Source organism: Scyliorhinus canicula, chromosome 8 (genome assembly GCF_902713615.1).
Source record: "Scyliorhinus canicula chromosome 8, sScyCan1.1, whole genome shotgun sequence".
NCBI classification, from domain to species: Eukaryota; Metazoa; Chordata; class Chondrichthyes; order Carcharhiniformes; family Scyliorhinidae; genus Scyliorhinus; species Scyliorhinus canicula.
In genome coordinates, this window is record NC_052153.1 from 48469283 (window position 1) to 48591178 (window position 121896).

The 121896-nt window shown below is 47.7% G+C and overlaps 2 protein-coding genes across 5 annotated transcripts; both read left to right on the plus strand.

Moving 5' to 3' along the window:
• Positions 1-58831: 58831 nt before the first annotated feature.
• ppp1r3b (protein phosphatase 1, regulatory subunit 3B) lies at positions 58832-73546 on the plus strand. 4 transcript variants are annotated; one of them, XM_038804501.1, is made up of 3 exons: positions 58839-58967; positions 61068-61313; positions 70037-73546. In XM_038804501.1, the coding sequence occupies exons 1-3, from the start codon at positions 58954-58956 to the stop codon at positions 70926-70928; spliced, it is 1152 nt and encodes a 383-aa protein (XP_038660429.1). In that variant the 5' UTR covers positions 58839-58953; the 3' UTR covers positions 70929-73546. The 4 variants fall into 4 exon arrangements, with proteins under 4 accessions (XP_038660430.1, XP_038660429.1, XP_038660432.1 ...); XM_038804502.1 differs by lacking the exon at positions 61068-61313 and having other exon boundaries at positions 58832-58967; XM_038804504.1 differs by lacking the exons at positions 58839-58967; positions 61068-61313 and adding an exon at positions 59014-59035.
• A 25257-nt stretch (positions 73547-98803) lies between these two features.
• Positions 98804-121558, plus strand: eri1 (exoribonuclease 1). Its single transcript, XM_038804505.1, has 7 exons — positions 98804-99004; positions 107271-107449; positions 108430-108649; positions 112180-112263; positions 113424-113533; positions 115738-115852; positions 119740-121558. The coding sequence occupies exons 1-7, from the start codon at positions 98936-98938 to the stop codon at positions 119980-119982; spliced, it is 1020 nt and encodes a 339-aa protein (XP_038660433.1). The 5' UTR covers positions 98804-98935; the 3' UTR covers positions 119983-121558.
• Positions 121559-121896: the final 338 nt, after the last annotated feature.

Below are 121896 nucleotides of genomic sequence, written 5' to 3' on the forward strand. Positions count from 1 at the left end.
TTGGGAAGAGGCCCAATCGATCCCCAGCAGGTGAGGGAGCCCGCCCCAAGGGGCATGGACCCCCTGGGACCTATAAAAGAAAGGTCCCACACATGGTTCAGTCTCCTGCCTCCGGCCTCCGGCTCCAGCCTCCAGACCCCTGTCTTCTACATCAGCCGTTGAGCAGCAGCCGCCAATAAGTAAGTGCCTAACGACGACCGCTACCTGAAACCGGCATTACTTACACCCTTGCCGACTGATAGCGATCCGAAGCCTGCAGACCAGACCAGAATTAAGGCCTTGTTCCCTGACCTTGCAGTTCCTCCTTAGCTAAGTATTAGTTGTTTAGTGGTAGAAGTAGGTTTAATCTTTAGCGTGTGCATGAGTGTTATTATAATTGTGTTATAATAAACTCTAATTGTTTTGGACTTACTAATTGGTGTACAGCTTTATTGCTTTGAACTTGACCTTGAAACTTGTGACAGTGTCTTTACGGCACCTGGCGACTCCAGAGTTTAGAACGAGAAACAGAGCCAAGTGAGTGTTAAGCACACTCACCCAAAACGAGCAACATTTAGTGGCAGACTCAGACGGGACTCGATTAGAAGTGGCCCCCCCACTCCGAGAGAACCCAGAAATTTGAATTGGAAATCCAATTGGGAAAAAGGAAAAACCACAAGTGTTCAAGGAGTTCAAATCAATAACGATAATTCGGAAGTGTGTTTTTGCATGCGTAACTAACAGGGTTGTAAGGTTAAACTGAGAGATTTTTGTTGCGACAAACTGTCGGGAGTTTTATAATCGGAACATAGCAAAAGCCTTACCCGTATTTAAAAGCATTACCTGATCATCCCCTGTTCCAAATTAAAGACAGAAAGAGGAAATGGCCATGCAGGCAATGGGATGCCTCATGAACCCAGAGCAGGTCGTGGTCGCAGCGACCAGCAGTAGCAGAGTAGGCCAGTGTCCCGTATGGGAGCTGGAACTCCGAAAATATCTCAAAGGGAAAGGATGGCCCCTTTGGAATGAGTTTTGTGTGAATGAGGAGACAGGTCCCGGGAGTATAGGACATACTTGGTGGGAAAACCTCTCTCAAATTCATAAAAAGAATCTAAGTAAAGCACGCAAGCCGATGGCAATTGTGTCCTGTTTGGCACAATTGCGAGGCACAGAGGAGGTCATTCGGATGCTCCGAGCAGAGTTAGAGGAGAGGAATAGAATGAGTAAAGTGGATGTCAGGGACATCGAAAGGGAAAACCTCGAGCTAAGAGGGAAGCTGGCAGAGAAGGGTAGAGAGGTGGATGATGCCAAGAGGGCACATCAGTCGTGTCTAGCCCATCTGAGCAGTTCCCAAACCCAATATGAAAAAGCCTATCAAGATGTGCAGCGTGCAGTCCTGATACGAGAAGAGTCAGAAAAGCAGGTAGAGGCATTGCAGAGGCAATGCTCTGACCTAAAGGCAGCTTTAAGAGCACTCCATGCTGCCACCACTGAGCAAAGACAGAGCACAGTGGACCACGCAAAGTGTAGGAAGCAGATTGCAGAGCTGCAATCGTTGCTTTCAGTACAGAATGGGTTCCAAAGCACCAGAGATCAGGCAGCGCTGTAAATGAGAAGCCGTTAGCATATTAATGAGGTGATACCGGGCCAGTCCCAGGTACAATGGACACAAATTAAGTATCAATCGATACATTCAATAGTAGACCAGACACGGTGGAGCCAGAGAAGCCCAGGACAATAAGTCCTAAGAACCGCCCCAGCAATCAAGGAACGGCCCTAGGATTGGGGGTTCAAACCATATCGATTGGGAAGAGGCCCAATCGATCCCCAGCAGGTGAGGGAGCCCGCCCAAAGGGGCGCGGACCCCCTGGGACCTATAAAAGAAGGTCCCACACATGGTTCAGTCTCCTATCTCCGGCCTCCGGCTCGAGCCTCCAGACCCCTGTCTTCTACATCAGCCGTTGAGCAGCAGCCGCCAATAAGTAAGTGCCTAACGACGACCGCTACCTGAAACCGGCATTACTTACACCCTTGCCGACTGATAGCGATTCGAAGCCTGCAGACCAGACCAGAACTAAGGCCTTGTTCCCTGACCTCGCAGTTCCTTCTTAGCTAAGTATTAGTTGTTTAGTGGTAGAAGTAGGTTTAATCTTTAGCGTGTGCATGAGTGTTATTATAATTGTGTTATAATAAACTCTAATTGTTTTGGACTTACTAATTGGTGTACAGCTTTATTGCTTTGAACTTGACCTTGAAACTTGTGACGGTGTCTTTACGGCACCTGGCGACTCCAGAGCTTATAACGAGAAACAGAGCCAAGTGAGTGTTAAGCACACTCACCCAAAACGAGCAACAACAACTAGAGACAATTCAATCATTTTAAAAGTGATTTAATCATTGAGACTACCAATGTTATTTGTGACACAATAATGGTGCAATTGCAGAGTAGAAGTATGATATAATGGCTGGTGGTCACATGCAGACAGTGTGAGTAACTGCCACTCCCCCATCGCTCTCAATACTCGCCTTCAGAAAATCTTTTCTGGACAAAGAACAGAATCTTGCCAGGCAGTTGCCAGCAAAGCCACTGATATTAGACTTTGACTGGACACTCCACTTGATTGGAGTATTTGCTCCTTCACACTGGACCTTTTCTGACTCGTTCTAGCCTGCACTGGCCTGTCCAGTGCTGCAGTTATATTATCAGCTGATTTCTCCAAACCATTGCACATCAGCCAGTTCCATGTCTGCTCACCTCAAGGCACACCCATCTCTACCGACATGCTAACACCAGGTAGGCTTGGATTTCAAATCATGAATAAGAGGCTTGTTCTCATAAGTTAGCAAGCACGAAAGCAGTTCAGCAGTAAGTTGTGTATTTTTCTGTATTTCGCTTCATCAATTACAAGCTGGTTTTCAGCAGTTAAAAAGCGCTAAAGCTATTAAGCAATGAAATGAAATGAAATGAAAATGGCTTACTGTCACAAGTGGGCTTCAAATGAACTTGCCCTGGATGTTTCTGTATTATTGTGGCTTGCATTGTGTGAACTGAGGGTGCTTGGGGTCAGGAGGGCATTGATGTCATTGGGGGCGGGGTTTGCTGTCACTTTGGGTGGGTTTTGATGTCATTTGGGGCCGGCGCCATGTCACATGAGGATGGGGTGCGATGTACGGGAGGGGGGGGGGGGGCGCAAAAAGGGAGAGCACAGGGCCCCCAAATGTGTAAGTCCACCTCTGGTAGACATTGAGAGGTTGATTCCCCTGTCTGAGAATTAGAACACGGGGACAGTCTCACAATAAGGAGTCAATCATTTCTGACTGAGATGAAGAGAAGTCTCTTGACTCAGAGGGTTGTGGATTCTTTATTTAAGACCGAGATAAACAGATTTCCAGCCTCTCAAGGAACCGAGAGACGTAAGTGTTATCTTCTTCAACGTAAATGGACCAATCATACAACGATCAAACATTAATGTGGGTACTTTATTTGAAGATAAGACGATATAGATAGTATTCACTGGAAAGCTAAGTGTAGGATATCTAATCTCTACCATGCTACTTCCTGACTGTCCACAAGGTATGGGACTAATACATTGCACCCCATTGAGCTATATAATGATTGACAGTAGTTTACACTACGCTACCGTAAAGGTGAGTGAACCTCATGTAACAGCACTGAGGAGCGAGCAGGAAGATGGAGTTGAGGCAGAAAATTAGCTGTGATTGTATTGACCGGCAGAGAAGAATCAAGGGGAATTATGGGTGCGATTCAGTGGCCTTGTTGCGGTCAAGTGAGAGCGCGACGAGGCCGGTGAATAATGGGAGAGGCCAAAATTGAAAACCGTACCGGGCGCTAAACTGTTTGCGATGCTACCGGCCTGCTCCCATAGGCGGAATCGGGATCCCACCGTAGCATAACGAGAAACCAATAATCACCACTTAAGCCTTATTTCCATACAATTAGCGGGAGCCACCCCATATCCAACAACCTCCCCAGCAAGTGGTCATGTTAGCACCAATCAGTACTCCTTTTGAAAAAATGTGAACCTGGCGGAGGGCTGCTGTGGGCAGCCGAGGAAGTGAGTAGCCATCTTCACTCACAGGCAAAGAGACCAGGGACACTGGGCTTGCTGCCCCCTCTGCTTGGAGGGGGTGGGAGGGTAACCAGGAGGGGGAGGGGTCCACCCTTGGCTGGGGTGGTCTACCATGGGGGGTGGTTGGTGCTGGGGTGGAGAGAGCGCGCTCCGCTGAGGGGGCAACTGCGCGCGGCTCCGTACTGTTAAGGAATGGGTTAAGAGTGATGCGCTAACAATTGAACACAAAGACTCGAATCGGTACAAGAGAGGCTTTATTACCGTGAGATGTTTATCCTCCGACTGCAGCTGGTAGAATGGCAGCTCAGGAGAACTCATGAATATTTCTACTGCTCCCTGTGGGCGAAGCTAGCCGGCAGGGGCTACCGGCCAACCTGTAATACAGGTACTGCTGTACATCCCCTAATACAGGACCCCACATATTTACACAGTGGTGGATCACCACAAAGAGTCATTCCAATTAGATGTCGCATTGATGTTAAGTATCCAATAATTGACACTGATATGTAAAGAGGCTGCAGGTGGTCTTTGGGAGCATGTGATGTGGTAATAGAGTTTGGTGCTGAGCGTGTTCAAGGAAAATAAAGGTGTTTGTGAAAAGGAGCAGAACTCTTGAATCTTTACTCAACAGTAGCCAGAAGCTACCATGCAATGCAAACCGTGGATCATGTGTACCCATTCCAGGGGCAACCCTTGTCCCCGCCTGTCTGTCCCACTGACCACCCATAACCCCCACTGACCATGGACGCCGCTGGCCGCATGGCTGAAGGCCATTGTAAATAGGGAATTGGCAATTGTTTTTTTAATTTAAAAAAAATTCATTTGTTTTTTTTCCGATTAAGAGGCCATTTCACCGACCCTGCACATCTTTGGGTTGTGGGGGCGAGACCCATGCAGACACACGGGGAGAATGCGCAAACGCCACACGGACCGTGACCTGGAGCCAGGATCGAACTCGGGTCCTCGGCGATGTGAGGCAGCAGTGCTAACTACTGACTAGTTCAGTGAGCACTTCACACATCCTGAGTGGATTCCCGAATACCATGGACACAGCAGCCAAGATCCAAACACCCAGGGGATGGGTCCCAGCACCGGGGACCTGTATCCGGCTGGAGGGTGGGTAAGTGCAACGGTGAGGGGACCAGCGTCCAGTCCAGGCAACGTTATGTGTGGGTGTCAGTGGCACAGAGTCTGGGGTCTGGTGAGCGGTGGCCCCGCTGTGGACGGGTGTGCGTGAACAGGGCATTTTGGATGTGGGGGAGATGGGGAAATGGACGAGTGGAGGGTCTCAGGGCGGAAGACAACGCTGTTTGTCAGTCTTACACCCTCTCCCAATTCCTTACAGATATTGAACAGTATGGACAGTATTGTGGACTTGCTGAATTTTCTCTTGTGATGCTGCTGGCAGGCCGGGCAACCAGGCGCTGGATACAGCGGCAGCAGAAGCATTGAGAGAGACCCAAGGCGGCGGCCCATGTGCAGGACCCCGCCCCACACCCTGAAGGCCTAGCTGCCCATCAGACAAGGGTGAGACCCAGAGGGTATGCCTCGCGATGGCCCAGGGTTTACAAGCATCGCTGATCTTGCAAGCACAGCGAGTACACAGGATGCTCCACCTCAACAAGGAGATGGTGCGACACCTGTGCCATGTCCTTACAGACTTGGTACCATGTGGAGGAGGAGGACACCCGCTCCCGGTGGCCATCAAGGTCACCGCAGCCCTGAACCATTATGTCTCGGGATCATTCCAGGGCTCGAGCAGGGACTTGTGTGGCATCTCGCGGGCTACAGCCCACAGCTGCATCCGAGAGGTCACGGATGCCCTGTTTGCCTGGGCAGCAAATTATATAAACTTTGACACGGACCACGCCCAAAAAGATGCCCAGGCAGCAGGATTCCCCTGGATGCCCCAGGTCCAGGGGCTGATAGACTGCACGCATGTTGCCTTGCACACACCAGGCCATCTGGGTGTGCCCTACATTAACAGCAAGGGGTTCCACTTGCTGAATATCCAGCTCGTGTGTGACCCAGACCTTAGGATCATGTATGTGTGTGCACCTGTGATTGGGGGGGTGGAGCTTGGAGTGGGGGGTGGGGGGGGGACGTTTCAGGGAGGGTTTTGGGGACTGGGTGCCATGGGCTGGCCAGGGCACGGCACAGTGCTGGGCAGGGGGGTGTCAGGTGCAGGCTCGTCGGAAGGAGGGGGGTGCCAACTCACTGGTGTGTGCCGGTGTAGGTTGTTGACCTTCTTACAGCAGTGGTTGCCAGGTCCTTCTGGTCAGACTCCCCGTGGTGACGGCCACTGCCACTTCATCCCAGGCACCACTGGCTGCCCTGTGGCTCACCCTCCGGGGCCCTCGGGGGGACAGGGCATCCTTCCTGGCCTAGACTGCCTCTCGGAGCCTCCCCGGGTCTGCATCGCCGAACCATGGGGCCGATTGTTTCAGAGCCATGGCTGTAAGCTGAGTGGAGTTGGCTGTGCAACAGCAGTAGAAGTGCTGCTTTACCTTGTTAGTGGGGGGCTGGGCAACGGGGTCCTGACGAATCGGCTGGCAAGCCTTCATTTGCGGCGTGGAGCCCGTGGGGCCTCCTGAAGTGGACAATTAATGTAGTATTGTGGTCACGGTCTTGCCGGGCTGACTGCTGGGAAATGCGCGCAATTCCCGTTTGCTACCACAGTTAGAAACATTTTTGAAGAATCGTGCCCATGGTCTACTCATGTTCCTATTTCTTATATTCTTTTGCTCTTCTGATCTGATTGAACAAAATGGGCTGGCTAGAGGAAGGGAGTGGGACTAATTTCAAACTCTTCCAAAGGCCCAGCACTGGTATGATGGGGCTGAATCGCTTCCTTCTATGTTGTAAGTTTCTAGGAGTTACCCAGAAACAAGAAGGCGTGGTTGTGACACATTGTGGAAGGAATGGATTTTTCTTCGGTCAACACCCACAACCTAATTTTTTTACCCCTACCCACACTCACACAAAAAAGGTTGTGCATCAATGTGAACTGTCAGGCTCTGAAGAAACTATTTGGGTGACTGATTATTGTTGACGGCAAATCCTTTCTCCTTCCCAAAAAGCAATATATTGTTTTCGATCCCACTCCGAAAGATGACTCAAGGATTTTTGTTCACATTCTCATCATCATGTGTTCTTTAAGGAAATAGTTCCGATCAGGTGTCTGGGGCGGGATTCTCCCACCCCGCGGCAGAGTGTCCATGCCGTCGTAAACGCCGTCGCGTTTTACAACAGCATGAATGGGTTGCTGCCAGGAGTAATTCTGGCCCCTACAGGGGGCCAGCACGGCACTGGAGCGGTTCGCACCACTCCAGCTGCCAATCCCGGCGAGAACTGGCCACCACGGGATCCGCGCATGCGCAGTAGCACCGGTACCAAAGCGCACATGCGCAGTGGCCTCCTTCAACGCGCCGGCCCCAACGCTACATGGTGCCAGAGTACAGGGGCCAACACGTAGGAAAGGAGGCCGGGGGACAGTGAGCCCGGTCCCCAGATCGCAGACCAGGCCGCATCGGAGGCCCACCCCCCCCGTGGTCGGAGCCCCCTCCCCCCCCCCCCCCCCCCCCACACAGGCCACCACCCGACCCTTGCACGCAGAGTTCCCACTGGCTGCGAACAGGTGTGGATGGTGCCGACGGGACTCAGTGTTTTAACTACTGCCGCTCGGCCCATCCCGGGCCGAGAATTGGCAGGCCGGTCGCATAGAGCGGCCCTCAACAGGCTCCGCGCCAACCACACAGGCGCCAATGATGCCAATTCTCCTCTCTGCATGCCGGCATTGGGGGCGGGGGGGGGGGGGGGGGGGGGGGGGTTGTGGCCCGGTCACGGGGATTCTCCGGCCTGGCCCCAGGCTACCCCTGATTTATACCCTGTTCAATGGTTGACTCCAACACTGAGGTGATTGCCATTAATGATGATGCAAAGGGTGGAGTAGAAGGAGGCAAAAGTCCAGAGGTTGAATAAAAAGATTGTTGAGAGGTGAGGGTACAAGTTGTATTGCGTTATGGGATTTGCATAATGAATGTTCGTGCTAAACTAATGGTTACAGGACAAATGTTGTTTTTATATTTTTCCTTGGAGGATAGGATGGTGCAATGGAAGTATTCACAGTTTGAAGGGACAATGACTGGAGAGTTCATTTCAAGGCTGTAACCATCTTGGTACAGCTAATTGGCTGGTTAGTCCCACGTGACAGGAGAGTGGAATGGGTTCTCATAACCCACATACTGAGAGGTGACATTTGTCATAATATACACCAGTATATCATGGTGCAGACACACACACTGATGGACACACATTAGGACCAATCAACATGCACAACACCGCAGCCAATCACCAGTTAGAGCACACTCACTATAAAGACAGAGGGCATCAGTTTTCCCGCTCATTCGGGATGCAGCCTCTCAGAAGGACAGAGCTTACAGCTTGCAGCACAGATCCTCACCATGTGCTGAGTGAATAGACTGGTTAGGATAGGCATAGGTCTTTAGTTTAATCTAACATTGTGTTAACCGACAGTGAAAGTATGTTCAACAGTTTATAGTTTAATAAAATAGTGTTGTACTATTTTAAGTGTTGGTAGCCTGTATGTGTTCCACAGATCCAGAGCACCCAACACATCAACATTAACACCCATTGAACACAGATATAATGATGGATGCTGCTATGTATCAGAGAATACATCCATGCTAAGCAGTTAAGCATCACCTGATGTGTAGCCACGTTTGTGCAGACTTTGCAGATCTCCATCTTCGATTGTGTGAACACTATCTCTTAATAAACCTTTCATTGCGTTTTGTGGACACCTCCATACCTTTTCTCTTTGCAGCGGGGGTCACCAAGCTAGCTGGGCGGGCTAGCTCACGGAAGCACAGTGGGGGGTGAGCAGATGTTATGCTTGTTGAAGGGCTTGTATTACATAGTGTTGCTACTGGGGGGGAAATATTCTGCTGACAGGGGAGGGACTTTTGCTGTGGGATAGAAAGGAGGTCGGGGCGGAGGCTGCCTGCGGATGCATGGGGCACGGGCTGGAGACTGGCCTAAGAAAGGTGATGGCTGATTGGCGAAGGGTGGGGGCAATGAGCCCCCCAACTAGGCTGATCACATGGAATGTGAGAGGGCTAAATGGGCCGGTTAAGAGGGCACGCATGTTCGTGCATTTGAGGGGACTGAAGGCGGACGTGGTAATGTTACAGGGACACACCTTAGAGTAATTGATCAGATTAGATTAAGGAAGGGATGGGTCGGACAGGTTTTTCACTCGGGGCTGGACTCTAAGACTAGAGGAGTTGTGATCTTGATTAATAAGCGAGTGTTATTTGAGGCGGGAAGAATAGTTGCGGATGTGGGAGGCCGGTACATTGTGGTCAGTGGGAAGCTGGAGGGGTTGCCGGTGGTACTAGTGAATGTGTACGCACCAAACTGGGATGATCTGGAGTTCATAAAGAGGATGTTGGGGTAGATCCCGGACCTGGATTTGCATAAGTTGGTCATGGGAGGGGACTTTAACACAGTTATCGACCCTGGGTTAGACCGGTCGAGCTCAAGAGTGGGCAGGGTGCCAGCAATGGCGAAGGAGCTAAAGGGGTTCATAGAGCAAATGGGGGTGTGGACCAATGGAGATTTGGGCAGCCGAAAGTGAAGGAATCCTCCTTCTACTCACACGTGCATAAAGTGTACTCCCAGATTGATTTTTAAATTTTGAATAGGGCTCTACTGACGGGGGTAGTGGACACGGGGTATTCAGCAATCACAATCTCAGATCATGCCCTGCACTGGGTTGACCTACAGGTTAGCAAGGAGAGTAGCCAGAGCCCGTACTGGAGGCTGGACGTGGGACTTTTAGCTGATGAAGAGGTGTGTGCGGGCTGAGGAAATGTATTCAGAACTACCTGGAAGTCAATGATACAGGGGAAGTTTCGGCGGCGGTGGTCTGGGAGGCATTGAAGGCGGTGGTTAGAGGGGAGCTGATCTCAATACGGGCCCACAGGGAGAAGGTAGACAGAGCAGAGATGGACCGACTGATAAAGGAAATATTGCAGATCGACAGGAGGTATGCAGAGACCCCAGAGTAGGACTCCTAACCGAGCGACGGAGACTACTGGCGGAGTTTGGCTTGTTAACTACAGGGAGGGTGGAGCAGTTGAGGAAGGCGAGGGGGGGGGATCTATGAACATGGGGATAAGGCCAGCAGAATGCTTGTGCAGCAGCTGAGAAAGAGGGAGGCAGCCAGAGAGATAGGGAAAGTAAAGGATGGGGACGGGAATCTGGTCGGAGATTCAGCAGGGGTTAATAAGGATTTGAAAGAGTTTTACAGTAGGTTGTATGAGTCGGAACCCCCAGCTGGGCCGGTGGGGATGGAGCACTTTTTAGGGGGGCTGAATTTCCAGAAGGCGGACGGGAGGTTGGTAGAAGGGCTGGGGACCCCCATCGGGTTGGGGGAAATAGCAGAGGGGCTGAAGGCCATGCAGTCGGGTAAAGCCCTGGGCCGGACAGGTACCCAGTGGAGTTCTATAACAAGTTCTCTGGGATATTGGGGCCGGTGTTGATGAGGATGTTCAATGAGACAAGGGAACGTGGGGTGCTTCCCCAGACGATGTCACGATCTCATTGATCGTGAAGCGGGACAAGGACCCGGAGCTATGCGGGTCCTACAGGCCGATATCCCTACTAAATGTGGACGCCAAACTGCTGGCCAAAATCTTGTCCTCTAGGATTGAAGACTGTGTTCCGGACATGATTGGGGAGGACCAGACATGATTTGTTAGGGGTAGGCAGTTGGCGACCAATGTAAGGAGGTTGTTAAATGTGATTATGATGCCCCCAGAAGGTAGGGATATGGAAGTAGTGGTCGCAGAGAAGGCTTTTGATCGGATGGAATGGGAATATCTGTGGGAGGTACTGGGGCGGTTTGGATTTGGGTGGGGCTTTATTGACTGGGTCAGACTGTTGTTCTAAGTGGGTTGAATGGAGTGTAATGTTATTTCGATGACATACTCATCACCAGTTCATGTGAGCAGGAACACTTGGAGAACTTGGAAGCTACGCTGAAGCAGTTACAGAGCCACAGTCTGAGAGTTATACAGGAAAAGCGTGACGTTTTTAAGTCATTGATAAAGTACCTCGGTCATATCATCAACAAAGATGGCTTCCACACGGAGCCAAATAAAATGTGAGCAAACTTAGAAGCACCACATTCCCAAAATGTTACATAATTAAGGTCATTTTTAGAACTGATCAATTATTATGGTAAATTTGTGCCAAATTTAGCAACATGATTGAAGCCTTTACATACCTTATTATGTGCCTAACAGGTATGGCACTGGTCAGAAGAATGTGAAAATGCACACAATGCGGTAAAAGAAGCTTTACAGAAGTCAGAGCTGTTGGTTCAATATAATCCTAAACTGAAGTTGCAACTTGTTTGTGATGCCTCACCCTATGGAGTTGGTGCAGCCGTCTCGCACATTACGCCTTTAGGAGATGAATGACCGGTAGATTTGCTCAACAAACTCTTACTAGCACTGAAACGAATTATGCGCAGCTAGAAAAAGAAGCTTTGAATATCTTTTTTGGGGTAAGAAGATTCCACCATTACCTTTTTGGGCATCATTTCACTCTTCTGACGGATTATTGACCCTTAACCACAATCTTTGGGCCGTACAAAGGTATTCCTTCTTTGGCATCTGGTAGATTACAAAGATGACCATTGATATTGTCGGCACATACTTATTGACATCTAAAACCACAAGTCAGTGCAGCATGCAAATGCTGATGCTTTGTCACAATTGCCGTTGCAAGTTAAGCATGAACCTGAACACTTGCTGACTCAGAATGGAAACATTGGCACCCAGCCTAAACCTCACTCCTTGTTACAGGACAGGAATAACTTGAAACGAAAGGTCACGTAGTTTGTTTCACAGTGTCAGTGAGAAACTTGAAAAGCATTTTTAAAAAAGTTTAGAGTATCCAATTCTTTTTTTCCAATTAAAAGGCAATTTAGCATGGCCAATCCACCTAACCAGCACATCTGTGGGTTTGTGGGTGTGAGACCCACGCAAACACAGGAAGAATGTGCAAACTCCACACTGACAGTGACACGGGACCAGGGTCGAAACCAGGTCCTCAGCGCCGTGAGGCTGCAGGGCTAACCACTGCATCACCGTGCTGCCTCTAACTTGAAACACATTTAATACTAACACTGATCTTTGTTGAATGACATTTAGAAAGTGTGAAAAATGGAAGATCAGAAGGTGACCATTTACTTTAATAAATATTCTCTCACTCCTTCATGTACCTTGTGCCAGTCAGGGTAAAGCTGCCTGGTTTAAATTTCAAACAATGCTTGGCAACTGACTGTCAGTGACCATCAACTGGTGCATTCTCCATGGCATCGCCCCCACTAATCAGAGCCCACTTGGCAACCAATTAGCACTCTTTTCTCATACAATATAAATTGTTCTTTTCCCCTTATACATATATTGTTGCAAAGCATCCTGATGAGTATAAGGTGAAAAGCTTTGATATGTCTCTTTTTTCAGCAATACTTAAGTTCTGTAATACAAAACGACTACGTGTGTATTTCATCACATTGTTGAGAGAGCCAGAGAAAGTTCAGCAACCAAATAGGAAGTTGTACTATTTACTGCTCAACTAGTTAGTGTTCTTTATATAGCTAGAGTATGTGACCAGGCAGAACATCTGTTGAGCACTAAGAAGCTTGCAGGATTGCTGTATTGTCATTTCTAGTGAATGAATGATATAATTTGGAAGTAGATTCAGGAAATCATGATGTCTCCATCAGTAACCTCATGGAACTGTATAAAATGACTCAGGCATTTGTGGTGTCTATTTTCACAACTTAATTACACTTAACAGTTCCTTTTGTGAATCCAGTTGAATTGATTTTCCATTACTGAGACTGCTATTTTGCCGTCATGGACAAAATTGGTTGGCAAGTGAACTGTAAGAAGAAAATCTGTGATCGAGCACATTCCAAAGGTGCATCTTTGTTTGGAATAGTTTGACATATTTCTCATTCTGAATACTTGTGCCTCTGTGTGTTCTTTGTTCTCAGTCTGGTCAGCTTAACAGAATGGAAACAATCTTCTTTTGTGTCTTTAAGGCAGTTCCGTACACGACCACTCAACAACACTTGGTGACAATGGAGCCTGATTTTATTGTCAATCTATTGGCAACATCAAAAAGGAGTTGTACTTGAGAATCATTTTTTTAAAAAAATTCTCACAGCTCGATGAAGCACCTTGGTGCGTTTTACTATCCAGAACATTCTTGGCGGCAAATTATTGACTCTGATAGAAAATTGGTTATCGTAGAATCATAGAATTTACATTGCAGAAGGAGGCCATTTGACCCATCGAGTCTGCACCGGCCCTTGGAAAGAGCACTCGACTTAAGCCCACACCTCCACCCCATCCCCCGTAACCCAGCAACCCTACCTATCCGTTTTGGACACTAAGGGTAATTTAGCATAGCCAATCCACAAAACCTGCACATCTTTGGAATGTGGGAGGAAACCGGAGCACCTGGAGGAAACCTACGCAGACACAGGGAGAACCTGCAGACTCTGCACAGACAGTGACCCTAGCTGGGACTCGAACCTGAGACCCTGGAGCTGTGCTACCACTGTGCTAACCACTGTGCTACAATGCCGCCCATAAATGGTTGAGCATATAGAGACAGAGAGTGGGAATATTGAACAGGGCAACACAATGGCACAATGGTTAGCATTGCTGTCTCACAGCACCAGGGACCCGGGTTCAATTCCGACCTTGAGTGACTGTCTTTGTGGAGATTGCATTTTTTCATCCTTTCTGCGTGAGTTTCCTCCGACTCCCTCCCACGGCCTAAAGATGTGCAAGTTCGGTGGATTGGCTGTGCTAAATTGCCCCTTAGTGTCCAAAAGGTGAGGTGGGCTTACGGGATAGTACGAGGCGGTGGACCTCCGTAAGGTGCTCTTTTGGAGGGTTAGTGCAGACACGATGGGTTGAATGGCCTTCTTCTGCACTATAGGAATTCTATTATCTATGATATTGCAAACATTGTAAACATTAGATACTCGAATGGGCAGGATGTGATTTTGAATGGAGCTTCGAGAACAGTTCTTCCACCTTCTGGCTCCAATCAGCTAAGTGCTTACTTCTTTGGTGATAGCCTCTCACTGTCCATTTAAGGACCATCAGTTGGGCCGTATTCTGACTTGGTTTTCATGAACACAGGCGATCCACACTGTTTTATGGCAACTGAACTGTGCGTTTGGGTCATCAAGCAAGCACTAGATCCCCTATTTCCAATTTCAAAGGACCCACTGGGCCCCATCCATTCAGGCTTCAGGAGCCCCATTAAGGTAGCGGAGCAGCTGCGAAGGAAGAAAGTCTAGGCCCCAGTGGAGGCGCATCAGCAACCTCAGGGATAACAAGAGGGCATGATTCAGATGGGCACACTGGAGAAGGACACAGAGGGGCATGCCAACAGACTCCTGCAAGCAGAAGAACTGATCCCCAGGTATGAGTCTGCTATCCCCACGCCTCACCCCCCTCCCGACCAAACATCTGTAAATACAGTCAGTCGAATAGGAGTAACCTACCACAATGCAATATATGTGTTGCTACATTACCGTATTATGTATGACAATGGAAAACCAATAAAGAAAACACACTATATAATAAAAGTGAAGGGGATTGGGGAGCAAGGGGTGTTGGGTTTTGAAGGCTAATTCTAATGTGGGTCTTTTGTAAATTGTGATTGGTTTGTACAGATTTGTTTAGTTTTATTTTTGTTGTGTATAAAATGAAAAACTCGAGTAAAAATATTGTTTTAAAAAAGATGACTATGAGTTTATTGCGTTTAGTCTCAGGTGCAATCTGTTCGAAGACGTCTATTCAATTTGAGTACAAAAAGATCTGTTAAATGTTGGACACGTGTATTGCTAATGCAGAACAGGTTTTTGCAGCTCTAGACTTGTGAAGTTCAAGTTTCATTTTGGCCGGTCCCAAATGACCATAGGCTGCTTTCCCCTTTGAGGGGGAAAGCTGACCGCTGGTGGTTTAACCTGAGGATTAACACACCTCAGGCAAGGGGTAAGGTTGAAAAGGCGAAGCTTTGTTAATATTGTCCTTTTCTAGTCCCTTATCTAGCCCCTTCCTCATGTGATAGAGGTGAACAGCATGGTCCTGAAGAGGGCTGCACAGTCTCTGATGGGCTGCTAAAGTCCACTGCCACTTTAATCTTGGTGAAAGTGAGCCCTATGGCCTGAGCTGCCTGTTTGCAGGGTTATGGATACCGCTTTCAGTGTATCCTCACCTACTGCTGTATAATTCCCCCCATCCTTGTATGATAAGGAATTAGTGGGTAATGGTGTGGCTTGCGTCTGAAATAATTTATAGTGAGGGAGAGTTGTGGTGTGTCGACCTCATTCTCATTTAGGCACATCTGAGGCCAGTGGTACGACAAGTCTAGATGGGTGGAAATGATTCCAGATATAGTAGGTGACCTTTGCACCTTAAGGGCCTGACCACATTCTTAGTGCTCCACAAGGTTTTACATAGTCTCCCTCACGGCCACTGAATTTGTGCGGACCTTTTCCGGCCACTCCACTGAGTAAGAATTTTTGTGTAAATCCTAACGCACCAATGAGGAGCCACATTCACACTTGGTTTTTCCCACCTGTCAAGACAGTTGTCCAGGGTAGAGGTTGAGATGGGAACTGGGTGCCAATGAGGACCAAAGAAAAGTGAACCATTCCGAAGAGTGGGGCCAGTCCCCATTTTACAGAGGTGCATACTTTGACAGCTCATAGCTTTTCTGGATCTCGGCGTGCCTTCAGGAAAGCATTCTTGGGGACGCGGACTACCCAATAAAGACTTAGCTACTCACTTCTCTGATTAGCCCAATCACAGATGTAGAGCAGAGATACAACAGATGGCACAGGGCAACCTGTGAGGCCGGAAGATGTTGAGGGTGTGATTCACGTGCCCTGATTGACCTGGTGGAGCCTTGCAGCATGCCCAGCGAGGGGCTCTCATGTCATGGTGGTCTGCTGTGCGCTGCACAACCTGGTACCGCAGAGAGGGGCGGCATTGAACAATGAAGATATCGTACTTCATCCCAATGCCTCCTCCAACAATGGGAATGTGGAAGAAGTTACTGATTGCTGCATGATGAACAATTACAGGGATGACAGGCGAGGTGCAAAGAGATTCGCACAAGGGAGTCATGGGACGGGCATATGCATCAATGTTTCTTGTCGCCCTCAAGACATTTAAAAGACATTCCAATAAACCTTACCTTTATACAGCCTGATATTGTCACTTCTCCTCCCTCACGAGACATACTTGTATCTCCTTAATTACAGTGAGGATCTGGTGTAGGCTCTAGGCACCTGGCCCTCCTCTCACCTAGCCACTGTTACGCATTTGTTTCTGACACAAAGATCGTCCCACCATGGCTTACAAATGAAATTAAGGACAGTATTAGATCCAAAGAGGGGTCATATAAATTGCTCGAAAAAGTAGCAACTCTGAGGATTGGGGGTAGTTTAGGGGCTGGTTTAGCTCACCAGGCTAAATCGCTGGCTTTTAAAGCAGACCAAGCAGGCCAGCAGCACGGTTCGATTCCCGTACCAGCCTCCCCGGACAGGCGCCGGAATGTGGCGACTAGCAGCTTTTCACAGTAACTTCATTGAAGCCTACTCGTGACAATAAGCGATTTCATTCATTAGTTCAGAACTCAGCAAAGGAGAACCAAGAGATTGATTAAGAGAGGAAAATAGAGTATAAATAAACTTGCAAGTGACATAAAAGCAGATTGTAATAGCTTCAATAAGTATATGAAAAGAAAAAAGGTCAGTGAAAGCAAATGGACGTCCCTTGTAGTCTGCAACAGGCATATTTATTTATTTATTTATTTATTTTTTTAAATTTAGATTACCCAATTATTTTTTTCCAATTAAGGGGCAATTTAGCATGGCCAATCCACCTAATGTGCACATTTTTGGGTTGTGGGGGCGAAACCCACGCAGACACGGGGAGAATGTGCAAACTCCACACGGACAGTGACCCAGAGCCGGGATCGAACCTGGGACCTCAGCGCCGTGAGGCGGTTGTGCTAACCACTAGGCCACCGTGCTGCCCCAACAGGCATATTTATAATAGAGAATAAAGAAATAGCAGAGCAATTAAACAATTACTTTAGTTTTGTCTTCAAGGAGGAAGACACAATTGACTTCCCATGGATTCTGAGGATCCAAGAGTCTAGTGAGAAGGAGGAATTGAAGGAAATTAGTATTGTCATGTGAGTGTCCCTTGAAGAAAGGTTTGGTCTGACCACATAACTTGTAGCACAGCTTCAGTGATGTCATTTGTGGGTGGAGCTGGGCTGTGGCTGTAAGGTGAGAGGGGGTTTATTGTTTGGATTTTAGTTTTGGTTTGTTGCTTTGGGCTGCAGAAGCGAAGCAGTGTTTCCCTGTTTTCATTTTAAAGCTGTTCCAGGGCACATTGGGAGTGGAAAACTGCCTTGGGAACTTTAAAGATAGAGTTGCTTTCGGGAAGGAGTTTTGAATCTGTTGATTGGAACTGGATCAGAATCTCAGGGAAAGGACCAGTCCCATTCAAGTGAGATACAGTGTGCTGGGCCACACCCTTGAAAGGGGTTTTGGTTTATTGGATTTTGTATTGAATTGGAACAGTTACTAAGGGGGATTCATTATGAGTTATATACATAGATTACTGTAGCTGTTGTGTTTTCTTTATGTTTGTAATTGATAAATTCTTGCGGTGTTTTATACACATTAACTACATTCTTATAATAAACGTTGTTTTGATAAAAGCGCTGAGGAAGTCTGATGAATCACACCTGAAGGGAAGGCTCTTGTGCTCATCCTAGCCAAATTCAACATAAAAGTTACAGGTCAGGTGAGCTTCATAATATACTTTGGAGTTTCTAATCTTTGGCCCATAACAGTATCACTAAAAATAAGTGCTGGAGAAATTATTAGGACTGAAAGCTGATAAATCCCCAGAGCCAGATAATAAGGAGGGGCCTTTGAAATAATGAATGCATTTGCCATCTTCCAAAATTCTGTAGATTCTGGAATAGTCCCAACAGATTGGAGGGTGGCAAATGTAACCCTGCTATTTAAAAAAAGGAGTGAGGAAGAAAACCGGGAATGACAGACCGGTTACCCTAACAACAGTAGTCGGGAAAATGCTTGAGTCTATAATAAAGTAAGTGGTAACAGGAGATTTCAAAAATATCAAAGGGATCAGACAAAGTCTACATGGATTTAGGAAAGGGAAATCATGTTTGACAAACCTACTGGAGTTTCTGAGGACATACCTTGTAGAACAGATAAGAGTGAATAGATAAGAGCGGATGTGGTGTACTTGGAAACATTTGATAAAATCACACATAAGATAGTTTGCAAAATATTGATGAGTGCATGGGATTGTGGATAATATATTGGCATGGATTGGTTACCAGACAGCAAACAGAGAGTAGGGATTAATGGTTTTTCATGAGAATGACAGGTAGTAAGTCGAGGGTCCCACAGGGATCAGTGCTTGGGCCCCAGCTATTCACAACATATATAATAATTAAATTGGATGAAGGAACCAGAAGTAATATTTCCAAGTTTGCTGATGATACCAAACTTGGTGGGAAGGTGAGTGGCGAGGAGGATGTTAAGAGGCTTCAACAAAATTTGGACAGGTTGAGTGAGCGGGTACATACATGGCAGCTGCAGTATAACCTCGATAAATTTGAAGTTATCCACTTCGGCAAATGGTATGTTGGCCTTCATTGTGAGAGGACTTGAGTACAGGGGCAAGGATGTCTTACTGCAGCAATACAGGGCCATAGCGAGACCACACCTGGAGTATTGTGCGCAGTTTTGGTCTCCTTATCTAAAAAAGAATATAGTTGACATAGAAAGAGTGAGCAAAGGTTCATCAGATTGATTCCTGGTGTGGCAGGATCGTCATATGAGGAGCGATTGGTTCGACTCGGCCTACATTCATTGGAATTTAGAATAATGAGGGTGTAATTGAAGCTGTAAGATCCTGACAGGACTGGACTGACTGGATGCAGGGATGTTGTTATCTCTGGCTGCGGGTCTAGAACGAGGGTCAGTCTCAGGATATGGGGTAGGCCAATTAGGCCTGAGATGAGGAGAAACATCTTCATTACTGCAGAAGACTGGCAGGCAGACAGGGCTGACAGGGCTTTACGTATGGCACTAGGATCTGCCACGGTGTTGCATGGTTCACTCCCTGCCACCTCATTTCTCAGGATTGCACACACATCTCCCCTGAGTTTGTTTGCTGGATTGCGTGGGGCCAGCCACTGAATTCCTGAATGGAAGTAGCACCCCTTTCTGGTCCTGCCACTGGGGCCTGTGGCCTTGTCATAGACTTTAGTCCCATGACTATTCTTGTGAAGCTTGAAGGAGAAGATAGAAAAACTTGCATTTATGTAGTCTTTCATTACGTCTCAATACAGTAGCTAGGCCATACATAGCAAGGTCGGAAAGTGATGTTTGCTGGGGAGGAAATATTGATGAGTGCTCCCCTACTGGTGTTAAAAATGGTCCCATGGGATCTTCCTTGATCACTTGAGAGGGAAGGCAGAACCTTAGGAATTATGCATTAAATGGCAGAACCCTGAGAAGCATTGGAATACAGAGGGATCTGGGCGTCAGGTCCATAGTTCCATGAAAGTGACAATGCAGGTGGATAAGGGTCAAGAAGGCATAGATCATAGAATTTACAGTGCCGAAGGAGGCCATTCGGCCCATCGAGTCTGCACCGGCTCCTGGAAAGAGCACCCTACCCAAGGTTAACACCATAACCCAGTAACCCAACCCAACACTAAGGGCAATTTTGAACACTAAGGGCAATTTATCATGTCCAATCCACCTAACTTCCACACCTTTGGACTGTGGGAGGAAACCGTAGCACCCGGTGGAAACCCATGCACACACGGGGAGGATGTGCAGACTCCGCACAGACAATGACCCAAGCCGGAATCGAACCTGGGACCCTGGAGCTGTGAAGCGATTGTGCTATCCACAATGCTACTGTGCTGCCCGTTTGCCTACATCAGCCGGGGCATTGAGTACAAGAATTGGCAGGTCATGATACAGTTGTATAAAACCTTATTTGGGCCACTATATTTGAAATATTGCGTGCAGTTCTGGTCGCCACATACCAGAAGGACGTGGATGCTTGGGAGAGCGTGCAAAGAAGGTTTACCAGGATTTTGCCTGGTCTGGAGGGTGTTGGCTATGAGGAGAGGCTGAATAAACTTGGCTTGTTTTCGTTGGAAAGACGAAGACTGAGGGGAGACCTGATTGAGGTCTACAAAATTCCGAGACAGGGTGAATAGTCAGAAGGCGAGATTCTCCCCAAATGCGGAGAATCGTAAAGGCTGCCGTGGGACAGGCCGTGACCCACGGCAGCCTTCACGCCCACTTCCGGGGCTGATTCTCCCCCCCCGGGCGGGGCTAGGAGCGCGGCCCCGTGCGTCACGGCGGCGCGGCCTTGACGACGGTCGTCAAGGCCGCATGTCAAGCATCACGCCGGCAGACGCGGCCGACGATGTCGGCCGCGCATGCGCAGTTGCCGTCTTTTCCCTCAGCCGCCCCGCAAGACATGGCGGCTTGATCCTGCGGGGCGGCGGAGGGAATCGGGCCCCCAGATGCCCCAAATGGGCATCTGCCGCCCGTTTCACGATGGCAGCCAGCAGGTGTGTTTGCTGCCGTGTTGAAACGGGCGTGAAGGCCAGGCCGCTCGGCCCATTGGCCTCGGAGAATCGCCGCTCGCCGTAAAAAACGGCAAGCGGCGATTCATGGCGTGGGTCGGGCGTAGGGGGGAGAATAGCGGGAGGGCGTGAAAAATGTCGGGAGGCTCTCCCGCTATTCTCCCACCCGGCGTGGGGGGCGGAGAATTGCGCCCAGAGTCTTTTTCCCAGGGTGGAAGACTCAATTACAAGGAGGCACAGGTTCAAGGTGAGAGGGGACAGTTTAGGGGAGATGTGCGGGGAAAGTTTTTCACGCAGAGGGTGCCTGGAACGCGTTGTCAGTGGAGGTGGTGGAGGCAGGCACAATAGCAACGTTTAAGATGTAGCTTGATAGACACATAAACGGGCTGGGAATGGAGGTATACAGATCGTTTGGGCAATATGTAGTAGGTCTAAATAAGGAATTTGGATCGGCGCAGGCTTGGTGGGCCGAAGGGCCTGTTCCTGTGCTGTAATGCTCTTTGTTCTTTCTTTAGTTTAATGTTTCCTCTGAAAGTCAGCACCTCTGACAATTCAGCAATGGAGTTGACTACATTGTCTACTGGAGTCTCCTGATTGGGGCTTGAACCCGTACCTTCTGACTCAGAGGTACGAGTGCTGCCACTGAGCCACAGCACACAAATGGTGAGATTCCCGGGCCACCCCGCAGCGTGTTTCTTGGCAGTGGCCCGCCATTGGCCAGGGACGGGATCTTTTGGTCTAACCGCTGTCAATGGGATTTCCCATTGATTTCCCCCCCCACTCCACTGGGAAACCGGCCTGCTCCACCATTTAATACCATCATGTCTGATTGGACACTTCAATGCCTTTTACACCCACCAGCCACGTAACACTTTACGTTATCCTTTATGTCCTGAAGTGCTTGTGCTGACGTGATAGGAGCCTAAATTGTGCAGCAAATGACTCTTAAATGGATGAATTCTTGATCCTTAAGTGAGGGACATTGAAAAGGAATGTTTTTGATTGTACTGACTAATTTAATGGCAATACAATACATAGATACATACATAGAACATACAGTGCAGAAGGAGGCCATTCGGCCCATGGAGTCAGCACTGACCCACTTAAGCCCTCACTTCAACCTATCCCCATAACACAATAACCCCTCCTCACCTTTTTGGACATTAAGGGCAATTTATCATGGCCAATCCACCTAACCTGCATGTCTTTGGGCTGTGGGAGGAAACCGGAGCACCCGGAGGAAACCCACGCAGACACAGGGAGAACGCGCAGACTCCGCACAGAGAATGACCCAGCGGGGAATCGAACATGGGACCCTGGCGCTGTGAAGCCACAGTGCTAGCCATGTGTGCTACCATGCTGCCCCAATGGGGTGCCAATTGACAGAAGCATTGAAATATTGAGATCTGTGCCCATGCAATAGGACCTCATGCTGTTTAAGTTTCTGTAAAAGATGGTGCAGTTCTTTAATAACCAATAAGTATATTCACCAGTGGTAGTAAGTTGTTGCCAAGGTTACATGGGAATATAATAAACTTGCGGACATTGAGACACTGGAATGGGTTCCAGCATGGGCAAGTCACAAGATTGCTTTCAACAAGGGCACTTTTCAAATAATTCTGAGTTACTTAGCGATAGTCACAACAGAGAAGAATGTTGCAGAACTGGATTATCGGGTCTGACAAGGATTATCAAGTGACTACAATTTTAAATGGCACTGAATGATGGAAATGCTTCTGGCAAGATAAATCAGCCATTCCAATCTTCGAAAAGGAGCCATCCATACAAGGGAATTAAATATTCAAACATTTATGTTCGGTAAGATTTTATGTGTTGTTAAACCCAATTAACAAGTGCAACCATGGCCGGAATTCTCCAGCCGTTGGGATTCTATTTTCCCGCTGGCAGCCAGCGCACCCCCGCCCGCGGGTTTCCCGGTGGTGTGGTGTGGCTTCAATGGGAAATCCCATTGACAAGCAGCAGGAAGAGGGAATTCCACCGCCAGCCAGCAAACAGCGCGCTGTCGAGAAACAGGCGGCTGGGGGACTATCTTTTTTATAAATCTACACACTTCAAAGCAGGTCATATTTCTAAAGTACAATTAATGATTGTAAAAAGTTAAAACTTGCCATTATACGATGCATGTAACGTCCCTAGCCGCAATGTCATGGAAACAGAATGCCTTCCAAGTGACCTCCCATCACTCAACATCTTTACCTGGACATGTTTCTCATTAAGTGGGTCGGTGCAGACTCGATGGGCCAAACGGCCTCCTTCTGCATTGTATGTTCTATGCTGCTTGGAACTGCTCTGAAGAAGTCATACGGACTCGGACCGTAACTCTGTTTCCCTCTCCACGGATGGTCGCAGGCCTGTTAAGTTTTTCAAGTATTTTCTGTATTTGTTCCTGCAATTCCCCATTGCAGCACAGTGGGTGCACTATCCCGATGTGGAATTCAAGAAAAAGATCCAGCACCTCTTCCCTAGGACAACAAGGAATAAGCCCTATAGTTTTCCAGCAGCATCAACCACGTTCAGAAATAAAATCTTGGTGTTGTATCGTGGAATCACTACAGTGCAGAAGGAGGCCAATTGGCCCATTGAATCTGCACTGCACATCTTTGGACTGTGGGAGGAAACCGGAGCACCCGGAGAAATGGAACGCAGACCCGGGGAGAAAGTGCAAACTCCACACAGACAGTCACCCAAGGTCGGAATTGAACCGGGGTCCCTGGCGCTGTGAGGCAGCAGTGCGAACCACTGTGCCACCGTGCCACCCCGTGCAGACAGGCAAGGGGATTGCAGTACACGATTAACCCCCACCTGCTCATTGCATTGCAGAGAGCACGTTCAATTTGTACTCCTTGCTATTTTAAATGATTGCTGTGTCCAGCCACTGCTAGCCCTGCTGTCAATTGGTTACTTATAGGCAACTTGCCACTCTTAAACAGGATTAAGAACAAAGTTCTGAAACGTTAGCCTAGTTGTCCTCCAAAGATGCTGCCTGTCCTGCTGAGTGTTTCCCAGATATTTTTGCTCAGGGAGTTGTATTGTGGCTGCAAAATGTTTTGGAAGCCCTCTGAAAACCACATTTGTGCTGTGAAGCGTTGAGGAATGGCTGACCATGCAAGAGAGTGAACACTACGCTTTTCTGATGATGCAAGATGTGAAAAGAGGAGAAACTTCATCGGTCGGATTCTCCGTTCCTGAGATTAAGTGTGGATGCTGGGGCAGGATTCGTGGACTTCCACGGCCGCAAAACTGACGCTGCACCTGAACCGATTCGATGACCATTGAGGGGCTAGCAATGCGCCATGTGGAAAGGGGGTCGGATTCGCTGAGGTCAGGATTGAGAGGCTGACAAGCTGCAGCCGCATATTAGCACTCCACTCCCCACACACACTCATCCCAGCCAACAAGATGACACAGGTTGCGCTGCAGCGCGTTCATCCCGTTGAAGGGTCGGCTGGGGCCAGAGGGTACCTGGGAGGGGTGTCCTGGAATGGCACCCATACGACCCATGGCGCCAGGTTCACAGTGGGCAGTCAGAGCATGCGCAGCCGCATGGCTGCCGGGCAGGCTGCGGCAATGGTGTTTCTCACCAGTCCATCCCACTCCCCCCGCTACTCCCCCCCCCCCGGCCCTGGCAGAAGCCCCCCCCCCCCCCCCCCCCCAGCCAGTGACATAACTGTAAGCACACTATGGTGATGTTGGACACTTTCCACAGCCCCTCTCTCCCCCCCATCAGCCACGGCGTCTGTTCCACGATTTTTGAAAGCACAGGTGAACCTCACCGTCGGAAATTCCCCCCGGTGGATGCGGTGCATCGCGCAGCACCCGAAGAATACCTGGTTAGGCCCGCTAATGATAGGCTTTTACAATATGTGCGAAGTGGAACACACTACGCTGCTATCGAGGCACCGGAGAATTGCATTTGGCATCAACTCAGCGCCGGCTACGTTTTCGGCGTCAAAACCAATTCTCTACCCAATCGCTTTTTGCGATTCCGGCGTCGGCCAACGGAGAATCCCACCCATCTGTAGCGAGGCAGGAAGCCTGATATACTCTCGGGAGGCTGTGAAAAGAACTGTGGCAGAGGGCAGTGCAAGATGTGCAGCTCCAAAAACATGAGGTGGACAGATGGGACATGAGATGTGGGCAGGAAAATGGAGTTAAAGCCAAAGTTCAACCTTGATTGTATTGAATGGTGGAACAAGCTTGATGGACTGTATGGTCCACTCCTACTCCTATTTCATGTGTTCTTAACATATGGATAAGGTGCAGGAAAAAGTTTAATGACCTGACATGAGTTATCAATAAGAGCGAGTACAAGTGGTAAATCCTACCAATGGCTCAATCAGCTTCATCTATGCTCAATTTGTCACATTATACGAAGCTGTACAAGCTCACACTCCAAGTATTTTTGGTGAATAGGTACACGCGATGGATGTCACTGGTTTAGCTCATGAATTATTTCATCTTATGGACTGAAAGGAACTGTCTGTGGTAAAGCCCCCCTAATCTTGTTCCTTCGCCTCCTGTTCTACATGCTCCTCCTCCTCTTCCTCAGCTTCTCACCTGACAGACACATGATAAATCAATAAATAAATAACCGTTATTATCACAAGTAGGCTTATATTAACACTGCAATGAAGTTACTGTGAAAAGCCCTTAGTCGCCACCTTCCAGCGCCTGTTTGGGTACACAGAGGGAGAATTCAGAATTCTCAGCTGGTACGGGAATTGAACCCGCGCTGGTACAACGATTATACAGCTGTTTACTAATCATACCAATCACTTCCCACCCATTAGACTACAACAGATCCTGATATGACATAAGGTAAACATTCGTAGTAGAAAACCTGTGGAACTATAAGTCCAAAGTCACCTGTTCCTCCCAAAATGCTACATGTCATTTTTCATTTGACTCATCTACTGTATCCCAAAATGTTATTTTCTGAAAGAAATCAATCTACTTTGAATCAATCAATACTGGCTGCTTCCAACATCTCTCTAGGGAGCTGATTCCCCAAGTTGATTACTCACTCACTGAAATAATGGAGCAGTTCTAGTCTATCCAGTCTAGTGGGATGCTGACTTGATTGGGTCAATCGACTATTTTAAACTCCATTGACATCAATGGAGAATGATGTTGGGCAGGATGTAACACAGGCAGCGAACTTGTACCCTCCCCTCATCTGCCCACTAGGGTGGTTAAAATTAGCCCCAATGTTTCCTCAGATTAATATTAATTTACCCCTCTTCAAGCACAGGGCATGTTTTCTGTTCCGAATAAGGTGACTTTTTTTCATGCTTTCCAGATCTACTCCATTTAGATTAAAACTAACAATCAGATCAAACAATTTGGGCAGCACGGTAGCATGGTGGTTAGCATAAATGCTTCACAGCTCCAGGGTCTCAGGTTCGATTCCCGGCTGGGTCACTGTCTGTGCGGAGTCTGCACGTCCTCCCTGTGTGTGCGTGGGTTTCCTCCGGGTGCTCCGGTTTCCTCCCACAGTCCAAAGATGTGCGGGTTAGGTGGATTGGCCATGATAAATTGCCCTTAGTGTCCTAAAAATAAGGTTAATAATGGGGGGGGGGTTGGGTTACTGGTATAGGGTGGATACGTGGGCTTGAGTAGGGTGATCATTGCGCGGCACAACATCGAGGGCCGAAGGGCCTGTTCTGTGCTGTCCTGTTCTAAGATCGCAGCTCAATCTTGTCTTTTCCAGGGAAAACATGCACATTACACATCATTGGTCCTCATAATTCAATCCCTCCAATCATTCTGGTTGCCCTCTTCTGTGTTTAATTATCTAGTCAGATTAATATCTCATCTGAAAATTAGCACCTTCAGCAATCACAGAATCATTACAGTGCAGAAGGAGGTCCTTTGGCCCAGCGTGTCAGCACGGCTTTCCAAACGAGCATCATAGTGCCACTCCTCTGCCTTTTCCCCCCCGATCCCTGCACATTGCTTCTATTCAAGTAATCATCTAATGCCCTCTTGAATGTCTCTACTGAACCTGCCACCTTAGCTCGGTTGGCTGGACGGCTAGTTCAAGGTGCAGAGCAACGATAACAGCACAGGTTCAGTTTCTGAAGGACCCACCTTCTCAACTTTGCCCCTCCCTGAGATGTGGTGACCCTCAGGTTAAATCACCACCAGTCAGTTCTCTGTCAAAAGGGGCGAGCAGCCTATGGTCCTCAGGGACTCTGCCGACTTTCACTTTCCCCGCGCTTCCGGGGACAGTGCATTCCAGACTCGAGACGCTGCATCTTTTACATTTAAGGGTCAGCGTAGATTGCCTTTAAATCCTGGATTGAAGTGTGAATTCACAGCCTTCCGGCTCAGAGATAAGAGCGGTGCCCACTGAACCAAACTGAGACGCTGAATGGAAATTAAGGTGAACATGAAAGCATGACTCAATATGCTACAACCCACATCCTCCTTGACTGAGAAAATGCTACTGCATCATTAAACATGACTCAGAAATGATACAGGAAAAGTAGAAGTGCTTCTTTTCAGTTTAGTTGAAGCCAGTGTCAGAGCTAACATTTGTGCATTGCATCAGACAGATGACAGCTAGAGCTGGGAGGAGCTGAGGAGCCAAGTTGGAACTTGTACAATTTACTGCTCAATTAGTTATGTGCTGTTCTTCACGCAGTCAGGTTCTGTGGCCAGACACAACACCCACTGAGCTGATTAGGAAGTTCACAGGATGCTGAAGAAATCATTTGGAAATGGGCCCAGAAGATTGTAATGTCTTCGCCAGTAGTTACAATCGAACTGAAAAAAGGACACAGCCAGTGGTGGGGGTCACTCCTGGAATTTAATTTTCATGAACAGTTTGCATATTCAAATGTATTGATTTTAATTATTGGGACTGAGGTTTTCTCTAACATGGTCAAAACATGATTTGTGATTCGGGATTCGTGGCGGACGCTCTTGGAAAGGCCAGGGATGAGGCAACAGCAGGCCCCTGTCGGCGGGGCTGCTGGTATTGGTGCCAGGGGGGAAACAGTCCAGCCGGGCAGGGGTAGGGTTGGCACGAAGGGGCCCGGGCACGATGGAAGAAAGCGAGACTCAGCAGCCAGGGGCAGTGAGGCCGCCTGTAGCATCTTCATTCACCACAGAAGCGGCCCAGCTTCCCCCAGCAGCAGAGAGAAAACCTCTGAGGATGTCCAACAGCAACGGCTGGAGGAGCAGAGGAGGAGAAACGAGAGAAAGGAGAATCCAAAGGAGGTGAGGCAGGACTAAGAGCAAAAAAGGGAAACAAACAACAGGCTGCAGCTGGATTTTAATTTTTTTTCCAAGATGGCGCCGGAGCCTGGCAACTCTCTGCGAGCTCTTCACTACAGATCCTCTTCCTATATCTCTTATAACCATTATTTATTGTATGTTCTATGCTTTCATGCATGGAGCGATCTGCCTGGACTGTAAGCAGAACATACTGTTCACTGTACCTTGGTACACATGACAATAAATAAATAAATAATTAAATAAATTGATTGATAAGTGAAAATTAAGAGCAAAATCTGTGTTTGAAAACATTCCATGGGGTAAAACTTCCACTGCAATCATTTTACTTGACCTCGTGCACCTTGGAAAGTTTCTACATTAAAGGCACTTGAAGGCAAATTTTTTTTTTAACAAACAATTTTTAATGAGGTATTTTTGGCATAACAAACACCCACAGTACAAGAACAATAGAGTACAAAGAACAGTAATCAAAAAGCAACCGCCGACATCCGTCCCTCTAAGGCCGGCCTATTTAAACCCCTACTCTATACAACCCTAACCGCCCCCCCCCCCCTTGCAAATTCTCCGCAAAGAAGTCAATGAATGGTTCCCACCTCCGGGCGAACCCTGACACCGACCCTCTCAAGGCGAACTTGATCTTTTCCAGGCCGAGAAAGCTCGCCATGTCGGTTAACCAGGCCACTGACTTCGGAGGCCTAGACTCCCTCCAAGCCAGTAATATCCATCGCCGGGTTACCAAGGAGGAAAAGGCCAGAACATCTGCCTCTCCCTCCTCCTGAGCACCCAGGTCCTCCAACACCCCAGAGATCACTACCCCTGGACTCATTTCCACCCTTGTCTTCAATACCCTGGACATGACATCCGCGAACCCCTGCCAATATCCTCTAAGTTTTGGGCATGCCTAGAACATATGGACATGGTTCGCTGGTCCACCCGCACACCTGTCCGAGATGCTCCCCTCCCCCACCCATCCCCTAGACACTACCCTATCTTGAATCCCTCTTCGTGGCAGGAGTGGGAAGGATGGTACCTGCCTGCGCAGAAAGTCCCGCACCGGTAGATATCTGAAATCATTCCCTGCTGTCAGCCCGAACTTCTCCTCCAGCGCCCTTAAGCAAGGAAAGCTCCTTTCCAAAAACAGGTCCCCCATCTCCTCAATCCCTGCCCTTTGTCATACCCAAAATCCCCCATCTAAGCTCCACGGAGTGAACCGATGATTGTTGCATATTGGGGACCAAACAGACGCCCTCCCAGCACCAACAAATCTCCTCCACTGACCCCAGATCCTCAGGGCCGCCACCACCACGGAACTGGTGGAATATCTTGCTGGCAGGAACGGCAATGGTGCCGTTATCAGCGCCCCTAAACCGGTGCCCCTGCATGAGGCTGCTTCCATCCGCTCCCAAGCCGACCCCATCCCCACCACCCACTTCCTTATCATCGCAATATTGACCGCCCAGTAATAATTTCTAAAATGTGGCAGGGCAACCCCCCTCCCCCCGATTCCCCTCGAGCATCACCTTTTTCACCCGTGGGGACTTACCCGCCCAAACAAAGCCCAAAATGATTTTGTTGATCCTCTTAAAAAAAGACTGCGGTATGAAAATCGGGAGGCATTGGAACACATAAAAATCTCGGCAATATCGCCATCTTAACCGTCTGCACCCTCCCTGCCAGTGATAGAGGGAGCGCATCCCATCTCCGAAACTCGCCCCTCATCTGTTCAACCAGCCGGGACAAGTTCAACTTGTGTAACCGTCCCCAGTCGCGCGCCACTTGTATCCCCAGTTTTCTTAAGTTGTCCCTCACTAACCTGAACGGTAACTCCCCCAGCCGACCCTCCTGGCCTCTTGCCTGGACTACATATATCTCACTCTTCGTCATATTCAGTTTGTATCCCGAAAACCAGACAAATTCCCCCAGAATCGTCATAATCTCCCTCATCCCTGCCACTGGATCTGCTACATATCGGAGTAAGTCATCTGCATACAGTGATACCCTATGCTCAACCCACCCCCCCCCTCCCCCCACCCCCCCCGAACCAGCCCTTTCCAGCCCCTAGAAGCTCTCAGAGCAATTGCCAGCGGTTCTATGGCTAACGCAGACAGCAGTGGGGAAAGGGGACACCCCTGTCTTGTCCCCCGGTGCAGCCTAAAATAGTCCGAAGCCACCTTGTTCATCCTTACACTAGCTTCCGGGGCCTGGTACAACAGCCTGACCCAGTCGATAAAGCCCCTTCCAAACCCAAAGCGTCCCAACATCTCCCATAAATAGTCCCACTGTACCTGGTCAAATGCCTTCTCTGTATCCATGGCCACAACTACCTCTACCTCCCTACCCTCCGGGGGCATCATAATCACATTAAGCAACCTTCTAATATTGGCCACCAACTGCCTGCCCTTGACAAATCCGGTTTGGTCCTCCATAATCACCTCCGGCACACAATCTTCAATCCTGGAGGCCAACAGCTTAGTGTCCACATTGAGCAACGAGATCGGCCTGTAGGACCCACACAGCTCCGGGTGAAAGCAAATTATTGACCTTGTTAGGAAAATGGCTGAGCAAAAAGAGGCAGAATGTGGACACAATAGTCGAATTCTCTGGCATTTGGGATTCTCTGCTCCCGCTGGCAGTGCATTCCCGCCCGTGGGTTTCCTGGCAGGGTAGGATGGCTTCAATGGGAATTCCCATTGACAAGCGGTGGGAGTGGAGAATCCTGCCACCAGCAAATGGCACGCTGCAGAGAAACACATGGGCGGGGGACCGGAAAGTCCCACCCAATATGGGCAGAATTATCGGAGTGAGGCACCCTCAATTACGGCGCGAGAGCGAGGTCGGTAATCAAAAGGCTTTAATCTACAGAGAACTGAACAGCATCCGAGGGAAGTGTGCTCACCATATGGAGCCTTATCCTATATACCGTTTCCTGGGGGCGTAGCCAGAGGCGGAGTCCCCCAGGGTTCCAAGCATCTTAAAGGTCAGGTACCGTTTACAGTAGTTATTAATACCGTTCATCACACGGAGTGAGATAACTTCTGGGGCGGGGTTCTCCGAACCCCCGCCAGGTCGGATAATCGCCGGGGTGCGGTGTGAATCCCGCCCCCGCCGGCCGCCGAGTTCTCCGGCTCTGGAGAATTGGCGGGGACGGGAATCACGCCGCGCCGATCAGCGGCTGCTCGCAGCCCCCCCCGGCGATTCTCCGACCCGCGATGGGCCGAAGTCCCACTCGTTCTACGCAGGTCACGCCAGCGTAAATTGGACAAGGTCCCTTACCGGCGGGACCTGGCGGCGTGGGCGGGCTCCGGCGCCCTGGGGGGGGGGGGGGCGTGGGGTGATCTGGCCCCGGGATATCCCCACGGTGACCTGGCCCGCGATCGGAGCCCACCGATCCGCGGGCGGGCCTGTGCCATGGGGGCACTCTTTTCCTGTGCACCAGCCGTGTAAGCCTCCGCGATGGCTGATGCGTAGGTGAACCCCCCCTGCGCATGCGCGGGGATGACGTCGGCAGCTGCTGACACTCCCACGCATGCACGGACCCGCGCCAGCCGGCGGAGTCCCTACGGCCCCAGCAGGCGCGGCGCAAAAGGCCTTCCATGTCGGCCGGCGGGGCGCCAACCACTCCGGGGCGAGCCTAGCCCCCAAAGGTGCGGATGATTCCGCACCTTTGGGGCAGCCCAACGCCGGAGTGGTTCACGCCACTCCGTCCTGCCGGGACCCCTCCGCCCCGCCGGGTACGGGAGAATCCCACCCCTGGAGTTCTTTGTAAAAATTAAAAGACTCAAAACCCCTTCACCAACTTCACGTCCATGTAATGTGGTGTGTGGTCGGAGACTATAATTGTTAAACATTCCGCCTTTGTTCCCCCGGAAGCATCATTTTCCCTACGACAAAGAAGTCTATAATTGAGTAGGCCTTGTGCACATGGGAGAAGAAGGTGAATTATTTTTCTTTTGGCTGAACCTCCACGGGTCCATACCCCCCCGACCCCGCGTCCATCTGCTCCATGAAGGTGTTCAATTGTCCTGCGTTTCCTGTCCTGGGGTTGGATCTGTCCATTGTCGTGTCCTGTACTCAGTTAAAGTCACCCCTCCCCGCGATGAGTCGGTGGGTGTCGAGATCAGGGATATCGGCTATTGTCTTTTTAAAAATAAATTTAGAGTACCCAATTATTTTTTCCAATTAAGGGGCAATTTAGTGTGGCCAATCCACCTACCCTGCACATCTTTGGGCTGTGGGGGTGAAACCCACGCAGACACAGAGAGAATGTGCAAACTCCACACGGACAGTGACCCAGGGCCGGGATTCGAACCCGGGTCCTCAGCGCCGTGAGGCAGCAATGCTAACCACAGTGCCACCATGCTGCCCCGGCTATTGTCTTTTTGATGAACTCTGCATCATCTCATTTCGGGGCAGATATATCTTTGCCGACCAGCTTCCTGAGCATCGCTGCAATGTATTCTGTGAGGTTCCTCCCCTCCGGCGATCGGTTCTCCTGGTAGTCGCCTTTATCCTTCAACCCCCTCTGGGTATTGACCAGGCTTGCTACCCCAGCCTTGAGAGCCGCGATCCAGTCTCCTTGGTCCAGGGCGGCTTTTTCGAGGTCCCTTGTCGTCGTCTCCTGGGCCTCTAGCCTCCGCTCCATATTGTCCATTGCCTACCTCATGGGGCTGTCACAGCTTCCACTGCCGCCTCGACAGCTGCCAGGAGGTCCCTTTCTCATCTCCTCCTTCTGTCTCTGGAGCTCGGAGGTGATGAAGCTCGTCAATTTGTCCATCAGCGCCTGGGTCTGTGTTGAGAGCTCTCCGGGTCGACCCTCACCGGTTCTGTGCCTCCACGTGCAGTTCCCTGCTCTGAGGCTGAGGTTTCCCTCCCCTCGTCTCTATTTGTTTATCGGCTGGGCGGCTGATTCTTTCCCATCCTGCTTGGCAGTACGGTCTATGGGGGGCTAGCCTGGGGGATTGTGAGTATTTTTGGTGCCCGTTTGTTGGGGTTAAAAGGCCGTAGTTGAAGTTCTTAAACGAGAGCCATCTTTCAGGGAATCATAGAATCTACAGTGCAGAAAGATGCCACTCTCCGGGTCGAGCCCGCACCAGCCCCTGGAAAGAGTACCCCACACAAGCCCACACCTCCACCCTATCCCCGTAACCCTAACTGACCTTTTTTGGACACTAAGGGCAATCAAGCATAGCCAATCCACCTAACCTGCTCATCTTTGGACTGTGGGAGGAAACTGGAGCACCCGGAGGAAACCCATTCAGACACGGGGAGAACGTGCAGACTCCAGACAGTGACCCAAGCCGGGAATCGAACCTGGGACCCTGGAGCTGTGAATCAACTGTGCTAACCACTGTGGTACCGTGCTGCGATCACTTTCATGCGATCACTCATGGGAGTCCTTACGTCCTGACTTACTTTATGGCATTTTGAAGAGCTGGCTAGTGTCAAAATTGGAGCCTGATTTGCATCAATTCATGAGGCCCTCATCTGCTTTAGGTGTCTGTCATGTAATCGGCTGCAGGGCCAAATGATAGAAGCGGATTGAGTGCTGAGTGGGCAAGTAACCTGCTTGTTTTTTTACCCGCTCCACCCCCCGCAAATATAAGGGGCTTGATTCTCCGAGCCTCCGTATCCGGGCGGGGGTGGAGAATGGCCGTTTACCCGGAAATCGTAGCCAGCGCCATTCCCGCGATTCTCCAGAATTGCTCGCGCGCAATCTCCGCGCTGCCGCCAGGGGGCCATTGACAGAGGCCCCCCTTCCCCCCACCCCCGCGATTCTCCTCACAAAACTGGCCGAGTTCCCAAAGGCGCGGTTCCAACCACGTATCAGCCGGCGGGTACCTCGGGTAGCGGCTGTGGACTCAGTCCTCGGTGGGGCGGGGGGATCGATCACTGGGGGGATCACCGCCTCATGGGCGGCCAGGGAAGGGAAGCGATCAGGTGGCACGGATCCGCGGGCAGCGCGATCTCGGGGGGGGCTACATTTTCATGCCGGTCCGCGGTGCGAGTCCGCCATATCCACGGGGCCGCCGCCGCCGTGCACGGACTCCCGACCGGAAGCGCAGGGCCCCGTATCCGCAGCCAGAGCTGCGAGAAGTACTCCGGGGCCCTGCCAACACACTGCAGGTAGGAGAATCACTCTGGATTTTCTTAAGCAAAGTCCAGAGTGAAACACCAGCGTTTTTACGGTGACGTGGGGCCATAGCCCCATTTTTGGATAATCCAGCCCAAGATATTTACCAACAAATCCAACAAGAATTGAGGAGAAACATTTTTATTCATTGTGGTCAGAGTGTGGAACTCGCTAGCTCAGGGAGTAGTTGAAGTGAATGGTGTAGGAACTTTAAAGGGGAAGCTGAATAAGTACATGAGGGCGAAAGGAGTAGAAGGATGTGCACATAGGGTTAGAGGAAAAGGGATGGGCTCTTGTGGAGCATAAATAACTGGCTGGACCAGTAGTGCCCAATGGCTTGTTCGAACTGAAAAAATCTGATGTAATTCTATTTAAAGTTTCACTGTACTAAAATTGATCAAAATGTCTTTCTTTCAGGAAGATTATCTTTTGAAGAGTTAGTCAAAGCTCACACTGCTTGCTAGCTGCACCTTCGAGAATAGAGAGCAGTTGGCCCCTGACCTCCTGATGTACAATATCAAGTGGATAAGACTTCTCCAGCATTGTGATCTCAGATTATTTACCCCCTGTAGTCAATGTGACCTGAACTGAACTTGAATGGGAGCCAGGAAGAAGCAGTGTTGCTCAGTTCTGTTCACATCCACCTTGCTTTGAGCTGATTGTGGGGTGGGTATATGTCAAAAACACAAATGGAATTGATAAGCTCTGAGAGTGGCTATTTACAGAGCATCGCGTTGTGTTGGAAACATTCTCGGTGACGTCTCCCACATGGTAAATGCATTATGTCACTGTGGCAGTGATCTTTCAATCTGAACTGCCTGCCTGCTGGCCGCTCTGCTAACTGGTGGTATCTGTGCGATAGCATTGTCAACAATCTCTGCAAAAGGTAAAGTTTACGTGATAAAGTGAGGCCTACAGAGCACATCTCATAGCTAGGCCTCTTGTATTTAAACTAGATTCCTACCAAAGTAAATACTTCACTGCTGACTGCGTCACCGTCAGAAATGTGGAAAGTAGAAATCTAACCGGCTCTGCATCGAACAGACAAGACCGACCCTGAAAGCTATTTATTGGTTCATCTGAGTGCAGTGAGCTGGACAATATCCTGGTGGAGGGGTCTTAGTTATGAAAAACATTTGTGCTCTTAAAAGGCATAGGGAACATTGAGCAGAAATGTGACTTTAAACTGGCGGGGCAGAGCTCAGGGATCAAGATTTAAAATCATAAAATGTGATTTTAGAGCAAATATCAGGAAATTATTTTTGACATCGATACCAATACCCCTGGAGGTAAACCCCCTGAGGCAGGGCCTTCAGGCCGTGTGTCATCAGAAACGAAGGCGGACAGTCCCTGAAACACTGGTGTCGGCCATTTTGGGAGAAGCCAGTTGAGCAGGCTTCTGTTTAAATAATTGTTATTTATTCTTTCACGGGGTGTGGGTATTGTTGGCTATGCCAGCATGTGTGGCCCATCCCAAGCTGCCTTTAAGAAAGTAATGGTGATGAGCCACCTTTTGAACCTGATGCGACCATCAATTCACGCGAAACAGAGAGTTGATGTAAACTGTGGCTTTAATAGGGCAGCACGGTGGCGCAGTGGTAGCACTGCAGTCTCACGGCGCTAAAGTCCCAGGTTCGCTCCTGGCTCTGGGTCACTGTCCGTGTGGAGTTTGCACATTCTCCCCGTGTTTGCATGGGTTTCGCCCCCACAACCCAAAAATGTGCAAGGTAGGTGGATTGAACACACTAAATTGACCCTTCATTGGAAAAAATAAATTGGGTACTCTAAACTTAAAAAAAACCCAAAAAAAAACAAAAAAACTGTGGCTTTAATTTACTAGAACAGTGCCTGCCTGCAACTGCTCTGCTAGTGAGAGCCGCCTACAGGGCTGCTGCTCTTTATACCTCCCCTCAAAGGGGGCGGAGCCAGGGGCGGAGCCCACAAGGACAGCAACCTGATACATTCCATGTAATATCGTACAATGGTCCATAGGTGGAGCCCACATGGGCAACAGCGTGATACAGTAACATACATGGTGAATGGTTAATACAATACGTTCACCACAGAACCACTGCAGTCCACGTGGTGTCGGTACACCCACAGTGATGTTGGGAACTGAGTTCCAGGATTCTGACCCAGGGACATGTAACGGACCAGTGACATGGTTTCAAGTCAGGATGGTGTTTACAAGAATAGTTCCCGGGATGGGAAACTCCAGTTATGAGGATAGATGGGAGAGATTGGGACTGTTCTCCTTGTAGAGAAGAAGGTTAAGAGGAGATTTAATAGAGATGTTCAAAATCATGTGGGTGCTGGACCGACTGGATAGGGAGAAACTGTTCCCACTTGTAAAAGGATCAAGAAGAAAATTTTGGTGTGAGACCCTATTCTTCGCCCAATCATGTTTCTAGATTTCGCCGTCAGCCAACAGAGAATCCCGCCCAGTGGTAGTATCACACAACACCTTGGCTTAACATCCCCAGTGAAAGGTGACATGGCGGTGTTCGTTCCTCTTCAGAGATTAATGGCCCTCGAGCAATTGCCTCTCTTTAAAAATGAATTAAGTTTAGTTTTCATTGGTAGTGCAATTTACCAGATCAGACAGAGTCCATGGAGAGGGAAGCAAGTTAATGAGCCAAATTACCCCCCCCCAGCCAGGATGTCTCGGAAGATATTTAAAATGGTGACTGAGACCGGATGCAAGGGGAAGGGGGAACTGTATCAACATTAAACATGAATCTGCCGGGCCATTAGAAATTAATTCTGGGTTTAAACAGATCCCATTTTCACTGATCCAAGAGACGTAACCCCCAGCTTGGGAGTGACGAATTTATGAAACAGACGTCACTGCTACGCTTGTGTAAACGTCATGATCTGATCTGATTTCCATCTCAGGCTCGCCAAAGGCAAAAAAAAACCCGAGGCTGCAGCTGTCAGTTAGAGTAAGAAAAAACACACGCTGCTGGAGTGCATTGATCAAGCAGCTTCGAAAAGAATTACCATGTTCTTGCAATTTCACTCGATTTCATTGTTTTTTTGTAATGTGGCTATTGGCTTTTCACATTTTTAAGGTACACAATCCAGCAACCACTGAAAAGTAAATACTTTCATATTTACAGATCTCCCTCGGAGAGATGAGCAGAGACACACACAAAACAGAAAGAGAAAATATACATATTCAAACAAGAAACCTTATGACTATTTACCAGTCTCTGCTGGCCCTGGCATGTATCACCCAGCGTGCTCTTGTTGTCCGTGTTTCTCCCTCTTGACAACGGGCGAATCCTCTGCGACGATGCTGCCTATATCCCGTGGTCCCCCCCCCCCGTAAATTTTGCCTCACCCCTCCCCCTCTCGCTCCCTTTCCTCCCCTTTCTACCCCCTCCATACCTCCCCTTTCAATTGCATTTTGTGGCTTGCCTGTGCCTCCCCCTATCACCCCCCCCCCCCCACCTCTTTTGTTCGCTGGTTATGAACAGGTCGTGGACCAGGTCTTGTGGAAGCCCTCTTCCGATCCGGGGATGGTGAATTTTATTTTCTCCAGTTGGAGAAATTGCGACAGGCCGGAGAGAGGGTGGAGCACCCTCACCCCCACAACCTTGGGCATTGCCACAAAGAAGGCAGTCCAGAACCCGACCAGTCTGGGGCATGCACAGAACATGTGGGTGTGGTTGGCCAGGCCTCCCAGGCACCATTCACATTTGCCCTCCACCTCCGGGAAGAACCTGTCCATTCAGATTCCGGTTAGGTGGGCAGCACAGTAGCACAGTGGGTAGCACTTTGCTTCACAGCTCCAGGGTCCCAGGTTCGATTCCTGGCTTGGGCCACTGTCTGTGTGGAGACTGCACATTCTCCCTGTACCTGTGTGGGTTTCCTCCGGATGCTCCGGTTTCCTCCCACAAGTCCCGAAAGACGTGCTGTTGGATGAATTGGACATTTTGAATTCTCCCTCTGTGTACCTGAACAGGCGCCGGAATGTGGCATCTAGGGGGTTTTCACAATAACTTCATTGCAGCGTTATTGTAAGCCTACTTGTGACAATAAAGATTATTATTAGGTGCGCTCTGTGTACCAGATCTAGCTGCATTAGGCTCAGCCCTACGCATGTGGAGGTAGAGTTTGCCCTGTCTAATGCTTTGATCCAGAGACCCCCGCCCCCTACTTCTATGCCGAGTTCATCTCCCCATTTTTCTTTCAGTTTGTCCAGGGGGGAGGGTACCTCCACCAACAGTCGCGCAATTTCCTTTCCCCATGTCGCCCGCGTTGAACAGCTCCTCTACCAGTGAATGTCTCGGTGTCCATGGGTACATCGTTGCTTTTGATTTGGGTACGCCTTAATTCCTTTCTTTTGGGCAGCTGGGACCTCTCCGTCAGTTCCTCCAAAGTCGCTAGTCTGTTGTCTGTGTACATGTCTCAAACTGTCAGTGTCCCCTTGTCTTATCTCCACCTTTTGAAGGTGGCGTCCATTTTTACAAATGGGGGCCATGGTGGACATTTCAGTCAGGCCCAAGGGTTGCCTCAGCTGGTACCATGTTCGGAGCATGGCTACAACCACTGGGTTTTTTGAGTGTTTGGTTGGCGGGGTTGGGAATGCTGTCCTGACTGGAGCCCGAGGGACGTCCCTATATAATAATAATCTTTATTATTGTCACAAGCAGGCTTACATTAACACTGTAATGAAGTTATAGGAACTCTCCTCCATCTTCGCCCATTCTGCTCCCGGTTCTGCTTGTGACAATAATAAAGATTATTATGATTATATAGGGACGTCCCTCCAGGCCCCGGTTCCTTCACCCATCCCCTCACCCTCACTCTTTCTGCTGGAGGTTTGGAAGGGCCAAACCTCTCATACTTCTTTTCCTTTGTAGGATCCTTTTTTGGATCCTTCGATTTCTAACCACCCCCCCCCCCCCCCCCCAAAACCAAAGAAAAGCCATGATTAGTTTACCTACCGTGCTGAAGGCCTTGGGAATGTAGATCAGGAGGGATCTGAACAGGAAGAGGAACCTAGGCAGCACGGGCCAGGGAGAGTAGGAGTGTGTCCCATCTCTGCAGGTCCCTTTTTACTTCCTCCACCAGACTTGTCAGGTTCCATTTGTGGATCGTATCCAGCCGTGAGCGACTGGAATTTGTTTTGAGTTTGTTTGAACGGCAATCTCTCCAGTACTGTCCCTTTCCCTTTTGCTCAAGTTGCGTTTGTAGCCCGAGAAGGCACGAAACTCCTTCAAGAGCTTCAGGATCCCTTCCATAGTGTTGTCCGAGGTATAGATCAGCAGGTCATCTACATAGAGTGAAACTCTGCGCCATCGGCCCCCTCTCTGGATACCTCTCCAGTCTTTTGCCGTTCTGAGGGCTCAATTGCCAGGGTGAACAGCAGCAGGTACAGCGGGCATCCCTGCCTTGTGCCTCTGTGCAGCTGGAAGTATTTAGAACTGGTGGTGTTAGTCCGCACGCTCGCCATGGGTGCGCTGAACAGGAGCATGAATCATGATCCAAGGTCAAACTGCTCCAGCACCTCAATGAGGTATTTCCATTCGACTTTGTAGAAGGCCTTTTCTGTGTCCAGGGAGTTGATTACTTCTGGTGTTCTGTTCCCGGGTAGGGTCATTATCATTGTTCAGCAGGCACCTGATGTTGGATGTTAGCTTCCATCAGGCAGAAGATACAGAAGTCTGAAGACCCGTATGTCCCGACATAGGAACAGCTTCTTCCCCACAGCTACCAGACTCCTCAACGACTCCCCGTCGGACTGATCTGTTCCCTATAAGAACACTATTCACGGCGCTCTATGCTGGTCTTGCTTATGTCGTATTTGCTTTGTTAATTTGCCCTTGTTCCATACTGTAACTAATTACTTATTTGTCGATGTACTGTGTACTTTTTCAAATACACTGTAACGATCTACTGGTTTTTTTTTGTCTACTGCATATGTTTCCTTGGCCGCAGAAAAATACTTTTCACTGTACTTCAGTATATGTGACAATAAATCTAATCAAATCAAATCAAATCAAAAGTGGGTGTCACTCCCAGTTGCAGGATTTTGACTGCTTGGCCCAGTTCAAGATTCTTTCCTAGTTCTGGTACCGGTGCAGCTTTGCAATAATGGTCCTCAGCTGTTCCCCGGCTTTGGGCTTTGCCTGGAATGACCTTTGGGCTCTGTCTATTTCTGGGGGCTTTGGGAAGCTGTCTTGTCACACCAGGTTACCCAGTATTTAGGCCATGTACTCCGTGGGGTTCCTGCACTCGGTCCCCTCCGGTAGGCCCACTATGCGGAGGTTCTGGCGTCACGCCCGATTTTCCTCGATCTTCCCCTTTAATGTCCCTTGTGCTGCCACCAACCTTGCTACTTCTGTTTCTAATGCGATGATCCAGTCGCTCAAATCGGTCGAGGCTTCCTTCAGCTCCTTGATTGTAGCGTCCTGCATCTCCAGCCAACTTGGTTATAGAATTCACAGTGCAGAAGGAGACCATTCGGCCCATCGAGTCTGCACCAGCTCTTGGAAAGAGCACCCTACTTAAACCCATGCCTCCACACGATCCCCATAACCCAGTAACACCACCTAATCTTTTGGCCACTAAGGGACAATTTAGCATGGCCAATCCACCCAACCTGCACATCTTTGGACAGTGGGAGAAAACTCGAGCACTCGGAGGAAACCCAAGAAACAGTGGGAGGAGGCCGGAATTGAACCTCAGATGCTGGAGCTGTGAGGCAGCAGTGCTAACCACTGTGCCACCGTGCCGTCCACCTCTCCGCCATTTCTAGGGCTGCCTGTAGGGTGATCAATGCCTCTGCCACAGCCACCTCCACCATTGCCCCCATGTCGACCATAATATCTTCCTTGAGTTCTTGGAGCTGCTGCGTGAGGAATTCCCTCCATCTGCTGGTTGGAGAGGGGCAGCTCTGTGTGTGGCCTGGTACCCCGCCTCACCCAGGTGTGGTGGGGTATCGCTGTCCCTCGTGCTCGCTGTCTCCTCGTCTTTCCTATCCTGCCTTTTATTGTTACCTCTGCTGTCTTTTCAACATCTGGAATTGCTGCCTCTTGGCATGGCTCATTTTATTGGTGTTAGAGGAGGGTCGGGGTGTTTCCCCCCAGTTTTAGTTGCTTATTTTCAGTTTAAAGTGCCTGATTCCAAGTTTTCAGGGGGAGAGCCACCTTTTGTGCATCCGCTCAGCACATCCCCGTCACCGGGAGTCCAGGAGACATATTTGTTGACATTTCCCAAGGGTTGTTAGTATGTTTGAGCACTTGAGGAAATGTAGCAATTAAACGTTCAGCTTCTTTTGATGAGGTTACTGAAGATAGATTTGCTTGGCAGTTGTTATGGCAGTGGTAAAATCAGAAGTCATTGTTGATATTTTAGGAGCTCATTGTATATTTTGTTCGACAGTGGGGCATTTATGATTGTGCGCTTGCTACAGCTTATGGAATCACAGTGCATCCTGTTTGCTAATCCCTGTTACACCCCACTAGTTATAATTTGCCAAACTGAAAATGATCCATCTATCCCGACTCCCTATTGGATCGATCCATCCAAATGTACTAAACGCAACATTATGAACTCGTATCTTTTGCAGCCAACACTTATTTTGTACCTTATTGAAGGTCTTTTGGAAATCCATAAACACTCTATCTACTGGTTCCCCTTTTTCCACTCTATCCTCAGCATGGCACTACAGTGGATAGCACTGTTGCTTCACAGCACCAGGGTCCCAGGTTCGATTCCCAGCTGGGTCACTGTCTGCGTGGAGTCTGCACCTTCTCCCCGTGTCTGCGTGGGTTTCCTCTGGGTGCTCCGGTTTCCTCCCACAAGTCCCAGAAGACGTGCTGTTAGGTAATTTGGACATTCTGGATTTGCCCTCTGTGTACCCGAACAGGCTCCGGAATGTGGCGACTAGGGGCTTTTCACAGTAACTTCATTGCAGTGTTAATGATTATTATTATAATTTTTAAATTTTTCCCAATTAAGGGGCAATTTAACGTGGCCAATCCACCTACCCTGGACATCTTTGGGTTGTGGGGATGAGACCCACGCAGACACAGGGAGAATGTGCAAATTCCACACGGGCAGTGACCCGGTGCCAGGATAGAGCCCGGATCCTCGGCATTGTGACCCTCAAAGAACTCTTAATAAATTTGACAAACAACTATTTCCCTTTCACAAAACAATGTTTTTCTTTAACTTTATGAAACATGCTTTTATTGGTATTGCATTTAACTTGCAACAACACTGCTGAAAAAACATTAAATATACAAGAAAAGGGAACAAACGGTCCAAAGAGAAAGCACACAATATTAAAGATAACCAAAACGGGGAAACAAAGTGATCCGGTCGACATACATGGGTAACATATATACAGATTTCAGGCTTCTTGGCCTTAGGCCCCAATAGTTGGTTATCCCAACCGCTTTGTTCGCCCTCCCTTCTTGGTCCTCTGGTCCCCACCCCCATTTCACCCTTCTCTTCATCCTTTGTCTGATTCGTCCCCCCACTCCCCCCTCCTTCCCCTCTCACTTATTGGTTGCTGGTCACAAACAGGTCCTGGAACATTTTAGTGAATTTCTTCTATGTATTACGGATGCCCTTCTCCTATCCTCTGATGGTGAATTTTATTTCTTCCAATTTGAGGAATTCTGCCAACTTGGACAGCCAGTCTGCAGCCTTGGGTGGCAATGCTGATCTCGAACTGAGCAGGCGTCTCCGGTGGGCGATCAAGGAGGCAAAGGCTAGGGCATCTGCCCCTTTCCCTATCAAGAGTTCTGGCTGTTCTGATACCCTGAAGACTGCCACTTGTGGGCACAGCTCCACCCTCACCCCCACAACTCTCGAAAAAGGCAGTCCAGTACCCAAAAAGTCTGGGACATGACCAGAACATGTGGGCGTGGTTGGCCGGTCCTCCCTGGCACCATTCACACGTCCTCCATCTCCGGGAAGAACCCATTCATGCTTGTTCTGATCAAGTGAACTACCTTCAGCTGTATGAGGCTCAGCTCTGCGCATGTGGTGGAGTTCGCCCTGTGCAATGCTTCAATCCAGAGTCTTCCCTCTATCTCCATGCCTACTTCTTTCTCCCTCTTTTCCCTTGTCCCATCCAGTAGTGATGGTATCTCCTCCAATAGTCGTCCGTACATTAAAGCGCAGTTGCCATCCCCTAATTTACCCGCCGTTAGAAGTCCGTCCAGTAGAGAGTACCCTGGTGGCTGGGGGAACTTTGCGGTCTTCTGGTGGAGGAAGTTCCTTAGTTGCATGTATCGCAACTCGTTCCCTTTTGGGAGCTGTAGTTTGTTTGTCAGTTCCCCAGGGCCGCTACCCTCCCATCTATGTATAGGTCCCTTATCGTCAGTATCCCCTTGTCCTGTCTCCACCTTTTAAAGGAGGTGTCCACTGTCTTTGGGGTGAATTTACGATTCTTGCAAATGGAGGTCAAGGCAGACATTGCTACCAGTCAGCAGTTTCCTGAGTTGGTTCCACGCTCTGAGCATGGCTACCACCACTGGGATTCTTCAGTACTTAGCTGGGGGGGGGGGATGTGAGTGCAACCGTGGCCAGTGCTCAGAGGGATGTTACCGTACAGGGTCTCTCCTCCATTTTAACCATTCCGCTCCTGGTTCCTTGACCCAACCCCATACTCTCTCTCTGCGATGGCTGTCCAGTGGTAGAGTTAAGATTTGGAAGTCCGAGCCGCCTCCCCATGTTTCTATGTTTCTCCTTCTCTGTCGGAAGCTCTTGCGGATCCTAGGGTTCTTTCCCCCCCACACAAATGCCATGATTGTTTTGTCTAACTTAGTGAAGAAGGCCTTGGGGATGAAGATCAGGAGGGATCTGAACAGGAAGAGGAATCTGGGCAGTATGGTCATCTTCATCGTCTGCACTCTCCCCTGCAGGGAGAGGGAATCCCACCTCCTACAGGCCCCTCTTTATCTCCTTCATCAGGCTCGACAGGTTCCATTTGTGGATCCTTGTCCAGTCGTGGGCTATTTAGATCCCCAAGTATCGGAATTTGGTTTGTGCCAGCTTGAACGGCATGTTTCCCAGCTCTTGTGCCTCTGTGCAGCTGGAAGTAATCAGAGCTGGTGGTGTTTGTCCGCACGCTTGCCATGGGAGCGCTGTACAGTAGTTTCACCACAAGGTGAACCCTGGCCCAAACCCAAACCGTTCCAGTTCCTCCATGAGGTACCTCCATTTGATTCTGTCGAAGGTCCTCTCTGCATCCAGGGAGATGATAACTTCTGGTGTCTCCTCCCTGGGTGGGGTCATTATCATGTTCAGCAGGTGTCTGATTTTCGACGCTAGTTGTCTGCCCTTGACAAAGCCTGTCTGATCTTCCTCGACGATCTCTGGCAGGCAGCCCTACAGTGCCTTCACCAGGACTTTGGCGTCAGTGTTTAGTAGTGAAATGGGTCTGTGTGACCCGCACTCTAGCAGGTCTTTGTCTTTTTTAGGAAGCATTGATAGTGAGGCCTGAACCAGCTTGGCGGCAGGGTCCCTCTCGATAGTCAGTCATTGAAAATCTCCCACAAATTCTTAATAGAACATAGAACAGTACAGCACAGAACAGGCCTTTGGCCCTCGATGTTGTGCCGAGCAATGATCACCCTACTCAAACCCACGTATCCACCCTATACCCGTAACCCAACAACCCCCCTCCCTCCCCTCCCCCTCCCCCCTCCCCCTCCTCCCCCTCCCCTCCCCCCTCCCCCTCCCCTCCCCCCTCCCCCCTCCCCACCTCCCCTCCCCCCTCCCCTCCCCCTCCCCTCCCCCCCACTCCCCTCCCCCCCACTCCCCTCCCCCCACTCCCCTCCCCCCTCCCCCTTCCCCTCCCCTCCCCCTCCCCTCCCCCCCTCCCCTCCCCCCTCCCCCTCCCCTCCCCCCCTCCCCTCCCCTCCCCCCCTCCCCTCCCCCCTCCCCTCCCCTCCCCCCCTCCCCTCCCCTCCCCCCCTCCCCTCCCCTCCCCCCCCCACCATGCTACCGTGGAATCTGTCTGGCCTGGTTGCATTCCCTGACTACATGAGGTGATATTCTCCATGACCTCCCCCAATTCTCGTGGTGCTTCCAGTTCCTGCTTTCTTTCCTCCCCATGACTGGAATGTCCAATCCTTCGAGAAACTGTCTCATCTTCGAGTCCCGCTTACAGTGATATGCACGTGCACATCAATGTATATAGTTATCTATCAATGCATATAGCTATTGGTATGACCTCTAACCAGCAGGTGGTGATAGAGATCCACCATGTGACTGGAAAGATTCGGCAGTTGGTAGCAAGTCGTACTAGAGGACAGGCACACTAGAAGTAGCTCCAGGAGAATTCACTGAATTAATTTATTAGTTACCATTTGTATCATAGAACATAGAACATACAGTGCAGAAGGAGGCCATTCTGCCCATCGAGTCTGAACCGACCCACTTAAGCCCTGAGGGCATTTAACAGCCAACCACATTTGCAGGACTGCGTACGCCTCACCCAGTTCAAAATTTGCAATGATCGCTCTTGGTGGTTCCCTTGTTTTGAGCCTTTGTCTGACTGACCTATTAGCTCTGTCCAATTCTGGGGTCTTGGGGTAGCTTTTTCCTCCGACCAACTTTCCCAGTATTTTCACTACATAGTCCATTGGGCTGCTGTCCTCCATGGCATCAGGTATCCTGGAGATCCTTAAGTCTGGCAGTGGGATCTATTTTCCTGGTCTTCCACCTTCCCCATGAGTGCTCCCTGGGCTGAAACCTTGACACCTGTTTCAAGTGAGGCGATCCGCTCACTCTGGTCGGCAGCTGCTCTCTCCAATTCCTGCACCGTGGCCTCCTGCGTCTCTAACTGCCACTCTGTCTTGGCCAAACAACTACTATACCGCCTTCATGGTCTCCATGAGGTCCTCCTTAATGGAGTCCCTGAGTTTTAGATGCTCCTGTGCTAGGTACTCCACCCACTGCCCTGTCAGTAGAAGAGGCGGTTATCACATTGGTGATCCTTCCCGGTCCACAATGTCCTGCTCTGCTTTGCTCCTCATGTCCGCCGTCTGTATTCTTTTCTCCTGACTCTTACCGCGCTTGATGTCCTTTCTGGTTCTTGGTGGATTTGAGGGCATTTCCTTGGGTGGTTGCTTGTTTTGGGTGAGGGTAGGGGGCTGTTTTTTGAGGGTTTAGTGGTGATTTCCAGATTAAATTGATGTTAACTTTGAAGTTAAAGTTTCTAGAGGAGAGCCACCTTTTGTGAGACTGTTCAGCACATCGCCTCCACCGGAAGTTCCGGAATTTAGATCTTTGAATGGATTTCATGAACAAAAGTATTTTTCTGTATAAAGTACCTATGAGTGAGAGAGTTGGAAGATTTCCTTCATTTCATCTCCATATGGTTCCTGAGGTCTGCCCATGGTAGATACTGGGTGACTGGCTATTGATGTAGTATGGGGGGTATTGTCATGATAAGGAGATATTAGGAACTTGGGTCCAGAAATGGGGTCCAAAATGTAGCAGGCAATTTAGGGATTAAACAGATGAAAATACTGCTAGCAGCAGACTCAGAGGGATATGCCCACAGCCTGAGCTACCTTGTCCCATTCAGACTTAATCCCATTAGTGGAAATACACAGGATGATCCACTCAAGATCCGTTATCATTTGGGACAACCTTGTTTGACCAGCCATCAATGCACCACAGAGTCTGGTGACCTATTTGTCTGTCAATGGGAGGGTTAGTTGCATATGAAAGGCATGGCTCTGTTCTTTTGTATAAACAAGAGTGGGCAATCAGCCAGGTTCAATAAGGGATTTACGTTTAGCCACCTCAGGGGAGAAACTTTGTTTGAGGGGGTGGACAGAACTTAGAGAGAGAGACAGAGAGAGAAATGTTGTTTTGAACAGTTACAGCAGAAGGATGTGGAGGTCACCCAGAGAGGCCATGAAGGAAGCTGTTCCAGATTACAGGGTTCTCAAGGAGCTTGAGTTACAGCAGAAAATTGCTTTGTAAATACAAGAATCATCTTTGCCTGTCTATGTATTTAGAAAGAGAGCTGTGTGTTATTTAGAGTAATGTTCAATGGGAACTGACTGTGTTAAGTTTAAGAAACTGCATGCACTCTGTGATTTGGTTGAAGTTTAAGAGTTTAAATATTGTTTTGTTTTCTTTTCTTTAAAAAAAATGTGTTTATAAAGTAGCCAAGCTCCCCATGTCTGCGTGGGTCTTACCTCCACATCCCAAAGATGTGCCGATAGGTGGATTGGCCACGCTAAATTGCCCTTAATTCGAAATATTTTAAAATAATAAAGTAACCTTGCCCTATTTCTTATATTATCACGCCCAGAAAAAAATCAATCTTTCTGCATTGTCTTAGAATTGTACAAAGCTAAACATGTAGTTCAGTATGATAGCCATTGTTGAGGGTTGACCAGTCCATAACACTATGGTGTGGCATTGAGGGGCATGGTGTTGGTAGGTGGCAAGGAGGGCTAGGACTAAAACTTTTCTAAAACTGGGCTGAAGTCTCAAAGCTTAGATGGGCCTTCTATCTGCCCCACCTTGGCACTTGTCCACCTCTGAACTACTTCGACAGGTGGCAGGCCCAACCAGATCACGCCTCTGCCTTGCTGGACTGAAAACTGCATGTGACGGAGAATGTAACATCAAGGCAGTTCTGTGGAGTTGGGAAATTTCCCGGCTCGAGTTACCCACCTCGGGAGTGAAAATCCAGCCCAATGTTTCAGGTCGATCACCTTTCACCAGCACTGAGAAGGGAAATTACAAACAACAAAGGTGAACAAGGTAGAAGAGGCAATCAGAAATCCAATTGGAGAGAAGAGCAAAACTGCTTCAACAAGAACATTCCTGAAAGAACAGCAGTTGTGCATCGAACAAAGAACAAAGTACTGCGGACGCACGAAATCTGGACTATAAAGAGAAAGGAAATACTCAGCAGGGCAGGCCGCATGGAGAGGGAAACAGAGTTAACATTTGGACAATGACCTTTCACCAGGTCGGTTTTACACCTGGCCCCCTAATTATCTTCTATTGGAATTGATAGTCAGGCGCAATGTAAATAGGTGGCCAATTCATTATTGCCATTTCAAGACAAAGACTAAATTCATTTGCAAAGATCAAGAGGATTTTATCTTCTTGCCTAATATATGACTTAAGGTAGCAAAATAAAAGAACACTGATTAAGGTTGGTAGAAGGTAAGAGTCTATGGGATCAAGGGCAATTTGGCAAAACGGCTCCAAACTTGGCAGGAGGCAGAGGGTATAGGTTGAGGGCTGTTTTTGTGACTGGGAGCTTGTGTCCAATGCTGTACCACAGGGATCGGGCTGACCCCCTTGTTGTTTGTCGTGTACATTAATGATCAACGGTAATGTAGGAAGTATAATGGTATGGAAAACATTAGCTATGAGGAGAGATTGAGTAAACTGGGATTGTTCTCCCGAGAGAGATGGAGGCTGAGGGGCGACCTGATCGAAGTTTATAAAATTTTCATAGAATTAATAGAATTTACAGTGCAGAAGGAGGCCGCTCGGCCCATCGAGTCGGCACCGGCTCTTGGAAAGAGCACCCCACCCAAGGTCAACACCTCCACCCTATCCCAATAACCCAGTAACCCCACCCAACACTAAGGGCAATTTTGGACACTAAGGGCAATTTATCATGGCCAATCCACCCAACCTGCACATCATTGGACTGTGGGAGGAAACCGGAGCACCCGGAGGAAACCCACGCACACACGGGGAAGATATGCAGACTCCGCACAGACAGTGACCCAAGCCGGGAATCGAACCTGGGACCCTGGAGCTGTGAAGCAATTGCGCTATCCACAATGCTACCGTGCTGCCCTTAGGGGCATTATTAGGGGTATAGATAGGATGAACAGTTGGAGGCTTTTTCCCAGGGCGGAAATGACAATTACAAGGGGGCACAAGTTCAAGGTTAGGGGGGAATAGGTTCAGTGGAGATGTGCGGGGCAAGTCTTTTACACAGAGGGCGGTGGTGGCCTGGAATGCACTGCCAAATTAGATGGTTGAGGCAGATAGTTTAGCGACGTTTAAGACTCTTCTGGATAAACACATGAACAGACGGGGTATAGAAAGATACAGGCGGTTGGTCCAGGTAGGACACGTGATCGGCGCAGGCTTGGAGGGCCGAAGGGCCTGTTCCTGTGCTGTATTGTTCTTTGTTATTTGTTCTTAGGAGGTAAATTCGCAGATGACACAAAAAATTAGCAGTGTGGTGAATAACGAGGAAGAAAGCCTTAGATTACAGGGTGACATAAACGGACTGGTCAGATGGCAAATGGAATTTAACTCTGAAAAGTGTGAGGTGATGCATTTTGGAAGGACTAACAAGGCAAGGTTATACACAGTGAATGTATAGGAAATATAGAAGGCCAGAGGGACAAAAACAGGAAACGCTGGAAAATCTCACCAGGTCTGACAGTATCTTTGGAGAGAGAATGAAGCTAATGTTTCGAATCTGGATGACTCTTCATCGGAGCTAGAGAGAACTGGAAATAGGATGAGATTTATACTGCAATTGGTGGGGGTGGGAGGAGGTGATGTGTAGTGGAGCAGGATAGAGGGCCAGTGATAGCTGGAGGTAGGGAGAGATTAACAAAGATGTTGTAGTCAAAAGGACAATGGGAATGTAAATGATGGTGATCATGGTTAAGAAGGGTGCCGATCGTGGACATTAAGAGATCAGAATGTGTTAATGGCAGAAGAAAGTTAAGCAGTGTGTCAAAGGACAACTAGGAACATGGAACAGATGGCCCTAGTGGGGTGGAGGGAGGGGAGACGGTGGTAAGGGGAAATAAAGATGGAAAGCGGGACCTTGGGTGCATGTCCAAAGCTCGCTGAAGGCAGCAGGACAAGTAGATAAAGTGGTTAAGACGGCATATTGGAAACTGGAGGGGGTGCAGGTGGTATTAGTAAATGTGTATGCGCCAAATTGGGATGATGTGGAGTTTATAAAGTGGATGCTGGGGAAGATACCGGACCCGGACTCGCACAGGTTGGTCATGGAAGGGGACTTCAACACAGTTATTGACCCTGGCTTCGACCGGTCAAGCTCGAAAACGGGCAGGGTGCCAGCAATGGCAAAGGAACTAAAAGGGTTCATGGAGCAGATGGAGGGGGGGGGGGATCCATGGAGACTTGGGCAGCCGAGGGTGAAGGAGTTCTCCTTCTACTCACACGTGCATAAAGTGTACTCCCAGATCAATTTCTTAATTTTGAGCAGGGCCTTACTGACAGGGGTGGTGGACATGGGGTACTCGGCGATCACAATCTCAGACCATGCTGCACACTGGGTTGACCTGCAGGTTAGTAAAGACAGTAACCAGCGCGCGCACTGGAGGTTAGATATGGGACTTTTGGCTGACGAAGGGGTGTGCGAGCGGCTGAGGAACTGCATTCAGAACTACCTGCAGGTAGTAACGACACGGGGTAAATTTCAGCAGCGATGGTCTGGGAAGCATTGAAGGTGGTGTTAGAGGGGAGCTGATCTCGATACGGGCCCATAGGGAGAAGGTGGCAGGGCCGGCTCAAGGTACCGGCAACTCAGGCAGTCGCCCGGGGCGCCATGTGCTAGGGGGCGCCATGACCGGCGTCAGAGACCCGGCGCCACGTAAAAGACTCGGGTCCCGCGCATGCGCAGTTGGGCCGGTGCCAACCAGCGCATGCGCAGTGGCCGCCCTCCCTCAGGCCGCCCCGCACAAACATGGCGGATGGATCCAGGCTCGCCGGTGGTCACTCAGCAGGGGTGAATAAGGCGTTTAGGGATTTCTACAGTAGGCTGTGCAGGTCGGAACCCCCGATGGGGCCGGAGGGGATGAGGCACTTCTTGGGGGGGCTGAATTTCCCAAAGATGGACGAGGAGCTGGTAGAAGGGCTGGGGGCCCCGATCAGGTTGGAACAGGTAGTGGAGGGTCTGAAGGACATGCAGGCGGGTAAAGCCCCGGGGCTGGACGGGTACCCAGTGGAGTTTTATAACAAGTTCTCTGGGATATTGGGGCCGGTGTTGATGAGGATGTTCAATGAGGCAAGGGAGAGAGCGGTGCCCCCGACAATGTCACAGGCAATGATTTCGCTGATTCTGAAGCAGGACAAGAACCCGGAGCTGTGTGGGCCCTACAGGCCGATATCCCTGTTTAATGTGGACACCAAACTGCTGGCCAAAATTTTGTCCTCCAGGATTGAGGATTGTATTCCGGACGTTATTGGGGAGGACCAGACGGGGTTGGTTAAGGATAGGCAGCTGTTGGCCAATGTAAGAAGGCTGTTAAATGTGATCATGAGCCCCCGAAAGGTAGGGAGGTGGAGGTAGTGATTGCAATAGATGCAGAAAAGGGTTTTGATCGGGTAGAATGGGAATATCTGTGGGAGGTACTGGGACAGTTCTGATTTGGGCGGGACTTTATTGACTGGGTCACGTTACTGTATCAAGCTCCTGTGGCAAGTGTACGGATGAATAGGCCAAATTCGGACTATTTTAGACTGCACCGGGGGACGAGACAGGGATGCCCCCTCTCCTCACTGCTGTTTGCGCTGGCTATAGAGCCGCTGGCAATTGCTCGGAGAGCCTCAAAGTGCTGTTCCGGGGGTGGGTGGTGTGGGGGGGGGGGGGGGGGGGGGGGGGGGGGATGTGTGGAGCACAGAGTCTCGCTCTATGCGGACGACCTGCTTCTGTATGTATCGGACCTATTAGAGGACATGTAAGAAATCATGAGGATTCTAGGGGAATTTGGCCGGTTTTCGGGGTATAAGTTAAATATGGGGAAAAGTGAGATGTTTGCGGTCCAGGCGAGGGGACAGGAGAGGTGATTGGGGGAGCTGCCATTTAGATTAGTAGGGGGAGGCTTTAGGTACCAAGGCATTCAAGTGACCCGGGAATGGGACCGGCTGCATAAATTTTTTTTTTAATAAACAATTTTATTGAGGTAGTTTTTGGCTTTGTAAACAGTTACAGACATCAACAGAAAGAAAGCAAAAAAGGCAAAAATGTGCAAACATCCACGTACTTTCAATACTTCAATCGTAACATACTGCACAAGCCCGCTCCCCTCCCACCGGTACTACCCGCCATTTTATCCCTCCTACTCTACTCTACCCCCCCCCCCCCTCCCCCCCACCCCCTGCTGACGCTCACTCTCCCGCAAAGAAGTCAATAAATGGTTGCCACCTCCGGGCGAACCCCTGTACAGATCCCCTCAAGGCGAACTTAATTTTTTCCATACCCAGGAAACTCGACATGTCCACAAGCCACAACTCAGTCTTCGGGGGCTTTGAGTCCCTCCACGCCAATAGTATTCGTCGCCGGGCTATCGGGGAAGCAAAGGCAAAAACATTGGCCTCTTTCTCCCCCTGGACTCCCGGGTCTTCCGAAACCCCAAAAATTGCCACCCCTGGACCCATCGCCACCCTTGTTTTTAGCACCCGGGACATGACGCCCGCAAATCCCTCCCAGTACCCCCTCAGCTTAGGGCATGCCCAAAACATGTGAACGTGGTTCGCTGGTCCTCCCGCGCACCTAGCGCATTTGTTCTCTATCCCAAAGAATTTGCTCATCCGAGCCACCGTCATATGGGCCCGGTGAACGACCTTAAATTGAATCAGCCTGAGCCTGGCACATGTCGCGGTCGAATTTACCCTACTCAGGGCCTCTGCCCACAGCCCATCCTCCATTTCCCCACCAAGCTCTTCCTCCCATTTAAGTTTCAGTTCCTCCGTCTGGGACCCTTCCTCCCTCATGAGCACCTTATAAATATCAGAGACTCTACCCTCCCCTTCTTCCCCCCTAGAGACTATTCTGTCTTGGATCCCCATTGGCGAGAGGCGTGGGAAAGATGGGACCTGTCTACGAACAAAGTCCCGCAACTGTAGGTACCTAAAATAATTTCCCCTTACCAGCCCAAATTTCTCCTCCAAGCTCCTCAAACTCGCAAAGCTCCCTTCCAGGAACATACCGCCCACCCTTCCCACCCCCGCCCGCCGCCATGCTCGAAACCCCCCATCCATGTTCCCGGGGGCAAACCGATGGTTGTCACAGATTGGCGCCCAAACCGACGCCCCCGTCTCCTCAACATGCCTCCTCCACTGGCCCCATATCCGCAGGGTCGCCACCACTACCGGGCTGGTGGTGTACTTGGCCGGTGGCAGCGGTAGAGGAGCTGTGACCATGGCTGCCAAGCTGGAGCCCCTGCATGAAGCCGCCTCCACCCGCTCCCAGATAGACCCCGTACCCACCATCCACTTCCTTATCATAGCGATGTTGGCCGCCCAGTAATAATTAATCAGACTCGGCAAAGCCAGCCCTCCCTCGCTGCGGTTCCTCTCCAACATCGCCTTCTTCACCCGCGGAGACTTTCCCGCCCAGACAAAGCTCATGATCAGCCCGTTAACTCTTTTGAAGAAGGACTGTGGGACAAAGATCAGGAGGCACTGAAAAACAAACAGAAATCTAGGGAGGATTGTCATCTTTACAGTCTGCACCCTCCCTGCCAACGACAGCGGGAGTGCATCCCATCTCTGAAACTCTCCCTTCATTTGCTCCACCACCCTGGCCAAATTTAACTTGTGCAGCCTGCCCCAGTCTCGTGCCACCTGGATTCCCAAATACCGGAAATTTTCCTCAACCAGCCTAAACTGTAGCCCTCTCAATCTGTTCTCCTGGCCCCTTGCCTGTACCACAAACATTTCACTCTTGGCCGTATTTAATTTGTATCCTGAAAACTGGCCGAACTTCCTCAACATTCCCAGTATACTTCCCATCCCGGCCACTGGGTCCGACACGTACAGGAGCAGGTTGTCTGCGTAAAGAGAGACGCTATGTTCTACCCCGTCCCTCACCATCCCCTTCCATCCCTCTGCGGCTCTCAGCGCAATCGCCAGCGGCTCTATGGCCAGCGCAAACAGCAGCGGGGAGAGCGGGCAGCCCTGTCTGGTCCCTCGGTACAGCCTAAAGTACTCCGACACTTCTCTGTTAGTCCTGATGCTGGCCCTCGGGGCCTGATATAATAATTTGATCCAATCCACCAGTCCCTCCCCGAACCCAAACCGTCCGAGCACCTCCCATAGATAGTCCCACTCCACCCGGTCAAAGGCCTTTTCGGCGTCCATCGCCACCACTACCTCCACCTCCCTGCCCGCCGGGGGCATCATTATCCGGCTGCATAAATTAAATCTGGCCCGCTAGTAGACCAAATGAAGGGCGATTTTCGGAGATGGGACGCGCTAGGAGGGTGCAGACGGTGAAGGTGACGGTCCTCCCGAGATTCCTGTTCGTGTTTCAATGTCTCCCCATCTTTATTCCACGGTCCTTTTTTAAACAGGTCAACAAAGTGATCTCTGGCTTTGTTTGGGCGTGTAAGGAAGGTAATGCTTGAACGGAGTCGGTGGGCTGGCGCTGCCAAATTTTAGTAACTATTATTAGGCGGCGAATATAGCCGTGACCAGGAAGTGGATGGTGGGGGAGGAGTCGGCATGGGAGCGTATGGAGGCGGCTTCATGCAAGGGCACCAGTTTGGGGGCGTTGGTAACTGCACCTCTGCCGTTTCCGCTGGCATGGTACTCCACCAGCCCCGTGGTGGTGGCGGCCCTGAGAGTCTGGGGGCAATGGAGGAGACATGTGGGAGCAGAGGGAGCATCGGTCTGGTCCCCAATCTGTAATAATCACCGGTTTGCCCCGGGAAGTAAGGATGGGGGGGTTCCGGATATGGTGGAGAGCAGGGATTGAGAGGTAGGGGGATATGTCGATAGAGGGGAGCTTTCCGAGTATGAGGCGGCTGGAGGAGAAGTTTGGGTTGGCGAGGGGAAACAAATTCAGGTATCTGCAGGCGCGGGACTTGCTACACAAACAGGTGTCAACCTTCCCGCTCCTCCCGCTAAAGGGGATTCAGGACAGGGTAGTTTTCAGAGGGTGGGTAGGAGAAGGGAGCATCTCGGACATTTACAAGGAACTTATGGGGTCAGAGGAGACACAGACCGAGGAGCTGAAGCGCAAGTGGGAGGAGAAGCTGGGAGGAGAGATAGAGGATGGTCGATGGGCAGACGCATTGAGTAGAGTCAACACCTCCGCAACATGTGCCAGGCTCAGCCTGATACAATTTAAGGTCGTTCACTGGGCTCACATAACAATGGTCTGGATGAGCAGATTCTTTGGGGTGGAAGACAGGCATGAAAAATGTGCGGGAGGACTGGCGAACCATGTCCACATGTTCTGGGCATGTCCAAAGCTTAGGAGACTTTCCCAGATGGTGGGAATGTTTGAGGCCGCGATGGAGAGGGATGTCTTGGCGCAAACAATGGGGCAGGCTTCCATCTCGCTGTTGTTAAAGGGCAAGGATCCGGTGGAGTGTGGGTTGTATAGGCTCATGTCTCTGCTGAATATAGATGCCAGGATACTGACAAAGGTGTTGGCGTTAAAGTTGGAAGGGTGTCTCCCAAAGGTGATTGTGGAGGACCAGATGAGGTTCGTGAAGGGAATGTGAGAAGGCTTTTGAACATGGTGCTTCCTTCAGCAGAGGGGAGGGGGCGGAGGTGGTGGTGGCGCTGGATGCAGAGATGGCATTTGATCAGGTGGAGTGGTGTTATTTGATGGTGTTATTGGAGAAATTTGGGATTGGGCCGAAGTTTGTGGCATGGGTGCAGCTGCGATATAAGGAGCCGATGGCGAGCGTGCCCACAATCAGTATGAACTCAGGGTATTTTGCATTGCGTTGGGGTGGGAGGCAGGGATGCCCCATGTCCCCCCTTCTGTTTGCATTGCCTATCGAGCCCTTGGCTGTTGCGTTGAGGAGCTCGGGGTTGTGGAAGGAAGTAATGGTGGGGGGGGGGGTGAGTTGTGGGGGTGGGGCATAGGGTGTCCTTCTATGCAGATGACTTGTTGCTGTAGATATCAGAGCCGAGCTCTTTGGTGACGTACAGTGGGGTTGCTTCAGAGATTTGGGAGGTTTGCCGACTACTAACTGAATTTAGGGAAAAGTGAGTACTTTGTGATGTTCCCTCCGGGAGTGTGAGTGGAGGTGTGGGGGGGGGGGGGGGGGGGCCGTTAATTTTGCCCAGCGGAGTCTCATTTTAGGTATTTGGAGGTGCAGGTGGCCCGAGATTGGGCAGGGCTTCGGAGGTTTAACATTACTAGTTTGAACAAAGAACAATAAAGCACAGGAACAGGCCCTTCGGCCCTCCAAGCCTGTACCGGTCATGATACCAACCTTTGCCAAAACCTTAAAGAACAAAGAACAATACAAGGTGGGGAGGGTGAAGGCTGATTGGCTGAGGCAGGACAAACTCCCTCTGCCGTTAAGATGAATTGGGGGGGGGGGGGGGGGGGGGGGGGGAGTGATGGATTCTGTAATTGATTTGATTTATTATTGTCACATGTATTAATATACAGTGAAAAGTATTGTTTCTTGCATGCTGTGAAAACAATGCATACCATACATAGGGAAGGAGGGAGAGACTGCAGAATATAATGTCACAGTTATAGCAAGGTGTAGAGAAAAGATCAACTTAATCCGAGGTAGGTCCATTCAAAAGCCTGTTTACAGCACGGAAGAAGCTGTTCTTGAGTCGGTTTGTATGCGACCTCAAACTTTGGTATCTTTTTCCTGACGGAAGAAGGTGGAAGAGAGTATGTCCGGGGTGCGTGGGGTTATGCTGGCTGCCTTTCTGAGGTAGCGGGAATGAGATAGAGTCAATGGATGGGAAGGCTGGTTTGCATGATGGACAGGGCTACAGTCACAACCTTTTGTAGTTTCCTGCGGTCTTGGGCAGAGCAGGCTCCATACTAAGCTGTGATACAACCAGAAAGAATGCTTTCTATGGTGCATCTGGAGAAGTTGGTGAGGGTCGTAGCTGACATTGCTGGTGTTTGTTCAACATGCATTTTCAGGAGTTGGTTATTGTTGACTGTTGGGGGGGGGGGGGGGGGGAGTTTTTGTGAGGTTATTCAGTATTATAAAATTGTTGAAAATTTGCTGAATAAACATACTTAAAATAAAGTGAGGGGGTGAGTCTGGTTTCTGCAGGTGAAAAATTTGTGGAGTTGCAGTTTGATTTTCGAGAGCTTCAAGTATAAATCACTTTCTGCATTCAAGCTGCCTTGGTGCAAATAATCAAGAAATTATCACCTCACACAGATACATTGAGACAAAGCCAACAGTTATTTTAATGACTGACCTGGGACAATGCGGAGAATTCCTGCCTTACTTCAGTCTTCAGCCAATTGGCTCAATCTGAACGTCTTTAAATATTTACATTTTGCAGGCATTGAGCCAATTAAAGGGGGGGGGGGGGGGGGGGGATAATCCTCAAAAACTGACGGAGAAAGTGATGCAAATGACAACTTGAATGTTTGAATTTCTAGATTCAATCTGATTTCTGCAGAAATTAGACCAATTGTGGCTGTCTCTGGTGCACAGTGATTCATTCATAATTTCATTAGTGAAATCCTCTGGTGCACACTGTTACCGTGGCGATGACTGCTGCTGATCAAAGCGACAGTCAGAGGCTATCAATAGACATGGAAGTCGTTCATTGATATTTGTCTAATGCTGTCAGAAATTAACTGCAATGAACTGGTAACTGAGTTTCACAACCCATTAACTATGTTTAATGTGCAATGGCTGTTGGAATATATTCAGATGCAAAAATTAATTTGTACCAAGCATGGTCTTGGATGTAATAAAGAGTTTGCAACGTCTATTAACTGTGAATGGCAGAACAGGCTTGAATGGCCTAAACCTTGTTCCCTCGCTGTTACCATTAAGGCACCACAGATTAAAAGAATAAATCCTATTCTGAATAAAGAGGGCCCGAGGCTCTGGGGATATGGCACATTTAGCAATGTGTGCCGTACAAAGCCAGAGTTTGTGTTCTTAACACTGGGCAAACGAACAGAATTGGGACAGTGAAGCAATCAACATGTGTGGAAAGAGCAGTTGGCTTTCTACTGCATTTACTTCCAGATCTAAACTCTTCCACTGCCTTAGTTGCATCAAGCCTTGGCTTCACTATCAACACCTTTGTCCCCTAGTCAGCGACGAGCACATAACCCAGGTTTGTGTGCAGTGCCGAGGGAGTGCCGCGTTGCCAGAGATACTGCATTTTGGATGGTAAATTAAACTGCGGCCCCTTAGACTGGCTACAAAAAAAGGTCTCATAGCCTCATTCGAAAAGCAGAGGATGTCAGGCCATCATTTATCCCTCAGCCGACACCACACCATATTTGGCTAGGATGAATGACAGTGCTGATTGTGGGATCCCTCTGGTGCACAAATTGTTGCCTTTTTCTACCTTTCAAAAATACTTTATAGGCTGCAAACCACTGGGGATGATCACTCCACATGCAAGCCCTTATTTTCTCACGTCCTCCGACTTGTATCAAGTTGCTGTGTCCACCTCTGACTGTATCCTTTGTAGTGAAATACCACCCGCCCCACGAACCCGCGGCGGCTGCGCCCCCTCGCGGCGGATCACGGGGCCGCCCGACTGGGCTCCGATTGGGTGGATGTTGCCGGGGCCCGCGCGCTAATTGGTTGAAAGCGTCTGTGACGTTGATGGGGGCGGGGATTCTGTCCATCAGTGGAGAGTTGCGGGGAGGAGGAGGAGGAGGGGGAAGAGGTTAGAGGAGTGGGGCAAGGGGGGGCTGGCTGGCAGGCAGGTAGTGCACCCAGCCATCTGCACAGGCACGGTGGAGCTGCCAGCTCTCCCCCCAGCCCTATGAATTGCAGCAGGTAAGTGAGAGGGGGAAGTGGCATACAGCAGCCGGCGAGCATAAGGAAGACTCGGGCTCTTGTAAATTGTAACTACGTTTACGGAAGTTTCTATTTATAGTGTATTTCATGTCTTGGGAAGGTTTTTTTTAGCTAGCCAGCCCATTCTTTTGGAGTTAGACCAGGATGTATTTTGCATTCATCAAACACAAGTCAGGCGGTAGTTGCTTTCCGAATTTGTGATGCGTAATAAGAATTTACAACGCACAGCAAGTTCGGAGATGGCTTGCTCGCTTTAAACTGTGTCTAAATATGTATATCCGAGATTCCTGTATTGTGGGAGGAGGGGAGCTCTCCAGGAACCTGCGATGCGAGACTGCTGACAGATATCCTGGACACTTAGCAATACTGGACACTCGTTCAGAGTTGTGTGTGGAAAAGAAAGGCAGCTCCAGGCAGGAGGGGGAGGGGGGGGGGGGGGGGGGAGGATTACACCGGGTCGTGGAGTATTTCTTTATTTTTGAGGTTCACTGGGTGGGGAAGAAAGTGTGGATTATCCAACGTTCACACCGAGACTTTGTCCAACCTTGGCAGCGAAATGACATCGAAGCTTTGAAATAGATAGCTTTCTTGGTGAAACTTACCTCGCGATATCGATGCACTATTTTAAATATATAATTAATTGCGCCTAACATTAAAATAAGCGGTTCCAGCTCCTTGGCTAACCCGAGAGGCAGGAATGAAATGACAAGGTTTATGCACTCGGGTTTATTTGTTTTAATGATAAGAGCTAGGGTCAGTTGCATCAGCTTCCTACACTTCCCAGTGCCCGTTCTGCAGCCTCTCTGGCTCCAGTCTACCCCAGCCGCACCGCCCCACCCCTACTGTATAAAGGGATCATTGTTCATGATCGAAAATATTGGGGCCAATATGCAAAACGGTGGTTAAGGATTGTATTTTATGATGATTGTTGTTTGACAGGGGGCGACTGTTTAAGGGCACGGAACTTAGTTGGCAAGTCTTTCCGTTAGCCACTCAATTGGAGAGCAGAATTTGATTCCAAAACCTCACTATTTAAAATGTCCAGGAAACTAATGTCAGCGGATCTAATCAACGCTTACCCTTTTTTAAAAAAAAAACCGGCACATGTTTCAAAATAGATCATTTTCTCTCCTGTAATAAAAAGCAATTCTAAAGTTCATGAAGAATGAATACTTGACCTTGAAATTCCTTTAGAATTTCATATAACCATGTTCCCTTTTGATCCTGCTGTGTAATTTTAAAGCCTTTTTGAGTTGGTTGTCATTTAAATTCCCCCACTCGGTTCCCTAAAAAGAATCATTTTGTTGCTGGAATTGCAAAAGAAAGAATTTAGATTTGTATCTGAACCTTCTTATCCCCAGGACCTCCCAAATCGCTACACCCAATGCAATGCTGCTGAGATGCTTCAGTTACTATTGCAGTGTGGGAAATGGGGCAGCCAATTTATGCACTGCAAACTCTGACCAAACAGCAGTGAGATGCAAGGCTAGATAATCTGTGATGTGGTTACGGTACAAATAATGGTCAGGATATGGAGGAGAACTCGCCAGTTCTACTTTGAAATAGTGTCAGTGGATCTATAGTGTCCACCTGAGAGGACACACAGGACCTTGGTTGAATGTCTTGTCTATGATGGCAACACTTCGGACAGTGCAGCACTCCCTCCGTACTGTTCTGACGTGGAAGCCTGGATTTGTGCAGGATTGCCACTGTAATATTCCAGGGTATAAAATCTTCAGATGAGACAGGGAGGGAGGTAAAAGAGGAGGTGGTATTGCAATTTTTATCAGGGAATCAATTCCAGCATTAAGGAGGGACAACATCTTTGAAGGCTCTTCAAATGAAGCCATATGGGTAGAACTTGAAAACCAGAATGAAGCAATCACATTGCTGGGAGTGCTCTATACCGGTGTTTTTCAAACTGTTTTACCGGGAACCCATTTTTACCAACTGGCTAACCTTCGGGACCCATGCCGGATGATCTTCGCGATCCACCATTTTCGCTTACCTTTAATGTGAATAGTGAGCCCACTGGTCCTCACTAACTCACTTGCTTTGTCATTCAATGTTACATTTCAGTATGGGTTGCTCATCAGAGATCTTGGAGCTCACACCAGCACTGCTTTGTCCTGCCATGGACTCTCCTGAGAAGCTCTCTCCAGCAGATTCATTTGTGGGAAACTGGCCTGTTTGTGTCTCTGGCCCCCTCTTCCTTCGTCCAAGAAGATCCACCTTCAGTTCTTCACACAGTCCTGTTGCTTTCTTGCTGGCAACTGCAAAATGGAGGAATCTCTCCTCCGTAATTGTGCACCCAGAGTACACGAGTTTAGTGTACGGGGCATGTGACCTGCTTTCTGCCGCTGCTTCTGCCAGGGAGACATCGATTTAAATGTTTTGAAAAATCTGCTCCTGGGACACTACACTGATGTCCGGAGGAGGCGGTCTGCCCTGCTAGACTCCGGGCCTGCACACTGCTACATCCGGCTGAGGGGGGCATGCATGTGCGGGATGGCCGATAGTCTGAAAGCTGGTTGTGCTGGCAGTTTTAAAAGCTGGTTGCGGTGTTGTGCACTTCTTTCCACGATTGGGAATGCCGCGACTGTTCACTCCGACCCCGAGTTTGAAAATGATTGTTGTAGACACCACAAGGACTGGAGTGATTCAAGAAGGGTGAAACCACGGTGGCACACTGGTTAGCACTGTTGCCTCGCGGTGCTGAGGTCCCAGGTTTGATCCCGGCTCGTCGTCGCTGTCTGTGTGAGTCTTACCCCCACAGCCCAAAGATGTGCAGGGTAGGTGAATTGGCCCCACTAAATTGCTCCTTTTAATTGGGGGGGGAAAAAATTGGATATTCCAAATTTAATTTGGATAAAAAAGGGCTGGCGCCTTTGGGTAGTTAGGGATGGGAAATGAATGAGGCTTTATTGGCATCGCGCACACCTAAGAATGTATTTTTTCTTTACAAACCCAAGCAGGTGTCAGTTTGCAACTTTCAGAATGCTACATCAGGTTGCTTCTTTCTGACTTAAATTAACATCACCACCACGGTAGGGAAGGGGCTGCGAAAGCTGCCAAGAGTTTATTCAGACAGGTGACCCAAACCTGGGCCAAAGAGGTGGGCTTTAAGGAACAGTTTAGGGACGGAATTCCAGAACTGGACAGCTGAAGGCACGGCCAGCAGTGTGATTTGTAGGAAGTGGAGGACGTACAGGAGGCCTGAGTTGACGGAATGCAGCGGGTTGTTGGGTTGAAGGGGGTGACAGAGATGGGGAACGATGAGAAGCTGCAAAGGGATTTGAACATGGAGTCGAGTGTTTTGAAATCGAGGTGTTAGTGGACCGGGAGCCTTAGTTGGTCACTGAGCACAGGGGAAGGTGAGAGGCTGAATAAGAGAGCGTTGGAATAGTGGAATCTGGAGGAGGTGTGATTGAGAGTTTCAGCAGCAGTTGGGCTGAAGCAGGGTAGAGATAACTGCTCCTGTGGGGAAACTGATTGCCTTCTTCTATGCCTTAACTACATGTAAAATTGATACAAGATTCCAGTTATGCTCTCCGATTTCCCACTCTAAATTACCTTTAGAACTGAAGAGATAAGTTGCTTTATAATATTGGGAGCATTATCTGAAGTAAGCTGGTATGTTATTTTGCTGCCCAGACGTGACCGTGCAATCCTGTTCATGTATTTAGACACAGCAGATCATTCAGAGGGCTATTGCTGCTCAGGGCTATTTGTCAATTTGTAGTTCGCTCTCCATGTTGGAAAAATATACCTCTGAAATGTGACGTATATTAAAATTGTTTCCCGTTCTGAATTCTATTATGGGGTTATTCTGCATTTGATTCTCAATGAGTCTTTAAAAAAATCCACCTTGGCGCCCTCTCGCCGCTGAGTTGGCTGGTCGTGGGTTCAATGCCACTCCAGAGACTTGAGCTGCTAATAGTAGGCTGAAATTCCGATGCAGGAATTTTGGAAAGGAGGAACCTGAAGCAGCATTCTGGAAGTTGCAAACTGACACCTGCTTGGGTTTGTAAAGAAAAAATACATTCTTAGGTGTGCGCGATGCCAATAAAGCCTCATTCATTTCCCATCCCTAACTACCCTAACTGCCCTAAGAGGGCAGCACGGTAGCATTGTGGATAGCACAATCGCTTCACAGCTCCAGGGTCCCAGGTTCGATTCCGGCTTGGGGCACTGTCTGTGCGGAGTCTGCATATCCTCCCCGTGTGTGCGTGGGTTTCCTCCGGGTGCTCCGGTTTCCTCCCACAGTCCAAAGATGTGCAGGTTAGGTGGATTGGCCATGATAAATTGCCCTTAGTGTCCAAAATTGCCCTTAGTGTTGGGTGGGGTTACTGGGTTATGGGGATAGGGTGGAGGTGTTAACCTTGGGTAGGGTGCTCTTTCCAGGAGCCGGTGCAGGCTCGATGGGCCGAATGGCCTCCTTCTGCACTGTAAATTTTATGTAACTCTATGTAATACCCAAAGGTGCCAGCCCTTTTTTAGCTAAATTAAATTTGGAATATCCAATTATTTCCCCCCCCCCCCCCCCAATTAAAGGGACAATTTTTGGGGCCAATTCACCTACCCTGCACATCTTTGGGCTGTGGGGGTAAGACTCACACAGATAGCGACCCTGGGCCGGGATTGAACCTGGGATCTCAACACCGCAAGGTAACAGTGCTAACCAAGAGTGCCCTCCTGTCGGAGGTGGCATCTTTCAGATGAGGCATTGAACTGAGATCCCTTCTACCCTCTTGGATGGATGTAAAAGATCCCACAATTAGGGGGAGCACGGTGGCAGTGGTGAGCACTGCTGCCTCACGGGTTCGATCCCGGCCCTGGATCACTGTCCGTGTGGAGTTAGCACATTCTGCCCATGTTTGCGTGGGTTTCGCCCCCACAGCACAGAGGGGCAGCACGGTAGCATAGTGATTAGCATAATTACTTCACAGCTCCAGGGTCGATTCCGGCTTGGGTCACTGTCTGTGCGGAGTCTGCACATCCTCCCCGTGTGTGCATGGGGTTCCCCCAGGTGCTCCGGTTTCCTCCCACAGTTCAAAGATATGCAGGTTATGTGGATTGGCCATGATAAATTGCCCTTGGAGTCCAAAATTGCCCTTAATGTTGGGTGGGGTTACTGGGTTATGGGGTAGGGTGGAGATGTTGACCTTGGGTAGGGTGCTCTTTCCAAGAGCCAGTGCAGCCTCGATGGGCCGAATGGCCTCCTTCTGCACTGTAAATTCTATGATAATCTATGATGTGCAGACTAGGTGGATTGGCTATGCTAAATTGCCCCTTAATTGGAAAAAACAAACTCAATATTTTTTTTTTTAATCCCACAAGTCAAAGGTGCTATACAAATGCAAGTTTAAAAAATATATATTATAAGGTCAAGGATAGTCTAATTTAATTTATTGTGCCTGCTTCATTACACAGAGTACAGATAGTATTCATGGTACTGGTGGCAAGGCTTCTTCTCCTTTGTGTTGAATTTTGTTTGCTTTCTTTCAATCATTCTTGGGAATGTTGGAATTTAATTCATCTGTCTTTGTTCTGAGGCACTGGTGAACTTTCAGTCTGGCTTTCTCAGTTGCCAGTTAAGAGTCAACCGCACTGCTTAGTGACTAGAGTCGTATGTTTAGGCCGGACCCGTAATGTTGGCTGCTTTCCTTCCCTAACGGACATTACTTAAACAGTTGGAATTTCACAATAATCCAATGTTTAATGGTCACTTTTAATGATGTCCATTTTTTATTTTAAAAGCTTAAATTAAAAAAAAACAAATTAAACTTTTCAAACTGCCAGGGTAGGATGTGACCAACCCGCCCCCCGCCCCCTGGATTGTAAATATATAGAATCGTAGAATCCTTACAGTGCAGAAGAAGGCCATTCGGCCCATCCAGTCTGCACCGACCCTCTGAAAGAGCACCCTACCCAGACCCTATCTGCATAATCCTACCTAACCTTTGGACACATAGGGGCAAATTAGCATGGCCAATCCACCTAATCTACACATCTTTGAACTGTGGGAGGAAACCGGAGCACCCGGGGGAAACTCACGCAGGCATGGGGAGAACTGCATTTTAATATTTGCAATAAATCAAATACTAATGGGGGCTGGAAATTTGAACTGTAAAATTAAATAGATACTGGAAATATGAGTAAGGAACGCATAATGGTTCTGGGCTAATTTTGATGATGAATGACGTTTTGTTGAGTGTGGTAACTAAGGCTGCTCGGTGGTGCATCTGACTTCATCTATGATGTCTGAAAATGCTATAACTGAGTTCAAACTCGTGAATGTATGTTTGACTTCAACTTAATTTTATCTGCATTGATTCGTTCATGAATTGATGGTGTTACTTACCAAACTGCTTGTGATGCAAAGACTACTACTTTTTAATGTAGTTTTCAAAAAAAATTCCAGGAGGTGTGGGGCAAGGAAGGAATGAGGTGGAAAAGGGAAGCCTTGTGGATCTGCACGTTCCTGACCTCCTTGGGTTTTCAGTGGCCCCGTGAATAACTGCAGTTTAAAATGCGCTTTTGTTTACATTTGGCTTGCTGCCTAGATTTATTTTCAGCTGGGGGATGGTAGATGTCGTAGAGTGCATGCATGAATTTCTAGAAGCTGAGGTGCCCTTTGTCTTTACATGGGGGAGGTTAAACAAATGAACTGAAATGAAAAATGAAATGAAATGAAAATCGCTTATTGTCACAAGTAGGCTTCAAATGAAGTTACTGTGAAAAGCCCCTAGTCGCCACATTCCGGTTTAGGAAGGAAATTCGAGAGCTGGAAAACTGAAAGCATGACCACCAACTGTGCAGTGATGGAGGGATTTGAAAACAACGACGGACATTTCAAACTTGGTATTTGCTGTATAGGAGCCAGTGTTCGTGAGCACAGAGCTGATAGTTGAGCAGGACTTTGAGCTAGTTAGAATGCGGGCAGCAGAAGCTTGGATGAACTCTGGTTTATGGAGGAACAGGCTGGACAGGAGAGTGTTGGAATGGTCCACTTCAGTGGTAACAAAAGCATTGATGGGGAACTCCGCAGGACCATGTTACAGAAACGAAAGCAGGTGGTACTGGTGATATGAGGTTGGCAAATCGTTTTGGGCACAAATGAGGCACCAAGTTTGTGAACTGTCTGGTTCAGCCGGCCACTGTTTGCTAGAAAGAGAGACGGAGTATTGTGAAAAGGAAACTTGAGTTTCTGATGGGCATCAAAGACAATAGCAACACAGTGGCACAGTGGTTAGCACTGCTGCCTCACAGTACCAGGGACCTGGGTTTGATTCCTGTCTTGGGCGACTGTTTGTGTGGAGTTTGCACCTTAGAACATAGAACAGTACAGCACAGAACAGGCCCTTCGGCCCTCAATGTTGTGCTGAGCAATGATCACCCTACTTAAACCCACGTAACCCGTATACCCGTAACCCAACAATCCCCCCATTAACCTTACACTACGGGCAATTTAGCATGGCCAATCCACCTAACCTTCTCCCCATGTCTGCGTGGGTTTCCTCCGGGTGCTCCAGGTTCCTCCCACATTTCAAAGATATGCAGGTTAGGTGGATTGGCCATGATCAATTCGCGGGTTACAGGGATAGGGCAGGGGACCGGACCTTGGTAGAGTGCTCTTTTGGAGGGTCATGCACACTCAATGGGCTGAATGGACTCCTGCACTGTAGGGGTTCTATGGATGGCTTTGATCTTTGCAATGTTTAGTTCATGTTTCTACTCCTCTCACTGAACTTAAATGCACTGGTTTAAAATCGTAATTGCACATTAAGTAACACATCTTTCATGTTGTTTTATCCTATAATATATTTTCCATGGGCCCATAGCTCTCTGATAGCTCCAGTCTCTGCTCCATCCCCTTCTACTTTGTGCGCCTGCTCATTCTGTCGCTGCCCCTCCACTCCCCACCCCCAGAATCTCCTTAAACCAGGTGCATCTGGTGTTGAATTTAAAAGTACTAATTTAAAGTGGTAATTGTACACTGATTAGCACATCTATTATGATGTTGTCGTGCTGTAATGTGTATATTACTGGTGCCCATAGCTTTTTGGCACCCTGTCCAAACAGCCACTAATTTTCTAGTGCTGGCATTGGAGCATGGGGGAAATATGGTGATGGAGTATGAGGAGGAAGGAAGAGCCACAGCTGAGCTTGATCTTGCCCTCACCTGACATCCACCCATTTTGCACGTCCTGCAGAGATCGCTGGATGGCGATGGCACACCTTGGTGAGTGTCACGCACTTTGTCGGCAGCTGAGGCAATTCTGAAGTTGAGAGCACTCTAACCCTGGCTGAGAAAATAGCTTGATACAAACTCACAGATGTGTTGCTGGCTGGCTCAGCTTCTTAGTTTGGATCGTGCTAATAGAATGATAATATAGGTGGCACAGTGGTTAGCACTGCTGCCTCACCACACCAGGGTCCCGGGTTCAATTCTGGCCTTGGGTGACTGTGTGGAGTTTGCACATTCATTCTCCCCCTATCTACGTGGGTTTCCTCCGGGTGCTCCGGCTTCCTCCCACAACCCAAGGATTTGCAGGTTAGGTGGATTGGCCATGCTAAATTGCTTCTAATTGTCCAAAAGGTTAGGAGGGGTTCCAGGGTCACGGGGATAGGACTTTACACAGTAACTTCATTGCAGTGTTAATGTGACACTAATTGTGACACCTACTTGTGACATTAATAAAGATTATTATTATTATGGGGCAGCAGAGTGGGCTTAGTTAGAGTGATCTTTTGGGGGGTCGGTGCAGACTAGATGGGCCAAATGGTCTCCTTCTGCGCTGTAGGGGTTCTATGAATGAAAGAAATTGCACTTGTATCACCCCCTTCATTGTCACTTGAATATCCCAAAACGTTTTGCAGCCACTGAAGTATTTTTGTAATGTCACTGCTCTTAACGTTGGAAACATTTTTTTTTTTTAATTTCTTTTTTTTAAATTTAGATTACCCAATTATTTTTTCTATTAAGGGGCAATTTAGCATGGCCAATCCACCTACTCTGCACATTTTTGGGTTGTGGGGGTGAAACCCACGCAGACACGGGGAGAATGTGCAAACTCCACACAGACAGTGACCCAGAACCGGGATCGAACCTGGGACCTCAGCGCCGTGAGGCGGTTGTGCTAACCACTAGGCCACCGTGCTGCCCTTAACGTTGGAAACATTGCAACCAACCAAACAGCATATATGGCAATGAGGAAACCATCTGTTTTGATGTTAGTTAGTTTCTCACCCAAAAGAGGGCACCTCCAACAGTGCAGCACTCCCTCAGCATTGCACTGAGTGCTAGCCTAGATCTGGTCTTCAAGTCTCTGGTGGTACTGGGACCCAATAACCTTCTGAGCTGAGAGTGCCACCAGTGAGCCACAACTGATGCAATAGTGTTTAACAACACTGTACAGCTGACTGTACATTTCTCAAGCGGACAGAGCTCTGCTCAAATCTCCCAAGTGCCAGTCAGTTTTATTACTCGAGGTGTCAGCTTGGTTGAACGACGAGCAATGCTTTGACATTGTCTCCATTTGTGACCTTGTGCCAGTAATGGGTTGAAATGTCAACAGCAATCACTTTATAGGGCGGCACGGTAGCACAGTGGTTAGAACTGCTGCCTCGAGGCTCCAGGGACCCGGGTTAAATTCCTGGCTTGGGTCACTGTCTGTGCGGAGTCGGCACGTTCTCCCCGTGTCTTGGTTTCCTCCGGGTGCTCCGGTTTCCTCCCACAAGTCCCTATAGACGTGCTTGTTAGGTGAATTGGACATTCTGAATTTTCTCTCTGTGTATCCGAACAGGCGCCGGAATGTGGTGACTAGGGTCTTTTCACAGTAACTTCATTGCATTGATTGCATTTATTTAGTTGCACTTATCTAGAAATTGAGAGTCCATCGGCTAAGCACTATGTCACATCACTTCTGTTAAATTGAATGTGGATTGGGGCAGCTGTAGTTCTATTTGATGTTTGTCATGTTTGCAATGTCAAACTATTTTAAACTTATTACCCATTGCCACTGAAAACCCCCGTCTATGCTTTTCTTACGTCCTTGAATGTTTATTTACCCCCACCCCGATGATACTCTTTCTTCAAACTCTCCGCCCAATAAATTCCAACTCAGTCACCCTATTCTGTTCTAAACTAAATCCTGTCCTTCACCCCGTCCTTACAGAACCACACTGGGTCCTTTTGCCCAAATCCTTGCTGTCTTCAAATTCCTCCTCTTTACCTCTAACCCACGTTGGTCCTCAACTCTGATCTTCAGCGAGTCTGTTTTTCTGTTCACCTTGCATTCCAGATTTGGTAGCAGAGCTTTCACGCCCTCTCGCCTTGTCCTGTGGAACATCTTCCCAAAACCCTTCTGTCTTTCCCTTCATCTCAAAGTCTTCCCAAACTCCTGTTTTTGATCACTTCCTGAACTGCCCCTTCCCGTCAGTGACTTTATTTTCTGTCAGTAAAATGCCCTGGCACTTTTCACCTCATTTAAAGAGTTACATTGAGTTAGAGAGTTGGGGCAGCACGGTAGCATAGTGGTTAGCATAATGGCTTCACAGCGCCAGGGTCCCAGGTTCGATTCCTGGCTTGGGTCACTGTCTGTGCAGAGTCTGCACGTTCTCCCCGTGTCTGCGTGGGTTTCCTCTGGGTGCTCCGGTTTCCTCCCACAGTCCAAAGATGTGCAGGGGTAGGCTATGATAAATTGCCCCTAGTGTCCAACAAAAAAAAAGTAAGGTGGGGTTACTGGGATAGGGTGGAAGTATGGGGATAGGGTGTGGGCTTAGGTAGGGTGCTCTTTCCAAGGGCCGGTGAAGACACGATGGGCTGAATGGCCTCCTTCTGCACTGTGAAATTCTGTGTTCTGTATAAGTGGGTAAAATGCCGCGAAAGTAAAATATCTTGCCGTAATTAAACGTTATTGTTAGTAAAAGGGTGCTGCGTTTCTGTCTCGTGGTCCCGCTGATTTTGGGATGAAACCTGATTGTTTCTCTTGTGATTTAGGTGCATCAACTAACTTTTTAAAAATGTTTTTGTTTCCCACTAGTATGCTTGAGGTCTTGTCTCCTAGATCTGCAATGCCAATTGACCTAGCTATGCAGTTATACCTTCCTCCTCCATTCAAGAAAGCGAGCTACACCACAAAAAGGGCACTGAAAGGAAACGAGCCACTACGATCATGTATTCACCTCCACATCGGTGAAGATACAGCAGAAAACGAGCAGAGAATCAAGGAACAGAAGCGTGTTTCCTTTGCAGACACAAAGGGCTTGCCCTTGACTACGGTTAAATTCTTCAACTTACATGACCTAAATATTTCCTTCAATGTTGATGACCTGATCAGCAGCTTGGTAGGCCTGAAGACCACAGCCAAAGATAACCTGCTCTTAGATTTTGCACAGCCTTCGTCCGATTACCTAGACTTCAAGAGTCGCATAGAAACTGACTCCGTCTGCCTTGAAAACTGCATGTTACAAGAGAACACCATTAGGGGGACAGTCAAGGTGAAAAACATTGTGTTTGAGAAGTCCTTGAAAGTGAGAATAACATTTGACACTTGGAAATCTTTGCAAGACCACGACTGCCGCTATGTCCAGGACTCGTATGGAGGCTCAGATAAAGACACTTTTGCATTTGAGATTCACTTACCAGAATACGTTGTTCCACACGAAAGGATAGAGTTTGCCATCTGTTATGAAAGTGGTGGGAAGATCTATTGGGATAGTAACAAGGGGCAGAACTACAGGTTAATCCGATCGGAGCTGAAACATGCACCGGAATCTAGCAAATCGTCACTGGATGCTTTATTGACTGAAAATGACCGCATGCCAGGATATGGGATTGAATTTGACCATTATGGTGGACTCCGTTGCTCCTATGGTTTGTTCCCCGAATGGCCCAGTTACGCTGGTTATGACAAGATGGGACCTTACTATTGAGCAAGATTGCTTGGGACTATATTGTTCTTGAAATTCTAGATGGTTTTTAACTTGTCTTTCAATGTATTACTGGTTTAGTAAAAAACAGTGCTGGTTGCACGCACCAACTTGGACTTTGTCAACACCTCAGAATCTTGCGGTTTTTAACATTTATTAAATCTGGGTTGTCAGTGCGCGAGCTCGTATTGTAATCTATAATTTGAAATGTCTGCTGAGGATCACTAAAAGAACGCCCCCCTCTCCAAATATACCAAGTGTTTGCATTCTGTACTCTGTGTTGCTGTTTGATTTTCCGGTCTGTTTTGTAATTGTCCTGAGCTGCACTGCCAATTCAAGGATGACTCTCGGTCACTTCTGAAAGGCCCCAGTCTTTTCAACTCTTACCGAGTTGTGCACCAAGTGGATTTGGGAAGCTCTCCTAAGGCAGTCGTTGACGCGTGGAATAGACATGTGCATAGGGCAGTGGAGGCGTTATCTAAAGGCTGTGACGGAAGCCATTCCAGGGCCTTTCTGAATGGATCATCTAATGATAGGCCTCAACTGTATTTTTGCTGAAGAACTTGTTTAAAAGCCCACTGCAGGTCTGGTGTCGGAACTAGGGTCCTGGGATCAAGGTCAAGGCAACAAGGCATTTTTAAAAACCAATTCAAACATCTGACTCATGGTGTTGATTTTGATCAACAGACAATCGTTAGTACACAATCTGATTGGAACTTCTTTTTATCAGGACTAATTATCCAAGGGGAAAAGAGAGTGCGCACTTTCATATTTATTCAATCGAGTAGAAATTTGTCGACCCTTCCACCGAGATATTCAGTTTTTCTTCTTGCCAATGAGTTTACTCTCATAAAACTGTGAATTTGACTTACCAGAAGTCTTGCATGTTAGCTTGCCCAGAGATGCTCCTTCACTCGACAGTTCCATCAAATTAGTGGCTCAAAAGATATTTAAACTGAAGTTTGAGTCCCCTCTCATCTGAGAGATTTACATTTGCCCGGGAGATTTATCACATAACAGTGACTGTGTGCTCTCTGTTGTAGATTGGCTCCTGTGCTTGGTAAAACTGAGCCTGTACAACACTGTCTGTGAAACTGAATTAAGTGAGCAGGAATAAGCATCAACAAATGATTTTGCCCATTTGTCCCAAAGGCACTGTCAGCTGGGACACAGCTCCTTGATTTTCCGGCCTGTTTTGTAATTGTCCTGAGCTGCACTGCCAATTCAATGATGACTCTCGGTCACTTCTGAAAGACCCCAGTCTTTTCAACTCTTACCGAGTTGTGCACCCAGCAGGTGTTGCTTCCAGTCCCCAGTCCTAACGACGAGGAACAGCCATTGAGCCTGGGAAACTCCTGACCTTTTGCTCAGTGCCGGTTGAGGTTGTTCATGAAGGCCCCCCACCTTCTCGTCCTTGCCCCTCGCCTGAGGTGTGTTGATTCTCAGGTTAAATCACCACCAGTCAGCTCTCCCCTCAAAGGGGAAAGCAGCCTCTGGTTATCCAGGCCTATGGCCCCAAGTGGCGCAGTCATATATTGAGCTGCCTGGGAACCCCAGTAAGTACTTCCCTGTCCAAAACATTTGGGGTCCCCCCCCCCCCCCCCCCCAACTTTGTGCTATTGAACCCACTGTGCTACATATTTTATGATTTAAGTGCAGTTCATTACAGTACAGTGTTGATCTGTAATGATTCTTTTCTTATTTCCCACAAGGAAGGCTACTGAGCATGTACAGTCCACATGGCGCACTCACATTTGAGACAAATTCTATGCAACTTCTGCTACTGCATAATGACAGTGCTTAAAACATTGGGCAGGTTAACAACATCCAGCAGCAACTGTCAATTTCCATTTTTTACACAGCATTCCAGAAGTTTGCCTGCTGCTTTCGGGATTACATTCCAGGAATCTGCCCCTCTTATATTTCTGTCCGGTGAAGCTGTGAATCACAAATCTGGCAGGGAAGAAGACTATATTTGCCTGACCCATTGCCAGCTATTCAACTGTAGTTCTCTATTCTAGCTTCATTTCCAGCCTCAACTATCATCCTTTCATATTCCTTTCCAAACTGTTGTCAATTTCCTCGTGTCCCTGCTCAGTAGATACATGTGGCAAAGCATTCCATGTTCCAATCACTCACTGTGAAAAATCAATTTTACTAACTTCCCCTCGTCTTCTCGCACCTTGGGTGTCTGTCACCAATCCACCAACCAGTGGGCAGGCAATCTTTCATCTTGAAGAGTTTGGAGTAAAATCTCCACAGAGCCCTTCCTCTGAAATGGTTCCTCGGAATAAAAATCTGGTTTATTGGACCTTCTAGTTCTATGGAAGGTTGAGGTCAAGGGAAAGATAGAGGTCAATGGATTTTGGTTATGTGAGAATGAAGGGATATGTAGCAATTGGACTTGCAGATCACCCATGGTGATGGAGCAGACTCCGATGACTGGCCTTATTTTTAATGATCTAAGTGATGAAGCAAGCAGAGGTTGCACCTTGCTCCTTGGGACAAGTATACTCAGTGTGTGCTGTTCAATCCTATTGTTTCACTGACTGGTGCATTGTTTTGGCAAACTCTATTCTGTGTTTGATGTACTTTACACATTAAAGATTGACCTGGTTGTGTCTTTGTGTCCAAGTTAAATTTTATATTTGAACCTTTCAAGTGACTGAAAATGAAGCTTCAAAGCAGGCTCGATTCCATTTCAAATGGAGAAAACTGAGAGGAAGGAGAAAAGTGCAGAGTTTATTTTAGGAAAAGATACAGAAAGAGGAGCGTAAACGAGGCAGGATCAACTTGGAATTCCTGCCCACTGTGGCCCTGCTTCCAGATGTAGTAATTAAAAATAAATTTAGAGTACCCAATTATTTTTTTCCAATTAAGGGACCAATCCACCTACCCTGCACATCTTTTTGGGTTGTGGGGATGAGACCCATGCAGACACTGGGAGAATGGGTAAACTCCACATGGGCGGGGATCAGTTCTGGGTCCTTAGCACCGTGTGGCAGCAGTGCTAACCATTGCATCACCGTGCCACCCTCCGCATGTCGGAATTAAACATCGAAGAAATGGACTGTTCTAGAGGTTTTTGCACTTGACATTTGGTGAAATTATTGTCTCATGTTGTATTTGCTGATCTTATTCCAGGCCTTAACCCATAGACAAAGGTTTCCAAGTGTCCATTTAACCTCAACCATTAATCCTCTATCCATCTTGATGGGACATAAATAAATAATTAATGTAACAAACGCATTTGACATCCACAAAGTCAGCACAGTCAATTGCCATTATCTCAATCCTTGGGCGAAATTCTCCGACCCCCCAGCAGGGTTGGAGAATCGCCTGGGGGCACCTAAAATCCCGCCCCCGCTGTGGCAGAGATTCTCCGCCACCCGGGAAGCGGCGGGGGCAGGAATCTCCCCACTCCGATCGGAGAGGCCCCTGCGGTGATTCTCCGGCCCGGATGGGCCGAGGTCCCGCCGCTGGGAGGCCTCTCCCGCTGCCGAGGTTTAAACCACCTCTGGAACGGCGGGATCAGTGGTGCGAGCAGACCCCCGGGGTCCTGGGGGGGGGCGGGGGGCGATCGGACCCCGGGGGGGGGGTGCCCCCACGGTGGCCTGGCCTGCGATCGGGGCCCCCCGATCAGGGGCCGGGCCAGTGCCCTGGGTGCACTATGTTCCTCCGTGGCTGCCACGGCCGCCACCATGGCGGAGGCGGAAGGGAACACCACATCGCGCATGCGCCGGCAGTGACGTCAGCGGCCAGCTGCCGGCGCATGCGCCGACTGTCGAAAGCCTTTCGGCCAGCCCCGCTCCTGGGGGCGCCGGGTGTTTGCGCCAGTCTTCTGGTGCAAACCGCTCCGGCGCGGGGCTGGCCCCCAAAGGTGGGGAGAATTATTCACCTTTGGGGAGGTGCGACCCCTGAGTGGTTGGCGCCACTCCCCTACTCTGGCACCCTCCGTCACGCCGGGTAGGGGAGAATGCCGCCCCTTGGTTTTTTTTGAAGCCAATAGAAGTATCTCACTTTGCACGGTCACTAGATATTGAAATGATTGTGTCTTGTGTGCATTTTTGCAGGTGGTGTAAAAATTGAGGTGAATAAAATATGAACCCAGGAAACTGCAGCACTCCTTCCCATTTCTGATTTTTTTTTCTGTTCCTGTGGTATTCTTGCATCTTTCTCCACTATTTTCTGTTGTTCTGCCTTGATGGTTCTTCACGCCTTTGGTGAATTCAAGGCTGTTTTAATTTTGGTCCTCTAAACTCCCTGCTATCTTCCAATGCAACTTCTTTCACTGCACTTATTGTATCTGTCACTCCCTAAGCAACTGGGAACACTTGCTCATTGTACAAGGAGTTCTGTCTTGACCCTGAAAGAGTTGCTTAATGTGCATTTGTTGATTGAACAGATGGATGAGGCTAATGTCATTTAATATAACTCACTTTCCCCCATTAGCTCAGATTTATGTCACCTTTGAACATTCGTTAGGCAGAGAGGTTTCAAAATGGTTTGAGAATAAAGATGAGGAGAGACGATTGGGCAGAAAATATGTATATGAAATGGAGTTAAGGTTAGTCTTATAGTTTAAATTTAGAGTATTAAAATAGTTAAGTAACTTGATCTCTCGATGGGCCGAATGGCCTCCTGCATTGTGCAGGGATTCTATGATCACCCTCATTTTAGTACTCCAAGCACGTGAAGTGAAAATCTGCAAAACCAGTTGGCCCATGGAAACATTAATTCTCCTTGTTTAGCTTCCAGTTTAACAACATATTTAGATCTCGTCAGGGTTGTAAAAGCATGAATCTCTCCAAAGCATACTGCAATCTGCACTGACTTCCTGTCTATTGACTTTTAAACCAAGGGGAAGGTTAAGTTGTGCAGCACGTCACCAAGAATTATTTTCTTTGAAAACAATAAATGAAAAAAAAAATACTGTGGTTTAGAGACACCACACAAGTGTTGGAACCTTTAGGATTTTATCAGAAGTAGAAGAGTAAGGAGTTTAACAGGAGGTTTTGGGCAAGGAGAGGGTGAAGTGAGCTCTTGAGTGTCTGTGATTCAAGGGAATTTGGACAATGTAGAGTATCATTAATCAGCAGTGAGGTTGCCAGCGATGGAATGGGAAAGAGGTGACTACCATGAGAAATGAATGACTTGCATTTATATCGAGCTTTTCAAGATGGCGGCACCTCCCGAAATGTTTTGCCGCCAATTAAGCATTTTTGAAATGTTGTCACTGTTGTAAAGTAGGAGACATGGAGAAGGAACAGAGCGTGGCAGCAGCACAGAGGCCTGCTTTAAAGGGGAGGCGGATGGGACGTCAGCTGCAGGAAACTCGATACCGATGAACATTCGGGTTGGATATCTTGTTCAGACGTATGTGTGTGCCAGACCTTTGGTTGCCAAATCAGAGAATTGAGAACCGAGGGTTTACCGACCTCATTTTGTAAACTAAATGAAAAAGGGTTTATTATGGGAATTAGTGGTGAAGGATTAACTTTTAATTCCATCGATATGAAAAAAACACATCCCTATGATGTTGCAAGGCAACATTCCAGCTGCTGTTAGAATATGATTCTGGGAGCAGGAAACTTCAAATTTCTATCTGCTTCACAGATTCTTCCTTCAAACCTGGGCGTTGATAACAGCATAGGCCAGGGGTGGGCAAACTATGGCCCGCATGCGGCCCGCCAAAGGTCTTTATGCGGCCCACCAAGTCATTTAAAAAAAAAATTTTTTTAATTTTTTTAAGGTTAATTGGGGGGGCTGTTGGGTTACTTACTGGTATAGGGTGGATACGTTGACTTGAGTAGGGTGATCATTGCTCGGCACAACATCGAGGGCCGAAGGGCCTGTTCTGTGCTGTACTGTTCTATGTTCTATATGAGGTGCCCAGAATCATAACCGGGTGAAGTAATTATTTTACTTAATATACTATGCGGCCCTTTAAAATTGTGAATTTCTGAATGTGGCCCTTGCATGGAAAAGTTTGCCCACCCCTGGCATAGGCCATGTACAGGGGCTGGTTTAGCACACTGGGCTACATCACTGGCTTTTAAATCAGACCAAGGCAGGCCAGCAGCACGGTTCGATTCCCGTACCAGCCTCCCCGAACAGGCGGCGGAATGTGGCGACTAGGGGCTTTTCACAGTAACTTCATTTGAAGTTACTGATCCAGCAGAGGGCAGCAGAGCAGAGCTTCTGATTGGCTGTTCCGGGGAGATTTGCATACGAGCAGTGCGGTCAGCGTAAGTTGAAGGTGCACCTGCATCAGTGACCCGAGGAGTTCGACGGAAGGTGAGCATCCAGCAGAGGGCAGCAGAGCAGAGCTTCTGATTGGCTGTTCCGGGGAGATTTGCATACGTGCAGTGCGGTCAGCGTAAGTTGAAGGTGGTTTGTGAAGGGGCTGTTCTCGAGTGAGAGCTTTACCCGAAACACTACTTACGTAGTGTCTCCCACCCATCCTCCTCCTCTAACCAAAAAAAAAAGCTCTGTCCATTGAATTGCTAAACTAACAAGTTTTTTTATTTTTCAGTAGTTGGGAAGTTAGTTCAGTGGGAATGGAGGCTAGGGCAGTTGAATGTTCCTCCTGCAGAATGTGGGAGGAAAGGGTCACCTCTAGTGTCCCTTCTGACTACATCTGCGGGAAGTGCACCCAACTCCAGCTCCTCGAGAGCCGCATTAGGGACCTGGAGCTGGAGCTGGATGAACTTCGGATCATTCGGGAGGCGGAGGAGGTTATTGAGAGGAGTTATAGGGAGGTAGTCACACCTCAGGTAAAAGAAGAAAGTAGATGGGTTACCGTCAGGGGAGGGAGAGGGAACCGGCAGGCAGTGCAGGGATCCCCTGTGGTCGTTCCCCTCTATAACAAGTATACCGTTTTGGATACTGTTGCGGGGGACGACTTACCAGGGGTAAGCAATAGGGTGCAGGTCTCTGGCACAGAGTCTGTCCCTGTTGCTCAGAAGGGAAGGGAGAAGAGGAACAGAGCACTTGTCATTGGGGACTCCATAGTTAGAGGAACAGACAGGAGGTTCTGTGGGAACGAAAGAGACTCACGGTTGGTGTGTTGCCTCCCAGGTGCCAGGGTTCGTGATGTCTCTGATCGTGTTTTTGGGATCCTTAAGGGGGAGGGGGAGCAGCCCCAAGTCGTGGTCCACATAGGTACCAACGACATAGGTAGGAAGAGAGATGGGGATTTGAGACAGAAATTCAGGGAGCTAGGGTGGAAGCTGAGAGCTAGAACAAACAGAGTTGTTATCTCTGGGTTGTTACCCGTGCCACGTGCTAGCGAAGTAAGAAATAAGGAGAGAGAGGAGTTGAACACGTGGCTACAGGGATGGTGCAGGAGGGAGGGTTTTGGTTTCCTGGATAATTGGGGCTCATTCTGGGGTAGGTGGGACCTCTACAAACAGGATGGTCTTCACCTGAACCAGAGGGGTACCAATATCCTGGGGGGGAGATTTGCTAGTGCTCTTCGGGGGGGTTTAAACTAATTCAGCAGGGGGATGGGAACCTAAATTGTAGTCCCAGTGTACAGGATGTTGAGAGTAGTGAGGTCAGGGATAGGGTTAAAAGTTCGAAAGAGGGCACCGGCAAGCAGGACGCTGGTTTGAAGTGTGTCTACTTCAACGCCAGGAGCATCCGGAATAAGGTGGGTGAGCTTGCAGCATGGGTTGGTACCTGGGATCTCGATGTTGTGGCGATTTCGGAGACATGGGTAGAGCAGGGACAGGAATGGTTGTTGCAGGTTCCAGGATTTAGATGTTTCTGTAAGAACAGAGAAGATGGTAAAAGAGGGGGGGGTGTGGCATTGTTAATCAAGGAAAGTATTACGGCGGTAGAAAGGACGCTTGAGGACTCGTCTACTGAGGCAGTATGGGCTGAGGTTAGGAACAGTAGAGGAGAGGTCACCCTGTTGGGAGTTGTCTATAGACCTCCAAATAGTCCCAGAGATGTAGAGGAAAGGATTGGAAAGATGATTCTTGACAGGAGCGAGAGTAACAGGGTAGTTGTTATGGGGGACTTTAACTTTCCAAATATTGACTGGAAATACTATAGTTCGAGTACTATAGATGGGTCAGTTTTTGTGCAGTGTGTGCAGGAGGGTTTTCTGACACAGTATGTAGACAGGCCAACAAGGGGCGAGGCCACATTGGATTTGGTACTGGGTAATGAACCCGGCCAGGTGTTAGATTTAGATGTAGGTGAGCACTTTGGTGATAGTGATCACAACTCGGTTATGTTTACTTTAGCAATGGGCAGGGATAGGTATATACCGCAAGGCAAGAATTATAGCTGGGGGAAAGGCAATTATGATGCTATTCGGCAAGATTTAGGAGGTATAGGATGGGGAAGGAAACTGCAGGGGATGGGTACAATCGAAATGTGGAGCTTTTTCAAGGAACAGCTACTGCGTGTCCTTGATAAGTATGTACCTGTCAGGCAGGGAGGAAGTTGTCGAGCAAGGGAGCCGTGGTTTACTAAGGAAGTTGAAGCACTTGTCAAGAGGAAGAAAAAGGCTTATGTTAGGATGAGACATGAAGGCTCAGTTAGGGCACTTGAGAGTTACAAGTTAGCCAGGAAGGACCTAAAGGGAGAGTTAAGAAGAGCGAGGAGAGGACACGAAAAGTCGTTGGCGGATAGGATCAAGGAAAACCCTAAGGCTTTCTATAGGTATATCAGGAACAAAAGAATGACTCGAGTAAGATTAGGGCCAGTCAAGGATAGTAGTGGAAAGTTGTGTGTGGAATCAGAGGAGATAGGGGAAGCATTAAATGGATATTTTTTGTCAGTGTTTACACTGGAGAAAGACAATGTTGTCGAGGAGAACACTCAGGTTCAGTCGACCAGGCTAGATGGAATTGAGGTTCAAAAGGAGGAGGTGTTAGCAATTTTAGAAAATGTCAAAATAGATAAGTCCCCTGGGCCAGATGGGATTTATCCTAGGATTCTCTGGGAAGCCAGGGAGGAGATTGCAGAGCCTTTGTCCTTGATCTTTATGTCGTCTTTGTCGACAGGAATAGTGCCGGAAGACTGGAGGATAGCAAATGTTGTCCCCTTGTTCAAGAAGGGGAGTAGAGACAACCCTGGTAATTATAGACCTGTGAGCCTTACTTCGGTTGTGGGTAAAATGTTGGAAAAGGTTATAAGAGATAGGGTTTATAATCATCTTGAAAAGAACAAGTTGATTAGCGATACTCAACACGGTTTTGTGAAGGGTAGGTCATGTCTCACAAACCTTATTGAGTTTTTTGAGAAGGTGACCAAACAGGTGGATCAGGGTAAAGCTGTTGATGTGGTGTATATGGATTTCAGTAAGGCGTTTGATAAGGTTCCCCACGGTAGGCTATTGCAGAAAATAAGGAAGTATGGAATTGAAGGTGATTTAGCGGTTTGGATCAGTAATTGGCTAGCTGAAAGAAGACAGAGGGTGGTGGTTGATGGCAAATGTTCATCCTGGAGTTCAGTTACTAGTGGTGTACCGCAAGGATCTGTTTTGGGGCCACTGCTGTTTGTCATTTTTATAAATGACCTGGAAGAGGGTGTAGAAGGATGGGTTAGTAAATTTGCAGATGACACGAAGGTCGGTGGAGTTGTGGATAGTGCTGAAGGATGTTATAGGATACAGAGGGACATAGATAAGCTGCAGAGCTGGGCTGAGAGGTGGCAGATGGAGTTTAATGCGGAAAAGTGTGAGGTGGTTCACTTTGGAAGGAGTAACAGGAATGCAGAGTACTGGGCTAATGGCAAGATTCTTGGTAGTGTAGATGAACAGAGAGATCTCGGCATCCAGGTACATAAATCCCTGAAAGTTGCCACCCAGGTTAATAGGGCTGTTAAGAAGGCATATGGTGTGCTAGCCTTTATAAGCAGGGGGATTGAGTTTCGGAACCACAAGGTCATGCTGCAGCTGTACATAACTCTGGTGCGGCCACACCTGGAGTACTGCGTGCAGTTCTGGTCACCACATTATAGGAAGGATGTGGAAGCTTTGGAAAGGGTTCAGAGGAGATTTACTAGGATGTTGCCTGGTATGGAGGGAAGGTCTTACGAGGAAAGGCTCAGGGAATTGAGGTTGTTTTCGTTAGAGAGGAGAAGGCTGAGAGGTGACTTAATAGAGACATATAAGATAGTCAGAGGGTTAGATAGGGTGGACAGTGAGAGTCTTTTTCCTCGGATGGTGATGACCAACACGAGGGGACATAGCTTTAAATTGAGGGGTGAGAGATATAGGACAGATGTCAGAGGCAGTTTCTTTACTCAGAGAGTAGTAGGGGTGTGGAATGCCCTGCCTGCAATAGTAGTAGACTCGCCAACTTTAAGGGCATTTAAGTGGTCACTGGATAGACATATGGATGAAAATGGAATAGTGTAGGTCAGATAGGCTTCAGATGGTTTCACAGGTCGGCGCAACATCGAGGGCCGAAGGGCCCGTACTGCGCTGTAGTGTTCTATGTTCTATGTTCTATGTTCTAAGCCTACTTGTGACAATAAGCGATTTTCATTTCATTTCATTTCTACATTATTGTTTAGAAACATAGGGGGTCTCGATAATCACAAAGAAGCGCGGAATTGACTGCCTGTATTCAGCAGGTTAGGCAATGAGATGTTTCATTCAATGGTGGGGAATTCAAACCCCCTTTAAATTAGTGCTGGTCCGTGGTCCCCCACCCCCGCCACAGAAGTTGTGTCAGAGGCACAACCAGGGGCATCCCCAGCATAAACTGTTACATTCACTAAACCCAATCACAGACTTATGAATCACTTGGTAAATTTACTGCAGGCCCCTGTTGGTTATCCTAGGCCTGGGTTACAGGAACTGGCAGCATGCCACATCCCCTGGTCACCATGGAAGATTTCTTCTACGTCCTTAACCACATTATCTTCAATCCCATTCTAAACAAATCATAATTGCATTCTTAAATGAATTTACTGGCCTTTGGATAATTGTTTTAAACCCATCTCAGTATTTGATCAAATATTTTGATGCCTACACCTGGTTCTCCACACACTCGGGGACATGCAGTGAATGGCTGCCCACGTTTTAATTTACAGGAGTCGAATGGTAAATTCATCCACATTATAACTATCGGTTTGCCATTTGTTCACCTTTATTGTTCTATTCAATAGAATTAGACATCCATGGATGTGGGCTGGGCGGGAAAGGGAGATAGAGCATGGAGCCATAGAAATTTATAACATGCAAGGAGTCTGTTTGACCCATTGAGTCGGATTTCCTCCTCCCAATGTGGCACTGGCCTGGTGTCAGGTGATGTTTAAAAGGAGCAGAAAGAACATGGGGCGGTATTCTCTGACCCCCGCAGGGTCGGAGAAACGCCCGGGGCCGACGTAGATCCTGCCCCCGCCGTGGCCGGAATTCTCTGCCACCCGGGAATCGGCGAGGGCAGGAATCCCGCCGTGCCGGTCGGCGGGCCCCCTACGGCGATTCTCCGGCCCGCGATGGGCCGAAGTCCCGCCGCTGTCAGGCCTCTCCCGCCGGTGGGAATTGGAGCACCTCTGGTGCCGGCAGGAGCAGGCGGCGCATGCGGGCCCCGGGGTCCTGGGTGGGGGGGCGCGGGACGATCGGACCCTGGGGGCGCCCCCCACGGTGGCCTGGCCTGCGATCGGGGCCCACTGATCGGCGGGCGGGCCAGTGCCGTGGGGGCAGTCGGAGGAGATCCCCCTACCGCGCATGCGCCGGGATGATGTCAGCTCTGGCGCATGTGCGGCCTCACGCCAGCCAGCGAAGGCATTTCGGCCAGCCGTTCGCGCCGGCTGGCAGGGCGGAATGGCCGTTCGCGACGGGGAGCCAAAGGCCACGCGCACCAGTCGGCAGGGCGCCAACCCCTCCGGCGCGGGCCTAGCCCCTAAAGATGCGGAGAATCCGGTACGTCGGGACCCCCTACCCCGCTGGGTAGGGGAGGATACCGCCCCTGATTCCAAGCTCCTGCCCGGCATCTGATAAGGGTGCATGTCAGGAGCCCGCGCACAACTGTGCTGATATTGCTGGCTATATTACAGAGGTGGGCATTTCAGACAATCACTGCTCAACATTTTAATGGAGTCAGGTTGACTTTTGAAGGTGGTTCACACCAGCTCGGACGTGAACATGGGAAACTCCTGCGGTGCAATCTTCACAAAAGGGACCAAAGCCTCTGAGCGAGTGCGTTTAACCACGTGTTTCCCAGCATTCAGTACCGAGAAACACATAACTATTCAACGCGACTTGCTTTGAATAAAGGGCCTGAACGGGAACAGGTGGCCAAAGCCGCACGTAGCCCTGTTTTTTTCAATGGGTGTTTCGCTCGCCAGAACTCCCCATTGTAGGGCTGGTTTAGCTCAGTGGGCTAGACAGCTGGTTTGTGATGCTGAACAAGGCCAGCAGCACGGGTTCAATTCCCGTACCAGCTGATAATTCTCCCTCTGTGTACCCGAACAGGCGCCGGAATTTGGCGACATGGGGCTTTTCACAGTAACTTTTTTTTTTTTTTTTTTTTAAATAATTTTTATTGAAAGAGTTTTTCCATACAGACATTTACCCCTACTAATTTTTAAATTATTTACAACACAGCTTTTCACAGTAACTTAATTGCACTGTTAATTTAAGCTTACTTGTGACAATAAAAGATTATTTATTTATTTAGTGAGCAATCGGGATGCCATTTTTAATTGGCATCCTAATCTCCGAGGCTCCCCAAACAATTCATGACCCCACCCCTCTAGCACAAATGCAATATGGGAGGTGTGGTGATATGCATATGCGTAGTAATGCATATAGTTAGATATATGACCTCCGACCAGCTGGTGGGGGCAGAGATCCACCAGGTGACTCCATAGAATGAGCAGTTGGTAGTAAGTCGTACTAGAGGACAGTCGCATTAGAAGTAGTTCCAAGATAATTCAATTATTTGTTACCATTTGTATTATAGTTCATTAGTTATCTTTCCATGTGTCCATTTTGTTAATAAACTATCTCACTAGTCAAAGAACTAGATGTTCTGTGTGCATCTTTACCACAGCTGCAACAAAGAACATAACAGGAAGGTTCCAACACCCCCCCCCCCAAACCCACGGCAAGCAACCCTGGCCCAAGTGTGTGCATGCAAAAAATGACATCTTGGCAGTGCCAACCTAGCACCCTGGCAATGCTTGTGCCATCTGGGCATCTTGACAGTGCCAGGTCAATACCCAGGTGGCATCAGCAGTGCCAGGACACCACCCTGTCCCAAGGGCAAGCAGCCGGGAGCCTCTGATCCCCTTGGAGACCCCCAGAAGTGTTGCTCTGCCTGGTCCCAGTTTGTGGGGACCAGCACCAAATGGCGCTTGCCCGAGGTCTCTGAGAGGAAGTGGTTGAATCCCAAAGCCTCCAGTACTTTGGGAATCTGCATATTAGAGTGAGACTTACTGCCTCGCTCTAATATGCAGATTTGGCAGAAAGCGATCCTGCCCATTTTGGGGACCTTGAAACGTCTTGTGAGATTGCGTTGAATCTCACGAGGCATTGCGAGTCAGTTCGATCCTGGGAATGGGGTCTCCTGCCTTTCAACAGCCACGCTGCGCTGCAGTGAGCTGCTTTTCCAGCGCAGTGTGGCCATAGGATCCTGGTCTAGAGTTGGAACTGTTTGACAAGCAAGATTTTGCCAACTTCACATGTCATAACGAAATATGTGTTTCATTAAATTGACCAACATTGTGAAAGTGAAATATTATCAGATGGATTATTGTAGGGAATAAAATGACCTTCTGCAGTGATCAGTATTGAAATTTAGATTTGACCGCATCAATTTTTCCTTGTGCTTTAATCTTTTCATTGAATTTCAGTTTTGACGTCTGACTTACCGTGTCCAAGCTTGAGCCAATGGCTGAACTCTTTGAATGACTTCAAAGCTTTAATGTATTCCGGAATGAATATTTTGCTGACCCTTTATGAATACTTGGCTGAGTTCCAAACCCACAAATGGATTCAATGCTCAACAGGAGTTGATAGAACTATCAAGAGGATAAGGGTGGGCTTAGTTCACTTGGCTAGACAGCTGGACAGAGCAAGGCCAGCAGCATGGGTCCACTTCCCATACCGGCTGATATTATCAATGAAGGCCTGCCTTCTCAACCTGATCCTCTGGTTAAATCACCACCAGTCAGCTCTTTCCCCTTAAAGGGGAGATCAGCCTATGGTTATCTGGGACTAGGGCGACTTTACCTTTAATCAGTTTGTTTATCTTGATAGTTTATGAGTCCCTAATAGGATTATGTTTTTCTAGTAGTTTTGAATGCCTATTAGTTTATTTTGACAGTGCTGTGGCCTCTTGATAAGATAATGGTGTTTTGAAATGGATTTTTACAGGAGCATCTCAAAGACTTTTAATGTTATTTTAAAGCTTGTGAGTTCTGTGCGTCGTGGATATTTGGTGAGCGGGGTATGGAGATAGGTGGGTATGGGGAATGTGGGGTCGAGGAGTATGCGGGGTGATGGGGCAGTGGGATAATTGATCTGAGGTTTGCATTCAGTAGAGAAAGCAGTGTACCTCCTCTGATCTAAACTTGGTGTTGCCCATTCCTTTTGGCCTAACCTGACCCAATACTTGGAAATGCCTATTACCACCCCTGTCGCTGTAAAAATAAGTATTATGCTGCTGTTTTGAAGGGCCTTACATTTAGCAGCATGTGTCTGAATGTATTTGCTGTGTAGGTTTTAACGGTTAACTTTGGAAATTATGTGAGGGAGAGAAAACCTCTTGTTCTAAGTTACTATGGTAACACACACCAGTACCACAGAAGTTTGGATCACTACCAAAAAGAAAATGCTGGAAAATCTCAGCAGGTCTGGCAGCATCTCTCGAGAAAAGAGCTAACATATCAAGTCCAGCTGACCCTTTGTCAATGCTCAAAGTTTGGATCACTATATTGCGCTATGTTATTACTTTTAACTTATGGTTAAATAATGGCAGCTTGTCTTGATCGGCAAACTCTTAAAATGACACTCCCAGTCTATCTGGAACTGGAGCTTCCTCACTCCTCTAGCCAGTTCAAGTCTAGATATTGGAAGGTGAAATCCAGGCTGCCTTGCTCCAAAGCCCAAGGCACTTTAACTATGAGTGTGAACTAGTTTAGTTGTACAGAGCATGTAATGACATTTAATGAGGTTAACGAATGTGTGGAAAGCATATTGCCTGAGCAAATGGTAACGCAGTGGTTAGCAGATTCAATCCCGGCCCCGGGTCACTGTCCGTGTGGAGTTTGCACAATCTCCCCTTCTCTGCGTGGGTCTCACCCCCACAACACAAAAGATGTGCAGGTAGGTGGATTGGCCACACTAAGTTGCCCCTTAATTGGAAAACATAATTGGGTACTCTAAATTTATAAATTTTTAAAAATTTGCAAATAAACTTGGCTGGAATAAGGTGTGATAGAAAGAATGTATTTTAAATCTGATCTGTTGCTTGTTTTTATTCCATCTGTGCCATACTAGTTTCTAAATTGATGAAACTAATCGTTTCAAATCCTCCATCAAAAGTTTTATAACCCCATGCCGTAAAGCTCAGGCTATCCCAGAGCACTTTACAGGCATGTTCTAAAATGCACTTACTGTTGTTGCCAAATGAGGCTGCCAAATCTGCACAGCAAGATCCTGCGAGCAGGAAATGTGAGAAATGATCTGATTGCCGATTTTGTGATGTTGGTTAAGAAATGGATATTATCCTGCACGTCTTCGACAAATGCTGTATGATCTTTCACATCCTCTTTCGGAGCCTCTATTTAACTCGGCACCTCCAATCCTGCAGTGCTCTCAAAGTACCGCACTAACATGTCGCTGCTATTATGTGGTTTCTGCTTTGTTTTGTAGATTTGTCTGGGGTGGAAATGCCATTTCCTTTTAAATTCATTCTTGGAATGTGGGGAATGCACTTTGTGCCGATCTGTTGTTGCCCTGGAATAGAGTTAGTGGGCTCCTTCAACTACCAAAGTCATCCCAGCTTTCCATACCTCCATTTCTAATAGCTGTTGTAGATAATCAAGGGTATTTTAAAAGGCTCGGGTACAAACTACTTTGAAGCATGCTCATGTGGAAAATCCCTTGTCCAATATACATGGTTAGAAAGATACTTTAATTATCAACGTTGGCCGGAATTCTGTGGTCATTGCATTTCGCTTTTCCTGCTGGCAGTGCACCCTCGCCCGTGGTTTTCCCGGTGGCGTGGGGCGGCTTCAATGGGCAATCCCATTGACAAGCGGTGGGAGTGTAGAATCCCGCCACCAGCGAACGCAGCACTGCCAAAAAACACACGACTGGGTTTGTACCTTGGTAGTTTCTGGCAAGCAGTCAAATACCACACTAATAGACACCAGATTCTCACTGTTAGATTCCGTAATGTACCTGCTCTACACTTGTTTTCTCTGTACTGTACCAAATCTGTACCAGTATGCAATCTAATCAAGCACAGATTAAAGAAAGACAGACTTTCATTTATAAAGACCATTTCACCATGTCACAAAGCCAAAAAGTCCTTAAAAATGTAGTCCTGTAGGGAACATGGCAGCTGGTTTGGAATAACCAGTAATGTGATTATGACAAAGTAATTTGTTCCAGTGATTTAAGTTGAAGGATAAATATTGATCAAGCGAACTTCCCTGTCCTTAAAAATATTGCCGTGGGATCTATTTTTTATCCATTTGAGAGGTGAAATGGGGCCTCAATTTAACCGCACATTTCAGAGGCTACCTTCTCACTGTCGGGCTTGATCTTGTGCCCCAGTTTCTGGGATGAGATTTGAACCCACAACCTCTGACCGAGCCATGAGAGTACTGCCACTTTATCGTAGGCGCTTTATCGTATCTTTATTATGGCCGTGCTCTCATGCACTCATTCATTCTACAGCACATTGTTAGAAGAAAGGATTTCAGGATGAATAGTGTGACTGCGCAATCAAAATTATTACTTTATAAAATCTGGCAACTTTCTCAATGCTAATGGTGAACTGCTCGAACTCGGTGTTGCTTCTATTCTCCCTCTGTGACCCGAACAGGCGCTGGAATGTGACGATGAGCGGATTTTCACAGTAACATCATTGCAGTGTTAAAGCAAGCCTATTTGTGACAATAAAGATTATTATCATAATATATTGGGCGGCATGCTGGCACAGTGGTTAGCACTGCTGCCTCACGGCACCGAAGACCGGGTTTGATCCCAGCCCCAGGTCACTGTCCGTGTGGAGTTTGCACATTCTCCCCGTGTCTGTGTGAGTCTCACCCCCACAACCCAAAAAAGATGTGCAGGGCAGGTGGATTAACCACCTTAAATTGCCCCTTAATTGGAAAAAAAAGAATTGGGTACTCTAAATATAAAAATAAAATAAAAAAGATAATGAAAGTTAACAGGTGATTGGATAGAGATGAACACCGATTATGTTTTTTTGAGGAGATAAGTGTAAAAAAATTCTTTCCACGGTCAGTGAGTAAACAAATTTAAGATAATCAAAAGAAAAAAATATAAGACCAAGGTTTATTTCCACTCCAGATTGTGGAATACCCTCACAAAACAGTGATGGAAGCAGAATCATAAATTATTTTTAAAATATAGGAGGTGAAGTCAAAGCCAAATTTTCACTTTTGCGTGGACAATAGAGTTCTATTACAGAAGGGAAATAAATAAATAATTGAAAAACCTTGAGGGTGGCACAGTGTTAGTACTGCGGCCTCGCCGCGCCAAGGACCCAGGTTCGATTCCGGCCTTGGGTGTGGTGACTGTCTTTGCTGAGTTTGCCCTGTGTCCGCATGGGTTTCCTCTGGGTGCCCGGTTTCCTCCCACAGCAGGTTAGGTAGATTGGACATGCTAAATTGTCCCTACTGTACAAAGATGTGTAGATTCGGTAGGGTTATGTGGATAGGGCGGGGGAGTGGCCTTGGCGTGGTGCTCTTTCAGAGGATCGGTGCGGACTCAGTGGGCCAAGTGGTCTCCTTCTGCACTGTAGGGATTCTGTGGTTCTAATCAAAAGCGCATGGGGAAAGGACAGGGGAATAGGATTAAGTGGAGCAGTCTTTCAGTTAGTGTTCAGCATGTTGGGGTGAATAACCTCGTAAAATTCTGGAGCTGATCATCCACGGGCCTCCCTTAACTACGACAGAAGAATTGCACAAAATTAAATTTGGATCTTGGTCCCGGGTTTCCAGCTGGACAACATGGGCGGGGGTGGGGGGGGGAAGGCGGAGCCTCTGCCGAGGCAGGAGGCTCTGGGCTAAAGGTAAGGGACACTTTTGGTCAAGAGTTTCCATGGCCCTATCCCTCAAAAGGTCTGGTGGGATAACGGTTTATGAACCGCTCACCTTGGAGGTCCTGGTCTCCTCTTCGATGGCGATCCTACTCAATAGCACTGTGATTTTCATCTGGCCCACTTGCCATTCAGGCCTCGAATGGGGTTGGGCGTTGGAATTTGTCGGGTCACCCCTTCACCGACTCATCAGTTTTATTCAAGATTGATTCTGCACATTGGCATTGCGGAGATTTCCTCGCGGTGACACCGGTGCCTGCTGGGAAGATGGTAATGAGGGAAGCTCCCCTTGAATCTGGAATGTTCACTGGTGTCATTGGTAGAGGACACATAGACTCTAGTCCTAATTAAAGTGCAGGTGGCAGATTGTTGGCCCCTCTACCCCTACTCTAAGACATCCTTTCAAAGTTGTGTCACTCAAATTATTGGACCAGACTTTGCTATAGCAAGTCAGTTAAGACTTATTCCCTCATACCCTCCAGTTCAAAAAAACCTTCCATCGTTTCTGACTGTGCAAGCTGGTAATGGCAGAACAGGGAAAACAGGGTATCTGGCACGTGAATGAACAGGGCAATCAACGTCCTTGCAATGACGTTTCAACCTTCTGGAGGGGTTGGGGGGGGGGGGGGGCATGTTAGAGTCCTTCCTTTTGATTTATTTTCATTTCCATTTTATCTGTATGAATTTTGGTCCGTGGACTCATAATTGGATGTGCCTTTAAGCAGCAGACTTAACCTGATGCAGCCTGCTAGTCAGGACAGTGTGTTCCATGATTTGTTTTTTGAGAGGAAAATATAGACTCCGTCTATGCTGAAGTAAGGGACTGCTTTATTGTTCTAAAACCAGTAAGTGCCCGGCACATCTTTCCTCTCTCGTTGAAATTGTGCTGATATGCATCACTGTAAATACAAAAAGGGTTAATGTAAATACACTACAACTAAGTAAACACTAGAGGGAGCACCTGATATGTTATGACATGCAGACATACAGCTAATGAACACATAGAATAGGACACGACCAATGGGCAGTTAAGACACCCAGAGGTGACACTACCACAAGGGGGCATTCCACAACCCATATATAAGGACAGGGCACACATGCTCTGTCTCTTTCCACAGGCGACACTTAGAGAGTAGGACAGGGGCAGATTAGACGCATCACACCCACCACGTGGCTTAGAGCAGACTTGTTAGTTAGACTGAGTTACTATAGCAAGATTAGCAGAAGAGTTAAACTTATAGAGAACTGTGGTAATGGTTCAATAAATCACATTGAAATTATTTCAAAGTCTGGAGTATCTTTTGGTCAAAGCTGCATCGAGTTGCAGCCTGTGTTATCCCAGAGTACATAACACAACATGGTACCAGTAGTGCCTGTTGAATCTTTATGGTTCAACTCAGCAAGGTCCGTGACTACCAGCAACAGCACCCAGGCAAGATGATCGAGATTCTGGTTCCTCCGCAGCTCAGGTACCACGGCAATCTCAGTGCCAACTGCCGTGCATTGAAGCAGAGATTTGAGATTTACATGGTAGCATCCGACCCAGATGGCATGGTCGATGCTGAGAAGATAGATCTTCTACTCACCATTGCGGGTGTAAGTGCAACAGAAATCTTCAACTCCTTCAAGTACTCCAAAGGGCAGGACAAGAGAGACTTGCAGACAGTCCTGGAGAAGTTTGAAAACAACTGGAAGGTGGACATAACAGAAATCGGTAAAACTAGTGCCTATACTCACCACGAGGCAAAGGTAGGCTTGCAACAGAAGCAAACGGCAATTCTGATTGGCAGCCATCTTGCACAAGGAGCCGCACATGCGCAGTTCCTGAAAAGACGTGAACCGGCGAAATGGTGTTTTGCACATGCGCGAGAAGCCATGCATGCGCAGTTGTCAAAAGAGCGCAGTGAAGGAAAGGTGATCTGCGCATCCGCAATCCATTTCTACGCTCTATGTCACAAGCGTCATGACGACAGAGGCCCCGGACCACGCCCACTTAAAGGGGAAATGTCCGAAAATAGTGGGAAAAAAAAATTTAAATCCAGAAAACACAATTCTTTTACCTGGAACGACAGCACAATGCCTGAACTTCGACCAGTAGCTGAAAGTAACCTCCGCAGAACCCTGCAACAAGCAGTTAGCACCACCCTAAAAGATGATTTAGTCCTTGAAGACTACGACTCAGACGATGATTTCATCATTGGACGTGGCGACCTCAGTACCAAATCCGAACTGCAACGAGATGATTTGTACATTGAAGCATCCGACACAGTCATGGACGAGTTCTTCGGATTTGAGGACCCTCAGCCCAGCATAGACGACATCCCGACCCATGGGTACAGGATTCTGCTGCGGACTGACGCCAAGAGACAGAGAGCGGTACAAGCCCACAGAGAGCAGCGTGACGCCAAGAGAGTGGTCCACGCACCACAAAGAGTCCCCACCTCCGCATAGAAAGCGATGACAGACTCCACAGCGAGACCACTGCATGACTCCACACAGGGAACGATGCCAGACTCCACAGAGAGAGTGATAAAAGCCTCCACAGCGAGCTCGTTGACAGATTCCATGATGGAAGGAATGCAAGACTCCAGATCACAATCCTTGCATGAACAAGACCATGAAGGTCTAGCAACCTTATCTGAACAACCAGCAGCAGACGATGCAAGTCTGCCACGCTCAAGTGCACAGCAAGAAGACTATGACAGTCTATGACGCTCACGTGAACAACAAAAAGACTATGACAGTCTACCCAGATTATTTGAGCCACCAGAAGAAGACTCTGACAGTCTACCCAGCTCATCTAACCGACAAGTAGACACTGAAGGTCTACCCACTGTATGTGCGACAAGTGACAAAGGCTTCACAATTCCCATACAAGATGTGCGACATCTCAGCGAGACTGACAGATCTCAGCTAGTATGTACAGAGGCACTTGACAATCAAAGTGAGGCTACTAGTGACTCCAGTGACACCATGTTAATTCAAACCTCATCTACTCGAGCCTCTCCACAAGACCCTGAAATGACTCCAGACGGGGAGCATCGACAAGCCAAAGATGATTCAAGTGAACCGGACATGACTCCAGACGGGGAGCATTGACAAGCCAAAGATGATTCAAGTGAACCGGACATGACTCCAGACGGGGAGTACCGAGGAATCAAAGACGAAACGCTCAATGGAACAGCTGATGCCACAAAGGACACTGACACAAGTAACTTTGTGAAGGACTCAAATTCTCCACTCGGTGTGGTCATTGAGCGCAACAAATACAACAACAAGCATATCAATAACAACAATGGCAACAACAATAGAACAACAACTGGTACGACTTGGTACAACTCTGCCCATGAAGGACAATGTTACTGCTCAGCTCAGAACAATGGTGAGAGTACAAACATGCCATGGCATGTCAATGTATCTTTCCAATTCGCGTTTGCTACACTACGGACAAGCAAACCAGCTTTCAGGAAAGATGGCATCAAGAATTGCTTACACAAGCATTAAAAAAAGTCCACCTCAGACAATGAAGTGATTTGACCATTTGAACAACTCCTGATGACATCTTGGTTAAAACACCAGGACACTGACGGTGCTCACAAGGAAATGACAACATCAACATTGGCACTTCCATAACAGCACAAGAAAGCCACTTGACCGTGTAAATTCATGAACTTCGTATCATAACTATTATTTGGTATTGTATAATCCTCAATGTCGTCATAACTATTCTTTGATCTTGTATCGTCATCACAGTCATCATAACTTGTACATGTCATCACTAATTTACCTGTTTTTGATCAATTTTTCTTTAACACTGTACAGAAAATATGTAACATGAGAAAAGGGGGATGTGGTGATATGCATCACTGTAAATACACAAGGGGTTAATGTAAATACACTAAACTAAGTAAACACTAGAGGGAGCACCAGAGACTTCATGATATGCAGACACACAGCTAATGAACACATAGAATAGGACACGACCAATGGGCAGTCAAGACACCCAGAGGTGACACTACCACAAGGGGGCATTACACAACTCATATATAAGGACAGGGCACACATGCTCTGCCTCTTTCCACTGGCGACACTTAGAGAGTAGGACAGGGGCAGATTAGACGCATCGCACCCACCACGTGGCTCAGAGCAGACTGGTTAGGTTAGTTAGACTGAGTTACTACAGCAAGATTAGCAGGAGAGTTGAACTCATAGAGAACTGTGCTAATGGTTCAATAAATCTCATTGAACTTACTTCAAAGTCTGGAGTATCTTTTGGTCAAAGCTGCATCGAGTTGCAGCCTGCGTTATCCTAGAGTACATAACACAACAGAAATCATCTTCAATCTACGAAGAATGTTGAAAACTTTGCCAGAGAAAAGACTCTCAGGTTTAGAAGGAGGAAGCATTGAAGTGAAAGCTTGGAATCCTGAAAGTTCTTTGACTGGAAACCATCCTGGTGCATTGGGAGATTTTTATCCTTTTTACTTTAACATAATTTTTTACATTCCCTCTCCACCACCATTTCGCTCATGTTGTCAGAGAGAGAGTATGTGTGCGTATGTATCAAGGGGACAGATGGCCTACTCCTGCTCCTATTTCTTATGTTGAGTGGGGCGAGTTGGAAGGCGGGGGGGGGGGGGGGGGGTATTAGGTAGTGAGTTATACTATTGTCAGTTTAATTAAATAATAAAAGGTTGTATGTATGTTAAATTGTACAGACCTGTGGGCAACATGGTGTGCAGTGGTTAGCACTACTGCCTCACAGTGCTGAGGACCCGGGTTCGATCCTGGCCCCAGGTCACTGTCCGTGTAGAGTTTGCACATTCTCCCCGTGTTTGCGTGGGTTTCGCCCCCACAACCCAATGATGTGCAGGGTAGGTGGATTGGCCATGCTAAATTGCCCCTTAATTGGAAAAAATGAATTGGGTACTCTAAATTTATTTTAAAAAACATTTAACATTATAAAGTTTTATAACCACATTTAGTTTTTTTTAAATTTAGAGTACCCAATTCATTTTTTCAATTTAGGGGCAATTTAGCATGGCCAATCCACCTATCCTGCACATCCTCCCCGTGTGTGCGTGGGTTTCCTCCGGGTGCTCCGGTTTCCTCCCACAGTCCAAAGATGTGCGGGTTAGGTGGATTGGCTATGCTAAATTGCCCGTAGTGTCCTAAAAAGTAAGGTTAGGGGGGGGTGTTGGGTTACGGGTATAGGGTGGATACGTGGGTTTGAGTAGGGTGATCATGGCTCGGCACAACATTGAGGACCGAAGGGCCTGTTCTGTGCTGTACTGTTCTATGTTCTATGTTCTATCTTTGGGTTGTGGGGGCGAAACCCAGGCAAACACAGGGAGAATTTGCAAACTCCACACGGACAGTGACCCAGAGCCAGGATCGAACCTGGGACCTCAGTTCCGTGAGGCAGCAGTGCTAACCGCTATGCCACCGTGCTGCCCATTATAACTACATTTATAATGGTACCCTTGAGGGGCCGCATGGCCTACTTCTGCTCCAATTTTGTATGTCCCTGTAGCCTTTCTTCTTCTTCTCACACATAGCCAGTTCTCACGTGTAGCCAGTACGCCTGGACAGGTCTAGCATCTGCAGGATTTCCTTCTCAAACTCGCCTGAAGCCCTGCGACCTGGCACTTGACAGTCACCACCTCCATTGCTTGAATCTGTGTTTTCCCCTGAGGTACGACTCTATTTGGGATAAAACTGTCCAGAAAACCCTCCCCTTCCCTATGTGTCAGAGTCTCTCCAGAGTCCAATTCACACTCCAGCTCAATGTCTCTGAGCCAGAGAGGCTCGAGGTGAAGACATCTCTTGCAGACATGTCTGCTTGGGATGGTCTCACTGACAACAAATTCCCACGGTCTGCGGTCTAGACACAATCTGCTCTCTCAAATCTTAGTTAGCCCCATTTTATTTATTTAGTTAATTAATGTCTTTATTCAATGATTATTTGTTATTATATCAAGTAGTTATGTGGAGTTTGCACATTCTCCCTGTGTTTGCGTGGGTTTCGCCCCCACAACCCAAAGATGTGCAGGCTAGGTGGATTGGCCATGCTAAATTGCCCCTAAATCGGTGCCATGGTTATCCGGGACGGGAACTTTGCGGCCGTTTTCACGAACGCTGAAAGCAGGTGTGATCGCGGCCGTAAACTCGTATTCGACGTATTCGGCCCATCGGCGAGCAGCGATTCGTGTCGGGGGGTGGGAGAATAGCGGGAGGCCGTGAAAATTGTCGGGAAGGCCCTCCCGCTATTCTCCGACCCGTCGTGGGCAGCGGAGAATCGTGCCCCATGGTTTTTGGGTTTGGTATAATGTGATTGGTTTATAAGCCAGGTTGATTTATACACCATGATTTACTGTAGAATGTCTTGGTCCTAGTTTAAACTACTACTCCCGGTTTAGAGAAAATAAACCCTTCAAAATGACCAACAAATCATCTATATATTTACCTAATCTAAGACTCTGGCCGTTAACTCTCAGGTCTCGCTGTCTCCCACTTCTTCTCTTGGACCACTCCTTGTTTTGTAACAGCACCACTCCTCCCCCTGCGGCAAATTCCCTCATTCGCCACGTTCCCAGAGTTAAGTGTGTTGTGTCCTATGTCCAGCAGTATTCTGCCTAGCCAAATTATAATATTAAAGGTTTTATGTAAATTTGTACCAAAATGTATCTGTATTTTAATTGTATTTATGGCCGTCATCCCTACACAATTTCCATACCTATTTGTGACCCTATAGCCGTAAGGTTTGTCCACTGCTACCTAAGGCCTGTGGCCTTATCACTGTCACTCTGCCCAGCAAAGATGTAATCACAAAGTCCTCCCCAGCTCAGCAAAGCCTTTCACCTTCCATCTACCTGAAGGACATCTGATGTTCTGGTCCAAAGTTATTACTGCAAAACTGACGTACACTTGGCCTGGCAGTGAAATTTCCTCTTTACCCACCTCCCTCATTTAATCAAGGCCAAATAGGACATGGCCGTGCTTTCCATATAGTTACTCCTGGAGGAAATGAGACTCTGCGCTCTAAACAAAGACGCATCAGACTGCAGCTGTATGAATTAATTGGGGAAACCCATGATCCAAATCATTAATTAAGGTAATTCAAGATTATTTTTCTCAATTTCCCACTTCAGATTCAGTGTTTGGAAATTATATTCTGCTTTTGATTAAACCTTGACTCTGTTTTACTGATTTCTACAGATTTTTGGCTCATTATTTCCCGACTTCCTGGTTAACCTTTTCCCATTTTGGATTTGGTCTCTGCAGCTTTTTTTCCACTTTCAGTTAATGATTTCCCACTCTGACTGGTTTGTTTGCAGCTTTTGGTTTGCCATTTCCACCTAACCTAACCAGCACATCTTTGGGTTGTGGGGGTGAAACCCACGCAGCCACGGGGAGAATGTGCAAACTCCACACGGACAGTGACCGAGGGCCGGGATCGAACCTGGGACTTCGGCGTCGTGAGGCAGCAGTGTTAATCACTGCGCCACCGTGCTGCCGTGTTTACAACTACTTTTTATGCCGAAAAATACTAACGAACACCGTGGAATTTTTATAACAGAGTTGGGAGGGTGTGGAGTGTCAGAAATGCAAGTGTTGAGAACCCCTCCATTAAACCAAACCATAGAAATTACAATGCAGGAGACCATTTGTCTCGCCACAGCATTCTTCAACGGCAAAAAGTCAACTCCCATCCTATTTTTCTGTGTTTTCCTCAGAACCTTCAATTATTCTCCTTTTCAAATAATTATACTCTCTTCATCAGTCACTGCTTGAGGTAAGGCAAAAACCCGATGTGTGAATACACTTCTTCCAATACGCCCTCACTCCTCCAGTGATAATCCTGGGACTGTTTTATTGTTGCTGATTTCCCAGCCACCAGAGACAACTCATTTTTAACCATTCAGTTTCTCAAAATATTCCATATTCTTGAATACCTATGTTTCTGCGCTTGTGAATAAATTACTGTTTTTCTGAGCCTTTCTCCACAATGAAAACCTGACGACTAAGGTCTTCCCAACAGAACTTTATTTGAAGAGTTGAAGATTGCGTTCTGTGAGTAATTTGCATTAAATTAACAGTATACGTGCTCACTCCAGAGATTTGAGGACATAATTTAGGCTGACAATTCAGTGCAAGACTGAAGGAATGCTGCATTGTAGCAAGTATTGGGTGGGATTTTCCGCTGCCCGACGCCAAAATCGTATTCAGCGATCGGGCGGAGAATCCCCGTTTGCGACCCAATTAGGGTCGGTGCCATTTTCCGGATGCTCCACCCCCTCTAAATCGGCGTAATCGAGGCGTGCGGCGCACGCTGTTGCAACGGCGTCAGGGCGTCGCTTTGTTGCCCTCCCCCGATGCTCCGTCCCTGATGGGCTGAGTTCCAGACTGCACGGTCGTGTGTGGTCTGAGTTTTTGTAAACCTGGCGTGGCGGTTGCAGACTGTGTCCAGCGCCACCATAGTCGAGCGAGAGCCATGCTACTGGCACGGGGGGGCTTTGGCGAGGGCTGGCGGGGAGTGTCCAGGGGGTGGCGAGGGGGTGTCCAGGGGGTCACTATTTGGCCGGCCGGGTCAGCACACTGCAGGTTGACGCCATGCTAATGCGCGGCCATGGACCCGGCAATTCTCTGACCGTTTATGTTGGGAACGCCGGGAGTTTCACGTGGCGCGGCTGCTAGCCCCCCCACCGGGTGGAGCATCCAAGAAGGTTGAAATCATCCAGGACAAAGCAGCCTGCCTGATTGGCACCTCATCCACAAACATTTACTCCCTCTAGCACCCACACACACAGTGGCAGCAGTGTGTACCATCTGCACTGCAGGAAATTACAAACGCTCCTGGGGCAGCACCTTCCAAACCCACAGCCACCTTGAAGGACAAGAGCAGCAGATACCTGGGAACAACACCACCTGGAAGTTCCCCTCCAAGTCACTCACCATCCTGACTTTGAAATATGTCGCTGCTCCCCCACTGTTGCTGGGTCAAAATCCTGGAACTACTTCCCTAGCAGCGCGCTGGGTGTACCTGCACCACATTGAATGCAGCGGTTCAAGAAGGCAGCTCAACACCACCTTGTCAGGGACAATTAAGGGTGGGAAATAAATGCTGGAAGCTTATACCTCATGAATGAATAAAATATACCCAATCCAAATAACAATCTCCCACTTTGGACACAGTAGACTGCCATTTTAAAAAGTAATTTCAGCTTTTAATAACTCTGACCCTCCACTACAGATATAGCTAAAATTTGGCAGATCAACTTTAATCCCTTTACGAGAATTTAATCTCTGTTAAGAGTTCATAATGGTAAGTTATAGAAAAATCAATTCTCCAAATCTTCTACAGGAGTGTGTGTGAAGATGTAGATGTTATTTTAATGCTGTATCACCTGTAATCCTTTAGTTTTGCAAATTAATGTGCAGCATTTTTGGTATGACTTCATTTTGCTGCTTTGTTTCAACTGAATCTAACTAATCAACATTTGGGAAATGTGTCTGGAATAATAGTTGGCCATGCTCAGTGTTAATGCTGGGTGATGGGCTGTCTACAATCATACTGCTCCCTGCGCAGACTCAGCAGACGCTGCTTCTTTTGCATATGCGCACGCGCGGGATCCGGCGCCTGGAACAGAAGTGAAGTCATTGAGAATCTCCCGCGGCCGGCTTTCGTTGTTGTGGAGACGCGGAAGTGACGATTGTGGCTTCGCGGCGGATGGAGCGGAGATGGAGGAGGAGCAGAAGGAGAATCTCCCGAGGGCCGCGGAGAGCGGCCCGGGCTCAGACCAGGGTCAGGTGAGACAACTCGGAGCCGTAGGTAGCGGAGCTTCGTCACGATGCGGCTGCGCCCCCGGAGGTGGAGGAGCACAACCAGGACATTGCCCCCACCTCAAAAAAATTCAGACTGCTCAGCAGAATGGCCCCTCCCAAAACCAGGAGAATGTCCCCCCAAAACCAGGATGCCCCCCCAAAACCAGAATGCCCCCCCAAAACCAGAATGCCCCCCCAAAACCAGGATGCCCCCGCCCCCCCCAAAACCAGAATGCCCCACCAAAACCACGAGAATGCCCCCCCCCAAAGCCAGGAGAATGCCCCCCCCCCAAAGCCAGGAGAATGCCCTCCCCCCCCAAAGCCAGGAGAATGCCCCCCCAAAGCCACGAGAATGCCCTCCCCCCTCAAAGCCAGGAGAATGCCCCCCCGAAAACCAGGAGAATGCCCCCCCAAAACCAGGAGAATGCCCCCCCCCCCAAAACCAGGAGAATGCCCCCTAAGAAAACCAGGAGAATGCCCCCCCCAAACCAGGAGAATGCCCCCCTCAAACCAGGAGAATGCCCCCCCCCAAACCAGGAGAATGCCCCCCCCAAAACCAGGAGAATGCCCTCCCAAACCAGGAGAATGCCCCCCAAAACCAGGAGAATGCCCCCCCCCCCAAACCAGGAGAATGTCCCCCCCCAAAACCAGGAGAATGCACCCCCAAAAAACCAGCCCCCGCAACCTGCAGGATCTCTTCCTCCTGCAACTTGGAGAATCCCCCCCCCCCCCCCAAACCCGGACGATCTTCCCCCCCCAAGCCCGGACGATCTCGCCCCCCCCCCCAACCCGGACGATCTCGCCCCCCCCCCCCCCCCCCAACCCGGACGATCTCGCCCCCCCCCCCCCCCCCCCAACCCGGACGATCTCGCCCCCCCCCAACCCGGGCGATCTCGCCCCCCCCCCCCCCAAACCCGGACGATCTCGCCCCCCGCCCCAACCTGGATGATCTCACCCCGCCCCAACCTGGATGATCTCACCCCGCCCCAACCCGGATGATCTCTTCCCCCCCCCCCCAACTCGGATGATCTCTTCCCCCCCCCCCAACTCGGATGATCTCTTCCCCCCGCCCCAACTCGGATGATCTCTTCCCCCTGCCCCAACAAGGACGATCACATCCCCCCGCCCCAACCCGGACGACCTCTCCCCCCATCAAGCCGGAGGATCTCTTTCCCCCCCCCTCCCCCAACCCGGAGAATCTCGCAAATCCTGCATTTGAAACTCGAGCTCAATTGCTGCATTTCAGTGCAGTACTGAGGGAATGCTGCGCTGTCAGAAGTGCCTTTTGATTGAGACAATAAACTGAAATCCCTTCTACCCTTTTAGGCTGAGTAAAAGGATCTCGCACCACTGTTTTGAAGAAGAGCCAGGAAGTTCTCCCTGTCCTCCTGGCCAATGCTTACCTCAAACAGATTCCCTGTGTGGTACATTGCTCTATATAATTTGGCTGCCATATTCCCTACATTACAACAGTGATCTGGTCAATCGTGTTTCATTGATTGTAAATTGCTTTGAGACATCCTGATGTGACACACACTCAATGCAATTTTTTCTGTTAGCAGCTAATTTCTCGCATTATTGTGACTTGATCATTAACTTCGGTGCTGCAGGGCAGCACGGTGGCGCAGTGGTTAGTGCTGCTGCCTCACGGCGCCAAGGTCCCAGGTTTGATCCCAGCTCTGGGTCATTGTATGGGGATTGCACATTCTCCCCGTGTTTGCGTGGGTTTCACCCCCACAACCCAAAAGATTTGCAGGGTAGGTGAATTGGCCACGCTAAATTGCCCCTTAATAAGAAAAAATGAATTGGGTACTCTAAATTTTTTTTTTAAACTTTGGTGCTGCATTGGTGTGTCAGTCTGTATTATGTGCTCACGGTCCTGATCTTTTTTTAATAAATTTAGAGTACCCAATTATGTTTTTCAATTAAGGGGCAATTTAAAGTGGCCAATCCACCTATCCTGCACATCTTTGGGTTGTGGGGGTGAAACCCATGCAGACACGGGGAGAATGTGCAAACTCCTCACGGATGGTGACCCAGGGTCGGGATTCGAACCCGGGTGTTCAGCCCCGTAGGCAGCAATGCTAACCACTGCGCCACCGTGCTGTCCCCTTTACCAACCCCTTTATGAACAATCTGGGACTTTGCCATCAATCTACGGCCCACGGGTAAGAGATGATCTGGTTGAAACATTTGATTGTGAGGGCAGATGCTGGGAGGCTGTTTCCCTTGGCTGGAGAGTCCAGAAAGAGGGTAGTGTCTTAGGGCAAGGGACCAGAGTTGAGAATTAAGATGAAAAGCTTCTTCACTGAGTGGGTTTTGAATTTCCAACCCCAGAGGGCTGTGAAAGCTCAGTCCAAATGCATGGTCAAAGCTCAGCATGATAGGTTTTTGAGTTTCAGGAAATAACGGGATCTGAGGATTGGGAGGGAATTGGAGCTGAGATTAAAGATCAGCATAACTTTATGACATGGCAGAGCAGATGTGAGGGATTGTAGCCTACAGCTGACCTTGCTCCTTACATTCTTCAGACTATTATTGAGCCACGATTGATATTGTTCATTAGGATGAATCCGCAAGTTTATAATGTGGAGGGGACTCTGGAAAAGTACATTCCAAAAATATTTGAACTTTTTTACTTTTCCTGTCAGTGAAATAGCTTTTTAAGTGTGGAGCACTAATATTTCTCATATGTCCCACTGAAAAAGTGCTGATATAAAGGTCAAAAGTGCTGGAAGTACTCGGCAATCTGTGGAAATCTTTTCACAGTGACTTCATTGGAAGCCTACTCGTGACAATAAGTGATTTTCATTTCATTTCATTTCATATTTCTGGTCTTTGATCTTCCATCACAATTGGATCAGTTGGAGAAGTAACTGACTCCTTTCATGATCTTTGCTCTCCCGATTTCTGAAATCTCCATAACTCTTCAGATACTTGTACTCAACCAATTCTGGCCTCTTGTCTTATCACCAATTTTAATTGCCCCAACATTGGTGGCTGTGCCTTCAGTTGCCTAGGCCTATCATGGAACACAGCCTGCTAATTTCTAACCATCATTCTCTCGCCATCTGAGGGTGTTTTAGATTCACCGCACTATTATTAATAGCCTTCACCAATAATGCCATACTGAAAATTAATTTGTCTAAAATTTTCAAAATTGCAACATCTTGACCACATTTCTACTCCCGTCTTCAGCATTTTCAGATTCATCTCTAGATAAATTTTGGAAAAAGTTGGAAGATCTGTTGTAGGAAAATCTGGTTCATGGTTTGAAACTTGTTTTATAGGTCTTGAGAGCATAGATCTTGGATAGACAAGGGAGTCAAGGGAAATGGTTGGGTGGGGGTGGGGGGGGGGGGGGGGACAGACAAAGTGGAATTGAGACGACATGATCTTATTGAATGGCAGAGCGACTAATGGCTTGCTCTTGTGCTATGTTCCCTCAGTTCTGAAATACCCTTCCTACACCTCTGCCTTTCTACTCCTCCTTAAAACTTACTCTGCTCAAGTTTGTGATCATCTGACTTAATATCTCCTTATGTTGCTCAATGTAATGCTTTGTTTTATGACACTCCAGTGAAGTGCAGTGGGTTGTGTTGGAGGTGCTTTGGAAGTATTCGGTTTTAGCAAGCCAGAGGCAACAAAGTGAGGGGAGGTTTGGGCGAAAGGGAAGTTGCTGAATTCTTTCATAATTGCAAGGTAACTTGAATTCAAGACTTGCTGCAAGGGAAGTGACCAGGGTTCAGAGTTGATGAAAGGTGTTCATTGAGGTTATGTACCTGAAACCACATTGCTTAGTTTTGCAATGTTGTGACATAGGCATGATCTGTCTAATACCTGAATTGACCTCTGAACGCAGAATATATAATACGTTTCCTGAAAGTGTGTTGAACAGCATGAGGACAATGGTGCTTGCACTTAGAACTCACCCTCTCTGAAAGATGCTTTTTCTCTGATAGTAAAGGTTCACTCAATCTGTTTTCAATGCTTATTACAAAACCTCTTATAAGTTCAGCATCTTTAGTGCGGGTTACATGCAATTTGCTTGGTTATTTATAGCCTGGAGTTATGTTGGTTTAATGACTGCATCAGATCGCTGAATCCCCAAATATGCTGCATGTCTTTCGAAATTCTAAAGCAGGCTTCTATTTTGAGTAGCTTGGCTTGCTGTGCATTAAATTGGGTGACAGATGTTGGACTAGTCCCGTGTATACCTCACTCAGTCTGGTCTAAAGTGACAGCTAGTGCTGCAGCAATTCATTAATCTACCACGAGACATTCTGAGCTGTCAGTATCCTGTAACTTCATCAGGTAGGTCAAATTCTATATCTATAGAATTTCTGCAGTTGAAATATAATACAGCATTTTATTTTTGATCATTGTTCGTATTATTTTTACATTCATGTGAATTATAGAAATTGAAGCCTCATCTTTAATACCCTTTTATAAATGAAAGTTTTGAGTGAACCTTAATAGTATTGCTACCAACTTAAACAAAATTATTTAGCATTAATGGTGTTCTTGGCAATACCTTGTCCCTGAATGCATGAAGTGACCAGGCCCAATGTGAGCAGCAGAACTTCTCTCTCATTCACTCACCCTGTTATGTCTTTTCTATTTGCCTCTCTCTTCTCTTTAAGCTCTTTCTCCTCTCACTCCCCTGCTCGTTCAACATGGCATTTGCTGACCTACATTGGCCTCTGACCTTCATGGGATTAATTTTGGACAGTTCGAGCAAAAGTCAGACATAGACCAGATCAGTCAAATTGCCATCCCCTGTGCTGTAAGATACTACGGTTTTAACACCTCACTAGCTGACAATCTGCTTGCTCTCAGCTTGCAGTTAGGACTTTATTTGCCCCCTGTCAGTATTATCTGTCCTGCAGTGGTTCCAGTGAATGGAGCTGATACCCATGCCACCTTTTGTTTCAGTGGCTTAATCTGCGCTGCTACTTGTTCTCGCACAAAACTAACATCTCAAGATATTATAGTGGAGCAGCAAGTCGGGAGATAGTTGTTTATAAATAGAAAGGCGAGCATTGGCATTACATTCGTTACTGATTATTGTTTATTGTTGGGTGTAAATTTGGGAGAAAATATGAAAAAGAATAAAAAATATTTTAAAAAAGAAAGTAGAAAGGCGAGCATGTTTTCATAAGTGGTGTAAAAAGACTGGGGGAAAGAAGAGAACATGCATGAATAACACTTATTTCTGGAGGAAACCGGAGCACCGGGAGGAAACCTACACAGGCACAGACTGCTCACAGACAATGACCCAAGATGGGAATCGAACCCGGGTCCCTGGTGCTGTGAAGCTACAGTGCTAACCACTGTGCTACCGTGTAAAGTTGAACAATTTAATAGAACATAGAACACTACAGCGCATTTCGGGCCCTTCGGCCCTCGATGTTGTGCCGACCTGTGAAACCATCTGAAGCCTATCTGACCTACACTATTCCATTTTCATCCATATGTCTATCCAGTGACCACTTAAATGTCCTTAAAGTTGGCGAGTCTACTACTGTTGCAGGCAGGGCGTTCTACACCCCTACTACTCTCTGAGTAAAGAAACTGCGTCTGACATCTGTCCTATATCTATCACCCCTCAATTTAAAGCTATGTCCCCTCGTGTTGGTCATCACCATCAGAGGAAAAAGACTCTCACTGTCCACCCTATCTAACCCTCTGACTATCTTATATGTCTCTATTAAGTCACCTCTCAGCCTTCTCCTCTCTAACGAAAACAACCTCAAGTCCCTGAGCCTTTCCTCGTAAGACCTTCCCTCCATACCAGGCAACATCCTAGTAAATCTCCTCTGAACCCTTTCCAAAGCTTCCACATCCTTCCTATAATGTGGTGACCAGAACTGCACGCAGTACTCCAGGTGCGGCCGCACCAGAGTTATGTACAGCTGCAGCATGACCTTGTGGCTCCGAAACTCAATCCCCCTGCTGATAAAGGCTAGCACACCATATGCCTTCTTAACAGCCCTATTAACCTGGGTGGCAACTTTCAGGGATTTATGTACCTGGATGCTGAGATCTCTGTTCATCTACACTACCAAGAATCTTGCCATTAGCCCAGTACTCTGCATTCCTGTTACTCCTTCCAAAGTGAACCACCTCACACTTTTCCGCATTAAACTCCATCTGCCACCTCTCAGCCCAGCTCTGCAGCTTATCTATGTCCCTCTGTATCCTATAACATCCTTCAGCACTATCCACAACTCCACCGACCTTCGTGTCATCTGCAAAACACCACATCAACCGCTTTACCCTGATCCACCTGTTTGGTCACCTTCTCAAAAAACTCAATAAGGTTTGTGAGGCATGACCTACCCTTCACAAAACCGTGTTGACTATCGCTAATCAACTTGTTCTTTTCAAGATGATTATAAACCCTATCTCTTATAACCTTTTCCAACATTTTACCCACAACCGAAGTAAGGCTCACAGGTCTATAATTACCAGGGTTGTCTCTACTCCCTTTCTTGAACAAGGGGACAACATTTGCTATCCTCCAGTCTTCCGGCACTGTTCCTGTCGACAAAGATGACATAAAGATCAAGGACAAAGGCTCTGCAATCTCCTCCCTGGCTTCCCAGAGAATCCTAGGATAAATCCCATCTGGCCCAGGGGACTTATCTATTTTGACATTTTCCAAAATTGCTAACACCTCCTCCTTTTGAACCTCAATTCCATCTAGCCTGGTCGACTGAACCTGAGTGTTCTCCTCGACAACATTGTCTTTCTCCAGTGTAAACACTGACGAAAAATATCCATTTAACGCTTCCCCTATCTCCTCTGATTCCACACACAACTTTCCACTACTATCCTTGATTGGCCCTAATCTTACTCTAGTCATTCTTTTGTTCCTGATATACCTATAGCAAGCCTTGGGGTTTTTCTTGATCCTATCCGCCAACGACTTTTCGTGTCCTCTCCTCGCTCTTCTTAACTCTCCCTTTAGGTCCTTCCTGGCTAACTTGTAACTCTCAAGTGCCCTAACTGAGCCTTCATGTCTCATCCTAACATAAGCCGCCTTCTTCCTCTTGACAAGTGCTTCAGCTTCCTTAGTAAACCACGGTTCCCTTGCTCGACAACTTCCTCCCTGCCTGTCAGGTACATACTTATCAAGGACACGCAGTAGCTGTTCCTTGAAAAAGCTCCACATTTCGATTGTACCCATCCCCTGCAGTTTCCTTCCCCATCCTATACATCCTAAATCTTGCCGAATAGCATCATAATTGCCTTTCCCCCAGCTATAATTCTTGCCTTGCGGTATATACCTATCACTGCCCATTGCTAAAGTAAACATAACCGAGTTGTGATCATTATCACCAAAGTGCTCACCTACATCTAAATCTAACACCTGGCCGGGTTCATTACCCAGTACCAAATCCAATGTGGCCTCGCCCCTTGTTGGCCTGTCTACATACTGTGTCAGAAAACCCTCCTGCACACACTGTACAAAAACTGACCCATCTATAGTATCTATCTAAAGTATTCTTTTGACATTATTCAGCACAATTTAGCAATACATCAGGTTGCCCTGATGCTAGGCCCCTAAGCAACCAAAATGAAACTAATTTCACATGCAGTGCTTTATAGCCAGTGGAGAGAGGAGACTTTCATTTGGCAGCTTGGACCTCTTGAGGGGAACAGTCATTGCATTTCTTTGTGCCCTCTGTCTGTAATCCTGTATTTCCACTGGAGTTTTACCTGCCTCTAATGTACAGGCATAGAGATGGATAGAGGCAAAGTGAGATCTTACAGGGCAGGGGCATGTAGAGCAGTCATTTTGTGCTGAATGACCGTATTAGAGATAGAAGCAAATTTAGCCAAAGTATTTTGGAAAGGTGGAGAATAATGTACCTGGCAATGAATTTTGCATACTGAAAGACTGCCAAACAGATAACTTGTGTGGAGGCGGTGGAAATGTAGATGTTAATTTACTTGCTCACCTTTACCCCACCGACAGCAGCATCTGCCAGATGGGAAGGAAATGTTAGTTTTAACCATCACCTGCCGTCATTTTTGTTCTTATTTCTGGGTAATGCTTCTGAATTGGCATCATGATTTTCTTGTATAGGGTACTGAAGTTCTTATTGAATAAGCTGACTGTATGTTGTGTGAACAAAGCGCACTTGAAATCTGAAAAGCAACCAGTAGCTGTACCTTCATGCGTCCCGTGTAATGTGAGCCATTGACACCTGTCACAGATTGTTTTGATATCCTTTTACTTCAGGTGAAGCAGCGCAGCAGACTTGATGGACAAGAGCTGCCAGTGAAAGCTGCCCCTGCTGCATATGTTAAAGATTTCAGCGACCCAGTCTACAAAGAAATTGCCGTCACAAATGGCCAAATCAACAGGATGAATCGTGATGAGCTTCGCATAAAGCTAGCAGAGCTGTACCTGGAAACCAGGTAAGTGTTATTCTGGCCAAAAAGGAGATATAATAAGCAAGTGAAGCTCTGGAGAGAACAATTGCAGCCTGGCCCTATTAGAATTATGTATTTGTGAAGTTGTAAAAATTCTGTTATGGATGTTAAGGTAAATGCAAATTGTGCTGCCGGGGATCATTAGGAAGTGGGCAGATGTCGGGCGATTGGTGTTGGAGGCACTGAAATCAAAAATTGTTCTTTTGAAAGTTAGCCAATGAACATTTACTGTATGCCCAGATTAAATCCATGAACAAATTTCCCAGGCTTGTTTCTATATCCAAGTAACCTGCTGCCCTACAGCGATATATTACGAAAGAGTAAGCTGCCTTTGCCTCTCCTTTATCCATTGTAACGAGAATTGTGAAACCTTTAGGGTGGCAAATTTGATTTGTAACAAATTCTGAGCTATAGTCTGAGGGAGTTCATGCATTTTGTGCTTGTGCGTCACAGAGCCTCAGGACAGGACATTAGATCATTTGACATCCGTTCCCATTAATTTAATGTTCCTCTGACAAAAATCTGAAATCTAACCATATACTGATTTTGTTTCAATCATTCATATTGCTAACACTGCAAATAACCACAATTATAAAACCTTCTGGAGAAATTGATGCACAGTGTATTTATGTATGTCCTATGTTTTTTCATGTATGAAATGACTGTACGCAGAGCAATATTTTTCAATGTACCTCGGTACACGTGACAATAAAACAAATCCAATGAATAATACTTAAATTGTTTTGCTGATGTATACAAGTGTGAATATATAGTGCAATTATTAATTATTTTTTCTCTGTCTGCAATTCTATATGCTACTTCCTTGTGTTTGCCCATTTTTCACTTTTTTGTCTTGCCTCATCCTCCCCCAATTTGCTTCTTTCTCTCTGCCTCTGTTTAACCCTGCGTTTACCTCACCCATATTCTCTGTCTTCATTCCTTGCCAATTCACTGACCTACTTTAGGGGAGTGAAGGATGTGCTGAGAAAGCGATTAAAAAATTATTACAAGAAGCAGAAACTGACTCAGACATCGTTAATCAAACCAGAGTGTTCAGATACGTACTACGATTACATCTGCGTCATTGACTTTGAAGCAACGTGTGAAGAGAACAACCCACCAGAGTACTTGCATGAAATTATCGAATTTCCTGTTGCCCTCGTGAATACTCGTACTCTTGAAATTGTGAGTAATTGTCTGCTTTAGGCACCTTGCATGAGGTTTAAATAAAGAACATGCGTCTTATCACAAACTAAAGCACGCTACATATGCAGTGGTTATGATGTTGCAAACTGTAGCTGCCAGATTTTGCAAATGAAGCACCGTGCCTCTTATACAACGCTCCGTGACAGTACTGGAGAGAAGCCTAGAAAACATGTTCAATTCCTAGGGCTTTCATGTTCAATTCCTAGGGCTTTAATGCTCAATAATTTTACTCGGGCAAAAAAAACCCAAGGTGACACATAATCTTTTAAAGAAATTGAGATCTTACTGCAAGGATGTTTTATTTTGCTGGGCAGTTCCCTATGTTAAGTATTACTTTTGCATAAGTTGTAGCTGCCTCAGAATCATAGAATCCCTACAGTGCAGAAGGAGGCCGATTCTGCACAAACCCTCCCAAAGAGCACCCCACTCCCCCACCCTATCCGCGTAACCCCACCTAACCACATCTTTGGACTGTGGGAGGATACTGCAGCACTCAAAGGAAACTCATGCAGACACTGGGAGAAGGTGCAGACTCCATTTAGGCAGTCACCAAGGTCAGAATTGAACCTGGGTCCTTGGAGCTGTGAGGCAGCAGCTAACCACTGTCTCACCATGCTCCACCGATGTCACATTTTCTAAAGCTGCAGCTATTCCACCGGCGTCTGCTTAATGACAGCTTACCAGTGAAATCTTTCTTTAATCATAACAGAAATTGGGGCTGAATCACTGCAGAGTTGACTGCAGCATTGAGAGCTTTGGCCACAGCATTGAGAGCTACGTCCGGGGTGTGAAGGGCTGCATCGGGGCATTCTGGGGAGAAGGTTCCAGTTTTGCACATCCCAATGGACCAAATCGAGTTTCAAGCTGATTCCCTCTTTTAAAAAATGTTTTAAAAATTCTGTTACAGGATGTGGGTGTTGCTGGTTAGGCCAGCATTTATTTCCCATCCCTTGTTGGCCTTCAGAAGGTGGTGGTAAGTTGCCTCCTTAAACCACTGCAGTCCTTGAGGTGTAGATACACCCACTGTGCTGTTGGGGAGGGAGGGCCAGGATTCTGTCCCAGCGACAGTGAAGGAACGGCAATATATTTCCAAATCAGGATGGTGAGTGACTTGGAGGGGGTCCTCCACATGGTGGGGTTCCTAGGTATCTGCTGCTCTTGTCTTTTTGTTAGTAGTGGCCGTGCGTTTGGAAGGTGCTGTCCAAGGAACCTTGGTGAGTTACTACAGTGCATCGTGTAGATGATACACACGGCTGCAACTGTTCAGTGGTGGAGAATTTGAATGTTTGTGGAGGGGGGAGCAATTAAGCGGGCTGCTTTGTCCTGGATGGTGTCGAGCTTCTTGAGTGTTGTTGGAGCTGTCCTCATCCAGGCAATGGAGATTATTCCATTACACTCCTGACTTGTAGATGGTAGACAGGCTTTGGGGAGTCAGGAGGTGAGTTACTCGTCGTTGGATTCTTAGCCATTGACCTGCCCTGGTAGCCAGAGTATTAATTTTTAAAATAAGTTTAGAGTACCCAATTATCTTTCTTTCCAATTAAGGGACAATTTAGCATGGTCAATTCATGTACCCTACACTTTTTTTTTTGTGTTGTGGGGCTGAGACCCAGACAGACACGGGGAGATGGTGCAAACACCACATGGACAGTGACCCGGGACTGGGATCGAACCCACGTCCTCGGCGTCATGAGGCAGCAGTGCTAACCACAGTGCCACCATGCTGTCCTTGCTGCAGTGAGTTGATTCACGCTGGATGTGGCTGGACAGAAGAGCTTAGATCTGATGCATTCATTATGGAATTGCTTAGCTTTGTCTATTACTTACTGCTTAAGCTGTTTGGTATGCAAGTGTTATGGTTTCACCAGGCTGATACCACATTTTTCGGTATGCCTGATGTTGCTCCTGGCATACTATCCTGCGCTCTTCATTGAACCAGGGTTTATCCCCTGGCTTTGTGTAATGGTCGAGTGGGCGATATGCCAGGCCATGAGGTTGCAGATTGTGTTTGAATACAATTCTGCTGATAGCCCACAGTGCTTCATGGATGCCCAGTCTTGAGTTGCTAGATCTGTCTATCCAATTTAGCATGGTGGTAGTGCCACACAGCATGATAGAGGGTATCCTCAATGTGAAGATGGGACTTTGTCTCCAAAAGTGGTGATCACTTCTACCAGTACTGAGAGAGACAGATGCATCTGCAGCTGGCAGATTGGTGAGGATGAGGTCAAGTATTTCATAGAATTTACAGTGCAGAAGGAGGCCATTCGGCCCATCGAGTCTGCACCGGCTCTTGGAAAGAGCACCCTACCCAAGGTCAACACCTCCCCCTATCCCAATAACCCAGTAACCCCACCCAACACTAAGGGCAATTTTGGACACTAAGGGCAATTTATCATGGCCAATCCACCTAACCTGCACATCTTTGGACTGTGGGAGGAAACCGGAGGAAACCCACGCACACACGGGGAGGATGTGCAGACTCCGCACAGACAGTGACCCAAGCCGGAATCGAACCTGGGACCCTGGAGCTGTGAAGCGATTGTACTATCCACAATGCTACCGTGCTGCCCTTAAAGTATGTTTTTCCCTCTTATTGGTTCCCTCACCGCCTGCTGCAGTTCCAGTCTAGCAGCTATGTTCTTTAGGACCCGGACTGCTCAGTCTGTGGTGGTACTACTGAGCCACTCTTGGGTGATTGACTGACATTAAAGTCCCCCACCCAGTGCTTCCTCCAAGTGGTGTTCAACATGTGTCATTCATCAGCAGGCGACTTCATGGGGTTCAGTGTTGATGTTGAGGACTTCAGGGGCAACTCCCTCCCGACTGTATACCACTGTACTTCCACCTCTGCTGGGTCTGTCCTGCCGGTGAGCCAACTTTGGCACAAGCTCCCAGTTGTTAGGAAGGAGGACTTTGAAGGATCGACAGGGCTGGGTTTGCCTTTGTCGTTTTCGGTGCCTCCTTCAGGCACGAGCGGTCCGTCCAGTTTCATTGTGCTTTCATACCGGTTAAATGCAACTGAGTGGCTTGCCAGGCCATTTCAGAGGGTATTTAAGAGTTAACCACATTGCTGTGGGTCTGGAGTCACATGTAACCAGTCCAGGATGGCAGATTTCCTTCCCTGAAGGACATTAGATGTGTTTTTACGACACTCAACAATCTTTTCATCGTCATATTTTATTGAGTTTAAATTCTACCACAAGCCGCAATGGTATTTGAACCTGCATCCCAGATAATTATCCTGGGCCTCTGGATTACCAGTCCAGGGACAATACCACTAGGCCACCTCCTCCCCATTTGTTCCTTGTGGGACAAATTAGCTGTTGTGTCTGCATGCATCACAGCCAAAACATAACTCGAGGTTTGGAACATCCTGAGATTGCAACGGGTCCTACATAAGTACAAGCCGGTTTTCTCTTAATTGTCAGTCTGTGGGAGGAAAGATTTCCTAGGGCCACAGAACTAGAAGCACTAACAAAAAAAACTTTATTTTTGCTGTTTTCAAGGAGGATACATTCCAAGAATATGTCAAACCAGAATTGAAGTCCAAGCTTACAGAATTTTGTACCAAACTCACAGGCATCACACAGGTAATCATATTCGATTGAGTAGTTTAATTTGCTTCGGTATCATTTTAAAATTGAGTTTTAAAAAAAAAGGCTAAATCCTTAGTGTCAAATTTTTGCTTCAGCTTTTTTCTCCATGTGTTATCAGATCTGACCGGTATTTTTATATTGTCAAATAGCATGGGCAGAGTAACCAATTGTGCGATTTGAAACTACACAAATTAAACAAAATGAGAATTGCAGCTTTTTAATACATACTTTTTGATGAATTTGCAAAAACATCCTTTTATTTTCAAGTTTAAAGTTTAAAACATACCCATGTGTGAGCACAAAACTTCAGTAATTGCCTCAGCCTTAACAAACAGAAGTTGAGTCGTGAATTCCTCAGTAGTTTACTAGGTTGTACTTTGCTGGCAAAATTTTTGTATTGCACATTGGTAGATTATTGGTAGATTAACCAAGTGTATCTAAGTGTATGAATGCCGAGCTGTCAAGTTTCTGTCACACGTATATAATTTAATTCCCCCATTCTACCTTCTTGTGTCTACAGCAATAATATAAATGGTATATGTATAATTGTATAAAAATAGCCACAGATTGTATAACTTACAAGTGGAGACTGAAATATAAGCACACAACTGCTTCAGTCACTCCTTCTGACCACCCCCACCTGAAAGCTTGCCTTCCTGTGTCCAGCAGTATTGAGAGACTGCATATTAATATTCAAAGTTGTGCATGTTATGCAGAATTTACTGCCTCACACTTGCACTGTCACACTTCAATTCTTCCTGCTGGTTAGAAAGCATTGTGACTTGAAATGAAATGAAATGAAAATCGCTTATTGTCACGAGTAGGCTTCAATGAAGTTACTGTGAAAAGCTCCTAGTCGCCACATTCCGGCGCCTGTTCGGGGAGGCTGGTACGGGAATTGAACCGTGCTGCTGGCCTGCCTTGGTCTGCTTTAAAAGCCAGCGATTTAGCCCAGTGTGCTAAACCAGCCCCTGTTCTTCTCCTGACTTCTCATTTAACATGAACAACATTATGGGAGATCTGCTAGTCTGAACAAACAGGGGAGAGACTAAACAAATAACAGGGCTGCGGAATCTGAAGTGACAAGTTTTTGTTTAATGTAGATGAAGGTCATTCTTTTAACCCTGTTAAGTATGCTTGCTGTGTTTATCCAGGATATGGTTGACAAGGCAGGGAGTTTCCCAGATGTTCTCCAGCGAGTAGTTGACTGGATGAGAGAGAAGGAACTTGGAATCAAATGCAGATATGCAGTGTTAACTGACGGGTATGTAAGAAACCCGCATAAAATACATGAAACAAACAATTGTTTGACATTAACCATGGAAGAAACAGATTGGAAAATTTTGACATGGCGCAGAAACTGTACTTTAAAAAAGAAACTTCAATTAGCATGCCTGTTAATTTGCAATACAGTGTGACGCAGTTACCTTGCATACATTGTCACCTTTTGCAATACACAAATTAACCTCCAACCAGGAACCCTATATACCCTTGATATCAGAGCTCCATCAGAGCCACTTCTTTTTCAGTATTGAATATACACTATCATGGATTTAATTAATGTACAACTAATGACATATATATATATATTGCCAGTAAAGCACGAAAAAAGCTTTTGAATTTTTGAGTATTGACTCATGATCAAAAGCATCCTTCTGGTCCAATATCCAGAGCTATGGAGGTGGCCTCTTACTTTTTTTTTTAAACAAACAATTTTATTGAGGTATTTTAGGCATATAGAAAAAGTGACATTGTACAGTACAGAAAAAAAGTCAAGACACAAATTCAACATAGTGCAAACCAGTCCCTCCATGCTAACAATATTCGTCGCCGGGCTACCAGGGAAGCAAAGGCCAGAATGTTGGCCTCTCTCTCTTCCTAGACTCCTGGGTCCTCCGAAACCCCAAAGAATGCCACCTCAGGGCTCATTACCACCCGGGAGGGACTTGACATCTGCGAATCCTGCCAATACCCCCTGAGTTTAGGGCACGACCAGAACATATGTACATGGGTAGCCAGCCCTCCGGCGCATCTCCCCGGGTCAAATCGGTGGTTGTCGCAGATTGGGGTCCACACCGATGCTCTTACCTCCCCTACATGCCTCCTCCACTGGCCCCAGATCCAAAGAGCCGCCACCACTATCGGAGTACCGTGCCGGCGGGAGCAGCAGAGGTGCCGTGACCAGGGCTGCTAAGCTAGTGCCCCTGCACGAAGCAGCCTCCATCCGCTCCCAAACCGACCCCGCACCTACCATCCATTTCCTTATCATCGCTCTGTTGGCCGCCCAGTTATAGTTGCTGAAGTTCGGCAACGCCAGCCCCTCTTCTTCTCTGTTCCTTTCAAGCATCACCCTCTTCACCCATGGGGACTTCCCTGACCATACAAATCCCAGAATAATTTTATTCAGCCTCTTAAAGAAGGACAGCGGGATAAAGATGGGGAGACACTGAAAAACAAACAAGAACCGCGGGAGAATCGTCATCTTAACAGTCTGCACCCTCCCCGCCAATGACAGCGGGAGCTCATCCCACCTCCAGACCTCCTCCCTCACTCGTTCCACCAGTCGGGACAGGTTGAGCTTATACAACCTGTCCCAGTCCCGTGCCACCTGAATCCCCAAATATCGGAAACTCCCCCATTAGCCTGAACAGCAACCCCTTCAGCCTACTCTCCTGCCCCCTTGCCTGAATTACGAATATCTCGCTCATGCCATGTTCACTTTATATCCTGAGAACTGGCCAAATTCCCGTTGGATTTCCATAAAACTGTCCATCCCCACCATTGGGTCCAATATGTAAAACAGGTCGTCTGCGTATAACGACCCCCCCCCCCCCCCCCCGGCCCGGACCAGCCCTTAGAAGCTCCCAGTGCAATTGCCAGAGGCTCTATGGCCAGAGCAAACAGCAGAGGGGAGAGAGGGCAGCCCTGTCTTGTCCCAAGGTGCAGTCTAAAGTAGTCCGATGTTGGCCTGTTCATCCTTACACTCGCCTCCGGGGCCTGATATAATAGCCTAACCCAGTCGATGAACCCCGCCCTGAACCCGAACCGTCCTAGTACCTCCCACAGATAATCCCACTCGACCCAGTAAAAAGCCTTTTTAACATCCATGGCTACCACTATCTCTACCTCCCTACTCTCCGGGGGCATCATAATCACGTTGGCTACCGGTTGCCTCTCCTTTACAAACCCGGTTTGGTCCTCCACAATTACATACGGTACACAGTCCTCGATTCTGCTCGCCAAGATCTTGGCCAGTAACTTGGCGTCTATGTTGATCATAGAGATCGGCCTGTAGTGGCCTCTTACTTTAATACACATCTTGAAATTCATAATTAAGTTTCCGAAAACCACTTCGCTATGGTTTTAAACTGCGTGTTCTGACAGCTATTCAGCGAGAAGCACTCGAGCTCTGTCTTTATATGACTAACTAATTCAATACAAAAACTTATTTTTCCCCTCCAATCTTAGCTCCTGGGACATGAGTAAGTTCCTGAATGTTCAGTGCCATCTTAGTAGCATCGAATATCCACGGTTTGCAAAGAAATGGATTAACATCCGAAAATGTTATGGTAACTTCTACAAGGTTTGTGATTTGCTTTGCCTAGTGTTAAGACTCTGGTAGGAAAATTAAGTCCAAATTTTCATTAATTTGTACTGTAGGTGTGTTCAAAACATAACCCATGGAACTATCTACCAAACCTCCAGGCCCTGACATCCAGCCCGTGAAGCTCGCACAACTTATTCCTATTTCCGATTGGTTGGTTCGCCCTGTTTGATAATTGTGGGCAATTGATGGATGGATTGTTAGATAAATCCTTAATCTGAATCCCAAGATCTGTTGGTATTAGTAGTTGCATAGATATATGATAAATAGAAACAGAAATTGAAACTTTTTAATATAACTTGATGCTCTATTGTAGTGTCCATGTACAAGATCAATTCTATCCACTGTCATTAATTTAAAGCATATTCTAGGTTCTTGTTATTGGAGTAATGAATGTGGAGTAATAAAAGTGGACTGAATGAGATCATTATTGGAAACAGTCGCAAAGGAGACCTTACTGTGTGGTTCATAGTCTATGAACATGGCACTTTCATCATTAGCTGGTGAACAAACCAATAGGAAGGGCAAATGTATTGAAAGGGCATGGCCAAGAGTTTGTGTACGCGGTGGCACAGAGATTAGCACTACTGCCTCACAGCACCAGAGACCTGGGTTCGATTCTGACCTTGGGCGAATGTGTGGCGTTTCTAATTTTTTGTAGAATTTACAGTGTAGCAGGAGGCCATTTGGCCCATCAAGTCTGCACCGCCTCTTGGATAGAGCACCCTACACTTCCACCCTATCCCAGTAACCCCAGCTAACTTTTTTTTTGACACTCAGGATAATTTATCATGGCCAATCCACCTAACCTGCACATCTTTGAACTGTGGAAGAAACCAGAGCACTTGGAGGAAACCCATGCAGACACGGGGAGAATGTGCAGACTCCGCTCAGACAATGACCCAAGCCGGGAATCGAACCTGGGACCCAGGAGCTGTGAAGAAAATGTGCTAACCACTGCTACCGTGCTGCCCCATTCTTCCTGTGTCTGCGTGGGTTTCCTCCGGGTGCCCCGGTTTCCTCCCACAGTCCAAAGATTTGCAGGTTAGGTGAATTGGCCATGTTCAATTGCCTTAGTTGGGGATAGCATGGGGGATTGGGCCTAGGTAGTGCGCTTGTTCAGAGGGCCGGTGCAGACTCGATGAGCCGAATGGCCTCCTGCACTGTAGGGATCCTATAATTAAACCAAGTGGGAATTTAGGAAGGATGTTTAATCTGAATCACACAATCATTGCCTGGGGCTGGTTTAGCTGGTTTATGGACTGGTTTAGCTCAGTGGGTTAAACAGCTGGCTTGTAATGCAGAACAATGCCAGCAGCGCGGGTTCAATTCCCGTACAAGCGCCGGAATGTGGCGAGTAGGGGCTTTTCTCAGTAACTTCATTGAAGCCTACTTGTGATAATATGCAATTATTATTATTGGCCTAAATCACTACACAGTTGTGTTGCACTGAGCAGTGTGCTGACTGTTGGTCTGTATTTACGTTGCTGGAGGCCAACCGAAAATTTCCCGATACCAGGATGCTCTGTAAACTGTAATGGTCCAATCTAAAAATACTAACCTAGAAATGCAGGCACCCAGACCTGGGAACATGGGGTTGAGCAAAGATCCATCCCTGTGTCTGAATGACAAAACCTGAGGGTACCCTCTGTTATTGAGGCCTTATTTACATGGAGCTGACAAGAGCAGCAGGCAGTTTGCAGGTGAAATGCAGAAGATCGGCCTGTTGCTGGTGTCGCTATGATAAGTGTGGGAGGGAGGAGTGACCAGCTTGGCAAATAGTGGTGTCCATTTGGGTCCGGGTGAAGGGTCTGGTGGAATTTGGTGTCGGGAAGTGGGGGGGGTAGCAATTTCAGCAATGTCCTGCATGTTCTGAATGTTGGGATTGGCTTCCCCAAGGGTTCTTTATGTTTCCACATTGCAGAGAAATGCTACTGAATCCTGACTGGATTGATGGAATGTGGAATCGGGATCTTGGAAAGTTTAGGCCTGTGATTCAACGGTAATAACGATGGTGGCCTACAGTGTTGGGCCCAATGAGCCTGTGTTGGCACAACTGGGCTACACCGTGACCAGTTGCTTGATATTTGAGCTGCAATTAGAAACACAGCAGTGAATTATTTTCACTTCTGTAATTGGTAGCTATTCAAGCACTTTTAATATTATTTGTTTACACCCAAGCTCTAAGCCCAATGGAAAGATGAAAAATGTAATCTTGAAGTATATGGAAAAGTATGGTTGTTGAGGAACTGCAGTGAACCAAAATGACTGTGCGGCTTGTGATCCTCGAAAACACAGGCGGGTCTTTAATCATTGGAGCTCGTACTGATTTTAATGTTTTGGAATTTTGTTGAGATCAAGGTTGATAGAATCACTGACATTGGGTTAACTGCTTGCAATGCTCAACTTTGTAGCTAAACGGTCCACTGTTATATAGCTGACTCTGGTCTGCAGGAGTAGGCCATCTAGCCCTTCAGGTTTGTTCTGCCAGTTGATCTGATCATATCTGATCTGTACCCCACCCCGACTACATTTATACAACTTTGAATCAACTGCCTTGATATCCAGGGCCAACAAAAGTGTCAGTCTCGATCTTGAAAATTTCAATTGACCCAGGATCCACAGTCCTTTTCTCCGTTCTCCTTTGATAACATTGCTGTCAAGGTGTTTATTGACGTCCTTTCTTGTGCTAACGTTTTGGTTCACCAGGCCATTTCCAAAGGTGTAATTGGGATTCAGCCATGTCACAGCGAGGCTGTAGATTATAGATTAGTGGCAAGTTTCCTTTCCCAATGGTTATTAGGGGGAGATGTGGGGTAGTGGTATTGTCACTGGGCTAGTAATCTAGAGTCGCAGGTCATCTGAGCACCCAGGTTCGAATCCCACAGCAGATGGTGAAATTTGAATTCAATAAAAATCTGGAATTCTAAAGATTACCATGAAAATATTGTCGATTGTCGTAAAAACCCATCTGGTTCACTAATGTCCTTCACGGAAGGAAATCTGCCGTCCTTATCTGGTCTGACCTACATGTGACTCGAGATCCCAGCAATGTGGTTGACTCTTAACTGTCACTCAGTTCAAGGGCAATGAGGGATGGGCAGCAAATGCCAGCGACACCCACATCCCACGGGTGAATTTAAAAAAATGAGGGAATCAGTTGAATTCTTACCACAATCTGATCGTTACCTGGCCGCTTTGACTAATATAGTAACTGAAGGGGCGGCACGGAGGCACAGTGGGTAGCACTGCTGCCTCATGGCGCTGATGTTCCAGGTTCAATCCTGGCTCTGGGTCACTCCCCGTGTCTGCGTGGGTCTCATCCCCGCAACCCAAAGATGTGCAGGGTAGGTGGATTGGTCACGCTAAATTGCCCCTTAATTGGAAAAAAAAGAATTGGGTACACTAAATTTAAAAACATAATTATAGTGACTGGACTGTTACAGATAATCGTTATAACTGAGAAAATTTGAAAATGCCTTGTGGTTGGTACTGTCGCTGCAGTGCTATTTGAAATCTAGGGCATACCTGTGGGTTTTAATGAACATTTTGAAGCACTGTCGTTGCACAAACTTTCTAATGCCATACTTTAACATACCTCGGCGATGTTTGTGCATAAAGCGGACCTATCATTTTGCAATGTGTTTGGCTGATTATTACTGCATAACATATCCTTGCAGGTTGCATTTTTTAAGAATTTGTATTGACCCCTTAAGAAATTTAACTTGACCTCAGCTGCAGGTGTTTTCCTGGCAGTCACTTAGAGAAGTTTGAGTGACCCTGGCCCAAGCTTCGTTTTGTACAAATTTGTCTTTGGCTGTTACACTTGTCTGCTTTTGACGGATGCTGTGGCCATCTGCCTGCAGGTTCCCAGGACTCAAACTAAACTCGCGTCCATGCTGGAAAAGCTGGGAATGAAGTATGAAGGGCGGCCTCACTGCGGGCTTGACGATTCCCTAAATATCGCTCGTATTGCGATACGGATGCTCCAGGATGGATGTGAACTGCGAATGAATGAGCGGCTGCATGGAGGGCAGCTGACGAGCTTGCCAAATACCTCCCCGTTGGAGAGTGCTCCTCCTCCCTATTCACCATGGCAGAAAATCTAGTCACCAGCAGAATCATGACGGGGAATCAAACTGGACTAAAGTTAGCCCCATTTACTTTGAGGGAGCACTGCATTCTGACTGTTTGCATTCGGAAACACCAGCAGGATTTTGTCCCATATTTTTCAGTTTGTCACAGATTGCCTGATATGTTCTAATTGTTCTCTAAGGCGTGTAAAATGCTGGACGGTGGGAGATGAATTAGCCGAATTCAGCTGAATTATTTTGAACCACACTTTTTAAAGTATAAAATAACAACACCTACTACATTGTTTTAGAATAACCCAGCTTTGCCTTTTTATAGCTTGTGAAGTTTTAACTTGTCAAAGATATTGTGAAATTGTCACCTTTAATCAAATGTTTCTATCATTCCTTTAAAGAAAAACATTGAATCCCTTAATAGTTTGACTTGCGCATCCGGATATCACCTGAAGTTTCTTTAACCTCAAGGAAGCCAAGAATCATCTTTACGCAGTCTTATCTTGTTTGTCTTGCATTAAGCAGATGAGCCCCACAAAGTTGTGGTATGGTTTTTTTTATTTTTTGGGGGATTTTTTCCTTTAAATTTAGAGTACCCAATCCATTTTTTCCAATTAAGGGGCAATTTAGTGTGGCCAAGCCACCTACTTTTCTGCACCTTTTTGGATTATGAGGGTGAAACCCACACAGACACGGGAAGAATGTGCAAACTCCACATGGACAGTGACCCAGAGCCTGGTTCGAAACTGGGACCTCGGCGCCGTGAGCCAGCAGTGCTAACCACTGTGCTGCCCTGGTATGTTTTTTTTCTGCTGTGCTACTTATCAAAATAATATGCAGCCCAATCTTGTGAGATTTGATCCATTTAATGGTTTAGAAAGCTTTGATGTGGTGACTTGGTCCATCAAACATGTAGTGGCAAGCCTGCACAGCAGAGGAACATTTGCTCACTCCCTCTCACACCTGTGATATATTTTGTTTGCTACAACGTGAATATTCCTTGATAAATTATATCCTCAAAGTCTTTGATATAACTTAATGTTAATTGTTTGAATATGTACATTCCCCTTGTACATTAATATTCCAATGCTTGGGGTATTAGATTTTTAAAAATTACACACTTGATATTTATTTTTCCTTCGCACATGCCTTGCCACACTTAATATTTTATGCAGCTTCTGATGGTGACTGAGAAAGCAATCACATTTCCTGTGATGAAACCACGCCACACCTGCACAAGAGTATTGGAGGCTATCGTACCTTTTGACTTTCCCATCAAGCAGGAGCACATAGGAGAGAGACTGCATTCTGCTGCAGATGCGTATCACTGCACTTGTGCCTCTGTTAGCTGTATTAACTATGAAGGTAAATTCAGCTCCTCATTCTCAACGAGAGTGGGATTCATGGAGGGCAGGGTCAGAGATAAGGGGCACAACACTAGCAGCATTTCTTCAATCCTATTGGGTCCTGTTGGGAGTGCCAAATTTATCCTTTGATGTTGCTTTTCTCCATGTGAAAGTTTAAGTAGATTAGAACTTGTTACATCTGTTCAGTGCCTTTGTTTGGTTTTGATAATTAAAGGCTAAGTTTTGAAAGTTTTTTTTAAAAACTCATTGTGCGCTTTATTCTGGCCGCTGATTTTTAGAGAACACTTTTCATGTTGCGGGCTGGTAACCTTTTTTGAAATGCTTTTATTGAAATTTTAACAAATTTTTATACAGAGTTTACAAATAACAAACCATAACACATAATAACAGTAATAACCCCCCTCTAACCACCACCCCATTCTATCCCCCCTAACAGCTAACAGTGACCAACTCTTGGAAGTACATTATAAACGGCAGCCATCAATGATAAAATCCATCCACTGACTCTCTCACGGTGAACTTGACCTTCCTGTGTTCAAAAACCCCCATCAGGCCATCCAGTCACCTCACG

Bases quoted from the DNA above. Each gene is read 5' to 3' on its own strand.
- ppp1r3b (XM_038804501.1), top strand. The intron at 61,314-70,036 runs TTTAGTGTACGG...GTTTCCCACTAG, and splicing joins GTGCACCCAGAGTACACGAG to TATGCTTGAGGTCTTGTCTC.
- eri1 (XM_038804505.1), top strand. From the start codon at position 98,936: ATGGAGGAGGAGCAGAAGGAGAATCTCCCGAGGGCCGCGGAGAGCGGC. The intron at 99,005-107,270 runs GTGAGACAACTC...CTTTTACTTCAG, and splicing joins CGGGCTCAGACCAGGGTCAG to GTGAAGCAGCGCAGCAGACT. The intron at 112,264-113,423 runs GTAATCATATTC...GTGTTTATCCAG, and splicing joins AACTCACAGGCATCACACAG to GATATGGTTGACAAGGCAGG.